This window comes from Corvus moneduloides, chromosome 1 (assembly GCF_009650955.1).
Source record: "Corvus moneduloides isolate bCorMon1 chromosome 1, bCorMon1.pri, whole genome shotgun sequence".
Classification (NCBI taxonomy): domain Eukaryota; kingdom Metazoa; phylum Chordata; class Aves; order Passeriformes; family Corvidae; genus Corvus; species Corvus moneduloides.
The window spans coordinates 147,906,511-148,050,689 of NC_045476.1; the positions used below are offsets into that span (position 1 = coordinate 147,906,511).

Below are 144,179 nucleotides of genomic sequence, written 5' to 3' on the forward strand. Positions count from 1 at the left end.
CCCAGCCAAACCAGCACAGTTAATTCAAATTTGTAAATTTGCTGTATGTTCTATTTGAATTGCATATATGTATAATGAGTTCTTAATTCCAGACTTGATTTACCCAATGCTAGTAACTGATGGAGTACAGAATGTTTCTTCACACAATCTAGCAGAATATTATATATGTCATGGCTGTAAAATACCATCTGTAGTTTTACTCTTTTTTTCTTAGAGGTCTTTGCTGATGTTCTTCAATATGTTGCACATGACTTTAAAATTCTTTGCTTAATGAACGGCTGCACCATGTCATGGGCACACAGTTAACTTGCTCCAGAGCTACCACCTGCTTTCCTTCACTGTGGTAGGAGAGGGCCAGGTTTAAGGTGTTCATACACTGAACTGTGGAAGACTTGTTGTCCGATCTGTAAACATTTGAAGTTCCACCTGGAACATGACATTTGAAGTGCAGTTGCTCTAAGTGCAATGTAGTCCTCTGCAGGCAGCTCATGTTTGGCACAGAATAAAGACTGAACACTGTACAAATTTTCAGAAAATTGTGCTGACCAATCTGACTTTAAAGGCTTGACAACAAGCTCTTTCACATGCTGCCAAAAATAAGCTGTAAAGTTCTGCCCAGACTGGCTTAAAATGCAAGAGTGTTCAGAGACCCAGGAGGAAGAGGAGGGTGACTGCATTCCAGAAATACACCACTGGCTCCTGTCTCAGGGTACCACTGGCTGCTCTTCGATGTGAGCAGCCCAACACCACTTGTTCCCCACGAGTTCTGTTAATCACACCAGTGAGGCCTCCATTCAGTAGCCAGGCAAAGAGCATGTTGGACATGTGCAGATCCAAATAACACTGCAGTGTCCTGGTCAGAGGTATCTCAGTGGATCTTCTAAGAATGAAGTTAGATTTGCGGTGATATCAGCAATGAGAGATGGTTTCTTAGAGGCCTCATATTTTTGTTTTAACTGCAGGTTTATTCTCAGATGCATAGGCTGGCCTGTTTTGCTAACTTCCCTGCACAGTCTCAGTTTCTACTCACTTGTTTGAGTATTGAAAACAGTAACATTTAGGATTTAGTCAGAACATTGTCCTGCTGAGGTTTTTTTTTCACACACTGAAAAATACAATGATTTGTGTTTTTAAAGGTTCCATACCTCTAGCATATACAGACAGATAGATGCATTAACTAATTTTTCTTCAAAATTTCTGCATGTTCAGTGTCATGAAATGCACTGATTCCTTACAAAGGCCGACAGCACCCAGAACTAAACAGCCATGAAGTGAGAATTCAGGATTGATGTGAATTACCTTAACTGTGGGAATATACTTCTTTTAGCTGGCCCAGCGCATATACATTCCGGTAGCTGGTTCAGCTCCGTCTTTTTGTAGGCAAGTCTGCAAAAAATAAAATCAGTTTGTAAACAGACATTGAAATAATGGTTGGATAAGAATGAGAATGAATTCATATAGCTCTGGATGTGCACTAATCCAAATTCTATGTGACAGCAAATTGAATAGTTCTGCTACTGTCAATGAAAGGCCAACAGAAAAAAGTTAGCTTAGCCTATCCCTTAGTCAGGCCCTGAGGGGTCTGAAATGCACAATGAGCTGAAATTTGTTTAATAATTATTCTCCCATGAATACTTCTCTATATTGACATAGTCCAGTCAAAAAATGTTACAAACCAGTGACATCACCAAGAACTTCTGCTGGGATGTCAAACATTTACTCACATCTTAGATAGAATGATTTTGCTATCATAGGTTTTTCCATTTTTGGGTGGTGGGGTGTTATTTATCTTCTTTTCCCCCCATTCTTCTTCATTCTTGTTTACTGCCATAATGTTTCAGTAAGGACCTTTATCACTCGGAGAACAAGTACATCTGAAGTCTGTTCGGTGCTATTACAAAATATTTGCTGCTTCTCATTTCGCTCTGGAGGGTCCTTAGAGGTGACAGCTCTGCACTATCTCATCCATGCCATCATCTTATGGAATATGTTTAATTGTAACAATGGTAGCCCCTTGAGTGTTTGGCTTTAACTTAGTGATTGAGTTTTCACTGGAGCAGTGAAAAATATCCAGTGTTTCTACCTGCTGGGTCTATTCGGCTTTATTTAAGTTTCTAAATATTTGCAATTGAAATCAGAGTTGTGTTCTACTTGGATTGTTTTTCTCAGCTATTCATTTTCCAAAAGAAACAGCTGTGGCTGCAGAGCCAAGTGTGTAATGACTGGAGCTCAAAATGAGCAAAACCAAATTCCTTTCCTCATAAATAATTTATATTTCACCACCTTAGTGTAATAAATAGGTTAATTGGTATTTTGCTTGGAATAACAAAAGGCCTTATTTCAATTTAGTTTATTTCACATTTACCATGATGCTTTCCATCTGAATAGTATTATTCTTAAAAATGTTTTTTATGCTTACCTTATAACTAGTGAAGTGATTTAGTAACAGATCATAAAAAATGTCCTTCTAAGAAATCTCTGCTAATTTCTGTTTGTTGGAGTCGCTAGGAAAGAGATACCCATTCTTTCAATCACGGATCCTGAGGTAAGATATAAAGTTGCTGCTGATAAAATCTGTGTCTGGCAGCCTGTGTGTGAACACTGACAAGGGCAGAGCAACCTGGCCTCTTCTGCTGCCTGGCTCTCATCCACTGTCTGTGTACAAAGTCAGCATAGCGTTGGGGTTTTGCATCTAGTGCACAGGGCAAAAGCAACACAATTCCCTTGAAAGCAATTACACTGGAAATCATAGGGAAAAACTCAGCATCTGCTTCCAAGGGTTCTTTGAATACATATGAGCAGAGATGAGCATAACACTGATCCTAGCTTTGTGTGCTGCAATGGTGAGTCTGATGCTCAACTTGCAATTTTGAAAGGAAGTAGGAAAAAATGGAGTACTGAAAGAGAAAAGGAAATTATTGAGGGCTAGCACTGCTAGCTAAGCTTGAAAAATCTCCCAGTGTTATTCTATTGAAAAGAAAGCCGATGTATGGCTGTGATGTGTCATAATCTTCTCAGGGAGAAAAACGAAAACAAAGCAAACTTTAACAGAGAAAGGATTAAAGAGTAGACAAAAATAGAAGTCAGACAAATTCAAATTTAAAAGTACTACTGCTTAATCACTAGAACAAACTACGAAGAAGTATGGTGGATCCTTCATTTTTCAATGCTTTCCTGAGTACAACATGTCTTTAAGGAAGAACTGCTTTAGTCCAGTTAATCAAACTATCTGGAAATGCAGTACTCACCTATGCATACTCCCTGGAGCTGGCAGCAGTTGCTCAGTTTCTTCCAGAAAAGAAAGGAAAGCCAGAAATAAACACTTTCCACAAAGAGAAATGCTCCTTTAGTTGAACACAAGCATAAGTTGTTAGCCCCAAACACAGGTGTAGCTGGGTGGAATGCATTGACCTTGGAAGCTACAATGGAAGAGGTAGTAAAAGTAAAGCATTACAAAATCTTTTTTTGTGACCTGGATTGAAAAATGCTGTCTCTAGCTAATCTGTTAACTTTTTCATGCACATTTCATTCTGAGGTAAGTTTCTGCCCAAACCCTGGATCAATTTGCTAATATTTGAGTTGTTTGCTTACATTGCAAAATACCTATTGAAATGTATTTTGCAGGAGGAGTTTCATGAAATAGTCATTGGCCAGAAGAGGACTGATCTTTCTCTGTTGAATAAAGATTAAAAAGAGTGTGATCTAAGCCTAGTTTCAGCCTACTGACTGCTGTAATGATAAATATAACTTAAAATGCTTCCTCACTATCATGAAGTGAACAGGAAAACTTGATAATCACAGAATTACGGAATAAGCTGAGTTGGACAGAATCCACAAGGATCACTGAGTTGAAATCCTAGCCCTGCAAAGCACCATCCTCAAGAATCACACCATGTGCCCGAGAGTATTGTCCAAATGCTTCTTGAACTCTGTCAGGTTTGGTGTGTGACCGCTTCCCTGGGGAGCTGTTCCAGTGCCCAACCACCCTCTGGCTGAAGAACGTTTTCCGGATATCCAGCCTAAACCTCTTCTGACACAGCTTCAGGCCATTCCCTCTGGTCCTGTCACTGGTCACCACAGAGATGTGATCAGTGTCTGCCCCTCCTCTTCCCCTCAAGAGGAAGCTGTATCATGAATTAAAAATGTATTTGTTTTACTTCCTCATATCCCTTCTTTGATTGTTCTCTCCTTTAGACTGTATCTACATGAGGTCACACAGTTATATTCAAAATGACCTGTGTTTTTTTTCCCCCATCACAACTGGGATCTACATTTTCCAGTCCAAATTTTTCTGAGACAGTAAGGTTTGTCTGAAGCTGGCATTGTTTTTAGAAAAATTTTGGGAACTCAACACTTCCAAAAGCCACTTGGCCTTGGCATGTAGGTGTTCAGATAAGAACACAAGTTTTGAAGTTTTGGGGCTATAATATGTCTTTTTTGCTGAATTGTTTTAAAATGGGAAAAGGGAGGATTCATTATTAATTTTTTTCTATTAAGTTCTTTCCCTAACTTCAGAATAATTCTTCTTGAAATTAGATAACTTAATGTGGCAAAGGGCTTGAATGAAAGGAACTTGTATTTTCTAAATTCATAGCAATTACTCTATCAAATACTGAAGTATGAAGTAACAAAGAACAGCTTCATTAATCTCTTCTCTCCAAAACCAACTGACCAACCAACCAACCAACCAAAACCAACCAAAAACCACCCTAAGAAGAAAATCCTTTGCTTTTCTAAATGCTTTTTCCAACAAAATGTCATGACCTTTTGTTTCCATTCTATGCTCTCTCTCTCCAGTTTTCCTGCAAATAATACACTTGCAGGCATGCACACACAAATATATCCATGTAGATAAATATTTTTATAAAGCAACATGCTACGTACTCAAGTGTTTAGAGGATTTGAATTCAAATGCTAGAACAGTGCCTAGGATCTAGCTTCTGATAACTTGAACTTAATGCACTTTTTTTTCCTTACAGGCAAAAAAGACAGGCTGTGTGTGTAAGTCAGGAAAGATTACTTAATGGCTGCATACAACAGGATGGAAAGGAAGATTTTCTGTTTAGTAATGAAGTGGTAAATTAGCGGTATAAAAAAAGAGGTCCCATTATCCTCTCCTGAATTTTTAGTTGAGAAGTATGAGTAATATTGCAGGGACAAGGAAAACTGGATTTTGGTACCTACTCCTACCATCTATTCTGCATATTAACTCACCACATTAAATACAGAAACACCCTAGGAAGAAGGAGCTGACGCTGTCAGCAGAGAGAAGAACCCAGGATAGTCTCTTCAGGAAATTACTCAGCATTAGGCTAAAATCACACATTCTTTATCACCTCTAAGTTCTTTGTAACACTGAAAAAAACAGCCTGCCAGTTTCAACCTGAGGTGGGTATTCCTCTAGGCTGACTAGAGGTTCTGCCCCATAAAAGGTCCTGTCAGCTGGCCAGGTTCCAGTGTGAAGGTCAGTGCCTCAGAGAGAGATGCTTAAAGGAGAGGGAACCCCTGAAACATTCTCAGGGGTGCAACGAAGTTGCCCAGTCCAGCAGAAGACCAAATCTGCAGAGTTGTCTGAGCTCAGGAAGATCAAGGCAGTCACTGCTGCTCTTTGGCCTCTCTTGGCCATTGCTTCCAAAAGAGCTACTTGGAGTGTGCTCCATTTCAAAGTTGCGAACATTATTTTTTATATATTATATGCTTGCTAAAAGTCAGTTTGTTGAATTTGCATACAAAGGCCTCTTACCAAGATCACTGGTCTGAAATTTTCCTTTACAAGGTATATCAAGCCTTAGTGGGAATAAGGGAAGGAATCTAAGATATGCTGGCAGAGGCAAAGGAGAGTACAGCTTCAGCCAGGAAGACCTTCAGAGAGAAAAGGGGCTTTTGTGACTACTTGGCTACTTACTTGGGTCAGATTTTCACACAGGCTAGGATACACATTTGTCTAAACTTAAGCAAATTCTTTGGATGGTACTTAGATATTACCCAAAATAGGTACATAGGAATACTACAAAGGAATAGAAAATGTATCTAACCATGGAACTGCCTCTTCTCATCTGGAGTTTCAAGATGATTTAATGATTAAATTTGTAGCAGCAGTACAGAAAATTGCTTCTGAAATTTACACTAAAAACCTGCAATTTTTCTGTGCTTCGAACTATGAAAACTCTGCTTTGACCAGAATCGAACACTTGTTGAAGGTATAATTTCTTCTGTCAATGTAAAACTCAAATTACTACACAATCAAACAGAACTGTAATTGAGGAAAGGTACTCTTAGTTAAAAAGCTATGGTAGCTTTAAAAAAGGACTTAAGTGAGAGAACAAACAAATGGAGCACATATCCTGTAGGAGGGAGAACTCATATTGAAAGAGAGACTGTATCCCTTTTACAGACAGAATGAGGTTATTAAGTAGAAACATGAATGTGTCAGGATGATGGAACTATCAAACTTCGAAGTGATGGAAATTGCTATAGATGTAAAAGAAGTGACATTAGCACACTTGCAATTTGTCAGGTAATGTGATTTAATACGTTTGAGTCTTAATATCTGTAAAAGAAAAGCATTAATTTAAAAAGTATAGTTCTCTAACAAACTTGATTAGTTTACCGTAGCAGTACTGCATTCGATGTGGCAATGAAATATACAAGGTTTCCGGAGATCTTTTGAGGAAAATTAACTGAGCCAAAGGAATCCAAGTTTAAAACTTCAGAGCTGAGGGCTAATGACATTTTTGAACAAAGAAGTACTTATCTCTGTGGACATTGCTTTTAGAAATTAAGATATGTTTATATTATTACTAATTTTGAAACTGCATAATTATGTTTTTAGAGAAGACAGTTATTTTCCATCAGTGGTCAGCCAATTTCCAGCATTTCTTCATTAATGCAACAGTCAACACAGGTCTGTTGTGCATTTAGGAGGGTAGTGTGGGTGAGCCTCTCTGGCAGTTTTTGTATTAAGCGTAGGTGTTTTATATGCATATATTAAAATGCTTCCTTCTCACCGTGGCATATTCCCTACTGAGTATATACACTGTAATGCCAAAACCTGAATGTGTTCTCAAAAGAAATGTAACTGGCTGTCTTCATAACCTGACTTTTCCCAGTGTGTCATGCTTGCAGTTTTGCTTTTCTGTGTGAATGCAGATGAAGACTATTTTCCAGTTTCTGCTTCAGATAGAAAGTTATACTGAAAGGTGTACCTCTGCTGCACAAATGGTTTTGAAATGGTTTTAAAATATTAAAACCAGCATTGCATATGAGTTTCTCTTATTGAAGGTGGGTTCTGCAGGCATAAGGGTGTCAATCCCCACTTCAGCAACATCATAGGAGTGACGCCCTTACGCATGGCCACAACCGTGTCCCGATTTGCTATGGACTCTACTGATCTTGGACCAGTGCAGACTCACTGGCTTGTCCTCAGATCTGCCTCATCACCAGAAACCTGCCTGGTAGTCTGGACTCTGTGCTGCCTCCAGACCACCCTGCTCATGTCCTGGCTGACAGGGTCCTTGCCCCATGGCCAACTTTATCATATTTGGCTCCTTGACCCTTTGGAGCCTGCTTCCTGATGAAGAGTTGTGGAAATGCTGTCATGGTGTCTGTCGGGACATGGAAAAGGGAAATGAAGGAAATTTATCTGATACCAGTGCCTCCTCACAAGAGCCATCCTCCTATCATCCATCTCCATCTCCTCACTGCCCAACTCACCTATGGAACACAGCAGCTGAGTAAATCCAGTGGCAGAACAGGAAGTCTTTACAGGAAGATATTTAAAGAGCACACAAAGAACTGAGTGCTACAGCTTGGAGTTGAAAGGAGTGCTGTATTAGCACTGTTCTAGAACTGACTAGATTTCCCTGGGAGAAAGGGACAAAATATTCCTTTACTTCACCTACCGAGTGTAACACAACTGAGGTTTACACAGAGCTCTGTAATGCCTTACATTAACCTTAACATCACTTAACCAGCCATTAAAATGGACAAGCACTCAGTGAACAGACTGGGACACGGGCTGCACCCGTCAGAAGAAACTTCAGCAACGTCTGTTTTTTAGTAACATCCAAATTTACAGCTCAGCATCCTGTCGACCACAGAGGAACACCCTTACTGCCACGTGTGCAGCACCCCGGCACGGTTAAAGTCCAACGCCGTTTTCTCGCAGTTCCCCGGAGGGACAAAGAGCCGGCTCAGACCCCTCCAGCCACTGTGGGCGCGGGAGGAAGGCGGGCGGGGGAGGGCGCAGGCCGCTGGCGGGGCGGGCCGCGGGCAGCCCCGCACAGCCCGGCACAGCCGCGCTCGGCCGCTGCCCCAGCCCCCGGGCGGCCACGTGTGCCCGCGGGCCGAGCGGGGCGGGCCGGGGCGGGAGGCGGTGCGGGCCGAGCGGGGCGGGCCGGGGCGGGAGGCGGTGCGGCCGGAAGGGGCGGGCCGGGGCGGGAGGCGGTGCGGGCCGAGCGGGGCGGGCCGGGGCGGGAGGCGGTGCGGGCCGAGCGGGGCGGGCCGGGGCGGGAGGCGGTGCGGCCGGAAGGGGCGGGCCGGGGCGGGAGGCGGTGCGGGCCGAGCGGGGCGGGCCGGGGCGGGAGGCGGTGCGGCCGGAAGGGGCGGGCGCGTCTCCCAGGTGACGGGGCCGAGATGGCGGCGCGCGAGGTGGTGGTGGAGCGGCGCGCGCCTGGCTCTGGATGAGGGGCGGCCGGAGGCTGCGGGAGCGGCCGCCTCGGCCCCTGGAGCCCCGCGACCCCCGGCGAGGCCTCTCCCCCGGAGCAGGTGAGCGGGGAGGGCCGGTTGCTGCGCTGCCGGGTGCCGCTTCCGCCTTGCTGGGCAGGGGCCCGGCCTCGGCGCCTTCTCTCCCGGGCAGAGCCTCCCGCGCGGTTCTCCCGAGTCGGCGCCCCCGCCCCGCTCCGTGCTCGGGGCGCCCCTGCCCCGCCGCGCTGGGGCCGCCACCCCCCGGGCCTCGCCCAGCGGCGGGGCTGCTCGGCCGGCCGGGAGCGCCAGGCCCGCGGCCTCTGCCCGGCTGGTCCGGGCCCCTTCCGGGGCGAAGAGGCGGGCATCTCATGGGCTGGGAAGAACATGAAGTGGCCGAGCAGTAGATAGGCAGTGTTTGGGGTCTGGGGGCTTGGCACCCTGTGGCAAAGGGTGAGGGCACACGTCCTGTAGGAGCTGGTCGTGGGATAGCATTGCTTGGGGTTACCTGCTGTTCACCCTGAGCGGCAAATTTCATAATACGTAGTGTGACGGTTTCTTAGCACACTTTTAAAGCCTTAAGAATCGCTAACAGCTCACAGAAAAATTAAGTGCTGCCACCTGGCCTCGATGCCGTCTCTAGTAATATTTAAGCCTTGGTTGGTCGGTAGTACCATGGCTGGTAGGGCACTGTTTTTTGATCATGAATTCACAGAGTAAGTGCCTGAGTTGCATATCTAATGAAAAATTGCATAGCTTGCTGCTTTATAGCTATGTGGAAATATAGATGTGCAGAGATTTCTTTAGGCCCTCTTGCAGTGTGCATTGTTTGTAAATAGCTGGTTCTTGTCAAGACAGGCATTGCAAGATGATTTTGTAGTAGTAACAACGAGTGTGTAAATTTGTTGTCTGTGGCATTCCATGTAGTTACAGAAAATTTAGGTCCAGGATGGCAGATAAGGACTGGAACAGAATTGGGGTCTCTTAAACTCCAGTTTTATGTCTGAGAACTTCAGTTTTATGAAGTGAGTTGTTACATGAATTACTGCATTATGTAAAAGACTTGTTGCAAAGGTGAATGAAGTTACAGTGTAGTCTTACAAGATTGCATTACTTCAGTGTTCTGTATGCTGGTTTTCAGAAGACAGTGGCAACAGGTAAGGAATTGTCAAAGAATAACTGATCAGGCAGTGGACATAAACTTTCTGTTTTAATTAATATTGCTTGAAGAGTAGATCTTTTTTTTTCTAATTCAGAACAGAAAGCTTCAGGAGTTCACATTAGTATGGCTGGAGCTATATTCAGTTTCTTGGAGAGGAAGGGGTGAGATGTGGTGTATTACTATAGAAAGTTTATGGCTGTGGGAGTAACATCTTTAAAAAAAGAGTTGAAACTCCGTACATTGTATATCAGTCTAGAAATAACTGAAGAATTGCCAGCAGTCACCAATTTTTGCTGCCTTTAGTTGGAGCGACAAACATTCTGTCTTTTGGTATCTTCTGCAGCTTTTGATAGTATCTCTTTCTGGATTTGAGTGTCTTAGGTGACTTTACTGTGCCTATGATTTGTGTGAGGGAACTTTCTTCTGTCCCAGCTACTTTAACCGCGTAGTTAGGGTATTTGCACTGAAAGTTGGAACATCAGTGTTGAAACTACAGTACCTTTACAAACATCCCACAACCACTTACCTACAATTAGATAGAGAATATGCCTCCTAATCTTCCCTTTTGATTCAGCTTCTCTCACTAATGCCATAATAGCATGGCTTTAGGGTTCAGTCATGCTGCCACTTAATGTGTCTATTTATCAAACTCAGTGGTCAAGACAGGTAAGATTTTTTCCCTCCATACACAAATGTTCCCAATTTTATGTTTCTTTGTAAAGTGATGAAAAAACCAAGAAACCAAACAAACCAACCAGGAGGAGGGCAGTGGATCCTCTCATGAGGCTACAGAGTCATGGTTGCTGTCTTTGAAATGCAGGAAGTGCTGGTTGTGTCTTTCAGTACATGGTTGAAAGCTGTTCTTGAATCATTACATTGCCTTTTTAAAAATACAGAGTATCTATACATCTTGTAACATACATGATTTGGAGGAGGATTTGTGTGCTTGAAAACAGGTTTTTTATCTATCTACTAATCTTCATAAAATTCCATCTCTCTATAAACCTACTTGCTCATCTTTAAGTTGTTGTGGCCGTTCTACTTACGTAAATCTTCATACAAAATAAACTTTTAAGAAATTCTATCCTTACCACTGAAACTTTGCTAGGTTTTTATCAGCTGTTCTGGTGACAACACAAAAACACCACTGCACCAGTATGGAGTTTGGTGCTGACAAGTGTAAACACTCAAGGCTGTGTTAATCTTCTGTACTAGGAAATGAACTTCTTGTTTTGCTTTAGGAAGGTGAAGCTTTTTTTGTGTCTCCTTATGTAAATTGGAGGGGAGCCTTTCAGTTTCAGACAAGTTATTTTGGGCATCATCATCTGGTTATTTATCTAGCTGTGTTCAATATGGGCTAAAATCACTGATTCCAAGGTGTGTTCCTGTTTACATTCCAGAGTCACAAGTGAGCTGATGTGAAAGAAAATGTAATCAATTCACAAGACACTGGCAATACAAGGTGGAAATTGCATTTCAAAGATGATGATATCTAAAGAAAGCTGCACTGTACAAACAGTTGGCGTTGTAGAGGATCAGAGGAGAGCAGGATGGGTGCTCTATAATGACCGTATTGCATCTTTTTCACTGACATTAAAGATGAGTTCACTGAGAGGAAACAAGTTTCTAAAATAATTTTAGTGTCCCAAAGAGACTTTATTTTAGGGTTGTCTCCGTCTGTAGAAATCCTGTTTAAGTGGTATTTGCGTGTACAGTTAGATATGAAAGAGGAAGTGTTTCTCCAGGTGCCAGTGTGGTTATCATTCAATGATAAACAGTGAGAGTCTTGCTTATTGCACCACAGTTGACTAACCAGTCCGTCTGAGGGTGGACTACACTGGCTACTGTCAGTGAAGTCAGAGGTGCCAGGAGTTCTAATGAGGCCACTGTTGCAAGCTGTAAAAAATGTAAAAATGTTCAATAAATCTCTGAACTTTCCCTCCCTTCATTCTATTTCCTTTATGGGTCTCTAAAATGTTTAAGTTGCCTCATTCTTCTGGCTTGGCTCTGAAGTGTTTAACATCTCGTGGCTGCTGTCCTTTAGTCCTTTCTGTGCTCATATTCCATGTGAACACCTGTTAGGACTTTTTACCAATGGAAGGCAGTATGAGATGTACAAATCAAATTCCAGCTAAATTTGGCGTCTGTTATGAAATTGTTGAGTTGACCATGAGTATTAAATTGATTAGGATTCATGTCTTGACTTACTTCCTTGTTTATGTCTGTTGAAACGGAAGTTCATTTGACACAAAGTCTGATAAATATAATGCATTAGAAACAGTTTCAGTAGTGGGAGAAGAAAATCCCTATCCTGTTTTATAAATGGGAAGCTAAGGCATGAGGTGTGATACGCAGAAGGATGTATCAGGCTGGCAAACAACTCTTGCCAGATTCCTGGATTTTAGTCCATTGTTTCACATTTGCCTCTATCTGTTAAGAAATGTTCTAGGATTCTTGATGTAGCACTGCAACTTTGTTTTATGTCTCTGTCATCCTGTGTTATAATTGACTGCTGATACAGTTGTAGTTCCTTTTGGGATTGCGTATCAAGGAAAGGCTTAAGAAAAGAAAGACACAATGTTGTGGCTTAAATTAGGGTTCTGTGTATATCTGTATTCATACAACTACTCTAGAATATGAAATGGTTTAGCTTGAGAACTTTAATTAACTTAAAAAAACTCCCAAATGCAAAAGAACCTAACCCCAAAAGGCACCAAACAAAACTCAAAACCTTTAGCAAACCTTTAACTTTTCAGGTAGTGCTGTTCTTAGAGCAATGATGCACATGTTTCAAGTGCTGTTTCAGACAGAGGGGAAAATGCTTGACTTGTCCTTACCTTGAGACAATAATTGGTTCAAGATTGTGTTTAAACAGCTTGTAGCATATTGCTAAAATGAATATAGATATACTGCTTCATATCATAAATAGCAGTATAAAACCTAGGTACACTGAGAAAAGTTCTTTTTAAAGATGAATGATTGCTAACACTAGTATGGCTGGCTGATAGCATATTGTTGACAAATCTCTGGTTGTGCATCTGACAGTTCATAGTGTATAGAGCTTAATGGGGAAGACTGCAATCAATGCTCAGAGAAGAGGTGGGCAAAACAGTACTTACTGTCTTAAACCATAGAGTCACTAAGGTTGGAAAAGACCTCCAAGGTCATCAAGTCCAGCCTTTGAAGGGCCTAATTCTAGCTCAGCTGAAATGAAATGCAGCTCTGTCACAAATATGTTAAGTGGCCATATGTCTCGTTTTAACTCTGAAATCATTGCTTGGAAAATCTCCACAAGGAAAGTGAAGAGGTGCAAGTTACCTGATTGTCATGGGGAATGGTAATAGCTATTGAACTCTGCCAGATGCACACACGGGAGATACTGGAAGTGTAGTCATTCATGTATGGGAATGACCTGGCAAATGGATTAACTTCTGGTGGTTAATTCTTGTCAGCAGTGGGCTTCACAAGTCTACTGACTCTGCAAGCCAGCATCCTTGTGGATTCTGTTTTTTTCAGTTGTTTATATTGAGAACTCAGTACAGTATACGATTTGATATATGAAAAAATGGAGATGAGTGGAAAACTGGGCTCATTTATATGTACACATATATGTATTTGTAACTGACACACTTGAACATTGTTCTGGTTTTAGTTTTGCATTTAGTAATCTTCCTAATTCCTTGACTTTAGGCATAAATAATAAGGGTTTTGGTGGCTTCCTAAAACCTTCTCAGTCAATAGTTAGGAGTTTTTTAAAATTAGGATCGATCTGTACTGTCCAGTGTAGCAGTTAAGACAGCCTGAACAGGGGAAAAGAGCTTTACTCTCGCTAATATTGAGTACTGTTCTACTCCTTCCCTCCTGCCCCCCAAGCTGGTAGGGTGGAGTGAGCTTCTAAACAAGCTTCTTTTCAGAAACAATGTATTTTTATAATCACTTCAGCAGGTCATGTGCTCTTCATGCCTCACATCCCAGCTATCCCCTAGATAACTTCTAGCTGCCTCTCCTAAAAATAGCATTTTTTTTCACCAATTCAGTGTTAGTTTGCAGTAATTTCTACCTTTAGGATAGAGAACTTTCCATCTAATTACTATTCACTTTTCTTTCACTAACTTTCATTATTTCCGAATCATCAAATTCTTGACTGATGCATTCTTCTGTCATCTAGATATGGTCAACATTGTTCATTCTCAAAGGTAAGGAAGTGCTTGAGCATAATATGAATTGATGGTCCAGTCTGTTAAACTAAAAGCTAAACATGTCAGACAATATCTGTTCTTGCTTCTTTGTGGGAACTGACTGCTTTCTAATTCTGTTAGATAAAGAGCCAATCCAACCTTGTATAAAGTCCTCTACATTTTTAAGTCTCCCATGAAATGAACTAAGATAACACAAATGTTGAAGTAGAGGTGATACGTGTCCTATGAGGCCTTTCTCCTGAGCTACAGCTCGGTAGCGCAGTCTGTAATTTGGTGGTTGCTGTTGACTTAAGCCTTCCATTTTGCAATTAAAGGGCTCATTTGTTTAATAGCCCCTGTATGATTTTTCAGTAACAGACATTCCTGTTCTGGACAATATGTGAAACAATATTTCCAGTAGTATATAATTCCAGTGTTTAATAGTAGTTACATTATCTAACAAATGAGCACCAATAAAAATAAATCTATGCTCCGTGAAGCTCACGAATCCCATTATGTACCTTTTTAATAAAATCCTCAGGACAGTATTGGAGCAGCCTACCTAATGATCCACCTTCCTGACTCTTCCTAACTTAAAGCCTGGAATATAAAAAGTGATTTAAATGCCATAGCATATTTGAAATCAAGCTGTCCTTCCATGGAATACTCATGGCCTGAGGAAAATGTCACAGGGCTGCCTTCTCTTCTCACCAGGAGGTATGTTAAACTTGCAACAGAAAATGTTGTTACAAGTGTAGATGTATATAAGAAAGCTATTTGTGAAGCCTAACCTCTTAGTCTTTGCTCTGAAATGTTCACCTGTAGAAGAGACAAAGGATCCTTGAATTCCAGCAGATTATTCTGAGTCAGTCTGTAGCTGTTCAAGGTAGTGTGTTGGAATGATGTGATATGATGAGTATAAATTCTCTAGATTATCAAATTGTCAACTGAAAAAATAGCTACAAACAGGAGTGGCTTCAGCCAAAGATGAATTTTTTCTTGGCTGTGTTTGCTGTCATGATCCAGTCAGGCACAGAAATAATCAATAGCTCTGTGGGTTAGCTGGTGCAATAGTGCACATAGGATGAATAGTCTTTCTTTGATGATAATTTTTCAGTGAGACTAGTTCTAAAATAAGCAGTATTTGTTCTCATCATACATTTCCAGCAAAATGGAAGGTAAATTTAAACGACCAATTTTGGGGTTTCACTTACTGAATACATCTATAATTTGTATATGCAAGACATGCTCAAGCAAGCAAGAGCTTCTCTCTGATGATTGTTCTGTTTTGCACTGCCAGTGTCCAGTGCCACTGGTAGTGTCTGAAACAGACCGGCTGCACACGCACTGCAAACAGTTGCCTGTGCTTCCCCTTTAAGAGTGTCTTTAACTGTGACTTTAGCTGTGATTTTGTGCTGTTTCTTTAAAGGCCACGTATATTAGATACTTGTATTATTTGCATCACTAAAATATCCTGATAGTTGGCAGGTAGCATCTTTGCTCCAGGTACCTGCTCTCTTTACTTGCATTAATATAGTTTCACGGAATGCTCCTTGCTTAGCAGCAGCTGAGATAATTGGCTTTAAGTACTGTATAAAGATGTATAATCCTCTGCATCTCACTTTTTTCTTTTGCAGGAAGGGTTTCTCACCATGGCCATAACACAGTTTCGACTCTTTAAAGTCTGTACTTGCCTGGCAGCAGTGCTTTCTTTCATTAAAAAGTTAATATGCAGGTAAACGTGTCTTATTTAACTTGGTTACCTTTTCTTTTTTAGTTTTTCAATTACAGGTTCTTGCACTTCTTTTCTTCTCCCAGCACCCACCCACCACTTTAAACAGTTCTGATTTTACTAATTGAAAAACAATCAAGACAGATGAAAACTAAATCAAATTCATTCTTTAATTTGCATATTTGTTCAGAGTGCCAAAAGTCTGTGTAGTGTATTTGTGAGTGTATTTTATTGTATGGTAGCCGAATGAGGTTTTGTAAACAGCTATTGACAGGGTTTTAAAATGGCCATGTCAAACTTGAAAAGCTGTGCTGCACATTTTCGAAAAGTACTTGGCAAGTGATAGTTCATGTTTTAAGAGATTCAGTTAATGGGAGCATCCACTCTGTCATCAGTCAGTAGGCTTTCATTATAAATGTAAGCAATTCTCATCCTGTTTGTCAAAAAACAGTTGCCTGAGACTTTAGATTCTTCTGCCTATTGAAAATTCTTTCAAAAGTTTGGAGGACGGTGATTAAAGTTCAAGGGAACCACATTTTTTTTCTTTTTAATGATGAATAATGTCTTCTTTTTTGCACTTTTTTAAGTTAAATGTGGTTTTCTTTTGAGTTGTAGACTCATGAGTGCTGTAGCATAGTACTTGGAAGCAGTCTAAAAACACTCAAGAGTTTAATGTTGTGGAGTAAGAGAGTTCAGTAATACATTAGCAGGGTACCTGAGGCAGATGATCTTGGCACTGTGCTGTCATATGAACTATGGTGCTTCCTGCCACTTTTGCAGCATGTTGTTTACGTGAACAAAAAGCAGTCTAGAGCATTGTATTCTCCTTTTGTGTATGATGACAACTACTTTGCCAGTGAGTTTAAAGCACATGCAGAATTTGTGGTAGACACAAAATAACTGTTTATTTCCTCTTCGCTTTTACGTATTCCAAGAATAAGAGGAAGCTCTTGACTTGTTGGTAAATTTAATGCTGTATACAATTATATAGGTGTCAGCCTTAGTTCTGTGATTTGAATTCCAAATTAAACTAAGAATACTTGCTGTTCAATTTCTGAAGGAAGTCAAAACACTGGTTGATGTTAATTTCTATATTATGTTGATGCTTCATTTCTCTAAGTGTAAAGGTATTTTTTATGAGCAGATAATTGTTTTGTAAGTGTAGTGACAGTATTTTCATCCTTTTTTCCAACTTCTAAATGAACTGTAATCTTGAACAACTGAGAAACTGCTTCAGAGTACAAAAAGTAGAAGAACCTTTCTTTGGTGAAGAGCAGTTAGTTGAAGAAATGAAAATTTTAAATCTTTTCACAAGTCACTGGATCAAAATAATTCAGACCACTAACTACAGATGTTTCTTCTGTTTACTGTCAGCTGCAAAGTGTAGCTTGATAAATTTTGTTTTCCTGTAATGCACCCCTGCATATAACTATGTTTAATAACCAGCAAATGTGATTTAATTAAACATGCATTTTAATTCAATGGATATGAGCTAGTACTTAGATTACATGGCTTACATTAGGTTTTCATTTGAACCAGTGTCTGTTGAGATAGTGAAACTTTCTAGGCAGCACAGAGGTTACATACAGTACTAGTTCTTTCTTTAGTTAAATATTTTCTTGATAAACGGCAGCCTGCTTGAATCCAGTTTTCAGGAAATAAAAGGTGTAAGTATAAAAAGAGATGACACTTCCTTCCATTCAAAATATCTAGTTATCCAACTGAGAAATCTGGATGCTGCTTATTAGTAGGGCGAAACAAACCAAAGAATTCTTGAGGCATTTGGCATTCAGAGCAGTGGTCAGTATCTAATGATGGCTGTGGAGCAGCTGTTTTATAAGCATCTTGTTCCCTTGCTAGAAGAAGTGGAGATACGTAGCCTTCCTCAGTGCTGCTCTGGGTACCACATTCTTTCCGATGTTGTATGACAAAAGCTCTTTCCTTCTACCTTCAGTCTTCTTAGGGTAACCATTTTGACTACATGAGTGTTTGTTACAAGCCACTTGCTAGAGTCTTCTAGATCATGTAAATAGAGAAACTAACTGCATAAGAGATGGCTTAGAATAGTATTAACTATAAATAGTATTAAAGATGTGTATGTTGTACAGGTCTGAAGGAGGATGTCTCCAAGCTTCAGTTTCCTTTAGAGGTGTGAAGTAAATCTTGTCAACTGGAAGTCTCTAATGTGTTTGAGGGAACAGTGTTTACACCTTCCTTTACACCTAAGCTCTGTTGCTTTTCAACTTAAATGAACAGTTTGTAAAGGGACTAGAGTTAATTATATAAAACTTAAAAATTGGATGATAACGCCTGACCTTTCCTAAGGAGGAATATTTTTGGTCTAAAGTAGAAAAAATACATCTAGTCACTCACCAGCATACAGCAGAGGTGATATTACAAGCAATTCAACTAGTCAGAGTTGATAGTATGTTCTCTAATACTAAAACTAATGGATAGAAACTAGAAATTGAAGTTTCCCAGTTTTATTCTCATCAGTAGTAAGAAAAAACCCTTCAATTTTCTAAGCTACATAAGGTCAATTACATGACTGCTTTGCTGTAGGAGCTTACGTTCTTTGGGGAAAACTTAAGTGTGAGCCTGAGTTGCATTCTGTTGTAAGGTGTTAAAATGCAGTGCATGTCAGCTAAGAATATTTTAATTATTATTCTGATCTTTGAACGCTGTCATGAAGTAAGTATCTAGGTGGTTTATTTGCAATTAGTGCATTAGTGTTGTTTTCAGTTAAAATTATTTTATATAGTTGCTGAAATACATTGAAACAGTATTCTTTAAGTAGAAGCGTGACTTGAACAAAAGCTGTTGACTTGCATAATCTTGTACTACCCCTGTTTAGACTTTGAAGGAAAAAGAGCTTTAGAGGGGCTTTCAAGTCAAGCAGCTCAGAAAGCTTTGTTAGACACAGCTTAAAATTTAAGACAAATAGAAAAATTTCTCATTTTACAGTAGAAATGGTTCTTTGACAAATGTAGATCGCTAGCGCTTGCTTCATAAGCATTGACAATCTAAAAATTGTAACTGAATTATGCAAGTGAGTTAGTCCATTTTCATATTTCTCAGAATTATTTCTCCTCTATTTCACTGCAATTAGAAAAGTAAATTGCACTTTGAAATTCTTGTGAGCACCACTTTAAGTTCATGATGAAATTCCTTTGCCTAGCAGACTTACTACTGACAATAATTAACACAAAGGTAATTGAAGCACTAAATGTTTTAGCCATGACTATTTTCAGTAGTGCTGTTCTCAGACTTCCTTTTTTGTTTTTTTTAAACTTAGTGCTCATGTTTTCAGAGCTTGGAGGAATCCTACATTTTTCTTTCAGGTCTGGAAGAGGGCGAAAGTTAAGTGGAGACCAAATAACTTTGCCAACCACAGTGGATTATTCATCTGTTCCTAAACAGGTAATTGTTAAAGTGGTAGGTAACTTAATCTCTTAACAGGGTGATTATACAAGTCCTACAATATTGGATTGGTATATATCCAAGAAAGATATAATACTATTACATATGCTATATAGTATTAGGTATATATCTTAGCAAGCTATAAAAAGACAAGTTTTTACCTGCACATAATTAATATTAACTTGTACCATATACTCATATTCAGCCTGAAGTAGAAGACTGGTCTTCATGGGATGAAGATGCACCTACAAGTGTGAAGATTGAAGGTGGCAATGGTAATGTGGCTGCTCAGCAAAATTCTTTGGAACAAATGGAACCTGATTATTTCAAAGATATGACACCAACTATAAGAAAAACTCAAAAAGTAAGTATTCCACTTTCAACTGTACTTATGGAGGGTTTTCCTTGCTTTAAAATAGGCTGTAAGTAAATTGGCAACTTACAGAAGGTGTTGTTGGTAAATGAGAATAGATGCCGGTGTATAGTTTAACGTGTTCAATGTTAAGATCTTTGAGATCTTAACAAATATGATGTCATCACATGTTCACATCTTTAATCTTCATGTTATTAGAAACTTACGAATAGTTTCATAGTCTAGAAGTTCTGGAAAGTATAATGTGAGAACCCTCTAGTCACTTGTGTTCATATCCTTATTTGAACAAAGACATTCCATGTCTTGCTCTACTGAAGTCTGAAGGAGCAGCCCTGCTGTTTCAGAAAACAATGATTATTTGTTTCACCAAGTTATATTGGAGAGGCTGGAATTAGGGAACTGGTATTTCAAAATAGCTTGTTCTTCAAATATCCATTTTTACTATGGAGACAAGACAGAAGGGCATATCTACAGGAGCATCAACATTGTAAATAAATGCTGATTAAAATCTGGTGATTGCAGGTTTTGTTTTTATGTGTAAATCTTCCAGCTGGGTACTTACAGGCCTTTGAGCCAATTGGAAAACTTCACAAGTACTGGAACAGTTTACCAGAGAAGTTGTGCAGCCTCCATCTCTGGAAGTTTTTTAAGCCCCAAGTAGATAAGCCCAAAGTACTTTCATCAGCCTCAGAGCTTTCAGGAGAAGGTTGGTTTACAAACCTTCTGAGGCCCCTTCCAAACTGATTCTTCCTGTGGTCCTATGAACTGGAGGTGATACTGGTGTCAGTTTTCTGTACATTCAAGATCTGCAATATCCTGTGGACTAAATTCTTCTAAGGATTTTGATTTTCCAAAATCTGAGGGACAGAAGAGGACTAGGGAGAGGTAGATTTCTCCTTTATATCTCTTGACATTTTTTGCCTAACAGAATGAGCTTCAGGTTGAGAACAAAACACAGGAAGAGTCCATGCTGTTTGAGTACTGTATGCTGGGTTTAGTTTAAATGTATCTCTAGCGATGACTGCAGGCACTGTAAAGAACATCTCTGTTAACTTGTCCCAGTTAACCCCATTCATGATGAATTTGTATTTCCACTGAATGTCTCGATAAAACCCTGCGATTTGAGGCAGAGTCTATTCGTGTTGCCACTCATCTATACTCATCTATTTGGAAACAGAACCTCAGTCAAATAACAGAGGCTGTCATTGCTCAGTAAGATTGTCTAGTCCTGTTTCCTTTCTTGGATTGATGCTAGCGTTTGTACAGGCAGTGGAGCTGTGGATCTGCCTCATTGGGAAGCAGCAGAGACTCAAAGTAGGCTAAACAAAGTTCGTGACTTGAGGTCAAGACAAATGAGGGATACGTGATCTTGGCAACTGTTTTGGGAAAAGCACCATTTTTCAGCCAAACCAGTACAGAGCTTTACTAGTTGATGTTACTAGAGAATTTGCGGCTATTGAAACTGCACAGATACACTACTGGAGTAGCTGAGAGAGCTGGCATTATAGTGCAGTAGAACTGTGCAGACAGCACTGTCCTCGAAAGTAGTACCTTGAAGTGACCTGTCACAGAAGCAGGATTTCTCCAAGGAATTGGTAGCTTTTATGAGTACTGGGAGATGTGGCTATTTGATCTATGATCCTTTGTGCCCATTCTCTGTCTTGATATAGTTACAGGTTTCCATGCAACTAAAGAAAAAGATAGTGGGGGCAGGAGGAGTTCTTGTCTTTTCCATTTAGCATCTTTCACTTATCAGTTCATTTGGCTGTGCAGCTTTCAGAACCTGACTAGGTTTGAGGCACAGTGAGGTGTTGTGTGGCTGAACCTTCACAGGCACAGAGATACATGATCACCAAGGAATCTGTGCAGTGCTTTGATTTACCACTTTTTGTTCCTTTTTTTGAATATTTTCAGATAGTTATTAAAAAACGAGAGCCTTTAAATTTTGGGATTCCAGAGGGAAACACAGGATTCTCTAGCAGATTAGCAGCTACACAAGATATTCCTTTTATTCACCAATCTGTAAGTATGCTCTAAATATTGATCTTGTACTTGTTTGTTAAATGATGTTCTGTAGGGGAAGGAATAGTCTGCCTAAGGTCTTGTGGAATAATTTAAATTGTTTTAAAATTGAGTGAAGAATGAAGTAGTCCAATATGTTCTGCTGAGAAACTTGACCGACCAGTGATAAAAAGGTAAGAAGCTTCCATGTACTTACATGCTTGCAAATCTGCTAAAACAATGAACTATACGTTTTGGATTTTACACAGTAAGTTACTAACAAAAGAGTAGAAGGCTTTTTTGAAAGCCTCTGAGTTACCTTTGCTTTATTATCTTGGACCTATTTTTAACCTTCTGCTTTTCCCTTCCTTTCTGTAGGGATTGTAATGTAACAGTCTCCTAATTTTTGCTCCTTAGCCTTTGAAAAAATTGCCTGATGACCTAACAGGCTCTCAGTTAGCAGGAGATACTCTCCCTCCCTTGCCCTTTGCCTTCTTTAACAGTGCTTCTCCTTTGATTAACATTGTGCACAAAAGGGTGCAGGCAGGAAGCAGTATAGAATGGTCATGCCACCTCCTTGTACTGTTTGTAATGAAAATAGTTCAGGAAAGGACTTTCAGTGAGTAAAAGTGTCACTCGACTGATACTGGACATAAAAACATGTGGATGTACATGTTGGTTTGTCCATGCAACCTCCAGAAATCTTTTACATTGCCTACTCATATAATCTGCACAATTTATGTTCCTCTTGCTAAAAATGCACTCCACTACTTGCTTCCTGCCTTTCTTCAAAAAAACCTTTGACAACTGAAAAAACTCAGTATTAGAGCAGGGAAAACAGCATAGACAATAAGATGAGAAGCACTGCAATACCTGAAATATTTCTGCAAGTCTGAAGCATTAAGGTTAAAAATAAATAGGTTAAAAATAAATGTTAAGGAAACTTTACTGTCATCCAGGAGCCACTCTGGCAGTCACACACCAATGTTTTATCTAATTTTTCTATGTGCTTAGAACTTCTCTTTTGTTTCAGCCTGAACTGGGAGACCTGGATACTTGGCAAGAAAATACTAATGCCTGGGAAGAAGAGGAAGATGCTGCTTGGCAGGCAGAAGAAGTTCTTAGGTAATTGAAATTAATATAACACTATGTAAAGGTTTTACATGTAAAAGAGTCACTTTTGTTTATCTGACCCCTTTCTGGTAAGTGCCAAGAATTGTTAAATGCCTCTTAAGACAAATTAGTTTTATGCATCTAATCTCTGTGTAACTGGTACTCAGCAGAAGACATTTTGGATCTAATTAATTTAGTAGATGAGATAGTAGGGGAAATATGAAGATCACTGGAACATTGGAACAACACATTAACACACACATGCGGGTGCTAAAAAAACCCTACCCCAACAAAGCCCCACCAATCCCAACAATTTATTGTGTTCAGATCATGTTTCAGCTTGATGAAGTAAAATACCTCTTGATGTCCTTATAAAAAGTTTCATAATCATGTGCTTAAGGTAAAAATAGTTCAGGATAGAAGGTGAAGTGGTAAGTATATGCTTGGAATCCCTGTAGGAGCTAAGCTTTTCTTGCTAACTTAACTAAACTAGCTGATAAGGCTGAATGTAAAATCAAAGTCTTGCACAAAGTTAGTGTGAATACTTCTTCTGTTCAGTTTGTGTTCTTTTTTACTTTCATTTCCTTTAAGGAGTATGGAAGGTAAAGAGATGCAAATTGAGTTTAAATTAATCATACACAATGATTTGAACTGGTCGTGACTTACAGTTTTGTCAAACTTTATTGCTTGCTACATCATCAGGTAACCAGCCTCAGATAGCTTTAGCTTCCTAGGCTGTTCTAATTCTACTCATTAAATCACAAGTACATGGCTTTTGTGGTTAAATAGTGATAATATGAAGTAAAGACATGATGCATTAAAAAATCATTCTAAGGAAAATAGGTGTTTTGGAAAAAAAAGTATTTTGATCAACTATTTATTTTAATGTTTTGAAAAATTTACTTTTTCAATCTGTGTAATAAGACGAGGAAAGTTACCAGCCATTTTCAATGTGCTAATCATAATTAGAATTGATTCAATTGATTATCTCTGTGTCGTGTTCTGCAGCAGCTTAACATGTGAGAATAGGGTTGTAATGCAAATATTTTTGTAAACTTAATCAGGTATCTGAATGTGTACATTCTGGTCAATACCTTGTCTTTTTTTTTTTAACTTCATTACTGTTTCAGGTCTTGTACCAAAATACAAGCTTCGTGATATGAATGATGTGCTTTTGGACTGTTTTTGTTCCAAGGATAGTACTTTTTCCTGTAAAGAATATAAATAGGCTCAGTAAGATCTCTTAACAGCTCAAGTGCAGTCTGCTGAGACTGAAATGAAAGGCAGTGAAAATACTGATTTATTTTTTTTAACTGAGAAATGAAATAGCTACTTTTGCTAACTGCAGAGGCTGCATTCTACTTTACTTAACCCATGCTACATTCCATTACAGATGTTTTTAGGACTATCAAAAGTAGTACTCAAACTCCCTGAAGCAGGGATTTGTCGTATACAAATTAGCTGCTAAAAATTGTCTGGTGTATGTCTGTGCCAGTTTATTCTTGGAGTGTAAAATGTATGTAGTAGATATTTCCAGGATGGTCAAAGGTATATTGTCTGCTATCTGTCAGGTTCATGCTCTAGAATACTTAGGAAGAGAGATCTCTTATATGGTGATAGCAGTGGGGTTTCCCAAAAGCTTAATTTTTTAAAGTGTCATGTTATTTGGTTGAACCTATCCTAAAGATTTCAGCCTTTCATCTCTAGTATTGAAAGGGTTCAACTAAAAAGGTTAATTTACATAGGATTTCTTTTTGGTCTCAGTAAAAAGAATCAAACTGTAGTTATTATAGAAGGGATGTGTATCTAAATATTTCCAGTAGATAGAACGTGATCAGAGCTCCAGCTGTCTCTGTGACTTACTGCTTGGCCAGCTATGGCTGGCTACCTCAATACAGTTGGTCATTGTCTAAGCTGTATCGCAGCTGGGTAAAGTAAAACCTTTGTTTTATTCATGATACAGAATTGACAATGTTTGTCTGTAAACGAGTGAAGTATTGGCTGATTTTTAGCAAGATTGATAGAAAATACCTTCTGAGTTTAGTTTCTCTTGCAGTAGACATCAGTGGTGTCTTTAACATCTGACATTTAACATAAAACTTAAGTATAGTACTGGACAGGCCTGGCTCTGTTTTCAACAGTCTGTAGTAAGGAAGTGGTATGGAGTCTCTTCTTAATGCTAGAAGTCTACATCTTGGTCTGCAAAATGATCTGCAGATCTGTGGCCTCTCTGGTGACTAAATGCATAAGGGTAACACTTGAAAGATAACATTTCAGACTGCCAAATAGAGGACAGAGTCCCCCAACGTTCCAGAGTGCTAATGCTGACTATATTCCAGTGGTGCTTTTGGAGAATGAAATGAGTATGCAGAAAAAGTAAGGGTCACCCTTAACCTGCTGTGTCTGGTACCTGTTGGTACTCAGTAAGACCAGAATAATTTTTGTGTAGTAATGGAGTGCTGATCAGCCATGCAAAAATGGGCTGTGTCCTGCTGAATAGCAGTGAAGACTCTATCCTGTGGCGTCTCCGGTGAGTTGATGTGTAAGCATAACAGTTGAAATGAGTACATACAGTAAGTCAAATGCTCCCTGGAATCAAGGTATGCAGAAAGACAGTGCTGAGGAGTAGGCTCTCAGAGCCTGAGAAGTTCCTGTAGTCTCTTTTTTCCCCATTCTCTGGCAGCTTCTGGGCTGGGATGCACTGAAACTTTCCAGTCAGGGATGAATTGGTGTAGTGGATGATAAACTGGATTTTCAGTTAACTTGAGTTAGTTGGCACTTCGTTTCTTCTGCAAATTTTAGATACCTATCTGCAACTTCAGACTTTATATTACCAACGAAGTTTTTTTCCCAATGGAAGCAGTTGAGCTCACATGTTTTTAGTTTATAGCAGCTACTTGTTTGTATTTTTTGTTGGCCAGTTGCTGTGTCTGAGATGAGGTGAAGGTCTGTCTCTGGGCAGAACTGAATGCAGGTTCTTGGCTCATAGAGGGTGCAGAACCGCTGCCGTGCGCAGGAGCTCTGTGTCCTGTGGGTCATCCCAGGGAAAGAAAGGCAGCTGCCATGATCCCTCACTTCAGAATTGCACATGAACAGCAGCATTAACACCATGTGGCTTTTTGAAACTCTACTGCCTCTACATATTGGCTGGTGTGCATAGCACTTCCTCTCTTTTGCATCAGTTCAGATATGTGGGAAATACAAAAATCTGCTACTGTAATGTGGCAAATATTATTACTCTGCATATTGCTAGACTGACAGCTCTGTCAGCTGTCAGCTGGAATGTACAATAATGGGTGACAATCTCAAAAAAAAAACCCCAAACCACCAAAAATGCCAAAACTTTTGAGCTGCTGCTGAATGCATTAGATAGACTTTTAGTTTTTGCTCTAGGCCTTATAACTGTCCTATACTCTCACTGATTCACTTACTCTGAATCTTTGAGAAGCTAGTGGCTTTAAAACTGCAAAATAATTGAACAAATATTATTGACTAAAACTAGATTGGATTAGGTTGGATGTTGTAAAAAGGTTCTTCACCCAGAGGGTGGTTGATGACTGGAACAGGCTCCCCAGGGAAGAGGTCACAGCACCAAGCCTGACAGAAGTATTTGAACAACCCTCTCAGGCACATGGTGTGATTCATGGGGATGGCCTTGTGCAGGCCAGAAGTTGGACTTCGATGATCCTTGTGGGTTCCAACTCAGAATATTCTACAGTTCTGGATTAATCTGAAAAAAGGACTTCAGCACAGTGAAAGAATGAGTGTTCTGAGAATGACAGTAGACTGAAGTTCTTTTTTTATAAATTATAATAATCTGTGTATTGACAGAACCTTAAGGTATGACCATGCTGAAAATTGAATGTCTGTTATTTAGTAGTTCATGTTTTCTTTAATTACAGACAACAGAAGATAGCAGAAAGGGAAAAAAGAGCAGCAGAACAACAGCGAAAGAAAATGGAGAAAGAGGCACAAAGGCTAATGAAAAAGGAACAAAACAAAATTGGTGTAAAACTGTCCTAACAGAAACCAGGCAGCAATGGCAGTGCCAGTGGAAAGAGAATTTCAGCTCTACAACATATGTATTGGTATTGATTTAACTATTTATAGGACTTCAACACACTGCTTGGTTTCAATGCATTCTTCAGGTCATCTTGGAAGCCAGGATTTTCCCAAAATATCTTGAACTACTAGGACGTAGTTCTTAAAGGAGAAAAGCCCCACAGAAAATCATGCCTTGATGGAATGTTTCCTGCAATAGTTCTTTCCCAGCACCCTTCTTTGCAGCAAAAGTGATTGACAAGGATGGTGATTGAAAAACACTCTTAATGAACAGCTCAAGCCTAGAGAAAAGAATGTAAATATTGAGTGGTGGGAAATCTACCTGTATTGTCTGTGCTTACCTGAAACATGTAATTAAACAGTTTTAAAGAAACCTTTGCTTCCTGCCTGATAAAGAATGTCTGCTTTTGCTCTTTTATCAAAGTATATGTAAACACTTGAGAGTTTTCCATGGGAGATCATATTGACCTGTGTAGAAGAAAATAACTGGTTATGGATGACCTGCAACTCAAGATATGCTCCTGGTAGGTTATGCAACAGTAGAACACAGGTTACAGCTGAACATTGAAAGTGGATTTCTTGTCACTTTGCCACTTCCAGCTTCCTGTGCTCCCATTTACATGCGACACTGCAGTGACTACCAGCAGTGGCATCACTACACAAGAGTGGTGCACCTTTCCTACAAAGGCTGACCTTGCAGATGTAAGGGAGCATTTTAATCACTTACTTGTATTGGTAAATTTGTATTTCTAGCAGAAATTCTTCTTACAGATAGGAATCCTCACACCTTATACTTGTTGCATAGTTAGTGTAATTGAAGGAAAAAAAATCGTGTCTTCCGTTAATAAAGCTAGTGTGACAATTCTCAGTTCAGTTACGAGCACTTTTCAAACTGCATTTTTGGTACACTTACTGTATGTATTTACACTGTAATTCCCCTGGTGCAGTGGGAATGGTAAATGTGCAATAGAAGGCAGCTGTGCTTTAGTGAAGAAGAGAAGTTTAAGGTCTGCTGGAAAGAGGTGTATGGGAGGTGCAGGGTCTGTGTGCTTCCTGTGTCCAGCCCAGTGCTTCAGTGATGCCTGTTCCAGCTTCTGTTTTGTGGATGCTATTATCCCTCAATTCATGGGTTGTATGGATTTCTTCCCTTATGACAGATGAGTGACCTCAGCACATTTCGCACATGAGACTTGTTCCCTGTGCGTCGAGGGGGACAGCACAGGATGTCTAAGAGAATGGGAAGTGGAGGAGGGGCATGTGACTAGATCTTTCCTGCCTACAAAAATAGAATTTTTAACTAAGTTCTAGTAGGTTCTGGCACAAGTTTTACATAGAGTATAAGTAATTGAGAAAACAAGACAGTAAGAATTACTTTTAATGGCTTTAGTCACAGAGAAAAGTTTAAAAATGTTTAGTATACTTGTCATATAGGTTCAAATCTTGCACAAGTCAACTGATTTGACAGCAATTTTCAGATGTTAAATTTTAAAATATATTTTGAAGCCAACACTGCCATGCATGTTTTCTCCACAAGTGTTCTGGCTGGAGTAGAATGGATTACTTCAAGTGCAGACTTCAGTGCAGCAGTATGGCAAGCAAATTGGCTCCTGCTACACACCTCCAAAGTATCTGATAGGGGATGGGAGATTAGAAAGTTTATGAATAAGCTTTAATAACAATCTGTGTTTGTCCTTTTAACAGCACTCAGTAAGCAAGGAGGTACCGATTCTTGCACTATTGCTGACACAAGGCAAGGAAATTGGCTGTCTACTGCATGTTTAAGGGGAAATCTATTGGAAGCTATGTCTCATTTTAAAAAATTTAGTGATTACTGTTGCTATATTTGAGACAATATAAATATAAAACAGATGTAAATCAATACTATTTATTAAAAATAACAACAGGTGGGCTAGTTACTAAGTTGCAAACAAAGCCCCTGAATATATCATGAAAGCACATTGATTTTTGAGCCTTCTGCCATTTTAAAAACCCTTGGGTGCTGCCACCTTCTGCATGAGAGTCCTGCATTATTTTCCTTCCTGCTGTGTACTGCTTTGCTATTCTTCCTTCCATCTACCTGCCAAACCTGAGCACAGCTGCTCTAGAGATTCCTCCCATCTCTGCCCTGTGTTGACATGGTGCCAGTAGGGAGGCCACTGCTCTTGGAGGAAGTCTCTTGAATGGTGATAACCTATGCATTGTTATCAGCTTCATCTTTTTCCTGTGCTCTCTCTTCTTTCCTCCTTCCTGTATCTTGATTTTTATCCTTGACAAATATGGAAACACTTTTGCTAAACTTCCTGAGGCTGCTGCTCTGTTACTATCTTTTCAATTGGTTTGAGTTCCTTGAGGGATCCTTTACACCCCTGTGTGCACTTGTTCTCTTTCCTTCTTGCTGCCGTATGCTCCTCCTTTTCTCTTTCATATTTTGATGTTCGCCTTATGCTTTTTTTTTTTTTCTTGGCTGAAAGCTGGACTTGATTGCCTTCACTGATAGTCTTGACTGTGGAGGATTGACCTGCCAGGATGATGGAAAAATCATCCTTTCCTTGACTGTGCTGTAGTTGTTCATGCTTGCCAGGTCCTGCGTTGATTTGTCTGAAGGGATTTGGAGCAAAATACTCACTTTCTATATAGGACATACGTGAAACAGTGCTGAACATGTTTCTGAAGTTTGGGATTTAGGAGAGAGAGTTGATTTGCAGAGAAAGGAAGGAGAAATGTGTAACTAGAAGTTAGGAACAGCCTTGTGAGAGGACATAAGCAAGGGTGACAAGAGGCAACAGGGAGAAATTGATGCACAGAAAGTTCCACCTCAACATGAGGAAGGACTTCTTCACTGTGCAGATGAGTGTGCACTGGAACAGATTGCCCAGAGAGGTTGTGGAGTATCCCTCCCTAGAGATATTAAAGAGCTGCCTGGATGCAATCCTGTGCCATGTGCTCTGGGATGACCCTGCTTGAGCAGGGAGTTTGGACCAGGTGACCCACTGTGGTCCCTTCCAACCTGATGCATTCTGTGATTCTGTGAAGGATAGAGATGAATCTCTGGTGGGAAGGGGGCAGTGCCTGAGCCTCAGCATCTTCAGCAGCAGGGCATGTTGGATACCTCTTAAGCTGAATATTAAAGAAAGGCTTTTTCTGTTCCTGGGTTGGAAAGAAAATGTGTAATGGGATTATGAACATCCATCCCTTCAGCCCAGGAAGGACCTGACTAAGTTCCTATACCATAAGCTCGAATTCAAGCGTCCGCTATTTTACCCATAGTATATGAGCTGCATGCCTTCCTCACCGGCATGTTTTGAGGTGAGACTTTCCAGTGGGGTATGGGTGTGGGTATGAGCATTTTCTGAACTCAGAAAAAAAGGATGGGAGTTTTTATTTAACTGTTTGGAGGCTGATGGTCCTCCCCTAGTTCTGTATAGCACCAGCGGGATTCAGGTGAGGCATAAATAAGACTAAAGTGTAACATTAGAGGGAAAAAAATAAGTTTGTCTGTTTGGAGCAGCAACTGGCATATCCTCTTTGGATCGTGGGACAAAGACCAAAGTCTGAGACTGGTGCATTATGGTACTTCAGGTGTGTTTTAACAAAGGGCACCTTGAGCTATGTCCTTGCAGGATGAAGGAGGAAAGGTGGAAGCTTAGAAGCACACTGAATTTTGGACAGAGATCAGAGCATGGACTTTTATCAGGAACGTGATGGGAACGCTGTCACCTCTCGCTAAGCATAGCTAAATGCCTTGGAGAGCTGAGCAGACTGAAGAATCTTAAGGGCAGAAAGAACCTTTGACATTATTCTGGTGTTAGCATCTGTAACAGCACATTTAAAAACACTACTGCTAAGTGGAGCCTGCCCAAAACATGGTTATAAAATTGGCCTATTGGCATCTTAAACTAAGTGTAAGTTTTTGCTGCTTTGTTGCCTCTTGCTGCAAAAACCCCCCACGCAGTCACCCATGAATGCATCTAGAACTGAAACTCACTTTTTCCTCTAAATTATGGTGTATTTCACTGTCACTCAAAGCAAAGATCACTTAAAAAATAGTGGCTGTGAAAGAAAAATCTGACGTCGTAATGAAGTTGGTAACACCAGGTATAAAATACTGCTCTCTTGGCCCTGCACAGACATATTTTGATGTAGGAATAAAATTTTCTGTAATGTGTTTCAGTCCTGAGAAGAGATATTTAGGAGTTATGAACTTCCATGGTTGTGTAAAATTTACATTAATAATACCTCCAACTGGTAATTTTGGCCCTAGTGTCCCTATAATTTAAAAGCTTTTGAAAGTGATCTTTGAGCAATATGCATTGCAGCAGTATCACAAGGCAAGCCAGATGGCTGCAGGCACCCAGGAAGGTGGGAGAGCATGGAAGACAAAATTATGGCAAAGCAAGCACGATGCTCTCGTGTCCATCCCTGTTAGATGGGACCTATATTACTTCAAATTATGTGTTAGAGTTCTCTTCATTAATGTAGTGCTTAATGAAGCCTCTAGATTCTCTACTGCGAACACAAAATAATTCACCACCCAGGTGTCACAGGGACATGAAAGGTGTGCAAGTCACCTCCGTAAGCATCAGTATCGCCCTCTTGAGTGTTGCAGATGCTCCCCACACATGGCCAATTATACTCCTCCTTTGTGGATTACTCATAATTTCCTTCCCAAAAGCTGCAGAGCAATACATGGCACCATCAGGCTTCCCTGGATCCTTTCTGCTCTGGGTCACACAGGGAAGTACTACACTTGTTTTGCTGAAGAAGAAAACAGGAGGCCAGTGAGGTTTAAATGGCCAGAGGTGGTGTTGAAATCTTGGGTGGAGCCAGATAAACCCCACTGTTTTGCCTGTTGGGTAGCATTGCTCTCCTCTGATTGACCCATAGATCTTAGATTTTGGACGTGGAGAATTCATGTTTTGATGGTCATAGTGTGTACGCACACTGAGACCACAGGACTGTCAGATGGTTTAAATTAGCCATTAGCATTCTGGGCCTCTGTTAAATGCCAGGAAGACTGATACTGTCCTGGGACTGCAGCACTGAGGAGTTACAGGTTTCCAGATTATTGCATTGGGTCAAAGATTAGGTCACTAGCATCTGTGAATGCAGTGTGAAGCAGCAGAGTGGGTTGTGTGTGCAACTGCAGCCTGGCTGGAGCCTGTAATCAGCCTGGTGACTGCTTGCACTTGGAGCTGTTTTCAGGTTTTCTGTCTAATTCTGTTCTCCTGGAACAGTACCCAATACAGCACCTTCCCTAGCTCGGCCTGTACCCGACAGCTCAGCTGGGATGGGGTATTTTTTTATACTTTTCTACAGTAAAACACTTACACGTTTGACGTTTCTATCATGCTTTACTGAACTTGTGATTATAAAGGTCATTTACAATAAAGCAATTAAATAAACAATAAGTTAAAACACAATACATTTATACATAGTATTTCAAAGGGCTCAAAAGACTATCGGGTTCCAATACATAAAGACTTTAAAACAACATTAAGAGCCAAAGTGTATCCACGCCTATACTTATCATTGTAACAAGTGTTAAGACTTCCAACAATGTACATTTTTGGTTACAGTCCCTGTAAATGCACAAGACCAGTGAAATGCTCAAGCAATTGCACAATTGAGAAGAGCACTACACAAGACAGGCACAAACGATGTGCTGGAAGCTGCCTGGGGAATATGGGTTTTACCTCTAAATTGAATTGACACTTGGGACAACAAATGGAAAGCGCTAGCATGCTTTCTGGAGCACAGGTGTGATACCCTAAGGGAAGGTTAGTGCTGCCCAGAGAAATACCCCACCTTTCTCCGGCCATTTGTTCCCTCATGCATCTTGCACTATCCTTGAGCGAGTGCAAAGTGCTGTACATTTGCTCAGTGAACCATCCAGGGAGAGTGACTGAGCTTAATCCTAGCTCAGCAGTGGAACGTGCAAGAGCTCTAGGCTCAAATTCCTGATTTCCCTGGTCATGTTCACTGTGCAGATGCACTGGGACCAGAAAGTCACCAGCCCAGGGGAGGGACATGGTGCCTGCAAGCAGGAGGGCTATTTCTGTAAGCAGCAGTACTGTTAAAAACACCAGTTAAAAACATCTTGTGGAAGTACAAGGTTCAGCTTTTTTTTTTTTTAAACAAGGAACATGTTTTTGAACTGATTTATAGTGCAAATCAAATAGTCAAAAGCAAATGATGGACTCTGCCAGAATATACATTAACCTTTTATGATCTACCTCATCCCTCTTTCTCTCTACCTCAGCCAGTTGGTGCCCAGGGGCAGAGTAGACTTTAGGTTTTGATATTGAAGGGTGTCCGGCGTAAGGAGTGCAGGGCCACCAGGCAGCAACCACGAAGCAATGCTCCAATATTGTAAATAGGATCTGTTCCTCCTCTCTGAGTACTCAAAGCCCACACAATAGTTGGTACAACAGGGGCTGCTACAGCCAGAAGATCCCCGAGGAGACTGCTGCTCCAGTATCTCCTCTTTATTCCTGTATTGACATACTCAAAGGCTTCATCATCATGAGTTTCTGTAAAATCAAGTTCTTTCATGAAACGGTTTTCATTAATGCTGTGCTCCACCCTCCTGCATGGAGACTCCATAGGAGACAAAAGGATGGCAGAATTAGGATCACTTGGAGTTAAGTCCACTATGATACCAGAATCACTGAAGCTTCCAAGAGAAAATTCACTCAATTCCTTCAAAGAAGAAGGTGGGCTTAGAGGACAGGTGTCTTGAGCCCTGAAGATGTTTTGAATGAGTTGCTCCACATCTAAGCTATATGGCACCACGTCAGTCTGGATGGCCTGTTCTGCTGTCATGTTGTTGCTTTTCTCTTCCTCCTGGCAATAAGTTAGTTTTCCATCCAGAATGATTTCAAGCATCTCTCTATTTACAGCAGCACTGAAGGGAGCTGGATCACTCAACTCAGAGGTTGTGGTGGTCAAACTCTCTCCAGGTGAGTCAGTCCCGTTAGCTCTGTCCTCACTAAGAAGCAGCTCACTGTCAGCCACCTCCTCCAGACCTTGGTCCTCTGGGATGGGGCTGTCTGGCATGGTGGCACACAATGCTAACAGCTTCCCCTTTGAATCGCTCGTGTATTCCAGGCACTGCTCATCCCTCACAGAGTGGCTCTGAGCCATCTCCATGCTCTGCAGCAAGGATTCCAGTTTCTTGTTTTGAATGTTTATGTCTATGAAATATTTCTGAATTTTTTTGTCTTTCTCAGCCAAGCTGTTTTTCATACTTTCAATAACCTGCTTGAGTTGTTTAATTTCGCTTCTTGCTTCCTTTAAGGCCAGCTCTGCCTCCACACGATTGCACTCTTCTTCAATCCAGTCTTCCCTCATCCGTCCCAGCTGAGCTTTAAGCTCTTCTATTTCTGTTTCCCTGTAGCAAAATAAAAATGTTGTAACACTTCTGCTGACTGCTCAGTTAAAGTCAACGTGAGGCCCCACCGTGATGGCTCTGCTGCTGAGATGCTCCAAGAAGGAAGCAAATTTCTCCAGGTGCCATTTGCGGCCACCTCTGAGAGAGCCAAGACATGCCAGCTGATTGCTAATGGGAGTCACCGACCTCCCCACAAAACCAGCAGCCTTGTGGGCTGTGCCATGATCCTGGACAATTTGAGGCACAAGTGGTGACCTTTAGGTCAGGCCTAACCAGTGCAGTGCTTAAAATCTCCCCTACTGCCTTGCCCTGGAGGAAATGGGAAACAGCTGCCTGGATGCATCCCCAGTGCCTGCCAGCAGCTTGTCACGTACAGCCAGAGCCAATGGTGGCCTCAGACAGCCAGGGAGCTCAGGTCTGCAGGCACATGGCTCAGCGAACTCTTCGCAGCAGGGAGCCAGAGGCTGCTGCAGGCACATGTGGAGCAAGTGGGGAGAGGGGACTCCTATGTCAGTTCCAGCCCTAGCAGATGCAGAGGCAGAGCATGAAACTCTGCCTTGGGCTCCATTCAAACAGCCCTTTGTGCCCCCTTGGGTTGTCTGTGCTGGACAGCCAGCTCTCAACATGCAGTTTTAGTAAAAGAGATGACATCTGTTGCTGTGTAATGCACATTGTCACTTCTTTGCTCAGCATCCATACAAAGGGCTATTGTGAAAAAATCAGTATATAAGCAACAAAAACACAAATAGGCACAGTGGTTTGGGTATGAACTTTTCTTTCACGGGGGAGAAGGGGGACATTTGCAATCCTACTTCACTGAGAGACGTAGAACAGGACACTAAGGTAACACATGCTGGCAGGTAGAAATTGTTCTATGTATAAAAGGTCTCAATCTAAATCAGATTCATAAAAAGTTGTCCTTTTAAAGTATTCTATTGTGAAAGTTCCAAAAAGGAAAAAGAGACATATAAATAAAGTCCTTGTTTTGCATCCTCTTAGTATACTCTGAAACCTGAAATACTGAAAACAACCTAATCGGACTGATCATATTTCAAATTTCTTAATGGAAACTTTACTGATCAAGAAATGAGTAAAAACATTCAGCATTTCCAGCCCTAAACGTTCCCAAATAAATTTTTCTGACTGATTTCTGAAGTGAAGTTTACCTTTCTTTAAGTTTGCTCTCAGATTCCTTCAGCTTGGTTTTCAAATGCCGTACTGCCACTTCTTTCTGCTGCAGAGGAGTCAAGTACTGCTCTGGATTTTGTGGCTTAATGCTGTGATTGTCACCACAAGAATTGTATCTCCCTGATCGCCTGAAAAAAACCAAGACAAACCATCACGTAACATCACTGTTACAGTTATTAAGTCCTGGCAGAATGAAAAACATCCCACTGACTGATAAATGCAAAGCTTGACTCATCTGGGGTTCCGTGGTGTCCACATAAGTTACACCCCCTAGCAAATCAAAGTACTTGAGGAAACAGTTGATTTGTAGCTATAGTGCAAAATTTACTATTTACTGTACTTAGCTTCAGTGTCATTACATCAAATGAGGCTTTTAACTTTAAAATAATTAGCCATCCCCTCACCCCAAATGGCTGGTGTACCCAAGAGCAGGCAGGGCAAGGGCACCCATCTACAGACACAGCCAGGTGAGGCAGCACAAGGACTGAGTACAGCTCCACACAGCAGTTATAAAGCTGAGCACACTGAAATCTACACTCACCCTGTCTAGCTTTGGGCGTGTTTCTTTCATGCTTGGCTGTTAAGCTGTCTGGGACAGAGGGCAACAGCAGCAGCATGGTGGCTATTTCTTCTCTGCAACGTGTCACATGCTCTGGCAGGTATCCGTGCTCTTTCCTGTACAGGAAACTGCACTCCTTAGGGAGGCGCCTAAGGGTAGGCGGGGTGAATTTTCACCCAAGTGTATCATGCTTCCTACACTACCCCACCCTACTCTCTTCAAAGTGAAAAGAACCCCACAACAAATGAACCAGCAAATCCTCATGAGAACTGATGGCATGAGAATGCATGAAGTAGCCTGTCTTGGAGTGAAAACCACCTGCCAATGGCTTTGACTTAAAGTAAACTTGAATTTTACAGTGCTGAAACAATAAAGCTTTTACATGGTATGGAGCACCTTGTTGACTGTCAAGCCACCTATACAACGCATCACAGCTATGGTGAGGAGCAACATGACCTGCTGATCCCACACTACTGTGCAGAGAGTGTATCAATGTACCCAACACTGGCAGGCTGAAACACAGACTTGCCTCATCACTGGACTGCTGTCACTTCCTTTGTATGAGCCTGAGTTGCTGCTGCTGGCTGAAGAAGCCCTGTAACTCTGATGGATGTTAGCAGGACTCAGATGGTTTTTGCACAGTGTTGACAAAGTTTCCTTTCCATGGGAAGCAGGTGGACTGGCTCCAGACTTGTAGGATAAGGATCCATTATTCCGACCATAAGGGCCACGACTGGAGAAGAACCAAAATGGTGAAAGCATTATTCTCATCACACAACCCATTATGTGTCTTATTTTACACATGAAGTTCTCTAAACAATAAAAAAACCAGAGATAACTGTGAGTGGCTGGAAAGAAATAAAGTTCTGACATGATCAGCCACTGCATGTTCTTTCACTGACAGGGGGCTCTCAGTCTGAATTACATGATCTAAGGGCATCTCAGCCATTTTGTATTTCTCCATGGACAGCACAGTTCCCAGTGACTCCATCAGATCATCCACGTTCCCTGAATCTTTGACTCCGTTAAGTAATGAGAGGCCTGCGGTCTGGACTAACGCCAAAAGAACCACACTCCAGCTTTCCCTGGCCAGGCCTGCAGAGCGGTGCCTGTGCATGGAGGGCTGCTGTAAGACTGCTTTCATGCTCCTCGGCAAGCAGACTGAGGGATCACAGTGTGCAGTGAAAACAGATGTTGTTTGGGCCACTGTTCTTTTCTGCCTTTGGCATACTGGGTGCTTCATCTGTCATGGTCAGCTATTCATTCACTTAGATATAGTTTGAATCCCATGGGGAGCAGGCTGAAATAGTAATAAAAGAGACAAAGGAAAGCACAGTCTTTTCTTTTTTTCTTCCAGTTTTTCTCATACATATCTACCTTTCTTTTCCCATTCTTTATTAAAGAAACTGTCAACCGTGTGTGCTTGAAAGCAATTGGTATCCTCCCTGCCTGACAGCTGCCCAAGGGCTGGAGTGCTCTGAGGACAGCTTCTCTGGGTGTGTCCCTCTCCTGCTCACTTGGTTTGTCATCCTGCACCACTACTCTGCTACCTTCATTCTCCCATGGAAGTTGTTCTTCTAAATGGTAATGAAAGGACATGTTTAAAAAAACAAACAAACAAAAAATACCCCCCACCCCCCCAAAAAAAATCAGAAAAAGGCAAACTCAGCCAGCAAAAAAGAAGGCTTGAATATAAAAATTCAAATACCACAGAACTATGAAGCAACATCTCTTCTTTAAATTGTTTCACTTGGTTTTTTCCCTTCTCTGCAAATGGAACAGTTTATAAGGAACAGATGGTTGAGTGGCTGCTGTGAACCTTCATCACACTGCTGCGGTTTGGGTGATTTTATAATTATTTTACAATGAAGTACAGGACTGTGGTTTGTGACAACACTGAAGTGTTTCACAGCGAGTAAAGTCAAGCAGTTAAAAGAGCAGTTAAAAAATACTGCAAAGGAGATATCTCTTTCCACTTTGTACAGTGTATCATCAACTCTGGTGTGCAGCAGAACTTCCACAGACTGTGCTTAACATAGCAGTGCATCTGAAGAAGCCTTATTACAGAGGACTTCTGTCCAACGAAGTATGTCAGTATGCTCTAGTTTAAAGTTATATTAAAAGGCACAGTAGTACATGAAATGATACAGAATCTTACTGAAAGTAAGGTGATTTTAGGGCTTCATATTATACTTAATACCATTTTTTCTCGCAGCCAGTGATTTGCTGGATGTAATCTAGAGGGAACTTAAGTAGTGCTTATTTTCCTAACAGTCTCATGATACAGATAGGAAAGCACTCTGAAAGCCTCACTGATGATCACTGTGTGCTGGGGCACATCGCGACCTTCCAGACGCCTGTGTGACTCAAGCACACGGGTATCCTGCTGCCGGTCCCAGCCTGCCTGCCAGCTCTTCCACAAAGGGCAGGAAACCAGTCCTGTCAATTTGAACTCCTTCCTCCTGCTCCACAAAATGTAACCAGCAGGGATTGCGTGGGCAGAACGCAATGTGCGCTGCTCCATCCCAATGCCCCTGTATTCGCAAGCTGTCTGAATTTGCATTTACATATGACAGGGAGAAATCTTACAGAAATCTTCCATTAAAAGTTCATTTAGACAGATGACTGTGATATGATTTTTTTTTAAAACTGCATTTAGCTGTAGTTACATGGAAGGTTGGGCAAGGGTATTTCAGAAAAAAAAAATCCAACATCAAAGGCAGTATTGTCTACTTCTTCCACCAAAAATAAGATCATGATCTGGAAAGGTGTAAGCCAAGCTGACAATTTATGAGAGAAATAAAACAGTGTTAAGACCAAAAGGTTTAACTGGTTAGAAATACTGCTGTTAACTAACATACACCCAGCTCTCTCCACTCCAGCCAATGCTTTTTCTGCCTTACCTGTTTTTATCTCCCATACTTGCCATAAATAAACAAAAAGCCCCATGAATTGGCTGATCTGGCATACTGGCAATTTTTGTGCGTTGAATACAGCATTTCTTTTCTTTCTTACATTGCAGTTCTCACCAGTGTGCTACCCAAAGTCTTGTGTTAACCCGATTGTTTTAAAATGCAAGACCTTACACAGTAGCCTATCTTTGCACTAGCAATATTCAGGAAAAATTGCTTTGCTTACTTGCGAGAAAAAGAAGATCTCTTGCTTCCAGCAGCCGACATATGGACTTCAGGTGCTGAAATACTGCCCGTGCTGCTTGAAGAGCTAAAATCGGCTTCACTGCCTGGAAAGGAAAAGGAAAGAGTGAAAACATTACGGAAATTTTAACTCAAAGATTGTTTTCAAAATAACAGTGAATCACAAGCATCCTTCCTTTGTCTGTTCTGGGTGAATTTCAGAAGTTGCTTGGATTTTCAAACATCCCTGAGGACAAGAGCTGGATTTGTTCCAGATTTTCAACATTTCTTCAGAACTGGCACTTCAACAAGAGCAGAAAAAAACCATTTGGACACAAAACCCTCACACTACAGAAGCCATTTTAGGTCTCAGACAGGAACACTTGTTGTGACAACCTGTTGGCTCTCTCACAGCCATCAATACATGAATGAGGCTGCTTAAACAGCTCCTTCAGGAGCACGGTGGTTGCGAACACACCATTGTAACTGGATATTTCTCATGCTTTAAACCATACAGAAACACTGCTCACTGCTTCTGTTTTGTTTTCTGAGATGACATAAATGTGCATGCATTGAGGTATGAACTTGTTCAGGCTAATGGTATATCTATATATGCATGTACACACATATGCAGGTTTTCATGTGGTGCAGAAGCATAGTGAGGCAGTTCTAATAACCTTAAAATAATCCAATAATCACATGTAGGTCTCAAGTGCTTCTCAGGTACCAAGTCACCTGTCTGATTACTGATTTTGTATGGATCACAGCTTTTATTTCACAAGCTCTGGCACATACAAGGAAAACTGCTCTCATTTTGCTAAGGTCAATAGTAGATAGATGTACTAATAAAGTCTTATTGCCTGGAAAAAAAACACACCAAAGCTGTAATTTTTTTCCCATCTGTCACTCCAACAGCAAATGTCCTAAGCCTTACCCAGGTCTCATGCTGTAGAGCCACAGTAATGAATGGTGACCTTGGCTGAAGGGATGGAAATAACTCTCCAACGTCCTTTAAGCAGCTGACCAGGGGGAGCATGTCTCACCTGGGAATTTCTGGATGCTCTCCCATAGACAGACATCCCCAGCCAGCAGCTGCAAACTTGCTATTTTTGCTATTTTTTCCACACAGAGGAGATGCAGCTGCAGCTACCATCATCCCCACTGTGGCAGATAGACCTTCTAGTCCTCAATCTCTCTTATATTCTTCACAGAGCTGATGGTGAAGGGCGCATCTTGCACCCCGAATACCTGAAGACTGGGAAAAGGCTTTGTCAGAGCCTGGCTTCAGAGCCTTAAAGAGGCTGATCCAGCAACCATTCTTACCATCTGGCAACACTTAGCAACTGGCCCTAGGATAAGGTGTGATTTGATTTAACCCAATGTTTTCCCTACTTCATGATGTCTGAGACCAGCCCCCATTTCTCTGTGCCTCTGCATCAGCCCATCCCAGGATATTCCTCAGCCCAGTATCACAGTGCTCAGATACAAAGCTTAGCTCCTCAAAAGGGGATCCCAGGGACCCAGCTCTAGCACTCTAACCAGCTCCATACCCCGTACAACACCCCTGATAGCCAGACCCAAGCCACCACAGCCATAACCAGATCAGAGCTGCATGCAAATTTGCAAGGGGAGGGAAGGAAAGCAGCAAAGCCACTTGGTTTTGCAGAGTATTTATATCATGTTTACAGATGTAAATGTGAGTGACCCTCTCCCTCGGGAAGCAAAATGATAATGGGACATGATGTTCGAAGATGCAACAGAGTTTTCCTGATAAAAAAACATCCCCATCTACAAGACTAATGTACACTCCAAATCATCTCTTGGAATCACACTACACCCAAAACTACTTTTCTAAACAAGACCCAAACAGGTAAACATGTCACACAGATGTCATACCTCTGGTGTTCGGGTCCCCAAAACATTCCTTTGCTTGCAAGACACCAGCAGCTTTCCCAAGGCAAGTCCTGGCTGTGGCGCAGAGAGCAGGAGCCCTAGCCAATCATCTCTGGGTAAGTAGATCACATCATAATCAGATCTCACTATCGAAAGCATTGCAGAGCAGCAAGGCTTAACAATTGCCTCTTCCTGACCTGCCTGGCTTGGAGCACCAAGAGCTGCAGAGCTGAGCACTGCTGGTAAGAGCCAGCGGAGCCTCAAAACACAACCACACCATCAGCAGAACTTTCTGAAAGACTGAACTGCATCTGAGATGTGGAACTGTGTCCTCAAAGCATGAACTAACCTTCCTGGCCCCAGTTCTAATAACAGCTACACGCAAGCTTAACACTTAGCACAGGAGACTACTTATGTTTAAAATTAGGCATGTAGCTATTTATAGGATCTTTGAGAACATTTTATAAGTTAAAGGGGTCACTGCTAGTAATGGTTCTAAGTGTATAAGTGATGTTCAAGCCAGTATTGTGTGTAGCAGAGCTTGACAGCAATGTTATTAGGAAACTTTAAAAAACATCTTCTCCAATTTGGTAGAGATCTCTGAGCAAAATAACATGGCATCTATCCATAAACTATCCATTGCAACACATTCTCCTGGGTAGGCGTGACTTCTGTCTTACAAATATCTAAACAAAACATGAAACTCCTTGTCTAGCAGCAGTGCAGGCAGGAGCTGAACACGGCTTCTCATTCTCCTAACGCCATTCTCCAGTCTGACAGCTCCCTAAGGACACCTGTTGACTATTTTTATCACTGTGACTATGTAATGACAAAAGCTCACACGTTAGACCCAGAACAGCCCATTAATTTAGTGTTTACTATGAAAGAGACTGACATTTCTCAACCCCGCATTCCTTTGTCCTAACTGGCCATAACACTTGTTATGTCCTAACTGGCCATAACACTCTCCAATAGAGACCTTCCTTTTAAAAGGACTGTCTTACTAACCCCTTCCTGAAAAAGATGCTATACGTTGAGTCACCAGCGTCAGCAGTATGTCATTTGGAGTTCACTCATCCATATTCTTCCACGCTGCAGCCGTCAGTGTCCCAGCCCACGGAGCCAGCCCGGTGTCCAGGCTCGGGAGCCCCGTCCTCCGGCCTCGCCCCGCCTGGCAGCGGGCTGCGAGCAGCAGCACGCCCACGCCACGGGAGCAGAGCTCTGCACTGCTTTGTGCAATGGGAGGAACAGCACAAGGATGGCCAGCGAAGCACCGTCACATTTTCCAGGGTTGCTCCTGAGAAGCAAGAGTGAAATCCTGCAGAGCCCAGTGCTGTCCCTGCACTTCAGCGCCCGATGGGCTGTGGCACCGAGCTGAGAGCGCTCTGCAGGCAGCATCACGCTCTGTGCTGCCTTTCGCCTCCTTGCTGCCCTGGCAGCGTCGCGACAGTCACTGAGCTCGGCTGGCACGGAGGGAGGACAAGGGAGCCCGTGCCAGCTGCCGCGCTGCCTGCGCCGAGCCGTGCGGCCCGGGCAGAGGCACTCAGGGCGACTGCCCACGGGCCGGCACACGCGTGTGGCATCTGCCACCACAGCTCGGGCCGCTCACGCCGTCCTGTCCCAGCACGGGAATCAACCGGGAAACTCTTACGAATGTCTCGAGGACAGGTTTCCCATCCTGCATAAGACGCAATCACAGGTTTCGGGGCGGGATCGAGGAGCGGGAGAAAGAGCTGCCTGTGCGGGGCCGGTACGCCTCCAGCCGGCACCGCTGCGTGCTCGTCCCACCGGCGCAGGGAGTGGGGACAAGCCCCACCTTTAACTCCACCCTCCGCAATGCCTCAGCCGCAGGGCAAGGACCACAGCTGGGCAGTGACTGTGTCACACATGCTGCACTCACACCTCTTACAGGTAGAACAGATCAGGTACATTGGGCCTACCAGGACAGTATGCAAGCACAGAATACCATGTCACGGATGTATTTATATGTACACCGAGACAGTATTTACCTTTCTTACACAAGGTCACACAATAACCCCACATGCACTCCTGCAGCATGGTGTCCCAGGCTGCCATTTCCAGCCATTAGAGATGGGTGGATACTTTGTTGCACGGTCTTCTGGTCTCAGTCTTAGAATTTTGCTGGCATTTTAGCATTTAATTTTTTCCTTCTGTAAGAAAAAAGCTCAGACTTTCCTGTTTGCCTTTTATTGCCCATTTGCTACTAAAGTAGTAAGATTAAAATAAGGCAAAAAAGAAAAAGTTCAAGCAATATCTGTGACAGGTACATTAATAGCTCAGCAGCAGCAGAACTGGATTCCCAAAACTCAGGATTTATTTGGCTTATTAAAATTTAGTCTTTTTGTGTACATCTTTCCTATTTCGAACTTCACCACTGCTTCACAGCTGCCAAAGTACATAAACCACAGAGCTTAGCTATCTTCTGGCTTCATAAACATGACCTCTTTATATGTATATCAGTCTTGAAGTAGGTTTTGCATATAGCCAGTGAAACAGAGCTGTAAATAAAACAGTGCTGACAGAAACAGCTTGTCCTCAAAATGTAAAACACTTAAATTGCTGAGCTTTCTTGCCTTCAAAAGCACTCTGTTATACAGCAAGGAAACCAAAATATGTATACATATTAACCACTTTGGTGCAGTTACTGGAGGAGTAAGTGGCATGCTGTCTCCCTAGATAGCTTGATTTAGAGACCCCAGGGGTAGAGCTTGGGCCTGAATGTGTGAAAAAATATCCAGCAAAGTCATTAGAACCAGCTGGAAAAGTAGAGAGAATTCAGTTGTAATGCCCACTAATGAAAGGACCTGTATTTTTAAGAGATTTGGTTCAATTTATCTTGAGAGCTTTAACTCAGCTACCTCTCTAGCTCCAATATTTAACAGCATAAGCAGTTTATTTCCAGGATGCAGTAATGCTGCTTTTATTTTTCTATTTAATAGGGGGTTGTTCCTGGAAGATAGATTTTGTACACCACAAACTACCTAAGAAAGAAAACTACACTGCTCGCATACACTGAAAAATGTGAAAAAAAAGTAACTTGCAAAGAAGTGATGAAATCTTGCTTTAGCATTTCAGGCTTTCTTCAGATAACACCCTTAAAAAATGACCCATTTTGAAGGCAAAGTCTCCTAGTGGGAAATGTACTGAATTCACAGCATCAAGACCATAGATGACAGTGGGTTTTGGTTCCAGTCCCTGGCCTCTGACTTATTACTTATTTGACTTAGGATTATTGTATGAGAGACTCTTATTTTGAACTTAATTATTATATTTCACACTGAACAGTAACTGGGTAAAAGCAGAAGCAACCCTGAGAGTAAGGAACAGGTCACAGCTCTCCTCCATGTGGACTGCTGTCATCTTTGGGTGACAGAAGCTGCTCCCACATGCTCTGTGTCTCACTCTCTCCACTATAATGAGGTCTAACATCAGGGGAGGAAGCCGAGGATGCCCAGTAGGTTGCATTGGTTCAGAAACTCTTAGGAGAAGTGTAGATTTGAGCTCCTTTGGTCTAAAGAGGGCACCGGACTCAGACCTTTTCCTCAAGCTCTAACTACTCAGCCGTGACACAGCATAGAGTGCTAGCACTAGCACTGGCCGTATTTCAGAGGAATGAAACCTGCTGGATGCCTGCACTCACAGAGGTATCTGGCTCTGGTATGGAGGTTCACAGTGAATCCAGGGCATGCATGTGGGCACACTCAGGACTACCGGCAGGTGACTAAGCCTGGGAGATGGCCACTTCTCTCTGGCATCTCCTGTGGGTGTGCCTGGCTCTCAGCTGTGAATCCTGGATTTTGGTACCTAACCAGCCCTCTGGTTTTATATGAGGTGTAGTCATTGAGCTCAGGTTTGTGAGCTGTGCTCCATGAATAATGGCAAGAAGCTGGGTACAGTAATGTCAGGCATAGTCAATCCTAAGAGTACCAACAGGCATCCCTTCCCTGTCCCACTGCACTGGCCAATGAATGGTCTTGGGTGGACATCCACCCAACTGCTCGACAGTTCTCCCTCACCAGGCAGGTCTGTGGCCACATTTCAGCTGGCTGCGTGGCCCAGTGACAGCTGGGAACTTGGGCAGCTGGCAGAGACGCAGTCAGAGGGGACATGGAGCAAAACTTTGGGTGTAGGTCTCCATGAATTGTTCAAACGTGTTGGGCAAGAAGATTCTAGCTCAAAACCAGACATATTTTGGGAAGGACTGCAACACACATCCTGCTTCCCTGTGTTTGGATCTAAATGTGATTTTACAATTGATTATTTATCTTGATTTTTGCTCATTTTTCTTGCTTGTTCTTTTTACTTTGAAAGAAGAATTGTTATCAAATAATTCATCTCATTAAGCAGTTTTCTGATCTAAGTACTACCATTTTAGTAGTAATCTGAACTGCACTAATGCACATTATAAGCATTGCAGATCTCAACATGAATACATAATGTGACTTATGTATTCTGTGAAACCACAATCAATCAAGCTCTTCTCTCAAAACACAGTCACTACAAACTAATTACTGACATTGGCTGAGAGCCATCATGCATATTCTGCATATCACTATGATCTGGGCTTGTGTTTTTCTTAATTGTTTCTAATTCACTGATTTGTAGAGAAGCCAAAAGCGGATGTTGGAACAGACCTTGAGCATTACAAGTTGGAGGGCTTTTTCTGCTTTATGTATTTTTAAGGAGATTTTTCATACAGAAATCAGCCTGACCTAATTACTTTTTTGTTTCCATATGCAACTTGAGTCATTCTAACAACACCTTAAAAATGACTCCCATAAATTCACTCTTCTCAGCCTGAAGTGACCTTTGTCAGGGGGAACATATGCTCATGGAGCAGAAGGGAACAGTCTGGGGAACTTATCTTCATGTTCAAACAAAAAAGGCTCTTTGTTATCAGAGATGGAAGGAAGTTGCTTTCCTACACCAACTTCAATACAAACATTGAGACTGGAGGTTCAAAAAATACACTGCAAATTGTGTAACACTTGCATTTGACAGTTTTATAAATTATATGTGTAAATCCACCTATGGACTAGTATTTTTTATAAGCAACCATGCAGTATCACTTCAGGGGATTTTTTTATGTACTGGGCAGTACTATTTGGTCTGTTTGAAGGGAAATGGACAGGCTGGTCAAAAGTATTTTTAGGACCTGGAAAATGTCATCTTTGGCAGGGATAACTTAGCAGTACACAGAGAGGCAGCAAACTTCATCACAGACTGGGAAAAAATCCCAGCCCTCCCGTCACGTTAGTGGCTGAAGTTTAACAAAGGGCTTTCAGAGGCCCCTTCAACACATCTCCTAAATCTGGTTCCCGTGTGCAAGGAGGAGAGAAGCTGTCTGGGGCACAGCAAGCAGCTGCAAAGGCCCACGTGCACAGTGTATCTGCAAGTGCATGAAATTGCATGCAAAACCTGATTCAAGTGAAAGCTTTTGCATAGTCACCCTTAATATAAGACATATGGTTTTCATTACGATGTGCATAAAACATTTTAAATCAGTTTGACATGTTTTCAACAGGCAAGGGAAAAACATTGGAAGGAGAAACATATCTGGGAGGTAACTGACAAAACAACCCTGCAATCCCAGGATGAAAGGCAAAATTTGTTGTAAGTTAATCAAATATTTACTGTAACACACACACTGAAATGATTACAAGAAACTAATAAAGTTCAAGTGCCATCTATTGAAAAGAACAGTAAAATGTTACCCAGTATACCAATTGGTTGCATAAACTGTATTTTTTACAGAAACAAATCCAAGGTAGGTCTGAGCACAATGCATTTCAAGTTACGCCTGCCATCATTTGCTGCTTTTTTCACCCTTACTGTTAAGAAGCACAAATGACAGACAAGAAGCCTGTGCTTTTTCAGCTTATTAATCCTTGCGTGTTTGTGGTCAAGCTGTATTCCACCAGCTCTAGCAAACAGACATAGCCTGCCCAGATTTCAAAAGCCAACAGCTTTCTATTATTTACAGAATCTAAGAAAGGTGGAACACAGACCTGTAATGAAGTGCCTCAGCATGGAAGCAAAACAATGTAATACTAATAAAATATGAAACAAACCTGGCAGAATTTTCATTTCTCTTAAATAGATTTTACATAAAGGTGTATATAAAATACAGTATTATAAAGCAGGTTTGCTATTTTTTTATGCCACTTTAAAGGCAGTACATTTCAGGCTCCTTGGGAAAGCTATGTCCACCTTGCAGTAGCTGGAGGCTGAATGTACAAAAGGAGGCTGGGTCTCCATCTCCTGGGAGGAGTTAAGGGAATTTTGGAACTGGTGCTCTCTCTAGCTGCCATCTCAACTGGGAAACACCTCCCACAAGTCTCACTCAGCAAAGCTGCTCAGCTCTGCCAAACTCTTGTTTCTGGGCATGCCTAGAAGCAGGTCAGCTTAAAAACAGATGAACAGTTCGATGCCTCTTTAGAAGACCAGGGTGGGTGTTTCATGCTACACCACATAAATCAAGTTCCACAAAAAACAGGCCCTAAGACAGCTCTTTTATGCTCTCTGCTTTACTGGGGAAAGAAAGGCACCACCTGGGATTCTTAGGGCCAGATTTAGCTTTGAACTGGGAGGAGGCTGCACGTCATCGCTCCATCACACCCCCAGGACCATGGCATCCAGCAATAAGAACTTGCTAGATGAGGTCCCATCCTTGCAGCTTGTCATGCCCTTCTCCAGCTCCTCCATAAAACCACCCAGTTTGGAAGGCCTGTCTTCATTAACCCCTGCTACATGGGTGAAATTCAAACAGGCCTGAATTTCCCACAGCTCCCACCTCCATCAGAAGACTCCCCCCTGCACACAACAGAGCTGAGAAAATGATTCTCTGCAATCTAAAGTTTTGGCTAAGTTGGGCAACTTCTATCCAGTTGTTCTGGCTGCTGGGTTTTATTTTATGAGTATTACTTGTGGTTTCTTTACTGGAACAGGGACTGGACAGGCATTTTTCCTTTCTCCGAGGCTCTTCCCAAGCTCAGAATTATTAACTTCAAGTGAGACCAAAACAGAGTGAAGACATCTAAAGCGCAGCTTCATCAGGATTTAGATACCTAGGTACGTAAAAGCAAGTAAAATACCACTGCTTAAATAGGCCAGATGCTCAAAATGACACCACTACCTGCAAAGACCTGGTAAGTTGTTTATGCTTGACCTTCCAGTTCTGAGCTCAGTCACCACCCACTCACCAATGTCTTTATAACTCAGTGAAATCAAATAAGTGAGATTTGCATGACTAAAATAAAGACATTCCCTTAGCTCTCCACTCCTATGCATAAATACAGATATGTAAACACAAGGAATATATAGACCTATCCACTCAATACTACTCAAAAAGTATTTGAAATAATGACTCAGAGGGAAACAAATCTTTTAGGTAGTAATTTGGTCACCAAAATACCCAGATCAGAGAACACTAAAAGTATTTATGATTTGAAGTCAAACATGGCCAGAAAAATGGAGAATCAGATTTTTCTACTGTTTGAAATGATGCTTTAATTATGAAAACTAACAAATGTCTTTCTTCTTCTAAAAATGGGGTAAAAACATAAAAAAAAAATCCCCAAACATTCAAAATATTTTAGATTGAATCTGGCCTTTGTTCAGTCTGAAACAAAGATTTTCTTTAATGTTTTGATTTGGCAGCTATCCCCAAATCAATTTCTTGCATAGCTCTGCTTTGAACATAGTAAAATGTCAGACAAAAAAGCGATAGGGGGATGAAAAGAAAAATAGAAAAGGAAATAATCTATCAATTCATGAGTAAACACTGCTCACAAAACACTTTAAATCCCATGATTCTCATTAAAAAGGCATTAATAACCTGGAGAAATTCCAAAAAAGGTCAACAATAATGATAACAGCATTACAGGGCACTGTTTATTAAGGGAGATTAAGGGAATGCAATTTGTGTTTTCTAAGATAAAAATGCATGCTGACAACAGTTTATCATGGGAGGAGGAATACAGCTGGAAAACTGTAAAGAAAACTATGTAACAGCTACACAGGGTTCTGACTGCGATGTATGTTATTTCATGAAAAATTACTTGAAATAAAAACTCATGGTTGAGTGGGAGTTGTGCATAGTAAAATGTATCTGGAGTAGGTTCAGAATACTTTAACCAGGGAATCAGGAAGCTATTTTAAACACTGGCATAAATCATACAGATTGTAATTTAAAAGCAGAGGACAAAAAAAATTTCCTAAGGGAAGATTCATAATGGACTCTTTCGTATGCACAGTATTTCATTCGGTGAAGGTGAAGTGGGCTGAAACCCAGAGAAAGCAACCAGAAGGCACAGAAAATTCACTGCAGTAAATACACAAATTTCAAGGCATGTTTTATGTTGACCTTACACACATTTTAAAACAAATGCTTAAGCGTGTGCAGTGTGTATAGCATCAGTTTCTCCTTTCTGGCTCAAATTCTGCTCCGGATTAGCAGAGGAGAAAAAAACCCAAACAAACCTGCTTGAATATACAAAAAGAATTTTATTGTTTTTACTAAAGATCACAGCTTCAATACTTACCTCTAAATCCCAGGGCCCTTCTTATGCCAGGCCTTCAGCTGTGTTTTCCTGATGCAGGAGCACGTCCCCACAAGCCCCAGGAGACCTTCATTTCTATCAAAAGGCATTTGGATCTAAGAGATGTATTGTGTGGCAGGGATCTCATCCTGTGCAGCATCCCAGGCAATCCCTGCAGAAGCCCCATGTCCACACCCCCTACTCACTCTGATTTGCAGTTAGAGCAGTGGCTCTCTCATAGACCAAGGGCAAGGTTAAGTTCGAGGCCACAGGCATCCTCAGGTCACAATCTCCCTGTAACAGTGGCTGTCCCACTTTCTGTGTGTCTGGAGCACCATCAGTACAATTAATGGGCCAGGGAGAGAGAGTTACTGTGTGCCTGCTGGGAACTCAGCTTTGAACCCCCAGTAAAAGAGTAACTAAGTAAAGTGGAACAGCTTCCCTGGGAGCAGACACCCTGCATCCCCTCAGCCTGCCCGGCAGCTCTGTATTAGGGCACTCCTCTCCTTTGTGCTGAAGTCCATCCCCCAAAAGACACACAAAGAGATCTAAATCTAAGTTTCTTTTTCCTTTACTGAACTAAGCAACAAGGACATCCTTTAATTTATTTATTTTATTTTTTATAAAGGAGGTATGTAACTGCAGACTTTTGCCCAAGGCCCTGAATTGCAGGTGGCCTGTGCCACCAGCCCAGAGCTGGGCAGGTCACTCTGTGGGACAGGTGGGACCCAGGCTTTCAGCTTTTACCTGACAATTTCTTGTCTAGAACTTGCTGGCTTCTTTTTTGGACCCTCTATTTTTGCTGTGACATCTGGGCACTTACTGCAGCCTAAGAGTCTTCTGAACAAAGAAATGTATGTCTTGAGAGGCCACGATCCACCCACTAATAGCCTGTCTCTACTATGCAACATCTAAAACAATATTTTAGAAGGGGTTGGATTATAAAATTTGTGACACAGAATTAAAAGATTGTTTTTCTATGCCACTTTAACAGGAATTTGTAGATTTGTGTTAAATACTATGAAATGCGTCAAAGTTGAAGTACAACTTGTAGCTTCTATTTTGCTTATTCATGTTTATAAAAAAATATTTGGCTATTTGAACATGTTTTCCACATCAATTCAAGCAAATTTGTTTAAATTAAAAGTTTAAATCTAAACCATATATTAATCTGAACTAAAAAAGTACTGCTATGCTAATAATTTTACCTACCTTTCTAAGTATGTTTTGCTTAAAATATTTATATTCTGGTTATATTCCAGTATTATTTTTCAGAAGTCACAGAACACTTATTTCAGTTCAGTGTGATTTAGTTAGCTTTAGGACTTTAATTAGTCCTAAAAACATTTAATTTCTGTGAATCCATAGTGCAAAATGGGATTCAGAATCTCCCTGTGCAATGCTAGCCAGCTTGGGCAGCAGTCCTCACAAAACGGACAAATGGAGAGTGGCTAAGATTATCAGGGATGAAAAGAAGAGGAAAAAGCATCTAACTAGAGGTACTTGAAGGTACGTGTGTGCTCTTCAAGCACAAACTTTCTTCTACAACTGAATGTCTAAGAACGACTTCCTTTCCATTAAAAAAAGAAAGAAGCCAAAAAAGAGAAACAAGAGCCACAGAGACTGTGGTTGCCTTCAGTAAGAGCCAACAGCAGAAGTGTCAGAGGCCTGCTGAGGACACAGGAGATGCGGGTAGGATTCACCTGACTAAACGTGGAAGTCTCTCACATCTGAGCCAACCTTGGTCAACATAAGTCAACATAACCAGTGAATACTAAAGTAAATGCTTTAATATTTGGTCAGAAAGATCACACACCAGATCCACCATATTAATTCATTCTACCTCCTTTGAAATAAAATAGGACCCTAGTGTGCTTATGCAGGCAGAGATAATTATCCCTACACTACAAATTGGGAATTGAGGTCAGATAAATTAGGGGCCATCTCTGCTCTATTCAGCTTGGATGAAGACCATGAATTCACATGTCCCTTGCCTCCAAAACGGCTCCTGTAACCCCTAGAAGGGAAATGGCAGGTTCACCAGTTAAAGCTGTTCCATGTCCCTTGAGCAATGGAGACAGTCACTCAGACCAGAGAAGAGTCAGACCCCATCTGCAGCCCACAGCTACTGAGGGCTTTCTAAGGAGACAATTAGATTCAAATTTCACCTCTTCTGAATCACAAAAGGTCAGGGGTTTATGCCAGACAGAGGCACTCCAACCAGTGGGATCTACTGGCTGCACTGGGTCTGTTGACCCAACTAGAAGGAAATATTCAAAGCGGCCATAAGAGTCTGGATATCCCAGAGTATGTGGGGGAGGCTGGGCTTTGCAAATGCCAGACCCTCAGCAGTATCACCCCCACCACCACCCCCAAACCTCATAGGCTGGTCACCTTCCAGACCTTACCGACTGCTACAACCACCAAACCTCTGCAGGGCGATGCCCCTCTGGGCACAACTCCAGGACACAAGCTCTGAGAATGGCACGGGCTGGAACCACAGACACGGTGTCCTCGCTCCTGGAGGGGGAGATGTGCATGTGCATCCCCCCCAGAGCACACCCTGCTCCTCTGGGACCCACAGAACTGAGACCTTAATAACTCCCTATGCTGGCAGGTCAGGCAAGCAAATCTACACAGCTCCATAGCAACAGACATGAAATTAAAAAAGTAAAATATGCAGGAGGACTCAGTGCATACAGAATTAATATCCAGAAACATTTTTTATTTAGAAAATCAGCAGCAGCTATTTTGTGTGGGCGCAAAATGAAAGGTGAAGAAGAAAAGCAAAAGGAACTGAGGAAAAGGAATAGGGTCAAAAACTGCCACAACTGTATTTGTTAGATTCTGTGTCAGAGAAGATCTCAGAAAACTTATTGTCACAAATGAAATTATGAAATACACATACAAGAAAGGGAGAAGAATGCGACTGAAACTGTACAGGAAACAAATGTTGCAAATGGTTGGATTTGAATGTCAGGATGGTTATAATAGCTGCTATCAGATGTGGGATAGAAGTGAAGCATTCAAAGCATGTGCTTACATCTGAGAAAGATGCTTCCTCCCTATTTATTGACAAGGTGATGTTTGCTTTAAAAACAAGATCAAACGTTTTCCAGAAGCACAAGTAATTGACCATTGTGTATCTGCTCTTTGCCAAATATTGAGTGGCTTAAGGATCTGATGCTGAAGTTAAAGCCCTCCTCATCTGGTTTAAGTTACTCAGGGAACCTGGGCTTTTGCTCTTCCTCTTTTCACTTGCAAGCTCCTCTGCACCTGTCAGAGAATCTATGCTCTACACTTATCAATAAACATGGTCAGATCAAGAGATTCCTTGTTATTAATTCAAGTAATTAAGGGGAGAACTACTGGTCAGCCATAGACAAGACGTTCCATCATTTGGTATCAACTCAATTCACTTGGCCCATCTTCAGAACCTTTTTTTGTTCTATGAGCAAGTACTTAAAGTACACTGAACCTGGTGTATCTCATTTCCTAATTTCAGCATTCTTACGCATGTCACACCAGCCACATATCTAAGTAATTGAATTTTCCTAGGAATGGAAGCATGAATTTCCCAATTTCACCACTCAAGTATGGTTATCACTGGTTGCAAGATGGGAACATAGTGTTCACTGACTAAATACTGCATTTGTAACTGGGTTAAATGTTCTTTGACATACCCTTGTTCTTAATTATCCCTCCCCAAAGAAAAGGGGCAGTCTTGGAATATGGGTTATGAAGAGCTGTGAAATAAGTTACAGCAAAAAGACAGACACACCAGTCTTCTTATTTCTCTTACCTTTGTGTGATTCTGCTTTTAAAATGAAGAATGCCAATTTATTTTAAGGAATAGTCAAGGCAGTTTGCTATCTCCAAATACAGGTTTTCCATTGGTTTTGGTTTGTTTGGGTTTTTTCAAACAACCAAACAGTGTGACTTTGCATTAGAATACATAGTACAACATCAGCATTTTGAAAAGTGTTTCAACATAATAGGTAGATGTCCTGGCCAGTAGTTAAAAAGATTCATGAATTTCTGTGTGCCATAGGAATTGTTCAAGTTAGCACATTTTGTAACTTGGTTTTTGTATTCTGTACTGTTGTTCCTGAACAACAGGGACAACAGATCTATTATTTTCCTACTGCTTGCAGAAATTTGGTACAGAGAATAAAGAAAAGTCATACAAAAACCAGATACAATGCTCTTGGATAAATGAGCTGGTAAAACACATCTTTCTAATGTTTTATCAAACTTTCCAAGATAAAAAAAAGTTTTATCATTACAAAATGCAATCAGAAAGAAGTTCTTGACAGTGAAATAAATCTTCAGAATTACCTCTAAGACAATCCACTCACAGAACTTACACACCAACTCCTGTTTTTCAAGTAAAGCATATACACACACATTCATCAGACACTCTTATTCCCACACTGTCATACTGAAATGAGGGAGTGAGTCGACAAAAGACCTGTAAAATAACACAGCCACATCAGGAATATAACCTAAATCAGAGCCTTTATGTTTTGTTTTTAAAATAACCAGAGTGACTGTCTTTAGAATACAGACACATATGGAAGTAAAGTAGCAACATGGATTAATTTATCTGCTAATTTTATACTAATGGGTTAAGTAGTCACTACTCCTTGCTTTCATACAGGACTCCCAGAAATAAATTCCTGGACATTTAGTGTCCTGGGAATCTAATCCTCACACACCAGACAATTAAAAAAAGAATAAAAAACCCCAAACTTCAGGAAGAGCATTATGTTTTAACAACTAGACATTTTTAACATATAAAACATATTTTGCAGCTAACACTTGCATTTCTTCTCCAATCTGTTTGGTTTATTTAAGCTCTAGTCTTAATATTTCCAGTTGTCTAGGGTAATTTCACTTGCCTCGTTTTTGATCACCGTCAGCTCCAACACTGACTAAAAAAGCACCTGCACATATTGAATACTCACAACCAAGTAAGGGCAATCCATTCTGCTCCACCTGTCTCTCCTAAAACTCCTAATAGTTCTAAAGCCTTCAAAGATTAATCTGTTCAGATTGGGACACCCTACCCCAAGGATCATTTATCATGACTTAATAAATTCACCAGGAAAAAGTAGGAAACACATGCTGAGTACAAGATTACTTACTTTACCTTGAAGTTAAATGACATTTTAAATTGAATAGTGATTGCCAAAAGACTTTTATTTTTTAATATATACTTTCATTTTTATGAACTTAAGTGGTCTAGAAAGGGCAGGAAAAACACAAATTGTGCCTTGCAACTATGTAACTCATACCTGGCTGATGCACTATTTAAAGGAAAAAAAAGTCTAGCAACACAGGATTACAGAATCACTGGGAGGCAGAAGGGACCTTTGGAGACAACCTGGTCCAACTCCCCGCTCAAGCAAGTCTAGCTGGAACAGGTTGTCCAGGACTGTATCCAGTTGAGTTTTGAATATATCCGTGGATGGAGATTCCACAACTTCACCAGGCAACATGTGCCAGTGTCTGACCACTGTCTGACAAAAAAAAAGTGTTTTCTTATGTCCAGATGGAATTTCATGTTTTCAATTTGTGCTCATTGCCTACTGTCCAACAAATGTAGGTACTCTGTGTGGTGAAAGCCTCTGAGATCTTCCCATTAATCTTAACAAAAAAAAGTTTTAATGTCCAAACTCCCAGTGATGACCCTTCTTGAAACATAATCCATAGCAGTTCAATGACACTGAAATCCCAAATATTGCTGTTTTAGCCAGTTTCAGTAATAAATGGCCAGATGTTTTATTAGCAGTGAGAAAAAACCAAACCACTTTTCTGCATAGTCTTCTGCTACCTGGAATGTTTATTACTGTACCAAGATGTGAATGACAGACAGCCAGTCCTTACAAGGTTTGGGAGCTGACCCTAACTGGGACTCACCTAGGGCTCCTTTTGTGCAGTGGTGTTTACACTTCTACTCTGCAGGATCCTGAAGGTGCTAAAAGGTCTGAGACAGCCTTAATGTTTTTTCTTAGGTCTTAATAATTTCACATGAAACTTCAGCAGTTCCATGGGCTCTAAGAAACAGCTCTAATAGCAAACATTCAGTACGCTGTTCCAAGTGTGCCTCTAACACCAAAAGCAAGAAGACCAGAACTTTACAGAAATTCTGAACACAGCTGATCAGATGCCCTTCTCAAATTCTGATGCTCACGAAGATTTAAATACGTGTTAGTTTAAACCTGCAAGACTTCTGAAAGTTATTGACACAACTTCTCCTAAAGATTCTCTTCTTTATCTGTGTCTTTGAAAGTTTATCAGTACTTTGCAGATTGCAGAGGCAGATTTTGAATCCTTTCACTAAGCATTCTGATGGAAGTCAAAAAAGAAGATGAGAACGACTGTCCAAGGAAGCACAACAATTCCCACGGTTCTCAACAGGATGTGGACATGAACTACAGGAATTCAGGAGGGATTTTTCTAGGAGGACTACACAAGAATGTGAACATGTAGAAGTGCTTATGGTCCTGTTTATTCAATTACAGAAACTGTAGGATTCAGCACAGCATCTTGATACAAAACTAAGACCAATGTTAATTTTAAGTCCTTTTGTGCCTTTTTGTGAGGGGATTTCCTGCAAAACATTTTGTATTGCTTTTAATATTGTATAAATGAATCACATCTAAAAGAAGGACCAACTTCAAAAATCCAGAAATTAAAAGGCCTGTAATTATCTCTGAGAGTGGATGTTCTATTATCTTCGTTAACGTTTCTGCCCTCTCCATCCTTCCCTGGGAAAGCAGGCACAGGTTTTAAGCCAAATTCACTTCTACACTGCTGTGATTTGGATTTAATGCACAATAAAAACCCTTTTCATCTCTCAAATGAATAATTTCTCCATGATTATAAATATTTTAGAGGTTTAGCAAGAGCATTCCAGGATTATGTATGGTTCTCTATGCAAACTACATAAAATATGAATGATAGCCAAATCTATTTTGTTAATACTTCAAGAGGTGAAGATGGCTTAGACTCATATAAAAAGTCCTTAGGCTGCTAGAGGAAAGAAAAAAAAGCTATGCACATTTTGTCTTTTGAAGTACAGAAAAGAAAGATGAAGTGATGTTACTAGAGAAGCAGAGAAGTATTAGAGCTTGGGAACAGCCTAAAAACATCCCAGGGTTCACTCTCAGTGTTATCCCTTTCTGACATTTCCTGAATTATGTAAATATTTGTGTAAATGTTTCTTCTGAGATTCAGCATGTTCCAAGAGAAGAATCCTGGAAACAGACAGATTTTCAGCAAAATGACAGGAATTTTGAAGGTGCATAGTGATTGATATACTTGTGTAAAAAATGTAGTGCAGGACATGGTAAAAAATAGTGGTAGGTTGGATTTTTGTCTCTCATATCTGACTCCTGCTAAATAGTCATTGTCACCAAGCCATTTCAGATTAATATGAAGTAGATATAATCTCTATAAATCAAGAAGGGCTTTTGGTAAAGAGAAAATTACACGCAATCTCTTTTATGTATGACAAGAACATGTTGCTGTTATTCTCCTCCATATCCCACTTCCCTTCTTTTGATCCCCTATTACTCCTTGTGTGTTTTGCTGCATGGTGACACCTCCTCTTTGCACAATGGCTACATCTTCTAGACTGAGTAACCAGAAATTCATGTACAAGTAGGTCAGGGGGAAGAGACTGGGTCCACCTGAAGCCACAAAATGAGGTAGCAATGGAAGAAAATCACATTAACCCCTGTGGCCAACACCGAGGAAAATGAACCCCAGCTGTCCCCTTGCATCCATGTCTGAAATGTCCCTCACTTGTGTCAGCTCTCACATTCCCTGTGATGTGATTTTGAACAGCTTTCCACTAAAAAAGTGTGAGGTATTTGGCAGGAGGAACTTAGAAGTACTCTGTAAAACAGACCCGGTTACTGATTACTGCAAAAGGCTAGTAACTTCATATTATAAGGCAATTTAAGTGTAAAATTGAAAACAGTGAAGTAATTTACTGAAAAAGGTGCATAACTCCTCTCCGTGAGTATAGGACTCTTCATTAGAAAAAACCCTTCGCATTCATTATTCACATTTTGATAAGTGCCATTCATATTCACAAACAAAATGGTTGTGGTAGCCACAGCTGTAGATTTGACTGTCATATACCACATTCACTGCAAACCTTGTAAGAAGTATTACCTATCACCCACTATGCACAGCAGTGGGAGACTGGGAACACTCAAGTAACATGGTGCTATGAAATGAGCCAAAGAACTTGCAGGGATAGTACTAAGGCAGCCTTAATCAGCCCTTCCAATGACCAAGCCAGTGAAGAGATTTTGCAACAGATTCTCTACTGTTTCTGGATTAAACATGGTGCTGGCAAATCTGAGCTGGCCCTTCATGAAAGTATCTAAATTGCTTCCAGAGGTAAAATGACTCAGGAAACAATATAGCCAGGAGGTACCTGAGCTCATAAACGATGTCAGTTCTGCAGCTGGCTCTATGCAGGGCCAACTCTGTCTCCATGATTAATTAAATAGCAGCACAAATATCCTGACCATTTGTAATCAAGAGCTGCCTGTACATGAATCAAATGATATAAATGTTTTGTATCTATTCACTAAAATTACAGGAACCAATGGCACACCTGAGTATTTACTCTTGGATGTGCCACAAGCAGGTGATGATTTAGCTAGTGGTCTGGGGTGGCCCATTAGCCCGAGGCACTGGAGATACACTCTTGATCCAGCAGTTGCAGTACAGGTCCAAATCTGCCCAACTCCCACACACAGACTGCCTGTCCTTTTGCCTTGGTCTGACATCTGCTATCCCCAGAGCTATCAGAGCCTGGCAGCACAAACTTTAGGCAGGATTCAACAATATATCTAAGGACATCACAAGACTTTTCTCTCATATTAAGAGTCATTTATCTTCGGGCAGTGAAATATGTGTGCAATTACTATGAAACAGAATAAAATCCATTTAAGCTATTTGACATCACCATCAAGCCTCATAAAAGAAAGTGAAGATGTCAGTTAATTGTATTTCCATGAAAAAGACAGTAACAATAGTGTCTTCATATCTTTCAGGTGGCTCCACAGAAAGAAGCCAACTATTTTATTTACTATCAGCATTAGTGGTATCACAGGTGGCACAACACAGTGTATGTAGACACCTGTAAATATACCAGTAAATTAGAAAATGTAATTAAGGAAATGAAAGGAATTATACTCACCGGGCTTTACAAGGCTCGCCTTTGTCTCCTTCTTATATCGAGCCAGCTGTGTATTCCCTTCACTCATTGACCCTGGACTGAACTTCTTCCTGGAAAAGTCTCCATCGCTACCAGTGCAAAAACTGATTGGACTGTTTCCAGCATCAGAAGGAGTCTTAACTGGAGATACTGACTGGCTACTAGGACAGCCAGTGTCATCTGAAGAGAAAAGGGAAAACATCAACATTTCTACCTAATAAGTATATGAAGTTAGCAGAGTAAAAGAAAGAGTATTTGAAGTACAACTCTTTACAGTAAGTGATATTGCACAACCTTGGCTCTGAAACCTGGTGAGAAGCTATTTGTTTCATCCATTTTGTGAAGAAGTCTTGAATACCTTATGGCAGGCTAAAAGGGCAAGTACTTGTTTTGCTCAGTCTGGCAAAATGCAAAATCAGGGGCTACATAATGAAAATTCCAATATAAGATGAATTCCTTTAGCAAGGTTAAGGAATACTGCAGCATGAAGATACACAAGACACAAATGTCGCGCAGTGCATACCGGCTGCAGAGCAAGCATGGCCCACATGCTCTCCTTCAAGAAATGTTCCCATATCTGAACAACAAGAGAACCTACAGCCCACATGCACACAGTCAGGAATTTCATTTAACTGGAATTAATACAGGCTCCTCAAAATTATCTTTTCTTTAAAAGCAACCATGATCATAGAACTCTTCCATTCTTGACAAGAGGCTGTGAGGTACCTGGTTCTGAAGAGAGTGGGTTATACATAGACTGCTTTTGTTTAAAGCTTAATTCCTCTGAGGGCACACCAGCATTCCCAGGCATCAACAGCCCCCTTGGGAACAGACCCAGGTTCCTGACCTCCAGGGATACAAACACTCCAGCTCTTAACAACTGAATGCAAATTTTGAATGAAATCCACATATCAAACCCCAACTTCATCTAATCACGTCCCATGTAATCTGGAGTAATTGCAGTTCCCCTGTAAGTCGTGGTGGTTTAATTGATACACAACAAAACCAAGCACGCTACTCAGACTCTTCTGGAGAAATCTAATTGTTCTTTACCAGGACAAAATGAAAGCTGCCATCTAAATGATGCAATTGCACTCTTCTCCTGATGCATTATCTTTACCTAACATGAAACCCAAAGAAGTACCTGCAACTGAGCCAAATAATTTGCATGACCATTTTGCACTTACCTCTTCCACCCTGTTCACAATGTAGGTCAAGTCTCATTTTGCACTGAGCTTTGCATGGGCATATTGACTTAAAAGTCAGTGTATGACTGCACATTTATGAGGCAGAAGGGACACCCCATATCCATCTACCACCTTTCTGCCCACCTCCCCTCTGCAGGAAAGAACAGTTTTTGCTTTTGTTAGCTATTGCTCCCTCAATACAGTAGAAAAACTTCATCCTTTCATGTGATCCAGTTTTCCTTCATGACTGGCCAGTTTTACCCTTACTCATTTGTTCCAATGTTCTGCTTCTCATTTCTCCACATCCTGCCTTCAGTCCTGAGCAAGGTACCCCCAGGTGCTGACTGTCCAGAGCAAGCTGTATGCATTACGCTGCAGGAGCAGCCAGCAGCCTGAGGTGTTGCATCCCGGGCCTCTGTCAAGTGCCAGGCATGATGCCAAGCCAAGGGGCAACCCAGTTACTGCCAGAAACACCTCCCAGGGCACAAAGGCCAGTAACAATGCAAAGCACCTAATCCATCTTAATCATATTTAATTCTTTCAAATCATCCCAGTTAAGCCAAAAAGCATCTCTTTTTGCCATCTTGCTGCTGCCTTCTGCAACTCAGAATTAGTCCCTAGCAAAATCACAGAAAAGAGAAAACTGCTAATAAGCTTTCCAGCCTGTCCCCACATTCAACCTGACTAAAGCAGGATTGCTCCCCACATGACTTTAGTTTACTTTTTATCCTTTCCATTCCCATCAACATCACAATATAACTCAACACAAAGAAGAGAGAAGGTGGCCATTCCTCCCAGGTCAGCATCTGTTTCCCTTTCTCCAACATTTAGAGTCTTTTCTGCAGGCTGAGTGAAAGTTACCTGCAGGACAGTGGATCAGCACCACTGAGTGAGCTTCTGAACTGCATTTAAGTAGCTCCTTTAGCCATGTCCAAAGCATCTTCTTTTTAGAAGCACACCAACATTTATAATCAAATATATTCAGAAATAAGTGACAGCTTGTGCAGTTTGTTTTTAATTACGACTTTTCCACTTACATGTTTCTGTATGTGGCATTAGTTTCCAAACTTTGTTAGAACAAAAAAACAACAAAAAATCCCTAAACAAACAAAAACCCCCTCAAAACAAGAAACAAAAACCCAAGCAAATCCCTCTCCCAAAACCTCCCCCCAAACCCAAAAGAAACTATTTACCTCATCTCTCCACCAATAAAGTTACTGCAATACCTGCACAGGTTCTGAAGACCTCACAGATCTGTTTTATATGGGAGACTTTATGTAGAAGTACCTCCCAAAGCTGTAGCGATGCAACCTGGAAGAACCACAGGAGCTGATGAAACTTTAAACAATGAAAGAACTCAACTACAGCGTTAAAAATTGGGGCATTAAAAACCCCAAATGTGTAAAACTAACTGCAATTAGGAAATAAGGCAGCTAAAGAATGCATACTAAAATAGCATAAAAAATGTTTTATTTACCAGCCCCCAACATTGCTGGTGATATCACACTGGTGACCCTGTGCCATCAGATTATGTCATACCTACATATCCTCGTTTTACTGTTAAGAACTTCAGATTTCATTCCAACAGGACATATTTTAAAAGAACAAATGAGCCTGGCACAAAGAAGAATAGCTCTTCTCTACTCATACTCCTTGTACCCATTAGATACACCAATAACCAGGTGAGCACTCCCACTCCAGTTGCAGTCAATTAATGATTTTATTGTACTCCCTCTCCTCTGATCATTTGTTATCTTTTATGTAATGTACAACTTCTAATCCTTCTACTATTACCCAGAAATATGAACAAAACTATAAATTTTCCAGAACTAGGGCAAGCTGTAGAGAAAGATTTTTCTGTGTCATTCTTTTGAATAATCAAAATGTTTACTACCACAGAATGGAAGAGCTGCCTATGAAATGCTGGTGCTCACCACCAAAGCAAGCAAAGCTCTGCTGTACATTGTGGGGATCCACCTGATCCACAGCTCACTCTCCTGGCACAAGGAAAAGTCCTGGTGAAGAGTGAGGTGCTCTCCAGCTGCTTAGTGCCAGCCAAATTGCCTGCACCTACCTTCATCTTTCCTGCTTTTGAAACCTTAACAGGCTATTTATTTGTATTTAATCCAGAGGAGAGCAGCCAACTTCCCTGTGGACCCTGACATGGACCTGATTCCCCCTCCATCTCCACACAGCCTGACCACCCTCCCTGCTCACTGCTGCAGTGACTCCTCTGCTTCTCACCTGCAAGCAGAACGATGTGACTGCAGCATGGTGCGTTCACATTTCCCCCACACCTGTGGCTCCTCCTAAACCCTGCTGGCAACTCTGACAGAAGGAAGTGAAGACCTCCACCTGCCTAGAAATGGGCCAAGAAAAGGAATCTCTCTCAAAAAAGTGGGCAACAGGAGCAGATGAGCCCACAATGGGATTCACTTTCTGCTGAAGATATGATGTGCATCAGCAAGGTCAGTTAAGGATTCAACCTTGTAACTCAACAGGAGTTTTGCCCCTGTAAGGACTTCAGAACCAGACTTCTCAGGAATGCAGGTAGACCTGATTTACCTTCTCAGGCACATCAGCATCAGGAAGACAAAAAAAGAGGAAGCTGACAAATAGTGCTGTGAAAGCCTGTACTTCTGATCTTGCCTGCATTTACTTGCACAAGAGGGAAAATCATATGAATTTGTAACACACAACTTCCATTGCTTTCTTTCATAGTGTCTTTTTTTTTCACAGGGGCCTCCTAGGAGCATTCTGGGAATAGGCTTTTCCTTTGAACATCAGCTGGATTTCATAATTTGAAATTCTATGTCCAAGGCCTCTCCCAGATCAGACATGACTGCCAAGATTCAAAACCAAGCATGGGATAGTGTCTCCTCAAACAAACCATCAGAAAAGTTGCTCAGAGCATTCTGACATTTGCATGCCCTGACTAACTTTTAAATTGTGAAGTCAAAATATAAACAGCGTTAAAGATAATAATACTCTTAACAATTGACAAAAATACTTGTTCTTGTACACTTTTAGGCTGTTGTTGAGATGTGATGATTTTCTCAGCACAGATACTTTAGAAGGTTCATTAGAATATGCCCTTAGAACCTTCTTTAAAAAAATACTGCCTTTTCCTAAAGGCTTCAAGAAATATTGAATATACAACCTCCTTATATAACACATCTAAATAATTAATAATGCTCTTGCTGAGGAAGCATGGACTTCTTTTTACTTTCACTCCTAGCTGCCAGATCAAGTTAGGCACTCCTGTGACACTGAACTGTCCAGTTCCTGCCTGATCCCTATTTCACTGTCCAACATTCGTCTCCTCCTAAGGTTCCCTTGACCAGTGTTCAGGCTGTACGTAACTCTGAATTTCCACCAAGAAATGTGGATTCTGGAATTAAACGTGTGGCTCTAATGAAATTTTAAATGTTCAGTGTACCAAGACAAAAACAATTTCCTGGCTTTTACCTGATGGTTATGTTTCCATTCATCTCAGAATCTGTTAGCGTGGGTAGCCACAGCTCTGCCAGGATGGTGCACTGCAAGCTGGCTATTGGCAGTGAGGGTACCACAAAGGGTATTTCAGAATTTTTCAAGGTAATCTCCCAGTCTGCTTGTCTGCCTCACCTTTTCTGACCCCCAGTTTTTGAACTGTTTTTGTTTTCTTTTTAAGACTAGCCTTGTAGCACTGGGGTGTTTATGCAATTACTAAAGTTGCTGACGGACACCAAAGGGAATACAACACCTACCTTCCACCTGTAAGGCTCTTTCTGTGTTAAACTGAGAGAAAGAGGTTCCTCTGGAGGGTGAGTCAGAAGGACAGCCCCATTCAGGCTAAGTCACCACAGTCCTCTGAGTCACTGCCTGGAGGATCTCTCCACGGACTAATACAACCACTGCTCAGACCTGGGCAGCTGAACCAGTAAGGGCTCAGTGCCCAGGCAGAAAAAACTGCTAATGGGAGATTCACAGTGTCATTCTGGAACAACTGGGAAACACAGTAAAAGCAGCAGATGAAACATAATAATATTAAATTAGTAGTACACATAGAAAGCCAGAGGTAGGAGCATATTCACATCCACACCATGAGGGTCTCAACCCTCATAAATCGCACCTCATGCCTCTGGAGGCACCCTCGCATTCCCAGCATCCACTGAGGGAGCACAGCCTAAGGTGAGAAACATGAATATTCTCCTCAGCTCCTGATTGTATAAAACTTCTCATTTTTACTGAGGCCATTCCAGTAGGTGATCATATGTACTCTGTAAGTTTAATAATTTGCTAGTAACAATTTGTTGCTTGCAAAATCAAACAGACTGTGGGAAAAAATATTTATTAACTTCACTAAAAGTAGAGTCCTAAAAATGCTACTAGTTTTGGTCCTTCTGGTCAAGTTAAAACTCATTTCTTAACTCTTTTTCAGACCTGTTTGGCTAGGTATTTAAGAAAATTTCTCAGAATATCATGTACTTGTGAGGCAAGTCTCTTACCAAAAGTCAAACAGAGTAAAGCAGAGCTGAAGCACAAGGAAAACTACAGCAGGGTCAGGAAAAGAGAGGAAGCCTACTTATGCAAAATCCTGCTATGCAAATAATTTCCACATTTAATCTTGGTGTCTCTGCAGGCAGAACTTGAATTAACTATGCTCCATTTTGCTTGTGAACAAAGGCTGGCTAGCAGCTTCACCACTCCCTGAGGTCACCTACAGATGCTGGGCAAACTCCTGTCCTTGAAGGGTTTCTAGACTCCCACAGACAAATGCATGGCTGCTGGGATGTGCTGAGAACAGTCCAGCTTCAAAAAGGAGGCTGGATGAAATGATCTCCACAGGTCCCTACAACCTAAATGCTTTTTCTTTTGTTAGATATTCCACAGCTGGAAAACACCCTGCTATTCACAGTCCATCTTTCAAGCTGGAGCTTTTTACTGTAGAGTTCTAGTCATAAAATCAAACCCAGTAAAATCAAGACTAAACATCTTTGGTTGCTGAGGATCATTAATGTACAGGCAACTTCTACACCTTTTGCTCACCAGCCCCTTGGACCTTGCTTCTGTCACACCCACAGGCTGACCACCAATGGCCACTGCTGAAAATTTAGTATGAGAGCTGCTCACTGACTTTGGTAAGAGGCCCTCTCTGTTCAGTCACAGCATGGCAGGAGTGCTGACAGGCTAAGATTATACAGACGAAGGCAGAGGAAGGTGAAAAAAGATGGACTGACCGGCTCCTAAGCTTGGGCATCTTTTGCAATGCAGGATTTCACATAAACATGTCTTTAAAGGTATCTGCTCTTGATGTCTGACTATACAACTGCTAAGTCATACTGAAGTAGCTAATTTTAATTGATTTTGGCAGCAAATCTACTAATGTTCCTTCTACTTGAACATTTCACTAACAAACAGGACAGCTCTGTCAAAACATCTGAAAAAAAAAGAGGACTATGCAATTGTGGCTTACTGGCTTTGTTATTACATTTATAGCCCCACTAATGGTGTATTACAGAAGAGAAGCATAAGGGCTTACTAGTAAAAATATCAATAAAAATATTACTGTTACTAGGAGAGCACTGTGGTCAGGAAAAGCACAGCTCCCTGAGTATCATTATCACATCACAGAAAACATCTGGACAAGGTGCTTAAGATGATAAAGGACTGAAAAATCTATTTGAAAATTTTATAGAGAAGTTTTAACTAAAGGTAAGGATAGGAAAGAGTCTAAAAAAGAGATAAAGAAGAGTATTTTCTGTTTGGTATGGGTTTAAGCACTTTAGTAGACCTCATTTAGTAGACCTTTTCTGAGGACAACAGCTGGAAGTGGAACCACTGCTTCTGCCTCTGGTGGGAAAGCATTGACTATATCCAGTGTAAGAAATATTATCTGCTTAATATTAACATTAAGGGTAAATATATGTGTATATATAGATGGGTTTCTGTGTGGTTTTATATGGTTTATTCCATTATGCAACAAAGAAAGAAATCAGAAATATTCTTTCCAGTTTTGAAGGTACCATTTCTGGAAATAAAAATCTTCAATAGACCACAAAGAAATTTGTACCTATTCCTCAAATGGTGCAACACATTATACTCGTTTGGTCTCATATAGGTCTGCCTCCATGGCTAACAGCAAACAGCTGTGACCCTCACAGCTTCAAACACCACCTCAGAAGGTTGCACTCCTCACCTTCTCATGGAAGGAAATTACATATATTCTATCCACTGTTGTTTCATGCATATTTTTCTTTCCTCTTTTAACTATCCTCAAGCCCAGAGTGGCACTTAGCAGCACCACAGAATCTAGTCACATACACATCAAACACCGTTCCAAAATTTCATGGATATATACTAATCCTATAAACGTAGGGCTAAAATAGATAATGTTGAATTTCTCTTAAAGCATCAAGATTCTCTTTTAACACCATGTAAATCCAAGACTTCTGATTAAAGTTTCATCCTGCTACAAGCTGTGATTTTCTTCAGAGTGCATGACAATATTCAACTCAATAGAAAGTTGCATGAAAAGCACTGTAAAAAGAAAGTATTGGATTATGCATTTTTGGTGAAGAAAATACATGTTATTTAGAATTCAGCCCATAGTACACAACAAGCTGCAACTAAAAGGGCAGTAGAAAGGCTGAGGTGAAGCAGAAAGGGTGACTGTTCTCAGGACACCATGCAAAACGTTCCAGAGAGAACGGGAACTGTCCTACTGACCCCAGGAGGCTCTGGGTCAGGTTTTAAAGGTTTACAGTGTTGCAGTGGGGATACTGCAACACGCATCTATCAAACCAGGAGTCCCGTGGAAAGGAAATATATATGGACAGACAGATTCTTGATAGCTGTTTCAGAGATGTTTATTTCTCCAGCCGCATGGCCGGAGCTCTGCCGAGGAACTGTTCCAGTCACGGGACCAAGGGTCCTTCTGCCCGCGCAGGGAACACAAACCAACCAATGGGAACGAGGCTGAGCAGGGGCAGGGAAACCCCGTGTCTGTGCCCTCAGGGCCCCTCTCCCAGGGCTACACGGCAGGGGAGGGACCCCAACACACAGTACTGATAGATACATAAAAAGGTGATAAAAAACATCCAAAAGGTCAAATATTTTGGCTCCCAGATGTTGTTGTGTGGCAAAAGGAACAAAAGGATTGTTACTTAGTCAGGGGGAATAAATACTGAAGTTGAAAGGGAAGCAGGGAAAGGCCAAAAACTGGGGAATGAGCAGACTTTGCTCTTTAGTACCTAGGCACTTTTCTCATTTCCATGGTTGGAACAGCTCTCTGTGCCACAGAAACTGAACTGGTGGCTCACAATATGAAGAAATAATAAATTATTGCATGCAAGCTGCCCAGCAGGAAATTCTCTAGGGAAGCAGCAGTGAGAAAGGGAAGCATGTCACCAGTGTCACCCTCATGCAAAAAGGCCATATGTGTATTTTTGAAAGCAGATTTTGTTTCAATGTTTTTGTAAATTAATATCACAGTCATCACTGAACTGCCTTACAAAGTGCTGCAAACAAAAGTGCTAGAAAAGACCTCCAGAAGTCTGAAAAAAAGGCAAAATGATTGTGGAAAAGCATAGCATAAAGGACTGCAGGAAAAAGAATCTAATTTTTAGTATCACATACTTGAGAACTTTTAAGCATGTTTCTTTGAATCAGTAACTCAAACTAAAAATCAAACACAAAACCCAGTAAGGAACTATTTAAAAAAAAAAATTTCTTATAACAAGAAACAAGAATGAGAGAACTCACTGTTGCCATAGTAATATACACATATATGCAAACAAATAATAGGAGCAATTACTTTCAGTAATTTAAACTAACTGTCTGGCCTCAATCTGTTGACTTCTTAAAATATGAAAAATTTAGCTTTCTGTATCTATTTCTATTCAGGAATATATATTCCACTACATGTACTTATTTAGTGTAGCCTCCAAGGCTAGCTGATTTATAAGGCAACCTGCTTCAATGCCCTAACAGAGAAATTATTTACTGGAGTGCAAGAAGGTACAGTTCAGTAACAGTTGTACAACCTCTTCTTCTTGTCTGTGGCAAGCAAAATGGGTTGTGCATTCACATGGACCTAATAAGCCTGCCTAAAGCCTACATGCTTTTTTTGACACACACTGTGAACTCAGTCCCAGCATCCACCAATAGCTGGGCCAACTGGCAAATAACCTCTGAGTTCAAGGGGAGTGTGCACAGGAGCAAGTGAGCAAGGAATGGCAACACTGAGATTCCTGCTGCAGCACCCACACCCCAGGCTTACAGTGCAGCCACTGCACATGAGCACATTTATTGTGCCACACATGCAAACGATGAGATTTAATTAAAATCTTTACCCCAGAAAAGAACAAGTTATGAAATAAGGATTGAACTTGAATAAGCATTCAACCAGATCTTGAAATTTTAAAGAAAAAGCAAAAACAAAGCTTCGACTCCTATTTTTGAAGACTGCATTGCAGTGAGTCACAATCATTCATGAACAGAGATGCTACTGGTTTTCAATAGCTCACAGGACTATTCGGTCTAATTAAAAAGGTGATTTACAGTTAAGCCCTAGAAAGAGGAACTGTTTGCTATAAACCAAGTCCTCTGCCTCAAAAATTCTTTTGCTGAACCAATTATTAAATATACAAGTGCTTCCTGCAAAGCTGCATCTTGGGTACCAAAGCTTACCTGCGTTCCCTGCCAAAATTCCTGCAGCTGGCATTCTAGAAAAGGCTGAAAGAGAGCTTGGGCATTGTTGTAAAGGTACCACGTAAAAAGTCATCTTCATACAGAGAAATTTAAAAGCTGAGCTATTCAGAAATCAAAAGTAGAAAAGAAAGTATATCCCAGACTAAATTCCTTTTTAAAAGAAAAAATGTCAGAGAATGAGGAAATCAAGTCAGTGACTGTTGTCATACCTGCATCACAGTGAAAAATCCATCAAACCTAGCAACGACTGAACCAGTTTAAAAGAAAAGCTAAATGCACTTATGGAGCTTAGCACAGGCTGACTTCAAACCAAGGACATGTACACCAAAACCAAGGATTGTGCCCCGCCCAAAGTATAATATTTCTTACAAGGCAAACACTGTAACTGGAATGACCAAGGGCCCAGCAGCTGCTCTGCCACGGACCCATCCCGTGCTTGTCTGAGATGCTGTGGATCGCGTTCTCTGCCCAACTGACAAGGTAAGTGCACGCAGCCACTTGAAGCCAATGGTGCAACTTAGGAGAAAAAACATGCACGACACAGGTGCTCAGTACTAATTGAGCCAGAAAAAGCTGCTGGAGAGTTTTTTTCATCATTTGCCATTGTATGAGTTCTGTGGCTAACATCCAAGCCAGAGGAGAGAAGTGCTCCCATATCAGATGACACCCAGGACCCCAGATGCTCTAAGGTTTTAAGGAAGGGTTGTGCATGGTGAATGCAGATACAAAGGCTCAGCTTGCCTACACAGCATCCAGACAGCATCCATGTTCACTTGGCAGAAACAAAGAATATTAAAAACATATTTTGTCAGGAATATCACAGATATGACTAACACTCTCGCTGTGTTTTGTATGGACTTACGAAGCAAAACTGACATAAAGTCAACTGCAAATAATTGACCAACATGATCAAGTGAGGCTTTGATTCACTCAAACAAGACAAAGAGGGAGCTGATCATGCAAATTTAAAACGTATCACAGCCAGAACTAACAATTTCTTCAAAAGAAACTAAGCATCACAAAAACAGTCTCTTTTCTGTTGCCAAGAGATATTTTTTGCTGTTACCACCATGCTTGCAGCACTGCCATGGTTCCCAAAACCAGTAATACCTACAAGATCTACCCTCATTTAGAGAGTAGGAACTCCAAGCCTTCACTTATGCACTGAGATCAGTGTAAGCACACAGGAAAAATGGACAACATCAAAAGCTCTAGGGAATCAAGCAAAAAATACATATTTAATGGATGAAGGGAAAAAAAAATCTATTGGGGTAAAAAGAATTTACAGATCATAACTACTTGGTGTCTATAATAATGGAATAAAGGTAAAGAACAAATTGACAAGAGAAGGGTAAAGAGGAAAGGAATTATTCCAGGGATGAATTCATAATATCTGCTGCTTATCAAAAACATGTTCGGGCTTAAGGCTCAAAAGAAATTACAAAAAAGAAATTTATCCAAATGCTCACGAACTTTTTCATACTGCTCCATTATTGACCCATCTGCTCTCATCTTCCAAATGTACTACTTGCTAATTTTAAATACCTTTTTTGCACATGCTGCTTCTCAATTAAGCAGCACCAGGAGAGGCAGGTTGGGGGCTGTGGCCACTCCACTCACCGCTCCATACTGCCATCCTCTCCTCAGAAACAGGAACTAGCAGCCACCTGCTGCCCCTGGGGAATCTCACTCTAAATTAGACAAACTATGATAAAGAAGGATCATAAGTGGAAGACAGAGAAGAGATGTCAGAGAATGAGGAAATCAAATCAGTGACTGTTGTCGTACCTGCATCACAGTGAAAAATCCATCAAACCTAGCAACAACTGAACCAGGTTCTGGGATGCAGGACAGTGCTTTAGCTGATCCAAGGCTATGTAAGGTCTGAAGTCTCAGAGCAGCAAACCATGTAGTGTGTACCTGTATGGGTGCTGCAGGCAGCTTTAGAGACACAAAACTCTCACATGGGGGGAAGAAAAATCAAACTAAATCAATGCAGCATTCATGAAATAATAAAAGATGAATAAAAATAAATAAAAGAGATAAGCAGTAAGATGCAGGTTAAGAGACCAGAACTGCATGCTGGAGTATGTCTGTGAAAGGTGCCTTAAAACTGTCAAGCCATGAGATCAGACACACCCAGAATAAATACAACGTGCTTCTGGGACTCTAGACAGCCTATGCAGTGCAGTGGGACAGCAAGGGTATACGACAGTGGCAGCTACGCGTTGAGTGGATCTGAAGAACAAAACAAAAACCAAAAGATGTAAAAAATGTCAGTGATCAAGATGAAAGGCTTGTCAACACAGAAGGAAAAAAATCAGGATGAAAAGCAGCCATTTGGGAGAGATCATGAAAATAATGTATTTCTAGTAATACATTAGTAATCCAAAAGATTATATTTCTCTGGAACAGGCAAACTCAAGCAGGTAAGGTGGAGGGATTTAAAAGGCATGGGAAAAAGACTCCAGCATTCTTACAATCCTGTGATGTTTGTTTAACGCTCTGCATTGTTCATTAAACAATAACCAAATAGATCATTCCACTGAGCCTGAATTGCAAAATCTGGCAAAGCTAGACTCAAACATGGATATTGTGTTTCTCATCTAGGAAAACTTGTACACTGTGTTCAATACACTGTTTTTTAGAAAGGAGCTAAAAAAGTAATAATAATAATCTGATCCACTGTAGTGAAGACCAAGAAAAATACAAGCATTTCTGTCTATTCCCAGGAACACCTCTGGTAATTCAAAATACTTTATGAACTAAAAAAAGGAAGCTTAGGAAGTTGCTCTGATATTAACTATGGCAAAAAAACTTGTTATAATTCAGATTTTTAGATGAGAGAATCACAGAATCATAGAAACATTTAGGTTGTAAAGACATCTAAGGTCATTGAGGCCAACCATTAACGTAGCAGTTCCAATTCCACCACCAAGAATGTTACGCTTTCCAAAAACCTGACTATTGAAAACAAATTTCTCCACACCAAAAATACCTGTTAAATTACCACAGGCATATAGAGTCCAATGGTGTTCATTATGTGACCCTCAATTTCGTTATGCATGTGCATTAATGTAATTTACAGTGAAGAGTTTCACTGAACTAAAAAATTACCACTAGTAGGCATCTGAGTCTTTCACTGCTAATTGAGGCATTTAAATTGTGCTAAACTCTACACAGGGCAAATATTTAACATTAAAAAAATCGGTTTTCAAGTTGTCCCTCATGTAACATTTTGAAGAGCGAATGACATTTTTTGATCTACAGTTGGAGAGTAGTAATTTACATCTGATCAATCACTCATCCATTGCCCTCTCTGTAGAGAAGCCATCATGCCCAACTCATGTCTGGCGACACATTCATCAGGAGAAGCCTAAATTCTGAAATAAACAAAACTTATTTCAATATGACAGTGAAAACTTCACCTACGTATTCTGTTCCAATTCATGGAGACCATTGTCACAAAACCAAAAGGATCTGCGGTCTGACACCGTTAATATCAACTCCTCTGATTTACCGACTTTCGATTAAAGGGCTTTTCAAAATGCCTCAATACCATGCTGCAGTTGTTAAGGCAAATCTTTCTCTTTAAAGCAACGCTTCTGCCGCAATAAAACCGCCAACTTTTTTAGCAGTGGATAGCAGAACTCGAAATGGAAACATCTGGTGTCGCTTACGGACACATATTAAAAGAACAGATACTAGATTTCCCTGGAAAAATCAATGGTTGCCCTTCTTCACCGGCAAAACGGATTGCTCATGCGGGCTCGATGGGAGCCCGACACACAGATGCTGCGGCTAGGATGACAGCGAAGCCTCGGGGGTGGCCGTGTGGAGCACACGGCGTTCCCCAGGGACACCGAGGCTGGGGGGGGGGTCTCTCTGCGGTACCTGAGCAGAAGCTGTTGCTGCTGACAGTCCTGCCGGAGCCCGCGGAGGAACTGGGCGGGTTGAATTCCCGGCTTTCCTCTTCCGAAAAGGGAGATTCGGAAGCGGGAGATCCCTTCTGCTGCGGCCGAAGGACCAGGCGGGGGATGCGGCTGCGGGACACCTCCTTTTCCAGCTGCGTCCTCTGCTCCTGCTCGGGAAGGGACACCCCGTCAGGAACCTCTCGGATGTGCCCTCCTCCTTCCATCATCGAGGCAGGGGCAGGCAAATCCCGGCCCCTCCGCCCCCCCAGGGCGGGGGCAGGACGCGATTTGCCTGCCCCTGCTTCTCCTCGCTCCCCGCCGCGCCGTCCATCCCCGGCTCCTCACCTTGCCGCTCTCCCGCAGAGGCCCCATCGCTCCTCAGTCACGGCGCAGCCGGGAACAGGCACCTGGCATGGGCGAGAGGGATGCGCTGAGCGGCTCTGCGCTGCCGCTGCCGCTGCGGCGCTGGGGGTGGCGTTGCCGGCCCGGCCCCGCCGCCGCTCCCCGCCCCGACACGTGGTGCCGCCGCAGCGCCCGCGGCCGCGCCCGCCCCGGGGCGCCGGGCAGGTGCGGGCCCGGCCGCGTCCCTCGGCCCCGCTGCCGGAGCGGCCCCGCTGCTGGAGCAGCCCCGCTGCCGGGGCAGCCCCGCCGTCTGACAGGGCTTGTCGGGCCCTGGCCGCGAAGGGCGGAAAGGAACCTCGACATAGAGAAACGGGCAGAGGGCAGACGGTGCCAGTACAAATACGATGGATGTATAGCTACACACCTAGCAAAATGCATCGTCAGATTTCTCTGCTTCTTAGTCATAGAATCATAGAGTGTTAAGGGTTTGGGAGGGGCCTTAAGGAGTATCTAGTCCTAACCTCCCCTGCCGTGGGCAGGGACACTTCCCACTAGACCAGGTTGCTCAAGTCCTCATCCAAGCCGGTCTTGAACACCGTCACGGCCGGGGCATCCACAATCTCCCTGTTCCAGTGTCTCACCAGCCTCACAGTAAAGAATTACTTCCTATTATTTTTCAGTAACAGCTATTTATGGAACATGTAGAGAGATAAAAACTTACTTGATTCTCAGACATAAAAATGTACTAGATTCTCAGATGATACATTGCATAGTATATTTATTTATAGCATTTTATCTCTTACCATTCATTGTGGTAATTGTTGTTGACCCTCCTATTGATTAATGCACATGTGGTAACCTTGTTCATCTGCTCCCCAGAGAGGGTCTTCTTAAAAACAAGCATTAGCAGGACTGCAATCTGGGCTATAAATATATGTGCACGATGGGTGAAAAGGGCGGCTTTTCCACAAAAATGATGATGAAATTCTCAATATGAAACTCATTTGAGGTTCCACATAGATGTCTGCTTATAGGACTTAATGAGCTTGCAGAAGTAGTACTTTCAGCAATCATATTTTTGGGCAAAGATTCCCTTTGTATTTATGCTTCCTACTGTCCTGGTCTCAGCTGAGATATAGTTAATTTTCCCATGACACCTATAAAGGGCCCCAATTCCTGTTGGGAACTTCTGTTTGCTGTTAGACCGTAAATATTAAATACTGTCTCAAAAATAATTAAGAGCAAATGTGCCTTTCATGTGTAGTGCAGAGAGCATAGCATCGGTTAACAGGAAAGGTGATGCATTCATCTAGACCTCGAAGAGGAAAGAGGACGCTGGTGAGTACTGACGCACTGATTGTTGTATATCCAAAGAGGCATAATTACTAATTTATTAACCTGGCATCAGAATTAGATCCATTACTTATGTAGAGCTCCAAGCTATGCTCTGCCGAAAAGATGATACCATCCTTCCCTGGCAGTGACAAGACATCTATTATTCAGGGAAGTGAGATAGTTACAGCTAAACAAAATGCTTACAATTCCTGTAATAAAAATTCTGTGCCTATAAAATATCTTCTAAGCACTGGCATCTACCTTCCTGCCACAAAAAAGCAGGAAGAATTCTAGACCTTTCCCTACTGCTCCAAGACTGTTTCCATGGAAAATTGCAAATCATATATTTTAATCACACAGATTTGCTCTTCCATTCAATAGAGATCAGGGCACCTGAGACCATGGGCTTCTCCTGCAAGCCACCCATGGCACATGTGGGGTGGAAATTTCCCGTGTACATTTGCAAAGCTGTTGTACCAGTAGTAAGAGTAAGAAGAAGCTGTGCAGCAGCACTGCCATTGCCATAGTAACTCAGCTCCAGAGCTGCTGCTGATGATTCAATTGTCGGAGCCTGTTTTATCTTTTTCCGTTTCAAGCTCAAATTTTTGCCTTGCTAAGAAACAAGATATGAGAAGTAGAGTCTTCAGGCTGCCTCAGGATTCATAATGGGATGTGATTCCCTTTGATCTTCTCTCCTCTTGGCATAGATTTAGAGCCTTATCATAAATCATAAAACAATCATTAACTTGCAAGCAAACATTTCTTTTCCCTTACAGTCATGTATATCTTATAAATATTGAGGAATTAAGTCACTTTTCAGTAATTGGGGAATTAATTCACTTTTAAGTCACTTATTAAAATATTTTTACTTTGCACTAGTTAATCATCAATACTGAGAGGAACACATATTTGATATGAACATATAATATCACTCTTATTCCTCTCATGCCTTTTACAAACCAGCAGAATCTCTGCATTACCTATAAAACTAATTTTATAACCAGTGTGTAACTGAAAAAATCTGTGTTTACTGGGAAGAAAAAAATGTTGTACATTCATAAGGGCCTCAGAAAACCTACAGAACACAGTGTCTTCTTAGCCTTTCCTTGCTGTACTCCCTCCTGAAAAATAGCAGCTCTCCAGGAAGCTGCAGAGGGCTGCAGATTCAGCAGAAGCTCTTGGACTCCAGGAGCTGCCAGGGGAAGCTGGGCATTGTGCCAGGCCCTGGGGTTAGACCTCATGCTTTCCTGAATGGGGAGCAAGGTACATGAAACAGTTTTCATTCCAGGCTTTGCTACCAAGTTCTTTACTCTGGTAGAGTGCTCTTCCAGAAAAAAGTTGCAAGGGAGAGCAGATGGGGTGAAAGATAAAGGATCACAGAGTATGTTTTGCTGCTGCCTCTGAATCTTTTCAGTGGGAGGGGGAATGGGATTCTAGTTCAGCAGAGCTTTGCTGGCCAGCAGTTAGCTATGTCCACTAGCACAGTCACAAGGAACTCATTGCATTGACACTTCCACATCTAAACTGCTGAGAGAAAAGCTTCACCTGATATTTTTGCAAAGCTTTCTGTGAAATTTGTTTTTCTAAAGTTCATTTGTTCCATCTGATGGCACATCGTTTTCAGACATATGCATGCAATTGCTGTTTTCCAGTTTGCTGTCTTGCAGTATAGTAGTTTTGCTCATGAGCTGTCAGAAAAACAGCAGGAGAGCAGTACAGTAAAAGTCTCAATGTCCTAATTAAGTGCCCAAATACCTCAGTTCAGAACTGGGCACTTCAGAAGAACAAGCAAAATCCATAACATACTCAGGAGAGAATCACCTAGAGCTCAGCAGTGTGTACAAGAGTACATTTGCACCATTCCACACAAGTGGTTTATTCATGCTGCCAGTGGAGACCGAGTCTCAATTGCAACTTTCTCTGTGCTACCACCTTGAATGTTTCTTTCTGTTTCCAGGAATTTTCCTTCTTTTCTGTGAAAAGAAACCTTCCAGCAAGACGGTTTCAACTCCTCACTTTTCTTTTGACCAGTCCTTCAGAATGGAAGCGAGCAGGACTTGTAGGGAGCCAGAGACAGTAGTCATCCCAGGTGGCAAAAGGAGTGGAATGTCTTTTTTTTTTTTGTGTATAATAATTAAAAGGCTGAACAAGGATTCCTGCCTTATGTGAATTCTAACTCAACAGTCACCTCACACTCCTTTGCTATTTTTATGCTGTCATCATTTGGTAGTTGTACACACTTGGAAAATTTTACTTTGTGGAGAAGTGAATGCTTCCACACTCAGATTATCACCCAAAGAATGCTGGTCCAAAACCAGGCTGGCTCATTGCTCAGACCAGGACTGTTTCAAATTTTTATAATACTGAAAGTGCTTGTGGATATTTGGGATGGAAACCGAAGACACATTTTGTGATCTTATGTTCATTAGGGTTAGATGGCTTTCTCACAAAGTTATTTTGAAGTTGAGAATTTTGGTGCCTAAATCTGTCTAGATTCAATTTCAAGGGTCTGAGGGTCTTTTTTTATGTTTTGGCACTGGGCTTTCGCAGGTTGACAAAGTGGAGGCAATACCTTTACTGGCCATAGGCCACGTTTTGGTTTTGAATTACATCACCCTCTGAGGTCAGTGATGAATGAGGCAGAGGGCAGAGCTGGGCCCTCTAATCCCAATACTATATGATTTCATTAATGCAGGCACATAGCTGATAATGCTTCTGTTCATGACTTAAGAGAGCATCTTTACTTTGCCAGCTGAGACAAGTTTGCTTATCAAATGTGTTGATCCTGTTTTTCTATTCAGATAGAAATAATATCAGCAGATCTCACTCAAACGTTGCACAGATGCTAAAAAGACGACCAGCTGGAGCTAACCATTTTCATAGCAATAGTTTACATTAGAGGTCTGCAGAGAATTGTCTGGAAAAATTCTCTTATCATCTTTCAGAAATACTGGAAAATGAGAGAAAGATGAGAAGACTATGAATATCATTATAATATAGAGAAAGCAGGAAAAGGGAAGGATTGCTTCATGTTGGTCTTGGGCAAAATAATAGAACAATTAATTTGTGACTCTGACAACACAAATCATCAGTCAAAAATATAAGTAATAGGTATCAGGACATCTTACAAGCAAATCTTGTAAGAAAGACTCATTGGAGTGATAGTAACATTTTGAAACTAACAGCCAAATTCAAAGGAAAAAACATCTGGGACAAATAATAAAGCTCTGCCAACAGGAGGGGAAACTGTTTTGGAAAGCAAATTTGAGAAAAATACTTTGTGTCCTTAGTAGCCAATGTCTCAGTATGAGTTCTTAGACTTAGACTGTGGTTAAGAGAACTAATGCAGAAGAAGTGGAATATTTAGCTGAAATAGGGGCGAGATCTTGCCTGTGTACACAGCGTAAGATGTCTGCTGGAACAGTATGTTCAGTGCTAGTGGGAAAGAGTTCAAGGGAAATACTATTTTCTGCAAGACATTTATCTAATCGGACTTCTGATAAGAGTTGTCTGATCTGTTTGTACTAGACAGATCCTTGTCAGTATTACTCAGTGAAATGCAAGCCAGAAAGCAACCTGAAGCACGACACACCTTCAGATGTTTGTGAAGCAGCCTATATATGTAGAAAGGACTTGGGCTGACTTGTCTAACTTCAGGCATCTGAAGTTACTGTGTGAAATTATGAGATATAGAGAGGCAGAGTCATGGCAAGCAGGCATATGTGCCTGTGCCCACACTGGGGATGGAGGTGCAAGGGAGGATCTGTGGCCAGCAACTGCTTTAAGTTTCTCTCCCCAGGGGTCCCAGAGCTCTGCCAAAACTCATGACTCAGCTCTGCATCCAAACAGTTTGGGTAGTATGTGAAATTTGGGTTAAAGTGTAGGTTTGATCTGCTTTTAAAATAATGTAAACACATTTAAAAAATCTAGCTAGAAACAATTACCATTACTTACTGTACCAGGCACTCCCATCAAAGTCTGTTAGTTTGAGATGTGCGGTCTACGTGGCACAGAAATATTCTGTGTTTTAGACTTCAGCTGTGCCTGAGCTGTAACAGAACAAAATCTGGTATTGCTCTATAGGTCCAATTTTTCTAATTCATAAGATGGTTGTACATAGCAGGACATGTATTTTGATAATGGTCCAGTGTAAAAGATTAGGAGTGGCCTTGTTATGATTCCTAAAATCCAACCATCTAAGCTCAATAATGGTATCCTTCTGCAACATATGGCTTTTTTATGTAATGTGAATTCTATACAGATTTGCAGTAGAGCTTGGGATGTGGCTGTGGTGAGGTCCTGAAAAAGAGGATGGTGTGCAGCTATTTCTGGTAGATGAGTCCTGGTGTAATCTTCAACCTTAATTGGTTTAGGTTTTGGTACGATATTGCTGAAACCTGAATACTCAAGGGAAACAGATTGGTCAGAGATAGACACACACACAGTGGCTCTTACCTTGTTTTGAAAGCTTTTCTGCTTTGGTGCAAGTGTTCACTTTTATCTTCTCTCAGTGGTATCAGCCAAGCATTATTTAAGCTGGAGGATATAGACATGGTGGATCTGAGAGACTTTTTTTATATTAAGTCAGAATAAGTGAGAAAGTAAGTAGTGGTGGTATTCAGCAGTTCAATAATTTCTGAATGCTGCACCTCCCAGGGTTATCAAGGAAAGAATTTTAGTATCTTTCTTTATTTTCCTCAGTACCTTATGTATGATTATATAATATATAGCACTTGAATTGCAGAGTGGACAGAAAAAGTATTTGATTGGGAATCTGAAGTGCTACTTCAAGAGGCATAGTTGATATTTTTAGTTCTATCTGGAAACAAGTGTCATTTGTGAAAGGAGTTTTTTGACCTCAAAACAGGTGTCTAAGAAGTGTCTGCTCATTTAACTTGCAGACCTAACTGGATTTTTATGATCTGATGAATAAAACATTTTTTCTCATCTACTTTTATTCTGTTCTTAGCATGCAGGTAGAGTCTGGTTTTGAATGCTCTTCATTGTGGGAAAGGCAAAGGGTGCAGTAAAATGTGTATATTCAGAAAGTTTCCCAGGAATTGAAGCACACTCGTGCAGAGCTCTTAAGGTGAGCTCAAAATTAGTTGAAGATATTTAATATGTTTAAAAATGTGAACTCTCACTGACCTGGTGTCTAACATGGTTCTTAAGAGCTCTCCCCCTTGAATCAAAGTAATGCGTTGCCAATTACCACATGCTTCTGGCAAAATGTAATGATTGGAACAAGTACAAATTTCATCAGCTTATGGGAACACTCACACAGGAGCAAAAGGCCAAATGAGATACCATGATGATGTAGAAGGAGATGGCATCTAGAATGTCCCCACAGGCTCCACTGTACGAGCCAGAAAGCGCTGCACGTGTTGTAGCCGAGTGAGATGTGATACAGGAGGTGACAATCAGTTCTAAGTCCCTGGGAGGCAAACAAAAAGCCATGGGGGAAGGATATCAAGGGTGCAGATGTGATCTGAGACACTGCTGGTCAAATAATAATATGATTTCCCATGCTCCTTATATGAAGCACGAATCCATTTAAACTGCAACTGAAATAAGAAAACCAGCATAAACAGTACATAATTGCCAATGTCAGTAGCTGTCCAGCTTCAGGGAAGAGCAGAAACTGTATTAGCAGAGCATTGTAATTTGAGCTCAGGATAACTGAATTGAATTTAACCATATTTCACAGGTAACAGCAATGAAGAATGGTCAAAGCAGAGGCTTTTTACCTCGGTCCTTTTAAATGGCAAAATATGAACAATATTTACCCCCTCCCACCACCACCAAGTAGACTTTAAAAACTAAGAATCTTGCAAAGCCTTGTATCCTAATTTTCTTATTAAACACTCTGTTAGTCCTTCTGGGGTTGCTTTAATAACAAGATTTGGGATATGTATAAATTTTTGAGTATTGAGGTTCAGTACTGAACAAGTAAGAACTTAAATATGTGTATTCATCTGTAAACTAGTTCATGAAAACTTGAAGAGCTCAGAAGAGAAACCAGAAACATGTTTTCTATTTATTCAACTGATGTTATAGTATTTATATTTTGATCTTATTCTTAGAACCTCGTCTTGCTTCTGTCAACTTCATAGTATTGGTGTGTATAAGCCAGGGAGCATAACACAGTTACTCTCATCCTCCTGCCCTTGTTCCTTTCTGTCTTTACTGATATTCTTGGATAGATACTTACCCAGTAGTGTTGTCCATGTAGGCACCCTCTGAGAAGGTTTGGAGGTTGAATTGTAAGCAGGGACAAGGCCTTTTGATCTATTTTTTTAGTATGTATTTCAATGTGATCTTGAACAGGGCCCTGAAATGCTACTTCATATGAACAAAAAATGGTAATATGAATAGGAGTAAATGGTTAAGCTTAATGACTTCAACATCAGAAAGATTATCGGGATGCCACGTGGGCTACAAGTTCTTCAAACGGTCAAATGGAATGATTATTAAATGGATTCAAAATCACTGGTGTAAGGGTTTTGGAGCGATGTGTTTGTAGTTCACATGTATGGTTCCTGACAGGTAATTTCTGCTTGATAACATCCGCCCACATAACATGTAAGTAAGTGACGCTGTTACCACCCTCTCATTCCCTTTCAGTAAGTGTGCCATCTGGGGCCATTAAAAGGCAAATGCCATGCTTTTTTTTTTTTTTTTTTAATATAGGCATCTACTTTAGACAATGGCAATATCACATTTTCCACAGTTGTCAATAAATAACAGTGAGACTGCTTCGATTCAAAGACTTGTGAGGTTTCTGAGGACACTGAATATAAGAAGGACATAAATAAGAGTGCTTCACTTTTAAGAAAAGATATATGTTTGTAGGGCTGCTGAAGAATTTTAATGCTTATAAATGTCAAGAAGAAATGAGAATTTTAATCTTAATTTTGCATCTGATTTGATAATTTTATTTATACCCTAAGTTTATAATTTTATTTCATTTTTCTCTAAAAGAAGACAAAATAAACAGGAAAATATTTCCTACTAATAATGAATTGTTGACCATGTCAAATATACTGTTGATTTATAGTCTGGTTATTACGCTGAAAGAAGTGAATGCAGTTTGAACCATGAATTACGGGTAAGAGTGCAAGACTGCATCAGCCCCCTTTACCTATTTATTGAGACTCAGCTGTGTTTTGCAGGCAGTGCCCTTCTCTTTGGACGAGGCCCTTTGGCTGTAGCCAGGCACGATGGCAAAGCTCCTGCTGAGATACGTGTTGGCTCCCGCTGTGTTGTTCCAAGCTGGCTGGAGGCGCCCAGCCAGTAATCCCCAGCTGCACATGTCTGACACCCAGTCCCTCGGCTCAGTTTAATTGCTAATTGCAACAAATGCCTCCCAGAATTCGAGTGCAGGGGCATCTGTGGAAGTGTGGGGGCAGGAAGGAATCCTGTCAGAGCTGATTTCATATCCCGTTCCCCCTGGGAGTGCCACCTGGCACCAATGGATTTCAGCATTCCCTGCTGCAGCTCAAAACAGTGTTGGGCAAGCTTTAGTTCAGGAAAGACTAAGGGGTTGGGCTCAAATATTTCTGAAATATGATTCAATCCCACAGTCCCTGTATACTCATACTTACCAGCACAGCTGAAAGGTTATGTAGGCCCTGTATCATACCAAAAGTAAAGCCTAAGCTTTGAAAATCACCTACTGAGGAATTGCTCTAGATACTAAGAGGAACTTAAATGAACACAGGTATTTCACACTCACTGGTGACAGGAATTTCAGAATATTCATAATCCTCATTAGTAAAACCATAGGTTATTAAAAATTACCTATTCTACACATTAGTTTTCCCATTTTCCTTGTACTTTGTTCTCTTAATCCAGATGTCAAGTGATCAGTGGGCCTTTTAAATTATTTGGGGGTAACCAATGCGGATTCAGACTTTCAAAAGTTTTTTTCCTTTGAAAAGTGTATAGAATGTATTTAAGTATTAAATGATAGATTCCCTTTATTATTCCATATGCCTCTTATTTTTTCTTGTAATTTTCATTTTAATGTAGATATTTTATAAGTCATTATGAGGCTGTCATTACTATTTACTGTGGGTTTGAATTGAGTTTAAGTAGTCAAGAGCACCCACTGAACCCACTCAAAACATTAGTGTTGAATTTTCATGGAAGGCAGATTTAACCCACATCAACGCACAAATGCAGGACTTTGATGCAAGGAGGACTGCCACTCTGTTCATAGCAAGTCTGTAGGATCTGCCCTCAGATCCGTATTAAAATTATATCACTGCTGGGAAATAACTTAAAATCTTCATAAACAATATTTAAATAACACCCAGTGTTACTTTTTATGGTATCAGTACAGTTAAAAGAAACATACTTTGAGCCTGGACTCAAGAGAGAACTTGTGACAAAATGAAATATAGCCTGCTGAAATCTACTGTAAGCAAATACCACAAGCTGTGCCAAACAATTATGTTAGTTTCACATTAAAAGTAATACCAAATAGAAAGAGAGGACTTGCATATTCTTGTCACCACTGTTTTTAAATGGTACACCCCTGAACAAGGCTAGCAATCATCTGGCAAAAAAGGCCATTAAACTGTAAACTGTTTATATAAATATCCAATACAGACATGAGTTTTAAAGACTTGTTTTTTAATAAGGAAGAAATGGATCCGAGTATCACAACTGCTTTCTAATACTATTTAGGAATATTAGAAACACTGTTGTTGTTTAAGAATTTAGTTTCTATTACAGTTTAAATATGGGTTGGCTCCTCTGATCCTGTATACAGACTATTTTTTTACTTTTCATTGTGAGAAGTTATGGTGTAACATATCTGCTCGTTGTAACAAAGCAGCAGATATGGCATTAGTGTTCAGTACATGCCTGGTATATTGCAACACTTTTGAGTTTTTAACTGGATTTCGGTGGACACCACTGAAATGCTGAGGTTATATCTATTTAAAACATCAGGTGAGGGATACATGTGTCAAACCCAACAACTTGTGGTGTACTCTTGCCCTAAGGTACCGAATTTTGTATGCTGTTGATTGGTGTGAGATCTCATGCTCCTGGCTCAGGGACATGATGCAATTTCTCATCAGATACTCCAGTGCTTTTGCAAACAGTATCTGTGACCTAACCTTGACCTCCAGAGAAACTCCCTTCTCCACTGCAGCAGATGAAATGGGATGTGACTGGAGAATGCAGGGATTGGTAGTGAGGGGGCATTTTATCTTTAGAGGTTGCCAGAACACACTGACAACAATTTTGATTTCAGAGCCGAGTTCAACTTTTTCTTTAAAGAATCCCTTGTTTTTGCCAACTGGGAATCTTCACAAATAGGTTTAGCAGTGCTTTAACAGAAATACAGGTACTTCTAGGTTTTAGATCTATATTTTTCAAAAGTTTGTATATTGCTTTACTTGTTGCCCCAAATATGTATTGGAAGGCACTTCTCCCTTGGACCTCACAAAACTTCCTTTTCCCAGTCTATCACGAATCAAAATTATCTACATATCACTAATCCTATGCAGTCTAATCTCACCAAAATCACTGAATTTGGTTATATTTTTTTTATCATTCAGCAAATCATTCAGTACAGTTTCAGGGTTCCCTAATTCATCGTCTCCCAAGCACTGTACAATTTCTCCTTCCATCTTCTGTCTACTTCAATATGTAAGAAGTACTAGTCCAGAAGTCTGAAGTTTGTTTTAATCTAAGATAAGAACATTTACAGATTTCAGAAGGTAGGGGATTTTTTTGTGGTTTGTAGGGTGGAAGCATCCACTGACAGGCCCTCTTTCAATGAGAGGCAAATAATGACATCAGCAGAGGTGGTGTTGCTTCTTTCTTCTTCATTTAGAATCTCATGTTCTGTAGACACAGAGAAGGTAATTACATCTTTTACTGGTTTTGTATAGTAATGTGTCACAAGTGCTGTTCATACTCCCTGGCTTTTTCACAATTCTTAGATGATGGGATGCCATTACTAATTTTTTGTAATGATGACTTATGTCTGCTTTTATTGTAGGCATTGTAAGTTTTCTCCAGCTTCTTGTTAGAAGCCACTATTCAGTTCCAAATAGGAGTAGAAAAAAATATGAACAGTATGAAATCATACTTGGAATTGTTCCCACTCAGGAAATGCTTTTAGATTAAGAGTGTGACCTCATTCAATATTTAAAATAATGGTAATACTAAATAAACCTGAATTCTGTTCTATGGATTGAAGAAGTTAAATGGTACCTTACTCTTCGGAGTAATTAGGAAGTTTGCATGGTCATTGGTTTAATGTTTCTAATAATAGAAATTTTTTATCCTCCTGCATATTCTGGTTCTTGGCAAATATAATTGTCTTTATAATAATTGTAAATGCATTTGAAATGTTCTAAGTGGTAAAATGGCATCTTATTCTGCTGCTTCTTATGGGAGTGTTGGAGCAGCATGAGAGAAGCCTTGATTCTGCAGAGGCAATGGTGTGCATATGCATGCCCCAGAAGAAGCTGTGTAGAAACTCAGGTATGTGCTTATCTGGTGACACTCAGATTTTTGGTTGCTGTATGTAACAAATCAGGTTCCTTCCTATCATCGGTCTGTATGGGGTTTGGTTTTATCCTCTGTTGAATATATCAAATAATAAATATGTTCTCTAGATGGTAATACAAATTATTCTAGGAGTAAGAATTTCAACTATAACTATATTGATTCTGGTAGATACATGTCTAACTTGCTCTTAGAAGTCTCCAGCAATGGTTTCCATAATCTCCCCAACTACATTACTCTTCCACTCTTAGCTATCTTTACTTGGTGTTTGAACTTCCTGTGCTAAAGTGTTAAAGTCATTACTTCTTCCCCTGTCCTCCACAGCCATGAAAAACCTAGTGCATTCTTTGTAGCAACTTTTTATGCACATGAATATTGCCCCCTGCTTGTCTCAGTTCTTCCTTATTCTGTTCAGCTCATGATTCCTTCATTAATTTTCATTTATTCTGTTTAAAACAATCATCCTATTATAACTCAGATGATATTTGTTAGGATTATTATAAATTCTAACCATTCTTCAAAGCTCTGACAGTCCCATTCAGCTTGGAGTTGTCTGCACATTAACAATATAGGCTTTATTTAATCATGCAGGCTACTAATGGAACTGTTTGCCAGACCCAGGACAGATCCCTGAGGACCCTACTGAAATATATGTTGCCATTTTTACGATGAACCATTGATAACTGTCCTCCTGGTACTATTTTGTAACTGGTTTCACATCCAGTAAAATATAGTTTCACCTCTATCATGTGTCCCTAGTTTGCTTTGAGGATGCACCATCAGTACAGTGTCATAAGAAGTACTAAAATCAAAATATATGACTTCAGCTGTTTCTCTCTTACCCATAGGCCTGTGACCCTGTCACAAAGGAATTTGTATTGGCTTGACATAATTTATCCTTAGCTAATCCACACTGACTCTTAGTTATCTCCTTCTCTGCTGGATGCTTACAGATAGTTTGTAGAAAAATGATCATTTTGTTTCAGACTGGGAGGGGGGAGGAACTGAGATGAGACCATCACCATGGGTGGCTGCCAGCTGAATGTCAGTGGATAATACCAGAATAAAACCTACCTCTTCAGACTCTTTACCCCAGTTGCCCTCCAGACTGCAGCAAGGATCCTTGCTGCCTGGGAGTTAGGAACAGGCTGTATTTGTGCCAGCCAGCCCTTGTGCCAGGGACTGGTTCCTGGCACATTCATTTGACTCCTCGGGATGCAGCTTCATTCTTCTTAACCTTTTGCATCCCTTTCAAAACTGAAATCTATCACAGTTCTCACCAGTGGTAAGCACTTGATTGGCAAGTGATCTTTTCAGTGAAATGAAACTTGGCAGCATAATTTGTTCATACCCACTGACTGGAAAACTAACAGTTCAAGTTTTTCTCTTTTTATTGAAATCCTCCAAATGTCCATTGCATCACTTTTTCCCTTGTATGAGAGCAAGAATTTTGTCATGAAGTTAAAATCTGTTATCTGATAGCTCTTTTAGAGTGAATTTCATTGAAGTGTTGCCTCAAGTGCTTATTTTCATTAAAATATGTGTCAGCTTAATAGCTATATTCATGTCACTACATTTTAAAATGACGTGTGATTTCTTTTTCCAAAAAGTGAACATCTCGAAGATGAGAACAAATAATATAAACCTACGTATATATTCGTTTGTATTATGTATAATATAATAAATGTATTTATCTAGGAATAGACTTTATGTATGAGCTTATAAAAATAATAATCAAAAACAATTTAATGAAGTTATTAAATTATCCCATACCTCTAGCACAGAAAAAATGGAACAGCCCCTGGATGTTGCTGGCACAGGCCCTGGGTGCTCCTGCAAGCATGTTGCAGCAGTCTGGAGGAAGGGTGTTTGCATGTCCTGTAGACTCAGGCATGCAGGGTAGAAAAGGTACCAGGGGAAGGTTGTAGTTGTTGTTCTGTTCCCAGAGCTGTACACTGAAACAGAGCCTTTGCTGTCTCTTGTTCTTCCCTTTTGTGAGTGAACCAATGATTTATACTCATTGCCTCCAGTCAGAAGTTTGCTCTGTCAACTTGATGCAGACCAGGTGACCTAGGTTCCTCCATTTGTAAACTCACATTTAAAAATAAGCAAGGATAATTTCAAAAGCAAAACCAAACCAAACCAAAACAGAAAAATCAGGTGAACTTTGGAAAACAGTTTTCCATAAGTGATAAATTATTCATTCCAGAAAAAAATCATTATGCAGTTGGCATTAACAATATGGCAAAGAATTCTCTCATTTGCTTTCATGGATATCACACAACGGTTTTCTGCTATTAAAGCTGGAGGACACACATGACTGTAAATGTGGAAGCTTCTGCAAATAGTTAAAGCATGGGAGAAGGGAGCTCACAGACTCTCTGTGCTTGCCATAAATAGTTATTAGCCTGGATCTTTTGTCTGCCTGAATGTAATCTCATCTTTCTTGTTTTTATTCTTTAATTATTACTGCTGTTTGTCAATTTATGAGGTTAGGGGATCATAGTAAGATTTATAAAAGGAGGAACACCATGTACTAGTGCATCTAAACATGCATCTAAAAATACCAGAAACATTCTAATTTAAAAGGTGAGATAGTGCACTGTTTTATCTAAATACTTCCCATTCCAGGAGACTTCAGTTTCCTAATTCTGGGCTGCAGGCTAGCAAAGTTAATAAATCAGATTTTTGCAACTTGGACGGACTATTTGATGGATAAGGAGTTTGCTGGATAGCCACAGTTTTAAACTAAAAGAGAGTAGCTTTAGATTGGACATAAGGAAGAAGTTCTTTACTGTGAGGGTGGTGAGGCACTGGAACAGGTTGCACGGAGAAGTTGTGGATGCCCCATCCCTGGCTGTGTTCGAGGCCAGGCTGGATGCAATCTGGTCTAGTGGACAATGTCCCTGCCTGTGGTAGGAGGGATAGATGATCTTTAAAGATCTTCTGTCTCAATGATAATAGATTTTTCAACCCAAATGATTGTATCATTCTGTGGTTCTATGATTTTATACATAACCTTTAAATTGGTACATAGGTGAGACATAAATACATATTCAGCATTAGAGGATGTTAAATCTTATTCAAATAACAGACAAAATTCCAGACCTGAAAAGATCTGGGTGTAATTTGTCTGGACCTGTAATATGCCATTTGAAAGGGATAGAATAGTAACAAGAAGCTTCAATTAGCAAGGGAATGAATTAAAGAGATAACAGAAAACATAATAACTTTAATGGACTTTGGTTTGCATTTTTGAGGAATGAAACTACCCAGGGAGCTGTTTGCAGACAGTGTTCTCCGGCACCCTCTGCTGGCTGGCTCAACAGTGGCAATATGGCCTTGGAAAGTGCCAGGTCTTTTGGGGAAGCAGATGATGACAGACTGCCCCTCCATTTTCAATGGAAAGTTAAAGTGGAAATGAAGTGGATGAGAGAAACAAAATTATTTTTCTCTTTCCTGTAGGTACCATGAGCCTACCTGAAGGATTGAAGAGGGGTTATGTGTATCATAAAGTATTATTCATTTGGGAAATGAAATCATACAATTGCATTTTCACGTGCTCGGACACAGACCCAGAACAGCCACCTGCGATGTGTGGTGAAGCCACACTGCTGGCGCTGCAGAGAAGTCACTCCAGTGGGTACAAGCACATCCACCTCCCCTGTGCCTTCCCCACCAGTGCATCCATGACTTCCAGTCACTAAGCACAGTGATCCCAGGGAACACAGTACAGGGCTTTTAGCTGTAGTTCTGGAAGGAGGGGAGCAGTAAAACAAAATCCATGTACTGTCAAAATTGATTTAGAAAGAATACTTTCTAACCCAGTAACCACTTACTTCAGTTGCAGATATAGTCCTAAAATGCAGTAATTGCATTAGTCTTAAATTTCACTTGATGCACATGAATGTAAGATGTTATGAAATGAAAGGCAGGGCTCTTAGTGTCAGGCTGTTTTATGAAAATGTTGACATTCTGGATTGTAAGAATGTATCAGATAAATGAAAAATGTTTTCCATGCTTTTAAGGGGTTTTGGTAAGAATGTTTATACTTACAGATATATGCAATACATAAGAGTAAATGAATCTTTTATAATATATATATAAAAATAAACACATATAGAAAAGATTGCATCTAAAAGAAAATATATATTTAAATTACTATGAAGATGTGAATGATTTTCAAGGCTTTTGATAGCCATTTTCTCATAACAGTCAGAATAAGCCAAATGCAAGGCAGTAGTTTATCAGAGATTTGCTATCTTTGATCAGCATGTCATGGCTTCATGTCTTGAAGTTACACAAGAACAACTTCACGCTGATAACAAACTCAGCCACACTTCAATACTGAGCCAGAGCCAAAGGCCAAAGCTCATACACGAACTAACACACAATGGCGACACCCCAGTGACACTTTACAGGTTACAGGATTGGTGCCACTTACCAGTCAGGGATATTAGAACCAAAGAATCATGGAATCTCCAAGGCTGGTAAAAGACCTCTAAGATCACCAAGTCCAATCACCAACCCAGCACCACCACCATTTTCACCATTAAACCATGTCCTCAGGTGCCATAGCCACATGCTTTTTGAACATTTTCGGGGATGGTGACTCCACCTAGGCAGCCTGTTGCAATGCTTGGCAACCCTTTTCGTGAAGAATTTTTTTCCTGATATTTGATCTAAACCTCTCCTGGTGCAACTTGAAGCCATTTCCTCTTATCCTGCCACTTGATACTGGGGAGAAGAGACTGACACCCAACTCATTCCAACAATTTTTTTCAGAATCATTAAATCAGTCTTCCACTCAGAGTAACAATAGTCATGCACCAATGTCTCCATAGACATGAATTTGACATTAAATTACACCCTTTGTGCTGCATGAACAATGGGGAAGAAGAGATTTTTTTTCCTAATGCATCTATTTCTACTGTTAGAGAAGTTATTACTATCTGAATAAGAACAAAAGTTGGTTGGAACTCATTTATCAATATTCTTTTCATTTGCCAGCTATTTTTAGTGTTTTAGAGAAATGACATTTTTGGTAATTTTGCAGGGGAAGAGTAAGTCCCTAAAAGATTTACTTACTGTGATGTTAGGGAGACAAATGCAACTGTCTAACCTGTGAATCACAGAGAGGTCTCAAGGGACAAAGCTGGTAGCAAAAAAGTTCTGCATAAGAAGCTTGGCAGAGGCTTTTAAACTGAAAATCTCAGAGAACAGGAGGAACCTGGCTCTGACCAGAGCTACCCAACATAACTGGGCTTCATCAGAGATCCTGACCTATTTGAACTGAAGGTTTTAGTGGGTAAAAGCACTTTCTGTTCTTTTAATAGACTCTGAAATATCCTATGATATCCTCTGAATTTTGCTAGAAATTTTTGCTGATTAAAATGAATGTAATAATTGCTTTTACATGAAGAACAAAGTATAGATAATGACAGTTATCTTGATAATCTAGACTGCTGCAAAAATTCCTGCAATATTTAACATTCATTTGCCAAAACATTCAGTTTTGAGATAATCTACTTTCAACCCATATGAAGTTTAAGTAAAAATTGTACTGATGATATAATTGAATTAATATAAACATAGCTATCAGATTCTATTTTAAATTTTTAAAAACATAATGAGATCTGTTATACTTCCCTTCTAAATCCCACATCTTCATTCAAACCAAATGCACTAACACCTTCCAGAAATACTGCAGAAAAGTAGGTCAGGAAAAAATGCAGTGCTACTTTCAATTTTGCAGAATTTAATGGTATTACAGAAGTTTCCAGACTCAATTTTTATATCAATTCACTGAAGTAGCACTATTTGAGTGACCCAGTAAGCATAGCACGACTGTGGTTGATACAACTTGTATTAGCTATTATTATTTAGGCTTGGAAAAAATCTCATGAATAATATATTCAATTCTATTTTTATTGAGATTTGATGATAAATTATCTTCCAAATCTTAGTATTCTACAGATCTGTAGTAAAATCTCAATTTATCTTATCAGAATGCTAAATTCTTTTATCTTATAAATAATTTTAAAGGATTTAAAACTAATTTACCATTCTGCTGCTCTTCTTTTAGGCAACATGAGCCACACAACCTTTGAAATGCACATAAAAGAATTTATTTCTTTTTGAGGAAAGCACAGCATCTAGTTTTTGGTGGATGTGTACTAGGACTGGTGCTCCCCTCATAATTAGGTAGTGGTTAGATATGAGCATAATTTGCAATTGCTAGTCAATTATTAGTAGTATTTATATAAAAAATCCAAGTGAGATTGTGATCCAAAATGTTTTATTTAGTTTAGAAAGAGAGACTGATAAAAGTAGTAGTGTTTCATATCCATGTGTCTGATTGAATGCTTTTTCAGTATCTTAATGTAAGACACTGGCTGGCCTTTAGACTTGCCAATATGAATGGGGGAAGGGGCAGTGGAAGTATGGAAAATGACTCAGGAATATAAAAATATGATGTCTCCTGCTTCTTTGTCTATGCTTCAGATTTAGATTCTCTCACACAACTGTGCTACTGACACCACTACGGAGGGGGATCTTGGATAATTGCCTTTTTGGAGATTGAGAACATTACTTTGGACGTGGTAGTACATCCTTTACTTTAGCTGAGGAGTTGTGCCACAGCCAAGGAAAGGACAACACCTGAGGGCTTTGATAATGCTCAGGTGGAGGTCTCCCAGCCTATTTGCTATAGCCATTCAATCAGTTGTAAAATATTAATTAGAGCCAGAAAAAAGTTCCCTGTCTAAACAACCTAGCATTAATTTCCAAAATTATTTTCCTTCTTGAAGAAGACTAAGGGTCAAAAAAGGGTCCTTGAGTAGAGAACTGAACAAATTTGTCCCATTATCTGACAACTTTTCACAGGGGCACTTAGGGTCTTCCGATGGGTAGTTGGTGCAATTTGAGTCAATTTACCTCTTCTGTGCAAATGTTTATTGATGCAATTTTGCTGCACTCTTTCTGAATACTCAAAATCTTCATACACACAAATGAAAGGAAAAAATTCTTTTGCCATTTGTGTATGTGTGGCATACACAAATGAGACATGATATTTATTAATTGCTAAGCTTTACATGTATTCAGCAGATCTTAGAGAAAAGCAATTATAATTAATTTTTTCATGAAAGTGATCACTTTAGTATGGTAATTCTATGAGAAATAGCAAGCTCTGAAGCTCTGAAGCAAATAACCAACATTTGTAATCTCAAAGCCCATTATCATCAGGTGAATTATCTCTTTAACCACCTTTGGTCCAAGAGGATATATTATGTTGCCAGTGATCTTCTTTGTCACTATACAAAGCAATTTAATTAAGTTAATAATAAATCCCACCTCTGTTCCCTTGCACAGTTTATGTGAAAAATGCATTCGTTTATTTTTGCAATATAGAACCTTTAATAAAGACAAAGTAAGGTAAAGTAAAATACGTCTCTCGCAGTTGTTTTACAACCCTTATAATAAATCTTTATTACAGATTAATGTATTTGCTATGGAGAGATCAAAGATTAGTGAATTTCTGAAAAAATCAATAAGCCTCAAACCTAATGCTGTATTTACTTGTAAAAGCAAAAAAGACTGATTCAGTGAAATCACCATGGTTCAGATCTAAGTGTGTTTTCTGGAGCTGTATCAGGTGCAATGGAAAGTTTTAATTTCACAGCCTCACATGTTGTTCTATTCCACAGTCAGCATGGGCTGAAAATCAGAGAATAAAATCTTCTTACTGTCAAACTGTATGTGTGCACAGCTGTACAAATTTACTGTCATGTTCCTTCTTCACAGGTGATGAAGCAAATAATCCATATACTAAAATTGGTCCTTGAATGATCCTAATGAAAGAAAGGAGTCAGGCACAAATCTTCTATAATGCAGCAAGCTAAGATGCATTAATTGAGCTATAGTGATGACCTCCATGCTTATTTTTATTATAGATGCAAAGTCACTTGAGTTAATTCAGCTATTTTTCAAAGCAGGCTAAAATGATTTGAATTACATCACCCTTCTGTCAGACTCGACAAAGGGTAAAATTTCTTAAATTACTTCACACTTTTTAGGGGATAAGAGGGCACATGGAAAATTACTGTGGAAAAAATGCTGTATGGTTCCTTATTCTGTGCACTCAATCTCCAAGTGTGGAATTGATGGTAGAGATAAATAGTATCACAGCCTTCCCTGTGGACTATTGGCTGGGGAAGAGAAAATTACTGTGAATTATTGGGGGAATTTAAAGCAAATAGGCATGGCAGATCAGATGGAGCACTTTTTCTTCTTAATCCCATGCCTAGTTATTGCTAGAAGCAATCTTTTCTGAACTGATTCTGAGAATCACAAATTTCATCAAATACAGATTCAATAAATTAATTTTATGTAATTTCAATGTAAGTAAAAAGAATCTACAGGGAACCTTTTCTTAGGTCTTCTGAGTGGCAAAGATTATGTGTGGCTTTGTGACAAAACTGAAAACAATAAAGAATTGAGAGAATATTTTATTCCACAGATGTTAGCTATATTGAGGTATCCATTATATATATAGCATTATTTATAGCATCCAGTATTTATAGCATCCAGAACCAAAAACTTGTTTGTACAGAAACTCCATATGAACTCTATATATGAGTCAGATAATTCCAGTAAATTTCAAATGAGACAGTATGTATCTGTATTAGAGTAAAACTGGCATTCAATGTCATGTACTTCATTTATGCTGATTTCAGCAGGGCTAACCGTGGAGTGCAGCAGAATGTGAGTGTGGCTCTGTGAAGCACATGGCTGTGGGCACCCTTGGCATAGGGAACTTAAAATATAAATGGGAATTTCAGCTTTCATTTTCCTATGAAGATAGCACAGGAAGGGAAACCCGGCTATTTCTGTGTGCAAACTTATGACAGCAAAAACTAGGGCACCTGTCTGTGATGGTGTTGCCTACATTTTATTCAAGATCATAGATTCTTCCCATAAAAATTCGTTGCTAGTCCTTTCCTCCCTGTAGCATATTTACTACTTAACCAAGGAATAAAGTAACAGTAATGAGCTTCTGTGTATATTCTCAACAGATCAAGTCAGAAAGAGCAGCACATACCTCCTGCTGCTCTTCTGAAGTGCACGCTCAGCACCATGAAGAGCTCGGAATCAAACACAAAATGAGCCTCTGCTTGTGAGCCCACACCTCCAAAGAAGAACGTGCTGCCTTGTCAGTTAGGTGGAGTTGGGCCTCATGGGTTGAGCACAGTTAACGTTCCTACTTACACATTTTGACCTCCTGAGGTACTTTGACTTTAACACTTTGATGTTAAATATCAAGATTTTACAGAAGAAAAGGATAAAAACCATTTTATGTCAAATAAAATAATTATATAGACTAGACCAGACTAGACCAGATTAAACTTGTTCAGTTGAAGGGCATCTACAATGATCATTATCCAATAGCCTGACCACTTCAGAGCTGACCAAACACTAAAGGATATTAAAGGCATTGTCCAAATTCCTCTTGAACATTGACAGGTATCACAATCTCTCTAGGAAGCCTATTCCAGTGTCTGAGTACCTACACCTAGGTTTTTTTTATGTCAGACCTTTCCAATAAAATTTTCACTTCCTGAAAAATTATAAGGCCAAATAATAGTAATCCTTAAAATACATATATAAGGGATCTGCAATCAAATTAATAACTACTGTTTGTCTGTCAGACACTGTATAGTTATGCTGGATTGTACAACAGATCTGGGCTGTTTTTCACTGATCTCAAAATGCTGCCTATGTTGATAAAGGCTATTAAAAACATCTAGAATGAAATGATCTCTAAAGGCTAAAAAGTATAAAAAAAATATTTTAAGGATTATTGTAACAGTCAGAGATTAAGATTTATGTGTTACTCTTTGAGATGAAACATGATGATTTCTTGATTGCTGTATTATTTTGAACTATGAACATGAAGAATTTCCAAAATTAGTTCCCTCCCACAAGCATTATTTTCTTAATCGTTTTAGTGCTGCTTCCTGGAACAAGTCCTGTTGATTTGGTTCAGGAAAGCAAGCAGAGCTTGGACCAGCAGAGTCAGTACAATAGGAACGATAAATCTCCTTCACAGGTTAAACAAGAAAAGACTTGCCTTTTGAGAAGAGATGAGACAGTGCAGCAACAGCTGTGTTCTTCTTAAGGAACCCTGTCTTGGACACACTGGTAAAAGATATTTTCCTTTTTGATCTGGATCCAAAAAATAAAGCTGTTTAAATACACTTAACATGCAGCTGTTGCGTCCTTTCCAAATAGAAAACAAAGAGACATGCACTAAGTCCTTATTTGCAGAACTGCACCTTTGTTCTAGGCAGAATGATAATGGAAAACCTGCTACTTACACTGCTCCTGCTACTTTGCAGAGCAATGATTTGATCTGACAAAGAGCTTCTAGCAAAAAATATCCTGTTAATAAAATCAGACCCACTGTGCTGCACCCTTTCAGAGTGAATGTGGGCAGAAACCAGCAGCAGTTCAGGGCATGAATTAAATGAAGCTGAAGGATATAAAAGCCTTGGCCATGGTAGTGCGTGGTAGTGCTTGTTGCCCTTCCAAGAAATTCTTGTGCAAGCATATTCAAGCAATGAAAATAAGATTTGATTGTTGACTAATTCTATCCCTTAACATGCTTTTATCAACTACATTGAGGCTGTCTCAAAGACAGTGTGAATCAGACATGTCAGTCTTTTTCTGGAGTACCATACCCCTTTTGTGGAGGGCATATATTGTTTAAAATGAAAAATATGTAAAAACAGCCGTAAGGAGATGATCTGAATCAAGGAAAATAGAGTGCAAAATTAGGAACACATTTTTTTTTCCTTTTTCTTTTTTCATTAAGTCCATGATAGTATTTGAGTAATTTAATGCTATGAGGAATAAATCAGTGGATTCTGGTTTGGACAGTGCCATCTGTCCCACGGTAAGTGTCACAGCTGGGATTGGGTAAAAATATCTATATTTTTAATGAATCTACTCCCATGCTTTGAATACTGTAAGTAGAAAGAAAGTTGGTTACATTGAAATTCAGCTTTTTTTTACTCTTTAGTATATATTAACAAACTACTAAGTAGGAGGGAAAAGAAAAGGTATGAAAAGTAACAGTTAAACCATAGGATAGCATGGAGTTAATTGCTATCCTACTCTCTAGAGACACTCTTAGCTACTACCCCAGTTCCCTGGGGATTTTCCATGTCTACAGTCTAGGTAACCCTTTCTGTTTTGGGGGATTTTCATCTTGTTTTCTTTGTCTCAGGATTGCTTTTCTGCACTGCTTATGTGTGTGACTGCTTTATTACCCTTTTTAATGTGAATCTCATTCATGTCCTTTTTTTTCTGGCCACTTGCCAGCCAGAGAACAGCTTCCCATACCCCATTTATCTTCCTAATAATTCTCTTCTTGAAACTCCTAGGGTCCCCATATAAATGACTCACAATCCCCCTGTGGAAGTAGCTGCTGTCTTAAGTGCTTCCTTGACTCAAGTGTTCGATCTTGTCTTTCTCTGATCTTTTTGAAGCACTTTATTAATTCCAGAGGGAAAAGAATATCACCCGAAATCCAGGTTTCTTCTTCAGTTCAGCCTAGGTGTTGTCCTGTTTTCAAAAAAGAGCATGGAATCTCTTGGAAGTGCACTGTTAAAACCAGTTAACTGCTGACACTTGATCACAAGAACCCTTCCACAACTTAAATATAATTATTTAGTTTAAACCTACAGCAGATTTTGAAAAATCACTGGGAAAAATCATGGCAGTAGGTGACTACACTTATGTTGGAGAAAGCTGGTTTATTCTAGTGACATTGGTATCAAAATGGGTCTGTTTTGGAAAGGGATTAGCACTGTTTTAATCAGCTTTAATATTCATAGAATCATAGAATGGTTTGGTTTGGAAAGGACCTTGAAAGATCATCTAGTCCACCCCATGTGAGGCAATATCATATAAAGATATTTATGTAAGAATTAATGTTTTGTCACAGTCATTTTTCTCTTTTTAATCAGTGCAGGTGAGACTGCCAAAAGCGTTTCCCCCTTGCCGCGGTGCCCGCGGGGGAGCGCGGCCGAGGCCGTGTCTCCAGCACCGCGGACAGCGCCCGGGGAGCGCACCCGACCCGCGGCCGGCCCCGCGCCCGCGCCGCGCCTGCGCCCCTGCCCCGGGCCCGCCCTGCAGCCGGGCAGTGCTGCGGTTCAAGTGTCTCGGAGGTGCGCGTGATGTAGGCATGCGACAGCCATTAGTCTTAATGGGATGCAAACCAGACTCCAGCCTTACGGGAACCACGCTTATGCGAGGAGCATGACTGATGATAATGGGGAATGGACTCACCCTTGGGCATCCTGAATAGAAGAGCTGAGTGTTTTGCACCTCTCTGAATGTAATGTTGAGAGGGCTTTTAAACAGCAGAAGACACATAACATGGCAAAGTGTATTATATATATACTGAGGTTCACTCAGTGTTACATTAGATAAATTCTATCTATGGCATAATCTGAGTATTTCACTTAGATGAGTCAGAGACTGTGCATTCTTCATAAAACTTATGCTCCAAAGTAGATGGCATGAATTGCAGAAATGAAATGGTATAGGCAAAATATTATTTACATCTTACATTGTTTAAAGGGTTGAGTCTATATAGCAAGTGACAGCAGTTGTGATGGCAAATAACACAACTCAACAGAGCTGACAAGATAACATGCAAGCTGATCAGATAGTCTTTCTGAAGCTTCTTGGGTGATTCCAGTGCTGCTCTGTTGCTTAGCAGATGGGTAGAAGGACTGATGTTTTCTCAAAAAGCTTTGCCTTTATTGCAGATGTACCTCTGGCTGTGGAGCACATCCATGAGAAAACCTCCTGATTTTCCTGCCTGCTAGATTTTGGCTCTTGATGAAAGATCAGAGCTCATTGCTGTCATATAGTGCATGCAGAGTAGTTTGAGCCCTTTCATCTGAGCTCAAGTATTGTTCAGGCAAAACTTAAAACAAAAGGACAATTCTTCAAAATCCATGCAGGCAAGATAGTTCAGTGGAAAGAAAAAGTGGGTTTTTTTCAGTGTAAAAATTGGAATATATAGTAGTTCTGGTTAAGAATAAATGGTTTTGACTATGTGTGTTTAAAGGAGTGCTTGAGATTGGTACTGAAGTTTTTGCATGCATATTAAATAGGCTTTTTATACAAAGGGTTGTAGCTGCTTCTCCAATCTTGAAAAATGAAATACCTTTCAAAAAAGCAGACATCCTTCTGAACAAGTGCAGCCTGTCAAGTTCTGTGCATAAAAAGAAATCATCCTGTGACCTGCTTTTCTGTTCAATGTGTTAGCTAAAATGTTTTTGGCACAACAAGAAGAGAGATGGCTCCTTGCCATATGCGTCTTTTTCATACCTGGAGTCATCAGCTGCTTAACTCTCCTCCTTTTCTTCCTCAGAATAGTCCTAGAATACAAAATATTTGATAAATGTACATTTGCTTGTACATTAATTATAATGGTTTTCACACCCCAATGTTAAATTAAACATATATATGATGTTCTCAAAAATGGGTGGATAAGATATCCTGTCTGTAGGCTTTTGGGCAGAAATGAGATAATTCACAGTAGTATTTTTAGAGGTGTATGTGTTTAAAGAATGTCTTTTTTTTCCCCTTGAGCTTCACACAGTCCTAGAATGCCCTGACACAGATATTCTTAAACACAGCAGTGACATGGTTATTTCAAGAAGCCATGATCTAAGCACAAACTGAACAACAATCAGTTTGCTCTGTAGTGTTTGTGAAGGACAGAGAAGGTATGAGGAGCAGTGCACATGCACCCTACCAAAACTCCTGTTGCAGCTGTGGAGATAGCAGAGCAAGCGGAGGAGCAGCCATGCCATCTCCATAGTAACAGAATGGCAGAGATGATGATTCAGTATTGAGCATGCACCATTCCAATTGCTATGCAACCTCTTGCCTCAGGAATTTTTCTGTGCTGTCTCCAAACAGAACCTTGCTTTTGCCCTAAACCATCTGGAAATATAGAGATTACAGAGCAACCCTGTACTACTAGACAAGACTGAATAAACAAAGGCAAATTTTATGTCAGAATGCTAAGACACCACAAATGTAAAAGCCATAAATCTACTTGTTGAAGAGACTGTGGAATAAATACTGCACTTATTGAACAAAGAGTTAGGTGACATTACATGTTTTTAGATTCCCTGTGTTCCCTCCCCACTCAGCAAGCTCAGCTGTAAATCTTCCAGTTGCTCGGTGAAAGGAGGTGGGTTAGACAGTATGTTACCCACAACCACCTCTGTGAATCACTTGGAAAAATCTGTTGTTTTTCATCAGAGAGGAAAGCACAATTGGGTTCAAACTAAATTACCTGAAAATATCGAAGGGGAAAAGGTATTTTCTAAACAATATTTAAAAAGCCACCTGTGGTTTGGAACCTGGTTATTGGTGGGTACATCTGTGTGGCTCCTTGTCAGCAGACTCAGCCTGTTCTATCCACACACCAGATTTCTCCACTTTCCTCCAAGCCAAGTGGCACACAGATAACTATACTAGTGTGAATGCATACTATGGTGCATCTCTTATCAATGTTTAATAGTGCAGACTTACTGTCATGCTCACCACGACTTCTGGAGTGTAGAAACTGTGAGCTCAGTGTCACCACAGCCAGCTTAACTGATATACCACAAAAAATTTCACACATTCTGTTCCATGGTTAGTGCAGTAAATTTCCATGCAGGCACCCCATTTCACATAACACAGGCCTGAGATTCAAGTTTGCACACACCAAGGGCTGAACATGAGGCAAAAGCCCACAGCTGGAACCATGACCTTTCTCTTTGCTTATAATTCTGAATATAATGTTGATATTTAGAATTTATGGAAGTGTGACTAGTTCATCTCCATATTTTTTTTCCAGATTTTTTCCTTCTATTAGCCCCTTTCTCATTTCTTCCCCCAGCAAATTTATCTCTTTTCTCTCTCCATGTACTTTAAGTTTTCATTATTTTGCTATTTTTATTGCTTCTTTTTCTGGGATTTCCTACTATGTCTGTATAGAGAATGTTGGCATGGCCAATGGGCAGAAGGATCGGAATCCCTAAGGCAGGAAAATGTAATCTGATTTGCATAGTATTTTTCTGTAATGGTGAATCTTCCGCTGAAACATCAAAAAGAGGATTTATACATGGTCAAGGATTTAACCCATAGTTCCTAGATATGATGGTGATAAATATGTCAGAAATTTACCCCAAAAGACATTATTGCTAGTATGCACAGGAAATTAAGTATGTAGAGCTGGCTATATTTGTTCCTTCTAATGACTAGATTCTGAATCTTTTCCTGGCTTTAAATGAAGTGTTTTAATTACATTTCTTTTTTAATATGTATATTTTTTTTCTGAAAATAGCGAGTGGTGACACATGAAACTGCATGTCTTAAGAAGTGAGAAGAATAAAGAAAAGGTTTCTGAGATGCTGTTTTTGATACTAACATTTACTGACAAGTTTGTTACATTACCCAGCAGTGCTGACCTTATTATGCCAGTCTCATCTTCAGGCAGCCTCCATGCAGCAATGGGAAAAGAGGGTAGCCTATTTTTATAAAATACAAAATGTGCACAGATCACAGTGCTCACTGAAGCAAACACATCTTATAATGACTCTAAAGGAATAATAATAATAATAATAGGGTAGTTTTTTCTTGTAAGAGAAAAGCTGCTACTATTCAAAGCACTGTGATGGATTATAACCAGGACAGATAGGCAGCAATTTTGCCTAATTCAATGAATAAGGCATTTGAGAATAAATCTCTAAGCCAGATGTTATTAACACTGGTATGTTTGTTTATGTGCCAAGGTTTTGGGAGCAGGGGGGCTGAAAGGGTGGCTTCTGTGAGAAGATACCAGAAGCTTCCCCCATGTCAGACAGAGCCAGTTCCAGACAGCTCCAAAACAGCCACTGGCCAGAGCTGAGTCCTTTAAGCTTTGTTGCTAGTGCCTCTGTGACAATGTGTTTGCGAAAGGTTAAAAAGTGCTGCACAGCTGTTGTGAGAGACGAGTGAGAAAATGTGAGAGAAACAGTCCTGCAGACACCACGGTCAGTGAAGAAGGAGGGGGAGGACATGCCCCAGGCACTGGAGCAGATTCCCTTGCAGCCCAAGGAAAAGACTGTGGTGCTGCACATTGTCCCCCTGCAGCCCATAGAAGACCCCACACAAGAGAAGGGGAATGTGCCCCGAGGGCAGCTGCGGCCCGTGGAAACTCTACAGTGGAGCAGACTCCTGGCAGGAACTGTGGCCTGTGGGAGAGGACCCAGGCAGGGGAAGGTTTTCTGGCAGGACCTGTGGAGGCCCCACACTGGAGCAATTTATTCCCAAAGGACTGTTTCCTGTGGGAAGGCTCAGCATTGGAGAAGTTTCTGAAGAACTGTATCCTGTAGGATGTACCCCATGCTGGAGCAGTGGACAAGCATGGAGAGGAAGGAGCAGCAGAGATAAAGTTCCCAGTAGTGAACTGACTCCAACCTGCATGCCCCATCCCCCTGATCTACCTGGGGCAGAGAAAGTAAAAGAGTCAGGAGTGAAGCTAAGCCTGGGAAGAAGGGATGGTGGAGAGGAAGGTGTTTTTAATTTTGTTTTTATTTCTCACTTTCCTACTGTTATTAATTGACAATAAATAAAATTAATTTCACTGAAGTCATGTCTGTTTTGCCCATGAAGGTAATTGGTAAATGATCTCCCTGTCCTTATCTCAACTTTTGAGTTTTTCATTGTTTCTTGTCCCCCCATCCTGCTGAGGAGAGAGAGTAATGGAGTGACTCGCTTGGCATCTGGTGACCAGCCAAGGTCAACACATCACAATGTGCTTCAATTTGAACAAACACAGTTCACACTGGAAAGTTCCTTTTATCTCTTTTTGTTGGGAAACATTTTTAATGAGCTTTAAAAAACGCAACAGGTATTCACAGGTTAAAGAGGCTTTCTGTTCTTTGGAATATCTTTGGTCTAGCTCTCACCATCTGCAGGTCTTTTCAGGCCTCACTGGAAAGGGGTTCACATTTTCAAGCGGCGTATCACAAATTTTAGTCCTGTCTGAGAAACTCAAGGGAGATGGCAGAGGAGTTGGAAATAGATGATCTTCAAGGTTCTTTCCAACCCAAACCATTCTATGATTCTATGATACATTCATCTGTTGCCCAAGACCCCTCCTTCTGCAACAGGTTCACAGAAAAACTGATCAAAATACATATCCATTCACTGGAAGCTGTGGAGCTGGCTTCAGATCAGAACATGGAATTCAAACTTAATCAGTGGTGCAAAGAGAGGGTGGTTTTATTTTGAAAGGCAGAGGAAAGACATCAATGCTCTGCCTCCGTAACTCCTCTATATCATGTGATATTGCAGCCTTGTTTAAGGGAGCTAGTAGAAATTCAGAATAATTTGGTAGTTTTGTATGAGTACTCCGAGGAGGCAGCAATAAACCAAATAGTGATTGAAAATTTTACTTACAGAATAGTACAAGAATTAGGTTTTTCTTTATAAACCAATTTAACACCTACCTGCAGATAGATTAGGATGATATGTAGTAACAGCTGATATAGAGTTATCTGAGCTTTACCATATATGGCAACAGGACTATGAGAAAACTTGTAATTATTAGCATACAGCCTGCCAGCGAATGAAGAACAGGCAGAAACTGAGCAATTCAGGACAGTCTTGGTGGAGTATTTTTTGCTAGAAGCACTATACCTGTGACTGCCTAATTCAGTCCCCTACTGAAGATCACTGCTGGATTCTTCACTGACATTGTCTCAACCATTTTTGGCTGACATCTATTTTTCACATTTTTCTGCTGTCTCTACAGTGCTGATGTAGCTCTATGACCCATTCCATGGACCTGAAGCCCCCAGAGCCTGGAAGTTCAGCTGGTACATACCACTATGGAATTAGTGGCAATGGGTGTTACAAACACATCAGAAAAGTTTCAATTCAGTGGCGACTTCCCACAGAAAATCACAGCAAATTTAAAGCATTTGTCTCTTGTTTTCATACTACTAAAAGACTTGGGTTCAAAGAGTCTAAAAAGTAATTTAACTTTCCAGGTTGAACACAATGACTGAAAATAATGGAAAAAGTAAATGAAACAAGTTAATCACCTATGCTTAATACAGTACCAGAAGAACCTGTATTATGGCAGAGAGAAAAAGGATAAAACACAGATACGCTTGCTGATAGTCTCAGTGGAGGTGACATAAACAACTGTCTTTTGTCACCAAAGCAGATCACTTGTTTGGATAAGTGAACCGTGCTTGTAAGAAGTTTCCCCAGTCATGGCTTACCTTATATTTCAGTTGAAGAGCAAAGATTTCAGTTTGCACAGCTGTCAGTCTGATATGTGTTTCGATGTCTTATATATCCATTAAGCTGCACCTGATGCCTCCTTGATGATAGTAGCCTTGCAAAGCTTTCATGTTCCAGTTTGACTCAGATCCCAGCTGATGTTACTGAAATGGATTGAGATCTTTAGAATATGAGCTTCTGGTCCATGAGCTCATTTCATGAGAGAATTGTTGAAGTTGTAAAAGACCTGTAAAATCATCAGGTCCAGACAGTAACCCAGCACTGCCAAATCCACAACTAAACCATGTCCCTATATGCCACTCATCTGTTAATCACCTCCAGGGATGGTGACTCAACCGCTTCCTTGGGCAGCCTGTTCCAATGCTTTACAACCCTTTCAGGGAAGAAATGTTTCCTAGTATCAAACCTAAATTCCCCTGGACACAATTTGAGGTGATTTCCTTTTGTTCTATCACTTGTTACTTCACAAAATAGACCGAATCCCACCTCCCTGCAACCTCCTTTCAGGGAGTTGTAGAGAGTGATATGGTCCCCCTGAGCCTTCTTTTCTCCAGACTAAACACCCCCAGCTTCCTTAGCTGCTCTCCTCAGCTTCCAGCTGTCAGTCTCAGCATTAGAGTGGATTTATACTGTTTACACACTAAAAAAAAAAGAAAACCTGATTTTCTGGAGACTTCAATCATTTGCTGTTAAGAAATCTGTGACTCTTGTTGTTATCAAATTTAGAAGTTGTGCACTTCTATGAATCAGTCAAAGTGCACTTTGGTGCTGCTGTAACCAGACATTTAAAATAAGATAAATGAGAGATAAAATGTTCTAAATTCCCATAAAGCACAAACTGTAAAATAACATGTTCCTTATTATATTATGAGTTTAATGAAGGTGCATGTATACAAAGAAGTAAGGTATTTACTGTAAAGTTAAGAAGCAAAGTAATGAGGAAAAAAAGTCCTCCTTTCTTCAAGGAAGTATTAAGTTTACGTAACCTTCTATTTACCAAGTCCCTTTGGAATTAAGGGAAATGTGGTATATGTTTTCCTCTGACGCCAAACACTGCTGTGAAGTCCTAGTGAGACTTCATGAGTATTGTCAGGAAATAAATTTCCCCTCCTATTTGATGAGTATGTTAGAAAAATACAAAGCTGAATAAATGTATCTTTTTGCCAGGCAGGTGGATGGATACACCTCACCCCAAACTGCAGTCTGTTTGAAAGAAAACGTTGCTTAGCTTATCTATAATTTTTCATGACTTGTCTGGATTCCTGTGCTTTTTACATGAAGTGATGGTGATGGCATGCTAGGAATATTTTACAGAACTTCAAAAGAAACCATACAAAGAGAGAAAAGATACTGAGAAAAGTTGAACACTGATCAGACTTTCTATCTGTCAGCAATTGCATTTTAGATCAAAGATGTTATTTATGTGAAAAAACTGTAGTCCATCTCAGTAATCAAAACCATTCCTAACACCACAGTGAAAACAAAGCCATAGAATAGCCTGCTGTTTTTTCCAAGTTTTCCATAAGATTTCATCATCCCTTCTCCACTTACAGGAAACAGGAACCCTTCTTTTTATCTTCTCATCATCCTACAAAATGTCTGTGTTCTGTGATGAAAATTTCTGGATCCATCCTCATGCAACCTCTATTGTATTCATTACTGAAAAATCACAAAATCTTAGGTGTGTGGATGGCATTTCTGTCTCTTTCTTCTCATTAAACCCTTTTATTCAGCTGCTGTGTAACACAGAGGCCTCTGAACCTGGTAACTCCTGATGTGGGTTCTGCTATGTGAGCTGATCTGAAGATAACTTCACCCAGAGAATCTTCTTACTGATTCTTCTGAGCTGGTTTTGTCTACAGCCAGTTTGTTTCAGCAGCACTTTTATTTTTACTCTTAAGCATATCAGTTCTGTATATTATCTGCAATTTCATTAATTGCAGAATGATATGTCCCAGATATTTTGCATTTAGACTAAATTGTATTTTAAAATACGTGACAGCATTTCTTTTAAATTATAATGTGGTGGCCATCCTCGATATAGAGTTGTTCTGAATTCAGTGCTGAGTACTTCTGCTCTTACATTCACAGTTAATATAAGAAAAGTAGGGTAGCAGTTACCAGACCACAAATATATCTATAAAGTCCCACTCCACCCTCCATCCTGTAATCTAAAAAGTCTTAATGGAAGACAGAAGTAGCTGTCAGTGAAGTAAGCAAAGGTCACAATCAGTAATCACATTCCATTTTTTCAGGCTGTCTGGCTTTCCTCAAGTGTGTCATGGGGGCTGCTTTTCAGTAGAGATGGTATTTTCATGCACTGTGATACATTGAGGAACATCAGAACTGACCTAGTAATAATAATAACTCACTTTAATTTTCTCACTGAAAGTAAGCATTTATGCTCCTTTGCTACTGAAGAAAATGATAATAAATTCATGAGTACAGGCAGATTCTGAGAGCTGTTCAAAGCTACCTTGACTTTCCAGTCTATCTCTTTGGTTTGGCTGTGAGGTTATTATGGACTACTTATGCCTTGCTAAAGCCACTTAAACAAGTTTCCAGCTATTCTATGACCCATTCATCTCATCATACAGTGCCATCAGGCTTGTCAGGTGTGAGGTACCCTTGATTTATCTGTGCTGGCTGCGCCCAGTCAAATTCTTGTGACTGGAAATGTCCTCCAGGAAAGTTTGCCTCCTAACTTCCTGTGGACAAATATTAAGAGAACAGGCTGCCCTTTTTCTTTTCTTGCCCTTTGAAGATGGGTGCTACTTTTGCCTTTATTACAGTCACTGGGGATTTCACCTAATTTCTGTGACCTTATAATGATACTTAGAGTGGCCTTACAACAGCAAATGGCAGCTCTTGTAGTACCCACAAACACATCTCATTTAGTTCTATAGGCTTGTTTACACTCACTTTTCTTAAGTGATCTCTAATTTGTTCAAAAAGTCAGAGACAGCTGCACAATGGGAAAGTATCTTCACAATTGATCTTAATATGGGCACATTTACACCATTTTCATTACACTTGGGAGTTATAAAAGTATCTGTAAATCCAAACCAGATTAATGAGTGATTGAAAGGGGGGCAAATTGGACTATAATAATATTGCCCCACAATCTTTACTACATTTAGTGTGGTATGGATTTCCTCTTATAGAAATTTCATGGTTTTGGTGTTTTGTTGTGGGCTTTTTTTTAAATTTGAATCTTTCTTCTGGCAGATTCATATAGACAAAACAACTGCGCCTGTCTGAGTTATTCAGTAAATGTCATGCATTAAATCTGATCTGAAAACAAGTGTCTTTCAATACACAAGATAACAGGGGCTTTTGAATGTTCACTCTTTCTAAGGCATTTATTTTCTTAGTGTACATCTGAATGCAATGAATAAAAATAGAAGAAAATTTCATTAATTCCAGCATAAAACTGTATGTCATGGTTCAGGGGGCAGCATTCTAACAATATAGTGTGTTTGTCAGATTGAACTTGTTAATGTATGATGGTATGAATATAAATCCACATGGGACAGGACATTCTGATTTGCATGCATGAATTATCACTTATTTCTATTTTGTCAGGATATTCAATCTTAAATAAATAACTTATTTACAGAGATTTTGTGGTGGGGTCTTTTTTGTTTGTTTGTTAGTTTGTTTGTTTTTTACGTTGGAGATTATTGGATTATACACTGTACTGTTGGATTCAAGCACAGCATTGCCATCTGATCAAGGCAGGTGATTGTCCCTCTGGTGTGTCCCCACCCTGAGTGCTGTGTGCAGTTTGGGGCTCCACAGTACAAAGCTTTAGAGAGTGTCCAGAGAACGACCACCAAGGTGGTGAAAGTCCCCAAGGGCAAGATTTACAAGCAGTGTCTGAGGTCACTTAGTTGGCACAGCTTGAAGAAAGGAATGCTGAAGGGTGACCTTATCACAGTCTGCAACTTCCTCAGGGAGGGCAGTGGAGCAGGAGGCGCTGACCTCTCTCTGGTGACCAGCAATAGGACACAAGAAAATGGAATGAAGCTGTGTCTGAGCAGGTTCAGATTGGACATTAGGAAAAGTTTCTCCACTAAGAAAGTGGTCAGTCACTGGAACAGACTACCCAGGGAAGTGGTCATGGCACCAAACCTGCCAGAGTTCAAGGACTGTCTGGACTGGCTCTTAGTCGTATTTTTTAATTTTAGCTAGTCCTGCAAGGAGCAGGGAATTGGACTTGGTGATCCTTATGGGTCCCTTCCAACCTGAAATATTCTATGATTCTATGTTTCTAAATGTGTCAAAATGATATGCAAAGTCTTCTAGGCAGACAGATTTCCACAGGACATGTTTATACCCAGTTCCTGAGATCTGGAGAAATTTTGGCCATGCCTCTGAGTTCACATACCAGGAGCTACAGAAAAGCGGAGAACTGGTCCCATGAGGTGTTGAGTTCCTTCAAATCTTTTGAGTGTCTCTGAGAGTTGGGTGTTATGAAGAACCCTCTATGACTGAGCCTGCAGAAACCACACTGCGGCCCTACAGGGTTTGAGAGCTTACTGTGTGTACCAGGAGACTGATGGTTTGCTGCATTGGACAGGCATTATGGTCCTTCTGTTTAAATAGTCACTGTTCTCTTCCCTCTTTACTCTCCTGCTCTTCCTCCCCATGATGGCCTTGACTCTGACTACATTGGTGAAGACAAAAATGGCCTTTCCATAGCTTTTGTCCCCACCACCTGGCCATAATGACAGCTGGAATAATGCAGCCTCATACAGATCTTGTCTCCAGAGGTAAGCTTAGCCTAAAATGAAAAGCTGTGTATAACTTTTACTTATCTGATAGTGTATCATCTGTAAGTGGGTAGCATAGCAGCTGCTCAAACCTGTTCTATTTCTTCTCATTTCTTTTTTCTTGCTCAAGGCTTTCAGTCTGAAGGTTAGTGGAAAAAAGGTGAATTCAGAATTGAATCTCCCTTTCCATTATATCTTAGAAGTGAAATCCTGAAAAAAATTCCCTTCTTTATCACACAAAGAATATAATTTTCTGATTTAGGTTGATTATTCCAACTTTCTTGAAAATGCTCATAAGCCAGATCAAACTGTTCAGACAAATTCAGAATGAGAACTGGAGTCTGTCTGGCTTCACAGTTCATTGGAGACAAGCGATTTTAAGGACAAATTATAAATGTCTCCAAATGAAGGCAAATGCTGACACCCAGAGGCAGGATAATGCAACACTTTACAGGGGCTCATGCAAATGTGAATACTGAATGCATGTCAAAAGGAGCTTCAGGAATGGCTTCTGAGGAACCTATTCATGTATTTACAGCTGTAATTCAGGTTAATATTTGTATAAACCAGCTTTGAGCAGGACGTCAGATTAGAGACCTCATGAGGTACCTTCCAGCCTGAATTGCTCTGTGATTCTGTGACTGAATTCACACAACGATATTACATGTTAAGAAGAGTATGGGACTAGGGACTACTAACAGAAAGCTTCATTTAATTAATGAGCTTAGCACCACTCTGTGACAGAAATAAAGACCCAGCTACTTACATCATCACATCATTTTACCTCATTCTGTAGTATGAGGTAAGAATAATCTACAAAATTACATTTTATCCTGAAATTCAATCAGTCTGGAAGGCTGTAAAATATGAGAAAATATTGGACCATAGTCCAGGAAGATATTTTATTTAAAAAATTACCCCTGTCCACAGAAACAAGGGCAAAAATAAAATACATTATGGCCATTCATTGCTTTTATAAATTTAAGCTGCTGTGGGTTTGCTGGTCTGCAGAAATATTTTAAATATTGAACAATCCTTGTCTTACAGAAAAAGCAAGGCAAGGTTGTTCTAAGGAACAGATTCCTATTGTCAAAAGGGGCCTGAATGATGATTGCCATGGACATCACTCAGAACTAAATATGCCATCATATAACTAATAGCTCTGTTTTTATGCTTCAGTGCTGGCCTTTCCTAAGTGCCTTATTTCATAATATTAGCAATATTTTCTTCTGATAGATATGCTATCATAGGATGAGTGTAAATGTTGGAGTTATTAAAGTCACTGCAAAGGCTTTAAGGAATTTTCTCTTCCCTGCCTTTTTCTCACCAGAATGTTCATCTTAAAAGCATTCCACTTGTATATTTCTGGTTTCAGTGCATGAATCCAGCCTCTAAAGACATGAGCGTGCTCAGTCTTTGCCTGCCCTGTAAAGGAAAAGGATTTCTTCAATAACTTTTGCTGACACTAGCCTGTGTGGATGGTGCAAGCTCCCACTGCGAACAAGAAGAAAGACTTGTGGATCTGATGCCAAAAGCTCTCCAGGGATATAAAATGTCTCTAGCTGGGATAAAGCAGACTGGTGTGTAGGACTGCATGCTGCTGGACGCAGCAAACTGTGGAGCCATATCTGCTGCTGATGTCCAATACTTCCTGTGGCTGAGCTGGAGCCAGCCTATGGCGTTGTAGCTGAGGTGTGTTTGCGGAGAGACGGCCTCTCTGCATGGCTGAGCACATTATTGTACAGTCCCAGCCATTACTGTGATCTCTGCTGTACTTTAAAGACTCTCCTCTGGAACTGGGACAGAGCTCTTTGTTGCTGCTCCATCCCTTTCCATCTGCCTTTTTGTTCTCCATGACAGCTGTGCCCTGTCCTCATATTTGAAATAGGAAATTCAATTTTGTCTTACTTGCTGTGAAGTCTGGGGTAGACTCTGCTCTTGTGTTGCACCACAGTTCTTTTCTATCACTGCTGATCCTTTTTCAGTGTTTTCAAGTCTGCCAGTGGCTGCTCCTGGTTTCTCCTCACTAGATGGTATCTCTTCCACCTCTATATCACTTCATCATTCCCTTCAGAAATAATTACAGAAGGAAAAAAATCAGTTATTCTAGACAAAATTTAATTTCTGGTTTGGTGCGTTGCCCATGAAACATATTTCTAATTCAACCTAGTCTCCTGTTCTCAGTCTGAACATCTTCCAACCTGTTGACAGGAACATTTTATTTCAGACTTGTCACCAAATTCTGGAAATGGATGGAGCCCCTGTTACCATGTCTGTTCTTAACACAGAATCATTTAGGTTAGAAAATACCTTTTAAGATCATCCAGTTCAACCATTAGCTTAACGCTGCCAAGTTCACCACTAAGCCATGTCTCTAAGTACCACATGTACACGTCTTTTAAATACCTTCAGAGATGGTGATTCCATGCTTCCCGGAGAAACGACACAAGGTGACTCTGAATATCAAGAGGGAATAAGGTCATAAAAGTGGGATGGGCAATGACCTGGTGCTTCACTGCATGTCAAACTGGGACAATGGCTTTAACTGCAATGGAATTACACTTTTAGGGCCACAAGATGGCAGACGGGAACAAGGCAAGACTGCAGGGAGGGCATTTAAAGAGCTACAGGTTTTCCTCACCTTTGAGCCAACTAATAGTTATGAACAGTGATTCATTTACCTTCTGAGCCACAATGGGATCTCCATAGCAAACAAAGAAATTTCTTCATTGATGTTGAAGGGAAGCAGGTGACACTCAGGAGACAGTTGACACAAAAAACCCAGCATCATAATAACAGAGACTAAAGACATCAAGAGTCAAGTAGAATTCTGGCTTTTATAATGATGATCTTTAAAATAAATATATTTCATAGGTACGAATTTTAGACTCTGAAGTAAGAGCATGATTATAATAAACAATAATTTTCTTTTTTTTTCTGATTTTGTACTTTTCTTTTTTTCATTATTATCTCAACTAAATATACCCATCAGGATGCAATCCCTGTCCTGATACGGTATGGATTATCACCTTTTCCCTAATTTAATGCAAATAACTATGTCACCTTAGGTGGCCAAAAGCCTGGGAAATCTTCCCCTGCTCCTGGGCTCTGCCCTGTTTGAGGCAGATGATCTTCCCACCAAAGCTGAGGCTTTGCTGCTCTGAGCAGCTCTGGGCACCCTGAGAGCTCATTCCCCGAGTGTGGCTGCCGAGGTCCCTGCCACACACACTGCCACATGCAGCACTCACCGTGAGGTACCAGGGCCACCGCTCTGCTAAGTGGTTGTGACTCTTGCTAACAAATCCTGGAAGCAATTAACAAGTCAGTTTTCCAGCCAGTGGATCTGGCTTCATGACTTACCAGTGCTTCTTTGAGTGTTTATTTGAGAGGGGGCAGTGGCTCTGTGCAGATTTGTCACCGTGTGACATAAGGCGTGTACAAATGACACAAATACACTGTGCCTTAGCAAGGAGCTAAACAGCACCAGCTTGGCACCTCTCCAGGGCACAGGCCCACTGAATTACAAGTGAAAATAAAACAGAGGAGCGTTCAGCCATTGCCCACCATCTGAAACGGCCCTGTTTGAGGGCCTGTCTTTGTGTACCCCCCTGCCCTAGACATGAGCAGTGTACAGAAGTGGGAGAAGTAGGTGCAGTGGTCACCCACTTGACACCTGAAGACACTCGGCTCTCTGCAGACCGTCATGTCTTCCCTGAAGGGTTTTACTGCTCTCCAGAGCAGGGCAGTGAGGTGGGCACTGGGGCATCCCCAGTCCCAGAGGGCACCAGGTCCCTCCCTGGGGCTGTTGTACAAATAATTTACTTGGTTTCTGGATATGTAGTAAAAACCAGGAGCCACAACCTGAGGAGCAAGAACAAGATGACACTGTAAATCCAATCCAGCAAGGAGATAACACTAACGAGCTGCTGCTGAAGCCAAAGAAGAATTTTACTTAACTTTGTGCTGACCTTTAGCCTTTGACACAGTGAAATACCCACCCTGCTGCAATCCTCTTACTCATATAAGCCCCTTCTCCACAGACCATGCATGGTGAAATGGAGCCGAAGGAATGTATAACTTGTTGCTCTATCTTTAGATTGTTTCCCATATGGGAAATGTTGATCTTTCACTGTTTGAAATGTATAAAAGCAGGTAGGTAATATTCCGAGAATGCGTGCAGACATAATAAATGAACTTTTCTACTTCATGTGTGAATTGGCTTCTTGCACACCAGGTAGAACCATATTTGGGACAACAGGGATGGGCTGAGGCCCTGTGGCTGGCCAGGGCAGGGCTGTGGTGCTGTGGGGGCTGTAGCTCAGCCATCAGAGCTCCAGCTGAAAAGCAGCTGCCAGGGGCCAGGTTGGGCCATGGCCCAGCATTCCCAGTGGGATGGGTGCTGCCTCAGCTGCTCCAGCTCTGAGCTGGCCCTGAGTCCTGAAGCCAGCCCTCCTGCCCTTGCCACTGTAACAAAACCTGATAATCCTATTGCTAATTTAGTCCTATTATTTCCTGACTGGGATTGTTGCCTCCTGCCTTTCAGGTAGCGTTTTAAGATTTTGATTTTACCTAATAAGCCCTAAATAGTCAAGTGATGACAGTTTGAGGGATGACCAGTGTTGGCACATGTAGTCTGCCTGGGAAAATGGATCCCACCTTCACATACAGAGGCTTGACACTTGTTTCCAACCAGGCAGAGTGGAAGTTAGAGCAGTCTTTTAGGTCCCAGCAGAGTGACCAAAAGTCCCGGCTGGAGAGGTCTCTTTGGCTTGCCTAATTGGGCTGATCTGCTATCTGTAAATAATTACATATTCATTGGACCTCTGGGCTCTGTAGCACTTTCCTATTCCCCATTCTGTATCTTCACGGGGTGAGAGACTGGACTGTCACTGGTTAATTGCTCAAACAATTGACCACTTAACCACCCATCACCAGAGGCTACTGTTGAACAAGATAATGGAAGAGGCTGATAAGAGGCAAATCCTATGAGGTTGGATAATGCTTTTTATCATGCCAAGGGCTGAGCCCCCTGTATAAGGCCCTTGGCATGATAAAAAGCATTATCCAACCTCATACTCTGGAAAAGTATTGGAACATTCACATGTAGCCTGAAGGTATTCATCTCTGCTGATGGGCCATAATGGTCCGGAACTGATTCCACTTTGTTGATGTAAGAGGCATCTTAGAAGGTGTCATAAACCATCAAAGACTCCCAAAGCATCCCATGATCCAAAGTATTATATCATACAGTATAAAACTTCCTGCCCCAGGAGAGGTACCTGGGCATTCCCACCTGAACCTGTGCAAATATAAATCCAGTGGACTCTGTGTTTCATGGCCTTCCCCCATGTTGGATGGATCAAGATCATCACTTTGACAAGACCGGGACCCCCACCACCAAGAAGACCAGAAGAAGAGGACCAAGGGGATGCCATCAGGATCCATGGAGTGGTGGTATTTTTATTATTTAATCTGTCTCTCTGTCACTCTCATTCTCTCCTCCCACTCTCTTTTCCTATTTTTTCTATCTGTCCCTCTCTACATCACATTTACAGTTAAATAAAAATCCATAGGATTGACTTCAGCATGTGGTGTAATTTGAACCTTAATTTGGGCGGAAGCATCTCTCTGATAATTTTAATAACTGGATCTTAGCACACTGCACTCGTTCTCTTGGCTTGGCCTCTCAGCTGGAATCTGAACATATTTAAGGAGCCCATGCAGAGATGATCCTCAGGAAGCTGGATACATTCTGAAGGAACATTAAAGTTTTGATGTAAGTAATGAAAGACTGTCCACCTTTCTGTAAACAAGTTAAAAATGTTTTAAGGATGTTTTGACAAAATGCCCCTCAGATTGAGAGTTGGAGAGTGAAGGCAGAATTATCCCTTTTGTCTATTAGGCTGCCTTGGTACCTTTCTAATATTTAGATTGAAACTGCTGTGATTTCTTGGTCCTCAAGAAAGGTTTTATTGCCTTATATTCCTGTGCTGTAGTGAAAGGGCAAGAATATGGAGGGATAGATGCTTTTGTGGAAACTGACAATGAAACTGTTTGTTAAAGATAGATATAGCCTCACTAAATACTGGGGAGTAGAAAAAAGTGTTGCTTTCCTCCATCTATAGATGTCCATAAAGACCTCACTTTTCTGACTGTTCTCTTTCGTGTTTCCTATTTCCCTGAATATTTCATGTGGGATTTCTCCACGGGAGCAGTGACTCAGTCCATGCAAACCACCAACTCTCCCACTTACCCTCTTGTGAAGGAAAATTTATTTGAGCTAAATTGGGTGATAACAGTCAGGGAGGAGAAATGTTTGCCTTTTCAAGTGGAGGAGAAGTCAGAGAACCCTCAGAGTTCTTAAATTAGATGAATTGCACCTCCTAGTTGATCCCCTTGTATCCCCAAAGAACGAACAAACTTTTGGCCACCCTGGATGTGCTCTGACTTCAAGCCAGGATATTATCACTTATCAGTGCCAGGATTGCTGCTTTTGCTCTTATTTACAACCGTGCTCATATATAGCAGGGAAAATATGACTCAAAACACTCTCTGGTAGTTTAGAGGTCATATGATACAGACATTGCAACGAACTGAAACAGGTTAGACATCAGTCTGCAATGGCTTGGCCAAAAATACAGGACTGTATGATCTTTCTTCTTTGAGGTCTGAACGTACTTTCTTCTCTGAGGTACTTCAACACGGTGGAAATAACAGTCATCTATAAATATATTTTCATGCAATAGCAATATTCATGCAATATACGTATATATATACCCACACACACACACACATGCACGCATATCTCTCTGTATATGCACACATATGATGGGAGCCACATGCATGTTATGCATCTATCAGATCAGATAATATACATATTATCTGCATATAGTATACATATGTGTATGTAGCTGTGTGTATTATAGATACCTTTTTATACAAGAATCAGACTAACATATGTACCTTTATGTACATATCTGTCTATATATACACACACACATTTTCCACATATGTGCACACTCATATAGAGACATACATCTATGTATCATGAGTACAGATGATCTACCTGTATGTATGCATACAGTATTTATGTGATTCCAAAAATTTAAGCCTTTTATGATAATATGCTATTCAGTAGCCACAATTCAGCTCTTTGTTGCCTAGAGACTGATGTCAAGAATGAAAGCACACTGCTTAGTCTCTTTCTTTCAGGCCGTCTATGAGAGACAGACACAGTACTGAGGCAGAGATCGTGATTTCTGAGACCCCACATAACTTTCATACCAGATACTGAATATTGAAATGTCAATACTAGTAATCATCCCAAGCACTGTACTGTAAACATTTTTTGAAGCCATTTGTGTAGACTCCTGCTGAGAGTAGTTACATTCTACTGAAATTTAAACAAATATGATGTGCAATGAGGCATTTCTTCTGTGAAAAGTTGTATAATTGTATCAACCCTGAAAAAGCCAGTCAATGCCATTTCATGTCGTCATGTCCACCTGATTTAGTGCCAAAACATATCCTCCTGATGACTTTTTAAATACCAGGACTATGGCTAAAATGATCCAGCAGAAGAGCTGATTGAGAATCAATTTCATGGCTTTTCAACAGCAATCTGTTCCAGCACTTCAGATTTCCTGCCAAGAAAAGAAAATGGAATTTATTCCTCCTGGGCATGCAGGAAAAAGAATATTCTAGGTTGTTTTCCAAAAGAAAGATTATTATGGGACTTCTCTGTCTGTTGCTTCCCTCATTGCAGTAGATTTTAAATCTAAAGTTTAATTTCAATCATATTTAATGAGTTATTTTAGTCCCAAAACTTTGATGAAAAATGATGGCAGGGAAATGAGAGAGATAAAATTAGCATCTCTGATGAGAAAAAGGCTTAAGTCTGAACTCAACTGATATTTCTTTTGTGCTTTGCAAGTTAGTCATTCAGCGTTTCCATGTGGCAAGTCAGTCACCATGGCCATAGCTGGAATCAGCTGGGAGTTAGGAGGAAAAGGAGAATTGTGAGAGTACAGATGTGGGGAAAATGTACATAAATTTCAGCTTTCAAATTAAAAAATATCCTCTGTAGGAAGACAGGCTTCAGTAACTACAAATATTCAGGTACATTTTTTCTATATGTAATTAACTCAAAGATTTCTTTCATCTCTTACCAGCCCCATGAGTGCCCTTTGCAGCATAAGCTGGACAGAGATCCAGCTTTAGCCTTAGAGAGCACTCAGAGAGGCTGTTTAGCCAAACATGAGACAGGCTCTCGTGCCACTTGTACTATAGTTAGCCACTGTAAGTAACAGTATCCTTTGTGCTATTTTCACATTCTTTTGCAGGTTGTTTGCTAACTGCTTCTGGCAAGTCATACAGCAGTGCCTTTAGAAAAACTCCTGACTTTTGTCACCTTTTCACAGCATTTAGCATAATTTGAACTCCCTTAATTGGTGTTCCTTAATCAATTACTTCGGGATACCGAAGTTAATAATTTAAATTGGAAATATCCTTGCAAGTGTTTTTTTCCTCACACTATCTCTCAGAAGCGACTTTTTGCTGATATAAAAAGGCCAGGGTCAGGTAAAGGTAAAATTCTGGGGGGTTAATAAACTTTCAACTGACAAGCACTAGTCTACATGGGAAGGATTGTTAGCAGAAACTCCATATAATATTACTAAAAGGCTATGATAATGGGAACTCTTCATGGTCAGTGCGTGTATTGCTAGTTGTCTGCAAAGAGGTTGTTGCAATGGTGCCACAACTATCCCAGCTCTCGTTTAGAGTAAAATTAAGATTTATAAGTATTTATCAGGACAATTGTTTCTATTAAAAGCTATAGTATCCACTTAGAAACATAAGAAAGAGAATTCTTTATAATTAATCTGATTTATGTGATACCAACTCATTCCCATTTGAGTGTTTAGTATCACAAGCTTCATCTATACAAGCAGATCATGCAGGCCAAACTTTATCCTTTGGTTGTGAGGGCAAGCAGCATTGTATAGCCCGTACCTCTTCATTTAAATTATATCCTCTGATAACAGGATCACCTGGTTTATACAACTTACTGGGGAGGGTTTGTGCTTCAAGCTATCCCCTGAAACATGCTCAGAAATTCCTTTCTGGTAGTGTTGCTAGGTGGGATAAACCAAAAGCCTGCTGGGCACATGTTAATGGTTAAATACAGTCACATTTGACTGTTTCAGTGCGACTTTGACATTATTAATTTTAGTAGTAAACACATAGAAGCTGTTTTTCAGCTAGGCAACCAACATATGGCAACCACCTTCAGCCTGGAACACAGAGCAATAAAATCTATAGTCCAATACCCACCATCATTCCAGAGCACATTTAAATGTGTCACCTTTGTTGCATGACAGGTGTGTAACTGGTCACATGATGAGCACATCTGTACAGCTGCTGGATCACAGGATGAAGAGGGCATTTCTGACATGCCAAGTGCATGAACATCTGTTCTCTGGTCTTGAGAAAGGCTTAGGCTGGCTATCTGCAAGAGGATTGCAAAGTACAATTATGTCTTAATAATGTCACAAAGCTGAAATGCATTCAGTCATCTCATAGACTGGCATTAGGTTGGATAGGTTTAATATGTGCCAAGCACAGTGCCATTAAATGCGGGCTTTAAGTGTGTCCACAAATGTCTGCAAAGTTTACTGAAGAGAAGGATTTCTAGCACCATTTTGTCCTGGCAATTTGTACTTTGTACAGAACAAAAAGTGCCTATGGCTGTAAGATGCTGACACAAAAAATAGGACAACACAAACAAATAATCTAAGAAAAAGGTTTTATGTATTTCAGTTATTACAAATAAGCAGGTAATGAAAGAAGATAGACAGACTTCCATATTTTGGCTTTTAGGAGCAAAATCACCATTAGCTAGGTTTTACACAAAGAACAAAAGAGAAGTTTATTTAAGGACTGCAAAATATTTGATGTGACCCCAGAGTCAGGAAAAATCCCCTCTGCAAGAGATGAGGCAGCTGTGCTCTGAGGAGAAGCAACTGTTACGGGAAAGGTAGTTTGAGGGGCCTGCTTAATTCCTAGTATTAACTGAAGTAGTTATGATCACAGGGAGATAAAAATAAAACATTTTCTCAGCTGCTGTCGCAGATGTGAATCTTCATGCAGCAACAACACTTTAACTGGTAACAAACAAATACAGAGGTGACAGCAAGTGCTTGGAGCCTTATTTAGTTGAGCAAGAGGAAGAAAGCACCTCTGGTACATTTGCAGGGTACTGCAAGGTCAAATCTAGTTTCTCTAAGTGGAGTGTATTTACTGCCAGCAGGTATTCTTCAAGCATGAAGGATTCAGGAGGATAAAGTTCAAAATATTAATGTCATTCTTAGTACATGTTTCAGTTTAGCCCAATATGAGACTAATTAATAAGATGCACAGTGTTTTTTAGTAACCAGCCTTGCAGGAACTCAAAGATAAAGCCACATCCTGGATATAAGTACCACTCAAAGGCTACCTCTAATTACATGTGTCAGAACTCCAGAACACTTCTATTGTAAACGTGTAATTAATTTGCTTACTAAAAATATCTCAGGTCCTAAAAGTATCTTAAAGATTAATTATTGAAAGACGGTTTCAAAAATGTGGGATTCAGGAAACAGACAAAGCTGGACCAGAAAGGTATTATCATGAGAAATTTTAGTGAGGTTTACATTGAATAATTAAACACCTGAGAGAAAAAAAATCCTCCTTTAGTGAGACTATGCATTCCCACATTTATTGCTCTTTATATTTGTAGGGAAGAGTCAAACTATAGACATCAAACCACAAGGGTTTATCAGGACTTTTGTACTGCAAACTGATAAGAATATATGAATATGTCTAATTCTAAATATTTGAGAGATAGTTGGGGTCTGTGGTTCTTTGCAGGACATCCTTTCCACACCTTACAGTCACACCAATGGCAACTTTGTGTTAAACCAGAGACAGATTATTCTGTCTGAAGAATTCCCCCTTTGAATCACCTCTGATTTGTGATTTCCTCCAGCTAAGATGCAGAGGTAGAATGTTGTTTCTCTTATTTACAGAAAAAACATTCTGTTGGCTTTACCTGGATGATGTCTGTAGGGATGGATACATGAGAAGGAAGGATCAGGAAGCTAAGCTCAGGGGACCTTCCTAGAACCAATGGAAGAGAGAAGTTAACTTCCTCTCTTGTACTGTTTGGTGTTTCTACACATTAACAGTGCTTCTGATGGCACTTACAGAATATTTCCCCTCTGTACTGGGTAGTGTGAAATGAAGGCCTGCTAGAATATGAAAGTGGTAGAAGTCCCTAAGAAGATTTGTGGGGCAAAACATGTGTACTTCTCACCCCATTTTACCTGTGGTTCTCTTTCTCAGGAATGGTGCAATAAAGATTTGTAAAGTCTTAAGCTGGGCATTTTAAGTATTTTTCTTCACATGATTCTCATTATTAGCTAATGACATTATTGCTTGTATTGCTTTGATGTTGAGACCTTAATGGATTTTACGAACAAGGCAATTTCTCCCAAGATTAAGATCAAGAAACATGTTTACATTAGAATTTAAAAATAAACTTCGGCCTGCTTAAACTGAACTTCTGAAGAAAGCTAGTAGAGTTTTGTGGTGGTGCAGGTGGCTGCAGCCACCCTGACCCCGGAAGGCACAACAGAAACCAGTACGTGGTGGTCAGGCACTGATGTCTAACAACACACTCCTGGTTAGGGTGAGAACCTATCATCCCCTGGTTTAGTGATTTGTGTATTTCGAGATGATTGGTTAATGTTTTCCCCTCCCTGATTTATGCATGAAGTTGTAAAAATTCATGTCCTTTAGCTAACTATGTATTAGTTCTAGAAAGTTCTGTACTCCTCCACATCCCATTGGTCACTTCCCTTGTTCCCGCCTATGTGTTGTTCCCATTGGTTCCCTCAGCTTCAACCCCGCCTCCTTCCCTTTGTCCCATTGGTTGTGTCCCTTATCCCTGCCTTTCCATCCCTCAGTATAAAATCCCTGGACCCTTAGATATTTTGGGTTCTTTGTCCCTGGTCCCTTCATGTCAATAAACCTTCACGTGGAATCTATACGAGGAGTCCCCTCTCTCCTTCTCTACCTCTGCCTGTGTGCCTGACAACTAGCCCAGGAATAGCTCCCTCAGGTGAGGCACTCACTCTCTCTTTTCTTTTGTGTGTGGAGGCACCAGAATCAGAGGGTGCAGCCAGACCTCTGGGCGTTTTTGTTTTCCTGGCTAGGATGCCCTCAAGTGGCGCCTGAACAGGGGCTCTTGTAGGAGAGTTCCCTGAACGGTGGCTCTAAGCCATCTAGAGCATGCTCTTGGACAACCACTTCCTCCCATTGCAGCACGCTGCGTTTTAGCAAGCAGTGCTCCGGGAGGCAACTGACAGTCTCAGTGCAGAGGCAGGTCAAGAGGTGGAGGACTCCAGGAGCGGCTTTTGTTCCTGGGACCTATTTTTGTGTTTGGTGAGTTACTCTGTGATTCCCTGGGGTGGTATCTTTTAAGTTCTTCATTTTACTGCTGTTTGGGGGTGAAGTTTGGTGCAATTTTTGTTAAAAATGGGTGTCAAACTTTCACTGCACCAGAGAGAGGTATTTACCCAAGTTGAGGGATCCCTTAAGGTGGGTGGGATTAAGTTTTCAAGGGGTTTGCTGAAAAAATTTATTTGTTGTGTCTTTCTTTATTTCCCCCAGGTGTCCCCTGATCAGGCAAAAACTCTGTCTTTTTGGAATGATACAGGAAACAAATTGACTGCCCTAAGGCAGAGCGGGAACACCTCTGTTGTAAAATTTCTCCCTATGTTAGTTTAAATTTATGATTCTTTAAAAAGAAGGGGGAATGAAGAGGGAACGACCCCTGTTGTAAAAGTTGCTTGCTCTTCCCCTCAACCCTGTTCCCCAACCCATTTTCCTGACCCTCATTCCTTGCCACTGGAGAGACCTGGAGGTGCAGAATGCTTGCAAGCGCAGGGTTGCTACCGTATCCCCGGCACTCCAAGCTCTCCCCAGCTCCCCTGCTGTGAGGACACTGGCCACGTCCCCACGGACTTTACCCGCTCCCCATTTCCCACTCCCACTTTCCCGGTTACTTCTCCTGTGTTTCCACGTAATGGTGGTAGTGCACAAAATGGCGGACGCCACATGGCAGCGCCCCCCATTTTGCCGCCTTCTTCCCAGAACCCCTTTCGCTCCTACTCACTCAACCCTTTCCTCCCACTCCCGGAAACTCCTGCGGGATCGGGCCCCTCCCATGCATCGGGCCCCTCCTCCTTAGTGTCGGGCGTGTCTGCATTGGGCCTGCCCCCTTACGTCACACCTCCGCTCTGTGGCCGCTCCCATTCCCAGTTGCTTCTTGGTTCCCACGCTCCCACATCTGGTTCCCACGCTCCCGTATCCGCTTCAAATGGGCCTAGTCCTGGAACTGAAGCCACCCCTATGGGGTGCGAGGCCTCAGGCCATGGGAATCCAGATACATTAATGAGTCACTTTCCTGCTCCCGTTCCCTTCAGTCAGACAGGGAGAAATCCACACTGGGAACCTTTCTCCTACCAACACCTGAAGGAGCTGTGTGAAGCACAGAAGGAGTTTGGGAGGGAAAGCACATATTTTAAAAGCCTCTTGCAGGCCATGTTTTTTACTAATGTGCTGGTCCCTCATGATATTAAAAACATCCTGCAATGCCTTCTCCTTCCCTCAGAATATCTTCTGTGGGAATGAGAATGGAAGCAGATGTTGAGGGACCTTCTCCCAAACCTCCTTACGAACCCAGATTTTGTGGAGATCACCCTGGACCATCTCTGTTGTGAGGAGGAGCTAGCAAAGCTGCAGGACCAGGCTCAATTAACACCAGGGCTGGTCCCAACTCACATAAAGGGAGTGGCAGAAAAGGCCCTTCTTTTGATGCCAAGGAAGGAGCCTAAAATTAGTTATGTAAACATCAAGCAAGGCCCTATGGAGCTGTTTATTGATTTCATTGAGACGCTAAGACAGGCTGTGAAGAAACAAGTAAAAATGAACAGAGTGCAAGAAAACTCCTCTGTGAGTTAGCCAAAACAAATGCCAATGACGCGTGTAAAAGAGTCATCTTGATGCTGCCATTCAGCCCCCCACCTGCCTTAGATCTGCTCATAGAGGCCTGCACCAAATTAGTAACTTATGAGCTGGACCACAGAAAAAAAGGGGGAGTAGTGGGGGCCACGGAAGCAATGCCAGCCCAAGGGCGTGCCATTGAAACAATGCCAGCACAACGAGACAACAATAACTATTGGGAAAGCTCGCAGGTCATTTGCCACAGGTGTGGCAAAAGGGGACATGTAGCCAGACACTGTAGGGCACCAGCCCCTGTTAACCAAAATACCAAGCCTGTCTCCACAGATGGCCACTCCATGCAGCTGCAGGGAAACTGAAGGGTCAGTGCGAGATGGCTCTGCATGACGAAAGAAATGGAGCCATCAAAGACCAACGTGGGCTGGCCAAGGACAAAACTGGACTTACACTGACAACCAACAAAGGACTGTACCTCTTTCTCCCAGACTGGACTGCTGTGACCGTAAGTTGTGAATGTGGCGGGACACGCAACTCTTTATTCATGGCAACACAACTGACACACCACAAGGACTTGAAGTCCTGCCCATTGTCAGCAACACGGATACCAAAGGGGCACTACAGATCCAAGTAAGGTGCATTGCACCTCCATTCTATAATTCAGCAGGCTGTGTCCTTACCTGAGCCACCGCCCTAACACGGTCCCATTGGGGACATCATCCATCAGTGGGATGGGTCGAGTTGGTGAGGGAGGACAAGCCCAAGATGGAGTGCAAATTGCATCTCAAGGACAGTAGTGTCAATTTGAGAGGCACAGTCGACACAGGACCAGACATGACAGTCATTTTTAAGACCCAGTGGCCGCCACGTTGGGAGTTGCAGCTGGCAGGTGGTGTTGTCAAGGTGGATCTAAGACAGCCAAAGTGAGCAAGGTGTCATCCAGGTGGAGGGACCGGAGGGGCAAGTAGCATCTATCCATCCATACGTGATTGACTCCGGTTTTACACTATGGAGTAGGGACCTTATGTCACAATGGGGTGCTAGAGTAGAAATTCCTGCATGGTCGCAGGATTTTTAATTGGGGCCACTGTGGAGCGCCCAACCCAAGCGCTCCATTGGAAAACTGATTCTTCCATTTGGGTTGATCAATGGTCCCTGTCAAAAGAAAAATTAAAGGTGCTCAGCTCATGGATGAGCAGCTAGACAAGGGGACCATCAAACCAACCAGCTCCCCTTGGAACTCCCTGGTATTTGTGATCCGGAAACTGGGTAGAGATAAGTGGTGGCTCCTCCACAACCTGAGAAAAATAAATGACACCATTGTTGACGTGGGGCCTCTATAGCCCAGAATGCCCTCACCTGCAATGCTTCAGGCATTGGAAGCTTATAACTATTGACATCAAGGACCGTTTCTTTCAGATCCCTTTGTACCCTGATGACGCACCTAGGTTTGCATTCTCAGTTCCCTCGATCAACCGAGAAGCTCCCATGCGGCGCTACCCCTGGAAGGTCCTCCCCAGTCCTGCCTTTTCCCCGTCCCTGGATAAAACTGTGAGTTTTGGGATCATGTTCATATTTGCCTCTGCAACCTTTGACAGTGTAGAAGCAATAAATGCTCCTGCCAGAACGCACGCAAATACCCTTCTCAACTCTTTGCTACCAACTATATTACTGAACCCACCTGTGCTTCTGTGGGTGCACGGGACACCCCACGGAGCCAGGCAGGGATGATATTAGTTGGACACTTGAATTACCATGTCACAATGTACATCATTAATAAACATTTTCTACCTCACTGTGCATCAACAAAAGACTGTCTTATAATTCATTAGACTGTTTTTGGTATATTATGTTGTCATGGGTTAGCAAGCATAGTCCTGGAAGTGATGTTCTTGCAAAGAGGTGCTTACAGCTTCCTCTATGACCTGACAGAACCTATCAGCTGGCTAGTTTGAATATGGACAATTTTTTAAACCACTTAGAATTTTGGCTGCCTCTGTGGCCCACATTTAAGAATGGACAAACCCAGGGAAGCTCTCTCTCTTGCTTCTGGCCGGGGGACAGGTTACTGAGCTTGGCCCATGTGGGGCCCAGCGGCCCTGCCAGGCCCTGCCACGACCTGCTCAGGCCGGGCCACAGCCATCCTGGAGCCGTGCAGCCCTGTTCCACCCACGGCCCCCGCACAGCCCTGCTACGTGCAGACGGGCTGCTCCCCCTCTCCAGTGCGGCTGAAGAATTCAGCTGAAGCTGCCCACTGCCCAGCAAAGATCATGTGACCAGCAGCGATAAGCAAAATTCCAGCTGGAAAGCCCAGGTGAGATTAACTCTTTTAGTGCTGTGAAGAGCTGAAAACCTGAGGGAGGAGTAAGAGGAGATGCTTAAAGCTGAAATTCTGTTGTAAAGCTATGGTGGTGATGGACTAGGATATATCAGAGTACCCCTTGTAATTTCATGAAAGCATGGGGGGTGGAGCATTCAAACTGTACTTGTGAGCAAAAGCTGTTCTGGAATAAGCAAATGCTGAAGCAGCTGTAATTTGATGAGAAGTTTGAACAGGGAGAGATGGAAGCGATGAGGACTCTCGCTCCAAATTGGAAGGAGAAGACCTCAGTTCCGAGAGATGCTCCCAGAGATAGTCCTAGAGATAAAGATGATGAGGACCCTTTTTCTCCCAGGGAAGGGGGAGGGCCTCTGTTCTCAGAGATGAAAATGCTCCCAGAGATGGGTGAAGAGAACTTTTGTTTCTGAATGCTCAACCTTAAAACTGTATCCCAGTAGCTCAAGATTGGACCCTCGAAAGCAGTTGTGGGAAAAGCTGCAAGTCAGGGGAAGGGACTCCCACATGATGCGAGCCGAGAACCAACCCGGGCGGCTGGCTCGTTGTGATAATGTCTCCATAGTATGAGCAAGAGAAACTCCTCTTCCTAAATGAACTGAACAAGGTTATTATGGAAGTGGTAAACAGCCTGAACATCTCAAGGGTTGTCTTTTACATTGTCAGTGGGAGAAAGGAGAAGGGTGGGGGAGAGGAGAATTGTTCTGATGGTGTGGTATGATTTTTTTTTTTTTCCCTTCTTTTAGGTCTATTAATAAACTTCTTTATATTCTTTGTTGTGTGCCTGCTTTGCTCTTCTCCTAATTCTTATTTCACAGAAGGTAAACAGTAATGAATATTTTAGACGAAACCACTATGCTAAATTGGTGTTTCTGCCTGGTTACAAACTGAACCCGCTACATATGTATATCTGTGTTGGCTTTAGTAACTGCTCAGATTAATCAAGGAGAAGTCTTTAAGCAAGATAGCAGATTAGGATTCTACTTGTAGGAACTGTATCAGAATTTGTAATTTAGCAATTTGTAGTAACAGTGGCAAGCCCATTGCATAGTGATATATTTCAAGCATTGTTATCAGTAGTATTATCCTTTCACTAACTCAGAATGAAAACCAATCTTCATCCTACTGATAATATCAATTGTTTAAAATTTCCCATAAAATAAAAGAATATCAGGATTGAATTTGGCCAGTGCAATTAAAAAAAAAACCCCTCAGTAATTTTAAAAGAAAAAAGTAAAGGCTAAGCAAGAGTGAAAAGTGTACTTCTTATAAAAAAAAATCCTGATAATACAGATAAAATGTGAATGCATTTCCAATTTGAGCTTGCTGTGTGATCAGAGAGATCCAATTGCTCCATGGGGCATCAGTGGCATGATATGCAGAGGGGACTTTCCCTTTGAGTATGCAGCCCAGCACTGGCAGTCAGGGTGCCAGGAGAAGCTGTGCTTCAATGCCAATCACCTCTGAGCCTCACCCTTTTCCACTGCAGCCTGGATCAGTCCATGGCAAATAGTGGTGCTATGTTTCCACCCCTTGGGCAGTTTGGCACACCGCTCCATGTAAACATGTAGTTTAGCCTGTACTCTGCTGCTGGGGTTCCTCCCCCCTGCCATGGGGTCCTGGGAGAGGGGACCCTGGGGTAGAGGCATGGGGTTTCCCTGCTCCCTGGTCATATGTACCCTAATCCTGTTCCCCATTGGTTGTTTTGTGTTCCCCTGTCCGGGAAGGACCCTGCTTGTCCCATGATTGCCAGAGTTCTTGGGCTGGACCCGGGCCATGCGGCTGGAGAATAAAGATCTCTGAAAAACATCTATCAAGAATCAGTCTCTGTTTCTTTTCCACGGGCCTCGCTGTCTATACATGTTGTAGAAATCCCCACTGCAGCACTCTGCTGCCAAAGGAATGGAGAAAAATGCATTGACAATGTCAATAGTGGCATCATTTCACTGCCATTTTCGTTCTGAAGCTCCAGCATGTCTGGCACTCAGAGGTGGTGTGACTTCATTCAGGCCGTGATAGTCCGCTATCAGTCTCCACTCTCCACTGGACTTATGCACTGGCCAAATAGGACTCCTAAAGGGTGAGCAAGTCTTGCTGACCACTCCCTGGCTCTCTAGTCAACAAATCATGTCATGAATGGGAGTGATGGAATCCCAGCTGGTGCAGCACTGTCAATGGTGCACTGTTGTGGTAGCGATCAGTATCTGTTCTTCAGACCTCAGCAGTCCCACAGCAAAGGGTCCTCTGTTATATAAATACCTAGGCAAGGTATTTAGTGGTCTAATTTCCTCTGTCTCCACAGCAGCTATCCCAAAAGCCCAACAATGTCCTTTTGGGTCCTTGAAATACCCTCTCCCAAGCTAATGTATGCCAAGGGTTTATGGGCCCTCTAAGCCAGTCACAATGAATTTTTCTGCCATTCTTTCTCAGTTAGGCTCCTTCAGTTTCCAGTACAGTCAGCTGTTGGGATCCCCCTGGCACCTGAGAAACAGGATGAATTCTGTTCCCACATATCTTGATGGCATTTTTTTTGCTTCTGTTAAAATGTTTTAGTAAGCTAATGTCACTGTGGCTAAGTTGGTGCTTGTTACAGTGCTACAACTCCACAGTAATGAGTGACAATGCCCTCTAAAAGCCCTGGCAAGTGTCAGATGCTGTCTAAAAATAACTGGTATTGATCAGGTAGTTAGGGGCTTGTCCCATCAAACTTATGCTTTTCCACAGGTCTTCTGTGATATTAAGCTGAACAATTCCTCTATCAAAGATGCCTGAAGAGCAGGTACTGTATCTGGCAGCTGACTATCTGTTTTCGGAATTTATTCTTTTAATGGAGTGTGAAAATATTTTTCCTTTGGTTTCAAGGTAAGTAGTTATTTCTAGAGATAAAAAACCCAGCTGTTTTCATGGAACAAAATTACCTGACAGGCATCTTCAGGTAGCACATTGATGCTTCTTAAAAAAATCTAGTTAATAATAAGGAATGTTAGTATTTCAGCTCAAGTATGCAGATAATGCACCACGAGTCTTCCAATCTGTACAAAAGCTGTTGTTTATTTCAGAGCTTGTTACTTCAATCTTATGATCCAGAATGAAGAGCAAGCACACAGTTTCACAGAAAGTCCTAAGTCCATTTGTTTATAGTTCTTTAGACAGGTAATTATAATTAAGCTTTGAGGCTTTAAGTATTTATGATGGACTCAGGAGTTTAAACTATGACAAGGGTTGTGCAAGACTAATTTTTAACAAGTGGATATTTTAAAAATGCCTACTAAAGTTAATGGAGCTGTCCATCAATTTTCTTCATGTTGGTCTTCTATGTAATTTTTAGAGAAGTACTTCTCAGACTGCAGAGGACTGTTCATCCTGGCCTAAGATTTTCTCTCTTTTATTTGGTTATTGAAAGAGTGTAAGCAATTAACTCAGACTGTTTTAACCCTCAGAGAGCTGAAAGCAGATGAATTGCATCCCTCGCACCTGAAGATTCTGACAGCGCAGACACACACTTTGGGTTTGAAAAGAGCAAATTGTGTTTGTTTTCTCAGGCATGATCCTTAACATTTACAGAACTGGTAGGTGTGTATTTACTGACAAGGAAGCAGCATCATAGTCTTCACTGTTTTCTGTAACACTACTTTTTTGTATTTTAAACACATTGGAGGTAATGAAAATAATTGCATAGAGAGATAGATCAATAGCAATTTGTCTCGGTTTTGAAAGACAGGTGTCTGCTAAGGAAGGCAGAGGCCCCCCTTGAAGTGGCAGATATAACCCCTTTTCCCTCCAAGTTATTATATTTTGAAATCAAGAGCCTTTAGGCGAAGATGTGGGAAATAGGAATAACAGTTCTTTACTATATATATATATGTATATAACCAGTCAAACAAAACAACAACAACTATGGCAGTAACAGCAATCACAAACCCAGTGCCAGCCTTCTCGGCTGTCAGGCTATTTCCCCTCGGGTGCAGTTTTGCTCGCAGCCGGCAGGGGCGCTGGCGGCTCCCGGTGAGCAGGGCAGGTGCGATGGTTCCCCCGCGGCTGCAGGGGGCGCTCCGGAGCGAGCTCGGGAAACCCGTGGCTCTGGTGCCCTGGGATCCCGGGAAGGATGGAACAAAGGCTTCACAAACCCCTGGGCAGCTGATCCCGGGCTCTCAGGAACAGCAGGCTGAAACGGCAGGCTAGAACGGCAGGCTGGAACGGCAGGGACGGACGCAAATCCCGGGTGGCAGGCGAGATGTATCCAGATGGGAGAACCCCACGGAGGCCCAGGCAGGCAGGGCTCGCAGGGCTACAGTGTAGCGAAAGCTCGAAGCAGCAGCGGGGCAGGGCAGCCACAGCCCGGTCTCCAGCAGGGCAGGGAAAGCAGCTTTTGGGGTCCCGGCGTTGTTTCCAGCAGGGAGAAAGAACGGCCAAAAAGAAAAAAAAGCAGCAGCTCCTTTCTCTGCAGCTTCTCTCTCCGGACGCTCAGAGCGAACTGACCCCACACCCAGGTGTAGACAAAGGAGTAGCCAGGCCCGCCCCACTCCCCTTTTTGTCTGTCTTAAGTACAGCTATTTGTCCCCTAGCAACATGCATATGGGAGAAAATTCCTTTAACAGGAAAAAAAAAACTAAGACTAAACTAAAACCCCAACATTATCCACCCCGAATTTTTTCCCATACTAACATGTTACATGAAACTTAACTTTTTTAACCATATAAATCTATGCATTACCCAAATTATATACAAATATACATGCTGATACTGATACAAGTACAGAGCCATGGGTAGTTCACCCTAAAACAAGGTCCCCTTGAGGTAAGCATCGGGTCTCTCCATCCTTTTGCATCACCCACCAGGTGCAACCTGGTCCCTGAGCAAAAACAACCCCACGGATGGGTTTGTCTTTGCTCAAGGCAGACTTTACCCAAACAGTTTTTCCAAGCATACCTCTCATGTGCACCACTGGAACCTTATCCCCGTCTGTTGTTTGTAGGGGTTCAGATTGGGCAGGGCCTGCTCGGCTGGTGGAACCTCGAGTGTTAACTAACCAGGTGGCTCTTGCTAAATGCATCTCCCAGTTTTTGAAAGTCCCCCCACCCAGTGCCTTCAAGGTGGTTTTAAGCAGTCCATTACACCGCTCAACCTTCCCAGCTGCTGGTGCATGGTAAGGGATGTGGTACACCCACTCTATGCCATGTTCTCTAGCCCAGGTGTTTATAAGGCTGTTCTTGAAATGAGTCCCATTGTCAGACTCGATTCTCTCAGGGGTGCCATGCCTCCAAAGGACTTGCTTTTCCAGGCCCAGGATGGTGTTCCGGGCAGTAGCGTGAGGCACAGGGTAGGTCTCCAGCCACCCAGTGGTGGCTTCTACCATTGTGAGCACATAGCGCTTGCCTTGGCGGGTTTGAGGCAGTGTGATGTAATCAATCTGCCAGGCCTCCCCATACTTGTATTTGGACCATCGCCCACCATACCACAGAGGCTTCACCCGCTTGGCCTGCTTGATCGCAGCGCATGTCTCACAATCATGGATCACCTGGGAGATACTGTCCATGGTTAGATCCACCCCTCGGTCTCGTGCCCATTTATAGGTGGCATCTCTGCCCTGATGACCTGAGGCATCATGGGCCCATCGAGCTAGGAACAGTTCTCCTTTATGTTGCCAATCCAAGTCTATCTGGGACACCTCTATTTTCGCAGCTTGATCTACCTGTTTGTTGTTACGATGTTCTTCATTAGCCCGGCTCTTGGGGATGTGAGCATCTACATGACGGACCTTCACGGATAGCTTCTCTACCCGAGTGGCAATGTCTTTCCACTCTTCAGCAGCCCAGATTGGTTTTCCTCTGCGCTGCCAGTTTGCCTTATTCCACCTTTCCAGCCAACCCCACAGAGCATTGGCTACCATCCATGAATCAGTGTAGAGGTAGAGCTTTGGCCACTTCTCTCTTTCAGCTATGTCCAGAGCTAATTGGACAGCTTTGAGCTCAGCAAATTGGCTCGATCCACCTTCTCCTTCAGTAGCCTGTGCAACTTGTCGTGTGGGGCTCCATACAGCGGCTTTCCATTTCCGGCTAGCGCCTACAATTCGGCAGGAACCATCAGTGAAGAGGGCGTATTGTCTTTCACTCTCTGGTAGCTCGTTATATGGTGGGGCTTCTTCGGCACGTGTCACCTGCTCCTCTTCTTCTTCAGAAGATAACCCGAAAGTCTCACCTTCCGGCCAGTTTGTAATTATTTCCAAGATCCCAGGGCGACTTGGGTTTCCAATTCGGGCGCGCTGCGTGATGAGGGCAATCCATTTGCTCCAAGTAGCGTTGGTGGCGTGATGCGTGGAGGGAACCTTTCCTCTGAACATCCACCCCAGCACCGGTAGTCGGGGTGCCAGGAGGAGTTGTGCCTCTGTGCCGATTACTTCTGAGGCAGCCTGGACTCCTTCATAAGCTGCCAGGATTTCCTTCTCTGTGGGAGTGTAGTTGGCTTCAGATCCTCTGTAGCTTCGGCTCCAGAATCCCAGTGGTCGGCCCCGAGTCTCACCAGGCACCTTCTGCCAGAGGCTCCAGGACAGACCATTGTTCCCGGCTGCAGAGTAGAGCACGTTCTTCACCTCTGGTCCTGTCCTGACTGGGCCAAGGGCTACGGCGTGAGCAATTTCCTGTTTGATCTGAGTGAAGGCTTGCTGCTGTTCAGGGCCCCAGTGGAAATCATTCTTCTTGCGGGTAACCAGGTAGAGAGGACTCACGATCTGGCTGTACTTGGGAATGTGCATCCTCCAGAAACCTATAGCGCCTAGGAAAGCTTGTGTTTCCTTCTTGTTGGTCGGTGGAGACATTGCTGTGATCTTATTGATGACCTCAGTGGGAATCTGACGTCGTCCATCTTGCCACTTTACTCCCAGGAACTGGATCTCTCGGGCAGGTCCCTTGACTTTGCTCTTCTTGATGGCGAAACCAGCTTGCAGGAGAATTTGAATTATTCTCTCTCCTTTCTCAAACACTTCGGTTGCGGTGTTCCCCCACACAATGATGTCATCAATGTACTGCAGATGTTCTGGAGCCTCACTCTTTTCTAGTGCAGTCTGGATCAGTCCATGACAGATGGTGGGACTGTGCTTCCACCCCTGGGGCAGTCGGTTCCAGGTGTACTGCACGCCCCTCCAGGTGAAGGCAAACTGAGGCCTGCACTCTGCTGCCAGAGGAATCGAGAAGAATGCATTGGCAATGTCAATAGTGGCGTACCACTTTGCTGCTTTGGACTCCAGCTCGTACTGGAGCTCCAACATGTCTGGCACGGCAGCGCTCAACGGTGGAGTCACTTCATTCAGGGCACGATAGTCCACAGTCAATCTCCATTCCCCGTCAGACTTGCGCACAGGCCAGATGGGGCTGTTGAAGGGTGAGTGGGTCTTGCTGACCACCCCTTGACTCTCCAGCTCGCGGATCATCTTGTGGATGGGGATCACAGCATCTCGATTTGTCCGATACTGCCGGCGGTGCACTGTCGAGGTGGCAATTGGCACTCGTTGCTCTTCCACTTTCAGGAGCCCAACTGCAGAAGGATTCTCAGATAGTCCAGGCAGGGTGTTCAATTGCCTAATGCCCTCTGCCTCCACAGCAGCAATCCCAAATGCCCACCTGAGTCCTTTTGGGTCTTTGTAGTAGCCATTCCGGAGGAAGTCTATGCCCAGAATACACGGGGCCTCTGGGCCGGTCACAATCGGATGTTTTTGCCACTCCTTCCCAGTCAGGCTCACCTCAGCTTCCAAAAGGGTCAACTGCTGTGATCCCCCGGTCACCCCAGCGATGGATACAGGTTCTGCCCCCACATGTCCCGATGGCATTAAAGTACACTGTGCCCCAGTATCAACCAACGCATCATATTTTTGTGGCTCTGATGTGCCAGGCCATCGGATCCACACCGTCCAGAAAACTCGGTTCTCCCGTGCCTCTTCCTGGCTAGAGGCAGGGCCCCTCTAGCCCTGGTTATCATTCTTTCCCTGGGCGTACATGCTCGAGGTACCTTCAAGGGGATCCGACATATCATCCTCCCTTCTGTAATGCCTGGCAGCTCGGTCACGGGAGGCTGAGGCTACCTTCACCTTAGCGGAACCCCCTCGGTTAGTGCCTCCCTCCTTGAGTTCATGCACCCGCGCTGCCAGGGCAGAGGTGGGTTTCCCATCCCACCTTCTCATGTCTTCCCCATGCTCACACAGGAAAAACCACAGCTCAGCTCGTGGGGTGTACCCTCTCTCTCTAGCAGGGGGACGACAGGCTCTGACTTGGGGGCCTGTGACTCGCACTGGTGCCACACTGACCCTCCTCATCTCCTCCCTCATCTCCTCCCTCATCTCCTTCATCTCCTCTTTGAGGTCCTGGACCACAGCAGAGACATGAGCCTTTAGCAGGCCATTGATCATGCTGTCATAATGCCTGAGCCTGTTGGCAACAGAGCCCACTGTTTCTCGGGTATTGTCAGCATCAATCGTTGCAATGAAGGTGGTGTATTGTGATGGCCTTAGCCTTGCCAGGTTCCACATCATCTGTCCTGTGCACCTGACCTTATCGGGGTCATTATCATGCTGTCCATCCTTCCCAAAGAGTACCTCTAATATTGCCACCTCTCTTAGCTGTTGGATCCCTTGCTCGAGTGTCTTCCACTGCATTCTATGATGATACTCCTGCATTCTTTCTTTGTGAATGAACCTTTCTCTCACACTCATTAAGAGCCGCTCCCAAAGAGAGAGAGGCCCTGGCTCCCTCACAAATATCTGGTCCACACCTGGGTCCTGGGTCAACGATCCCAGATACCTTGCCTCACCACTATCCAGTTGCACACTTGTGCCTATAAGGTCCCAAACCCGAAGCAGCCAGGTGGTATAAGGCTCACGCCCCCTTCGCACAATGTCGTTTCGCATAGCACGGAGACTGTCGTGCGACAGGGACTCAGTGATGACTTCTGGCTCTGGCTCTCCTGCTGGTTGTGAGGGCCCTGGTTGCCCATCATCATTAACTGGTCGTACTGATTTGGTCTTATACTTCCTCCTTTGCACAGGGGCGACTGCTGCTGGCTGTGGTTGTCCTTGTGGTTCAGCTGAAGCCTGGATGGTTGTAACATCCGTGGGTTCCACTGCTGCACCATCGGACTCACCCTCTTTGGGGCAGGGAGAGGGTTTTTCACTAGCTGAGGAGGTGTATTCCCTTAGCAATTGGCATATCTCCTGGCGCACCTGGCCCATCTCCTGGCACATCTCCTTGCGCACCTGGCCCATCTCCTGGCATATCTCCTGGCGCACCTGACCCATCTCCTGGCATATCCCCTGGCGCACCTGACCCATCTCTTGGCACATCTCCTGCATCCCTTTTGCCAGTACCCCCACCCAGTTTGGGTAGTCCATTTCTGAGGTGGACTGTTGGGCAGTATCAGTCTGTGGGGCGGGATCTCTAGTGTCTGGGGCTGTGGCAGGCTCTGGCTCTGGGGTAGGATCTCTAGTGTCTGGGGCCGTGTCAGGCTCTGGGGCAGGATCAGGCTCTGGGGTAGGAACTCTACTCTCTGGGGCCATGTCAGGTTCTGGGGCAGGATCTCTAGTCTCTGGGGCTGGTGTCCGGGTAGATATCCAAGCCAATCTCAACTTATCCTTGAATGCTAAATAGAGTAGGCCTATCAGCAGCAGATGGTTAGTATTCAGAGGGAATTTAAACCCTTCGAAAATTGATGGGGTGGGCCCAAAGAACTGGTTGAGGGGTTGGGAGAAAACTTCCCCTGGTGTCATTTCCTCACAGAAGGTACCATTGTTAACATAACCCCAAAAACATGTGCTCAGTGTGTGATAGCTGTTTATCCATGTGCCCACATTCCGGAGGAAGTTAAAAACCCATGAATTCCTCACCTTCTCGACCCATAACGCAAGCTGGATAACAGCAATGGTAGCCTTAGTCAGAGGACCCATATTCAAGTAAGGAGCTGCAAAGGGGAAGAATATAGCCACGGCTACATGCCACCCAAACCAGGGTAAACTAGACCACATAGTGCTGCCTAACAAGGTTCCAATATCCAGCACACAAAATAAAGTTATCGAGGAACTGTTATTCCTTTTTCACCTCTATCTCTTAATGCCCTCAGGCCCCACATTGGGCGCCAAGATCTGTCTCGGTTTTGAAAGACAGGTGTCTGCTAAGGAAGGCAGAGGCCCCCCTTGAAGTGGCAGATATAACCCCTTTTCCCTCCAAGTTATTATATTTTGAAATCAAGAGCCTTTAGGCGAAGATGTGGGAAATAGGAATAACAGTTCTTTACTATATATATATATGTATATAACCAGTCAAACAAAACAACAACAACTATGGCAGTAACAGCAATCACAAACCCAGTGCCAGCCTTCTCGGCTGTCAGGCTATTTCCCCTCGGGTGCAGTTCCGCTCGCAGCCGGCAGGGGCGCTGGCGGCTCCCGGTGAGCAGGGCAGGTGCGATGGTTCCCCCGCGGCTGCAGGGGGCGCTCCGGAGCGAGCTCGGGAAACCCGCGGCTCTGGTGCCCTGGGATCCCGGGAAGGATGGAACAAAGGCTTCACAAACCCCTGGGCAGCTGATCCCGGGCTCTCAGGAACAGCAGGCTGAAACGGCAGGCTAGAACGGCAGGCTGGAACGGCAGGGACGGACGCAAATCCCGGGTGGCAGGCGAGATGTATCCAGATGGGAGAACCCCACGGAGGCCCAGGCAGGCAGGGCTCGCAGGGCTACAGTGTAGCGAAAGCTCGAAGCAGCAGCGGGGCAGGGCAGCCACAGCCCGGTCTCCAGCAGGGCAGGGAAAGTGGCTTTTGGGGTCCCGGCGTTGTTTCCAGCAGGAAGAAAGAACGGCCAAAAAGAAAAAAAAAGCAGCAGCTCCTTTCTCTGCAGCTTCTCTCTCCGGACGCTCAGAGCGAACTGACCCCACACCCAGGTGTAGACAAAGGAGTAGCCAGGCCCGCCCCACTCCCCTTTTTGTCTGTCTTAAGTACAGCTATTTGTCCCCTAGCAACATGCATATGGGAGAAAATTCCTTTAACAGGAAAAAAAAACTAAGACTAAACTAAAACCCCAACACAATTACATAATAAATAACACTACATAGAAAAGATCATCAACACAGTTCAGAAAGCAAATCTCACAGGGACAACTTGGAACATTTGGTCAACTGGCTTGAATAGTTTTTTCGTGTTTTTTATGCTGAGACTTTTTCTAAGTCCACATCCAAGGAGGTTGGACTGCTAGCTGTGCTGTTTACAAATTTCATCATTATCATTCCTGAAGAGTTCATTTTGACTAGCTGGAATGGATATGATGATTTATAAGCAATACAGAATGAAGACTCTGAAAATTTACATCTCTTTCCATTTACTTTTGGCATAGGTAAAGCACTATCCATTTACACAGCTGAATTTGCCATGGGAGCACAGCAACTTGAGCCTGGTGGAAATGTGCACTGCATTGCCCACACGTGCTTTCCTTGGGCAGTGTACAGCAATTGCTTCTAACTAGCAAAAACTACTATAGATAAATAGTACCTGACTGCAATGATGTCTACAAAAAGGGCAGAAATGTAGGTTCAGAGGAAGTAGTGGGTGTCGTCTCTTTTTTCTGTAAGGGTGGAGGGAAAAAACATTAGGATTTAAGAAAATCTTCTCTAAGGAGCATTCTACCATTTCTCAACCACATTCCTTTCTCTGCTCTTTCTCTCCTTACATTACTCCTCATCCTTTCCCCACTTATTTTGTCTTCACTCGTACATGGCTACCTCTCTGTGCCACTTATTGGTGACTGGATAGAATGCAAAGCTGTGATTTTTTTCCTTTGGTCCCAAGTATGAAAAGCACATTTTGTATCTTTCAAGCCTTTTAGGTCACTGAATATATATTTTATGACTGCTGTTGAGAGTCTGCATCTCCAAGGGTAACATCCAAAGGCTTCTAATCAAACATTCATGCCACCAAATGTTCTCTTTGATATAGCACTTCGAGACAGCAATTTTATGTTCTGAAAATAAAATTGTTAAGACCCTTTATGAAATTTAAGGTTTTTAACATTTTCAGGAGAAAAATTCTCATAAATGTTGAAAATTAACAAGTGAGAGTTTCTTGCAATTCAGTGTATGCAATTCAGAAACAGTATAGATGTGATTCTCAGACTATTTGTACACTTTTAGGTATATGTTCAGGTAACCTTTCTGTTTTTTTCTTAGAACTACATTAACTAACCTCTACCAAACTTGATTTGAAAATAAGAATTACATTTTTACAACCTAACTAATTTTCACATTTTTTCCCAGCTTTCTAACAATGCCAAATAAAATGCAGTACTTGCTTAGCAAAAAGCAGAATATCTTGTTCCTTACTCTCAGTCCAATACGTTTTCGAAACACAAATTATTTTAGGCTCTCAGTGTGTGTTCTACTTGTTTTATTGATTTAAATCACTTCATTGTATTCCTGGGAAACAGGGAAGGCAAGATTTAATGTCTAGAAATAAAAAGAGGTTGATGACTTATTCTTAAAAATAAGAATAGTTCCAAATTTGTACTGCTAGATCAATAATTACAGGTGGACAGACAATATTTATGTGGAAGACTTCGGATTATTCCAGCCATAGGGGATGCAAAGATTTATTGCCAGACTAAATAAACCAGAGTAACAAAACAGCACATGTGATACATGGAATGAGCTTTACTTGAGGGATCCATTATTGGATCTAAATTTGTTTTTATGTACCTAGCTTACTGATCTAGGGTACTACAATAGCAACCTTAGAATAATGCAAAAAGTATACATTTTACCATTACCTGTCTCTAACTGCATTGTATCTTTTCTAGACATCAGTGTTGGTATTTCAATTAACTTGGCCAAAAATCCAATATGGTGGGGGCTTTTTTCCCCTTTTGCACACCTGCTTCAGAAGAGAGGAGAGCACCTGAAAATCTCTACTTGCATTAAATCTAACTGTTGCTATTTCAGGAAAAAAGCCTAAAAATATGAATGGATAGATCCTAAAAATCTTATTAGGCTGTAAGAACTACTAAATTTACAGTTTTAAACCCATTATATTTCTGTACTGGGCAATGATTGCTCTGCATGTGACCATTCAGTGGTGCCCACAATAGTTCTACCATAACCCAGGTACCCAAACCTGTGATTGCTCTCTCTTGCACACCCTTTTGTCCGGGAGAACACTTTCAGACATGTTGTGGAGGTACCTAGATAAATTGGAAGTCTCTGGGTCCAGCTTATGGCATTTCACTTTAAATATCTGAATAACTCCTTTGGCTGTTTTAAGCTTCTCCAGGTTAAATTTAGTCATTTTCATATGCATTTTGATGAGTTAGCCTTCATGGTGAATTCTAAGGAGGTATTTCTGTGCCCAAACCTATACATATGCCAAAGCAGCTAGGTGATTCAGTTTTGTAACTAAGCATTTGCCTTCTGAATACATAGATTAGCGTGAATTCAAGAATGAATTAAAAAGTAAACTTTAAAAGTCTCTGGAAATCTGGAATTTCAGAAATCAAGTCTGGAAGTAAATTTTTCAAGGCATAGAGTAGCTATTCTGTGTACCACTGAAGAGCATGATTTGTTCTTCAGATGTATACAATTAATCATGTACACAGTCATCAATGGAAAGAGATTTGGCACTTCTAAAGTTGAATTTGTAATTTCCTCAGGTGATTGTGTAGGAAAGATGGGCTAAGTTAGGTTTTATAGATTCCTATCTTGTGTTCTTTAGCTACAGTGGGGCCCTAAGTAAGTAGTTCAGTGTTAGTCAGGCACTAATATCAGCTGAAATTTCAGTCTCACACAAGGATATCTTAGAATTGCTACACTGAAAGTACCAGGGATGCTCTCTGGCACTGAGTTCAGCTGCTGTAATGTGGCTGGTATTTCTTCTATTGAATATATTTTTATTCTAAAATGCTGCAAAGTGCTAAAAACCTGATGATTAACCCTTAGACACATGAAAGAACTTTATGGAGAGTTCTGGCTGGCACTAATCTGATAAATGCTATTCCTGGGGGAAATTAAATGATAGATTCCCCTCTGTAACGGAATTATTGAAAAAGGTAAGAGATCTACTGGTGATATGAACCGTTGGGTAACAGGTAACTAGTAAAGGAAAAGGGTAAAAATGGAAAAAAGTAGAAATAAGAACAGTAGACAAGAGAAGGGGAGGCAGTGGTACTGTAAAATGAGGGCTGGTGCCAAGGACTTCATCTATTGTACTCCCACATGCAAATCTGTTGTGCTCTGCTGCTCAAACTCACTTTCTTTTTTCTTATTAGAGTAACTTTCAAGACAGTCTTTATACAATCATATTTTATTGAGTCAGCTGCATCAAATGTATTTTAGAAAGCCACATGAATTCCTGCCCTATTTCAATTATTTAAGCCACAATATTTTATTTAGTGTTCTGTGTGTTCATTTGTTTTAGTACAATCAATATATGTGTATCAAAGAAGTGTCATTCTGAATTCAGTGCTTTTGAATAAATAGCATTAGATGTTGCTCTCAAAAAGAATGTTTAGAGCTTGTAACACTTTGTGTATTTCAAGAATCTATAAATGGCTCTTTCCTGTTTTATATGATCGTTTAATTTCACAGCTCTCAGGCAAATATATCCTGTGCAATATAGCTGTATGATCTAACCTCTGGGCAGTGTAAACTTAACCTAAGGGTTGTTTATCTATCTTTTCAAAGTGTTGACGTGCATCCTCCTGAATAAAACCCAGAGGTTTCTGTCCTTTTTGCTGGGCTTTACATGCTCTCTGAGCAGCTACCTGAGCCTAGATACCTAAATGAGAAGGGACATTGCCATGGATGAGGTCTTTGCCCACTCAGGAGGGAACATTCTCTTCCTCTCAGTCTGATGGGGATTCTTTTCCTAAATTTTGATGCTTGTTTTTATTTAATGTGCCACAAGTGGTAGTAATGGAGATCAAGTGGACCAAAATCAATGATAAGGATTTCCAGGCTTAAAGCCTTTAATTCCTAAATTTCCATTCCAGTGTCTGGAATCTCTGCTCTGGTGAGATCCTGCCTGTACTTCTGTATCCAGCTCTGGGGTCCCCAGCACAGGAATGAGAGGAGGACCACAAAGATGATGAGAAGGCTGGAACAGTTATTCTATGAAGACAGGCTGAGAAGGGTGGGGTTGTTCAGTCTGGAGAAGTGAAGGATCTGGGGACACCTCAGAGCAGGCTTCCAGTGGAGGAGGCCAACAAGAAAGCTGGATATGTACTTTTTCCAAGGGCAAATAGTGATAGCACAAAGGGTATTTAAACGGAAAGAAGGTTGATTAGATTATATTAGATTAGGTATTAGCAAGAAATTCTTTACTGTGGGGATAGTAAGGTACTGGAACAAGTTGCCCAGAAAAGCTGTGGATGCCCCATCCCTGGATGTGTTCAAAGCCAGGTTGGATGTGGCTTTGAGTTACCTGGTGTAGTGGAGGATGTCCATGGCAGAGGGGTTCATGGCACAGGGGTTGGAACTGGATGGATCTTTAAAATCCCTTCCAACCCAAACCATTATATGGCTCTGTGATTTTATCGTAAGTACAGTTCAACGAGGAGAAGTAATTCAGAGCAAGGTCAGCCTGTTTGGTTTCCAAAACCTTTACCCATTGTAATTTCATGAAGATATGGGGGGTGGAGTGTTCAACTCGTGCTTCTGAGCAAAAGCACCTGCGCTGAGATAGGCAGATGCTGACGCAGCTGTAATTTCATGAGAAGTTTGGACAGGGAGAGATGGACCAGATGAGGACTTTTGCTCCAAATGGGAAAGGAGAAAACCTCAGTTCCTAGAGATGCTCCCAGAGATAGTCCTAAAAATGAAGATGAAGAAGACCCTTTTTCTCCCAGGGAAGGAGAAGGGCCTCTGTTCTTAGAGATGAAATGCTCCCAGAGATGGGTGAAGAGAACTTTTGTTTCTGAATGGCTCAACCTTAAAATTGTACCCCAAAAACCTTCAAGAGTGGACCCTCGAAAGCAGTTGTGGGAAAAGCTGCAAGTTGGGGGAAGGGACTCACATGTGAGCAGAGACTCCTCTTCCTAAATGGACTGAACAAAGTTATTTGGAAGTGGGTGGCTGTCTCGTTATGATAATGTTTTCATAGCATGAGCAAGAGAGACTCCTCTTCCTAAATGGACTGAACAAGGTTATTATGGAAGTGGTAAACAGACTGAACATCTTAAGGGTTGTCTTTTTATATTGTCATTGGGAGAAGGGAGAAAGGTGGGGGGGGAGGAGAAGTGTTCTGAAGGTGTGGTATGATTTTATTTTCTTCTTTTACGTCTGTTAATAAACTTCTTTATATTCTTTCAAGTTTTGTGCCTGCTTTGCGTTTCTCCTAATTCTTATCTCACAGAAGATGAACAGTAATGAGTATCTTGGACCAAATCACTACACATATAAAACAAAGGATAAATAGTATTCCCTTAGTTGATCATGCTTTATAAGGTGAAATATCAAGGGTTGAGACTCATCAAAGCTAAGGTAATGGCAGCCAAAGGACATTTCCTCATCCACCTTTTTTTTTTTTTTTTTTTGCAATGGATCAACAAATTTTCTTGGAGAAAAGATTTATCAGAGGAAAACTGACAGAAGGCAAAGTTTATAACTCAGAAAAACCTGTCCAAAACTCACACTTCATACATTTCTTGTTCAGCTGTGGGCCAATGGTAACTGGGTAACCATGTTTTATTAAAGATAAACTAATAGAGGTATTTTTTAGTAAATCCTGCTGTCCTTGCCATATGGCAACAAAACGACAAGGAACACTGCTAATGAAAGCAAGAAAACAGGGACATATGCACCTGCTCTTAGTACTGCTTCAGAGGTAAAATATTACCACTTTTGCCAACCATGATTGCATTAAATAATAGTTTTGCCATGAGAAATCAGCACTTGCTTATTTATGGCTTAAATAAAAATGTAATGCTGCTCCGAAAGCCTGAGACACTGTACAGTTACAGAGTACAGATACAGGGACATCTTTCTTTTTTCTCATAAAACCAAAAAGCTTTTCTCATAATTCTGTAGGTGAAGTATTCACTGGGGAGTCTTACTACACAGTTTTGAGAGTTAAAAAACTATAAGTTGAAGAGGTTCATATAATTAGAGAACTGGAAACATCCCTACCTTTGATGGTAACTTTAAAAACAAGAACATGGAAAAAAGCTTTACATTTTAACCTCTCCACAGTGCAAAGCAGCAAAGCTACTCTTTTAATTCTGCCTATTTCCCTTCTGGCTGGCATCTGATGCTGACACTGTTCAGCCATGGTTCCCTGAGCATAGTCCGCCTTGCTGAGAAGGTGGCTGAGCTGCATGCTGTCCTGGACCCTTCTCCTTCACACGTCCACCTCAGCCATGGCTCTTGTCCCAGGGCTGATCAGACTGGCACAGCTCTCTCTTTGTCTGAGTCTTGCCTCTGCAGGTGTATTCCATGGTACTCCCTGCTCCAGAGGCATGGTGCAGATGTGTGGGAGCCATCAGGTGCCTCTCAGAGCCTGTGCATCTGGCTCTGCAGCTCTGCACTTACATCTTGCTGCTTCGACGCGTTTCGCCACATGTTGCAAGTTTGAGCTCTTATGTATGTTGAACATGTGGTATTTCACCATGGTAAGAGCGCATGGCTATACAAACTCCCAAGCACTGAGTTCAAGCTGGAAAATGGTCAGTATATAAAGAATGTCAGTATATCAAAAAGTATCAATCATGTTCCATGATGCTAAATTGCTCTTGAAAAAAAGGAATCAGACAATTCTGCTTTCAGGAAACTAAGCAATGTCCATAAATAAATTTCAAAGCAAAAAAGGTTTCACTGCAGATGCTGTTGCTGTAATAATAAATACACATTTCAACTTGGGACTGAAAAGCAATGTGAGAATTGCTTTTCCAGGCCATTCTGGATGAAAAAAATCCAAACCAAAATAATTATTTGTGGGCATTTCTGATATAAGATTGAGGTGGTTATTGTTGATAACACATCTAAACACAAATACTGTGTGTAGAGGCCCAGAGGAGCTGACTCAGCTGTGGGATGGATTGTGGCAGTGCATCCCCACCAGCTCAGGCTGCACTATGATGAGAAAAATGCTCCTTAGGCCTCCGCCTTGATGAACTGCATTTGGACTAAAGCCCTCTTGCATGTTACAGTAAAGCTGATAAAAATCTAAGACAAAGCCAGTTTTGAGATACTGCTCAAACTGACCACAATTTGTTGGTATTGTTTAGCATCTAGTCTTGAAAATGAGCAGTAAATTATTACAATCTCTTTGAGCACATTTTATGACAAATGATAGTTAGGGAGATTTAAAGTGTCAAAAGTCAGACTCTTCTGTTTAGATTGGTTTCGCTAAACATATTAAAAAGTTTTTTCCATGGCAGTGCAGAGGGCAAAATTACTTCCTAAATTACTTTTTAAATTAACTAATCTGATGAACGCTATTAATTTTGAACATTAAAGTTCCTGGTACTTCTTCAAATATAAGATTAACTCTGCAAAGCTTATTCATAAGCAAAAGTTCTTCTGATGTTTTATTTGTTTGATAGATCCTATACAAACAATTAAGGAGATAATAGTTTCTCTTGCCTTGAGGGACCATATATGAGTCTGATTTGTAACCGGAAAAACTGTAAATCCTAATGCTTTTTAGTGTTTGCTATAAAATCACCTTGGGAATTAACTAATAAGAGAAACAAGCAGTCAGTAGTGTTCAACTGGAATTCACTAATCTATTCCAGTAGCTGAACTAGCAAGAAACTGAATTGATTTTTTGAGAATGTTGTGTTTTAAAATCCATTGGAAATTAACCTCCCAGCAGTCTCTTTCCCTTCCCTGTGTCCCTTCCAGTGAGAGAGGGACAAAATGGCAGAGATTATGGGTTGAGATAATAATTTGCTAGAAAAACAGCAATGAAAAAACAAACAGTAACAGCAACAATACTACTAACAACAGTGTATAAAAGAGGGTGGTTACATGCAAAAACTGCTTACAGAAGACAGACCTGGCATTACTACAGCCAGCAACACCTGGCTTCCTGAGACAAGGACAAAATGGCCGATGTTACTGCGGCTGGTCCTTTCCCCCCAAGCCCAAGACAACGAAAACTAACAACGGAAAAACCCTCCAAGATGGACTGTTTGTGTCATGCCACCCAGAAAAGAAGAAGAAAATGGGATTGGTTCAGGATCGTCTTCCACTTTTTTTTCACCCAAAGCCATGTCCTCAGTGATGAAAGGGTAGTATAGAATAAACAACCTACACATGCCCACATGGCTCCAGGCTCTGGCTCCTCATAGCAACTACGAGACAATTAACTCCAATCTGGCCAAAACTAGGACAAAGAATAAAACTCCAGCATCAGGCAACTGGAGAGATACCAGTTGTCAAAAACCCTTTAGTCACCCCATTGCAAAGGTTATAGGCATGGCCAGCCTGTGGAAAACATCCCACATTTTGTTCAGTTTGGCAAAGAAGGCACAATATACAGGATTAGTTAAACAAAGTGCAAAAATTTTAAAAGAAAAATAAAATCCGTCTGTCTGCCTGTGTTCTTGTGTTTGAAAAGTTCTTAGAAGACTGATATGAAAATATGCCAGTGTTTGATGACACTTCCTTCCACAGTCCCACACATGGAGTACAACCTAAGCCCCACACATTTGCCACAGCCTAGGACACTGACACTCTTTTCATTCACCTCCGTGTGACCAAATCAGACTTCTTGCTCTTACTTTTTAACTTTTTGATTTCTCTTGAGTTTTCTGGTTAATATTTTAATTCTCTGAATCCCCAGCTCCTATTTACTCTCAGGTCTTCTAAGATTCCTCTGCTTAATTAACCACGTATGTGCCTGAGGTCAATTTCTCTCAATTTCTGGTACCCCTAGTGCAGTAGAAGGAAAGTTCAGCACTTCACTTTTGAACCAATGACTTCAAAGGG

The 144,179-nt window shown here is 41.4% G+C and overlaps 2 protein-coding genes across 7 annotated transcripts; one reads left to right on the forward strand and one right to left on the reverse strand.

Annotated features, from left to right (window-relative positions):
* The first annotated feature begins 8,602 nt into the window (after window positions 1–8,602).
* Window positions 8,603–27,101, forward strand: EBAG9 (estrogen receptor binding site associated antigen 9). Of its 4 annotated transcripts, none has more exons than XM_032131706.1 (8): window positions 8,604–8,766; window positions 14,564–14,739; window positions 15,660–15,757; window positions 19,050–19,174; window positions 19,380–19,538; window positions 21,462–21,569; window positions 22,582–22,673; window positions 26,564–27,101. In XM_032131706.1, the coding sequence occupies exons 4-8, from the start codon at window positions 19,055–19,057 to the stop codon at window positions 26,682–26,684; spliced, it is 600 nt and encodes a 199-aa protein (XP_031987597.1). In that variant the 5' UTR covers window positions 8,604–8,766; window positions 14,564–14,739; window positions 15,660–15,757; window positions 19,050–19,054; the 3' UTR covers window positions 26,685–27,101. The 4 variants fall into 4 exon arrangements, with proteins under 4 accessions (XP_031987579.1, XP_031987597.1, XP_031987570.1 ...); XM_032131679.1 differs by having other exon boundaries at window positions 8,605–8,766; window positions 19,096–19,174; XM_032131697.1 differs by lacking the exon at window positions 8,604–8,766 and adding an exon at window positions 14,007–14,040 and having other exon boundaries at window positions 19,096–19,174.
* A 4,953-nt stretch (window positions 27,102–32,054) lies between these two features.
* On the reverse strand, window positions 32,055–72,972 carry SYBU (syntabulin). Of its 3 annotated transcripts, XM_032131650.1 has the most exons (7): window positions 72,833–72,972; window positions 72,468–72,654; window positions 58,675–58,872; window positions 38,999–39,101; window positions 36,390–36,593; window positions 35,280–35,429; window positions 32,055–34,113 (listed from the first exon to the last, which is right to left on the reverse strand). In XM_032131650.1, the coding sequence occupies exons 1-7, from the start codon at window positions 72,857–72,859 to the stop codon at window positions 33,012–33,014; spliced, it is 1,971 nt and encodes a 656-aa protein (XP_031987541.1). In that variant the 5' UTR covers window positions 72,860–72,972; the 3' UTR covers window positions 32,055–33,011. The 3 variants fall into 3 exon arrangements, with proteins under 3 accessions (XP_031987541.1, XP_031987550.1, XP_031987559.1); XM_032131659.1 differs by lacking the exon at window positions 36,390–36,593; XM_032131668.1 differs by lacking the exons at window positions 58,675–58,872; window positions 72,468–72,654; window positions 72,833–72,972 and adding an exon at window positions 40,891–41,213.
* Between the last annotated feature and the right edge of the window lie 71,207 nt (window positions 72,973–144,179).

Excerpts from the sequence above, each read along its gene's own strand:
- SYBU (XM_032131650.1), bottom strand. The coding sequence starts at position 72,859 with ATGGGGCCTCTGCGGGAGAGCGGCAAG. Across the intron at positions 72,655-72,832 it reads CTCTGCGGGAGAGCGGCAAG|GAGCAGAGGACGCAGCTGGA; the intron begins GTGAGGAGCCGG and ends CTTCCCGAGCAG. Across the intron at positions 35,430-36,389 it reads GACAGCAGTCCAGTGATGAG|GCGATCAGGGAGATACAATT; the intron begins GCAAGTCTGTGT and ends GGTTTTTTTCAG.
- EBAG9 (XM_032131688.1), top strand. The coding sequence starts at position 15,675 with ATGGCCATAACACAGTTTCGACTCTTTAAAGTCTGTACTTGCCTGGCA. Across the intron at positions 21,570-22,581 it reads TTCCTTTTATTCACCAATCT|CCTGAACTGGGAGACCTGGA; the intron begins GTAAGTATGCTC and ends CTTTTGTTTCAG. Across the intron at positions 22,674-26,563 it reads CAGGCAGAAGAAGTTCTTAG|ACAACAGAAGATAGCAGAAA; the intron begins GTAATTGAAATT and ends CTTTAATTACAG.